This window comes from Hippoglossus hippoglossus, chromosome 10, assembly GCF_009819705.1.
Source record: "Hippoglossus hippoglossus isolate fHipHip1 chromosome 10, fHipHip1.pri, whole genome shotgun sequence".
Taxonomy (NCBI): Eukaryota; Metazoa; Chordata; class Actinopteri; order Pleuronectiformes; family Pleuronectidae; genus Hippoglossus; species Hippoglossus hippoglossus.
In genome coordinates, this window is record NC_047160.1 from 5,722,773 (window position 1) to 5,864,792 (window position 142,020).

General features: G+C 39.5%; 9 protein-coding genes, 1 long non-coding RNA gene and 2 other non-coding genes across 23 annotated transcripts in view; 3 read left to right on the forward strand and 9 right to left on the reverse strand.

Moving 5' to 3' along the window:
• Positions 1–8,743: 8,743 nt before the first annotated feature.
• Positions 8,744–19,794, reverse strand: irf2 (interferon regulatory factor 2). The gene is made up of 9 exons (XM_034597479.1): positions 19,550–19,794; positions 17,400–17,492; positions 15,677–15,776; positions 14,817–14,993; positions 14,594–14,640; positions 12,818–12,938; positions 12,063–12,215; positions 10,904–10,941; positions 8,744–10,244 (listed from the first exon to the last, which is right to left on the reverse strand). The coding sequence occupies exons 2-9, from the start codon at positions 17,484–17,486 to the stop codon at positions 9,975–9,977; spliced, it is 993 nt and encodes a 330-aa protein (XP_034453370.1). The 5' UTR covers positions 17,487–17,492; positions 19,550–19,794; the 3' UTR covers positions 8,744–9,974.
• Positions 19,795–24,009: 4,215 nt separating this feature from the next.
• LOC117768956 (caspase-3-like) lies at positions 24,010–32,838 on the reverse strand. 3 transcript variants are annotated; one of them, XM_034597482.1, is made up of 8 exons: positions 32,752–32,838; positions 30,621–30,689; positions 29,608–29,768; positions 29,325–29,335; positions 28,938–29,064; positions 28,131–28,306; positions 26,867–26,987; positions 25,541–25,778 (listed from the first exon to the last, which is right to left on the reverse strand). In XM_034597482.1, exons 2-8 carry the CDS (start codon positions 30,683–30,685, stop codon positions 25,549–25,551), a joined length of 891 nt encoding a protein of 296 aa, XP_034453373.1. In that variant the 5' UTR covers positions 30,686–30,689; positions 32,752–32,838; the 3' UTR covers positions 25,541–25,548. The 3 variants fall into 3 exon arrangements, with proteins under 3 accessions (XP_034453375.1, XP_034453373.1, XP_034453374.1); XM_034597483.1 differs by having other exon boundaries at positions 30,621–30,691; positions 32,736–32,777; XM_034597484.1 differs by lacking the exon at positions 29,325–29,335 and having other exon boundaries at positions 24,010–25,778; positions 28,938–29,066.
• A 3,952-nt stretch (positions 32,839–36,790) lies between these two features.
• LOC117768955 (caspase-3-like) lies at positions 36,791–45,246 on the reverse strand. The gene is made up of 7 exons (XM_034597481.1): positions 45,174–45,246; positions 43,224–43,292; positions 40,360–40,529; positions 39,737–39,865; positions 38,891–39,066; positions 38,479–38,599; positions 36,791–37,367 (listed from the first exon to the last, which is right to left on the reverse strand). The coding sequence occupies exons 2-7, from the start codon at positions 43,286–43,288 to the stop codon at positions 37,138–37,140; spliced, it is 891 nt and encodes a 296-aa protein (XP_034453372.1). The 5' UTR covers positions 43,289–43,292; positions 45,174–45,246; the 3' UTR covers positions 36,791–37,137.
• Positions 45,247–45,741: 495 nt separating this feature from the next.
• Positions 45,742–52,563, reverse strand: cenpu (centromere protein U). 6 transcript variants are annotated; one of them, XM_034597472.1, is made up of 14 exons: positions 52,247–52,563; positions 51,823–51,865; positions 51,657–51,744; positions 49,701–49,908; positions 49,432–49,611; positions 49,210–49,283; positions 49,012–49,088; positions 48,835–48,922; positions 48,050–48,176; positions 47,871–47,949; positions 47,418–47,465; positions 46,734–46,795; positions 46,317–46,473; positions 45,742–46,196 (listed from the first exon to the last, which is right to left on the reverse strand). In XM_034597472.1, exons 1-14 carry the CDS (start codon positions 52,249–52,251, stop codon positions 46,071–46,073), a joined length of 1,362 nt encoding a protein of 453 aa, XP_034453363.1. In that variant the 5' UTR covers positions 52,252–52,563; the 3' UTR covers positions 45,742–46,070. The 6 variants fall into 6 exon arrangements, with proteins under 6 accessions (XP_034453363.1, XP_034453362.1, XP_034453361.1 ...); XM_034597471.1 differs by having other exon boundaries at positions 48,835–48,925; XM_034597470.1 differs by having other exon boundaries at positions 49,012–49,091.
• A 1,185-nt stretch (positions 52,564–53,748) lies between these two features.
• Positions 53,749–70,441, reverse strand: LOC117768944 (long-chain-fatty-acid--CoA ligase 1-like). 3 transcript variants are annotated; one of them, XM_034597459.1, is made up of 23 exons: positions 69,572–70,441; positions 65,852–66,068; positions 65,784–65,820; positions 62,792–63,200; positions 62,345–62,459; positions 61,865–61,929; positions 61,317–61,418; positions 60,805–60,904; positions 60,512–60,687; positions 60,057–60,089; positions 59,900–59,951; positions 59,326–59,399; positions 58,613–58,690; positions 58,347–58,481; positions 57,995–58,129; positions 57,549–57,644; positions 57,275–57,347; positions 57,106–57,194; positions 56,887–57,003; positions 56,541–56,684; positions 56,273–56,377; positions 54,875–54,946; positions 53,749–54,718 (listed from the first exon to the last, which is right to left on the reverse strand). In XM_034597459.1, exons 4-23 carry the CDS (start codon positions 62,984–62,986, stop codon positions 54,578–54,580), a joined length of 2,097 nt encoding a protein of 698 aa, XP_034453350.1. In that variant the 5' UTR covers positions 62,987–63,200; positions 65,784–65,820; positions 65,852–66,068; positions 69,572–70,441; the 3' UTR covers positions 53,749–54,577. The 3 variants fall into 3 exon arrangements, with proteins under 3 accessions (XP_034453350.1, XP_034453352.1, XP_034453351.1); XM_034597461.1 differs by lacking the exon at positions 58,613–58,690 and adding an exon at positions 58,794–58,871; XM_034597460.1 differs by lacking the exons at positions 65,784–65,820; positions 65,852–66,068.
• Positions 56,248–84,215, reverse strand: st3gal5 (ST3 beta-galactoside alpha-2,3-sialyltransferase 5). Of its 2 annotated transcripts, none has more exons than XM_034597476.1 (9): positions 84,108–84,215; positions 82,862–82,978; positions 76,601–76,721; positions 75,278–75,487; positions 73,482–73,606; positions 73,024–73,210; positions 72,357–72,515; positions 71,708–72,103; positions 56,248–56,258 (listed from the first exon to the last, which is right to left on the reverse strand). In XM_034597476.1, the coding sequence occupies exons 1-8, from the start codon at positions 84,119–84,121 to the stop codon at positions 71,846–71,848; spliced, it is 1,191 nt and encodes a 396-aa protein (XP_034453367.1). In that variant the 5' UTR covers positions 84,122–84,215; the 3' UTR covers positions 56,248–56,258; positions 71,708–71,845. The 2 variants fall into 2 exon arrangements, with proteins under 2 accessions (XP_034453367.1, XP_034453366.1); XM_034597475.1 differs by lacking the exon at positions 84,108–84,215 and adding an exon at positions 83,530–83,977.
• LOC117768961 lies at positions 67,607–79,278 on the forward strand. Its single transcript, XR_004615124.1, has 3 exons — positions 67,607–67,618; positions 68,441–68,444; positions 79,127–79,278. It is a non-coding gene; the product is annotated as an uncharacterized LOC117768961 (long non-coding RNA).
• A 138-nt stretch (positions 84,216–84,353) lies between the features above and the next one.
• Positions 84,354–107,264, reverse strand: polr1a (RNA polymerase I subunit A). Its single transcript, XM_034597435.1, has 37 exons — positions 107,071–107,264; positions 106,130–106,238; positions 105,842–105,937; positions 104,870–105,019; positions 104,465–104,575; positions 104,212–104,297; positions 103,922–104,010; positions 103,672–103,752; positions 103,302–103,419; positions 103,000–103,141; positions 102,720–102,881; positions 101,921–102,043; positions 101,558–101,785; positions 101,345–101,452; positions 101,049–101,195; positions 99,491–99,682; positions 99,158–99,307; positions 98,827–99,010; positions 98,601–98,683; positions 97,472–97,630; positions 96,623–96,721; positions 96,364–96,516; positions 96,051–96,133; positions 95,502–95,667; positions 92,995–93,118; positions 92,181–92,281; positions 91,850–92,049; positions 90,938–91,105; positions 90,276–90,411; positions 89,881–90,035; positions 89,444–89,573; positions 89,218–89,325; positions 87,788–88,081; positions 86,743–86,943; positions 86,263–86,380; positions 86,017–86,181; positions 84,354–84,834 (listed from the first exon to the last, which is right to left on the reverse strand). Exons 1-37 carry the CDS (start codon positions 107,145–107,147, stop codon positions 84,704–84,706), a joined length of 5,127 nt encoding a protein of 1,708 aa, XP_034453326.1. The 5' UTR covers positions 107,148–107,264; the 3' UTR covers positions 84,354–84,703.
• LOC117769886 lies at positions 95,134–95,269 on the reverse strand. Its single transcript, XR_004615340.1, has one exon. It is a non-coding gene; the product is annotated as a small nucleolar RNA SNORA5 (small nucleolar RNA).
• Positions 97,088–97,224, reverse strand: LOC117769885. Its single transcript, XR_004615339.1, has one exon. It is a non-coding gene; the product is annotated as a small nucleolar RNA SNORA5 (small nucleolar RNA).
• Positions 107,265–107,473: 209 nt separating the features above from the next.
• Positions 107,474–119,966, forward strand: ptcd3 (pentatricopeptide repeat domain 3). Of its 2 annotated transcripts, none has more exons than XM_034597464.1 (23): positions 107,474–107,586; positions 108,114–108,166; positions 108,902–108,941; positions 109,101–109,146; positions 109,239–109,307; positions 109,928–110,032; positions 110,123–110,246; positions 110,445–110,548; positions 111,275–111,439; positions 111,569–111,629; positions 112,116–112,198; positions 113,354–113,498; positions 113,587–113,637; positions 113,874–113,963; positions 115,127–115,155; positions 115,392–115,498; positions 115,717–115,795; positions 116,533–116,623; positions 117,073–117,158; positions 117,255–117,400; positions 117,532–117,573; positions 118,006–118,164; positions 119,802–119,966. In XM_034597464.1, the coding sequence occupies exons 1-23, from the start codon at positions 107,498–107,500 to the stop codon at positions 119,845–119,847; spliced, it is 2,010 nt and encodes a 669-aa protein (XP_034453355.1). In that variant the 5' UTR covers positions 107,474–107,497; the 3' UTR covers positions 119,848–119,966. The 2 variants fall into 2 exon arrangements, with proteins under 2 accessions (XP_034453355.1, XP_034453357.1); XM_034597466.1 differs by having other exon boundaries at positions 107,481–107,586; positions 111,278–111,439; positions 119,802–119,963.
• Positions 119,967–127,843: 7,877 nt separating this feature from the next.
• Positions 127,844–142,020, forward strand: part of LOC117768947 (plastin-3-like) — a 14,265-nt gene continuing 88 nt past the window's right edge. Inside the window, exons 1-16 of the mRNA XM_034597467.1 lie at positions 127,844–127,941; positions 131,936–132,004; positions 132,968–133,119; positions 133,782–133,911; positions 134,050–134,182; positions 134,329–134,410; positions 134,664–134,829; positions 135,208–135,347; positions 136,065–136,160; positions 137,366–137,552; positions 137,648–137,726; positions 137,825–137,945; positions 138,063–138,196; positions 138,584–138,707; positions 138,998–139,122; positions 139,793–142,020. The exon at positions 139,793–142,020 is cut by the window's right edge and continues 88 nt beyond it. Of these exons, the coding sequence (XP_034453358.1) occupies positions 131,944–132,004; positions 132,968–133,119; positions 133,782–133,911; positions 134,050–134,182; positions 134,329–134,410; positions 134,664–134,829; positions 135,208–135,347; positions 136,065–136,160; positions 137,366–137,552; positions 137,648–137,726; positions 137,825–137,945; positions 138,063–138,196; positions 138,584–138,707; positions 138,998–139,122; positions 139,793–139,925 (1,863 nt within the window). The 5' untranslated portion in view covers positions 127,844–127,941; positions 131,936–131,943 and the 3' untranslated portion in view covers positions 139,926–142,020. The remainder of the gene's footprint in view (positions 127,942–131,935; positions 132,005–132,967; positions 133,120–133,781; positions 133,912–134,049; positions 134,183–134,328; positions 134,411–134,663; positions 134,830–135,207; positions 135,348–136,064; positions 136,161–137,365; positions 137,553–137,647; positions 137,727–137,824; positions 137,946–138,062; positions 138,197–138,583; positions 138,708–138,997; positions 139,123–139,792) is intronic.

A 142,020-nucleotide genomic window follows, 5' to 3' on the forward strand; every position in this document is an offset into this window, starting at 1 on the left:
GAGAGAGAGAGAGAGAGTGAGTGAGGGATGACAAGAGGAATAGAGTAGGACATAGAATATTTAGGATCTACACCCAAACACGTAAATGTATGCGTACACACATCTTGCTCACTCATAGAGTCACACTATTTCACTGCACATGTACAGTGTATGTGGAGGGATCCACATACACATACTCTGCTCTCACTCCTCTCACACACCTGACTTCATTATGTGTGCTCTGTGTTCGGGAAGTCAGCAGCAGCAGGAACCATGGTAACAAGTCGACTGTTGAGATTCACAGCCACTTCACACCAACGCATCATTAATGTCATTTAACTCGCCCCTCGCTGACACTCTCTATCTCCCCGTCTGTTTTCTTCTTTAACCCCCCGCCCCCTCTTCGTCTCTCCCCCTTTTTTCTAACCCCTCCACCTCCACCTTCTTTCTACTTTCACCTCCCCCCATTCCTCCTCCTCCCACACTTGGCTTCTCTCTCTCACCCATCTGTCTCACGCTATCTCTCCCCCTGAGTCAGGTTTCTTAAACAGGGCTTTGCTGATGACTCACAATACCTGGTTCCTCCCCAAGTGAGAGAGAGAGAGAGAGAGAGAGAGAGAGAGAGAGAGAGAGAGAGAGAGAGAGAGAGAGAGATTGTATGTGCATTCAGGCTACATCTTCCTCCATGCAACGCAGTGGCAATGTGCAGCTGTATTGGAGCCACAATGCAGGTTAATCACTGACATTTATACATTTATTTTACGTTGTGCGTCAAATATCGAGTGCAACACTTCCACTGCAACGCATGAAAAGACTGAGTATCCATTCAGCACAGTCCGTGGAATCTCTGATTCACATGTTTTATGCATTGGACTGCATTTCTGCAGAGCTCCTGCACTCCTCTGACTGAAGATATTCCACCTCTCCAAACATCGACTCTGTGTTACGACATTTCATTAATGGGTGAGACGGAAAACACAGACAGAAACTCGCTGATGCTCAGTGTGAACATGAGATTCAAGTACTATAAGAGTAGTAATGGTCTGTATATGATATATCAATGAACTCAATTTCCTGGACAGATTCTTGGTTGAAAGTCTACACTTAAGTGAGAAAATACACTTTTTAACACCAGCAGATATCAAATATTAAAAAAATAAGTGATTGCATTTCCATCAGATTTCTTAAGATGCTTTAGTTTAAGTCTTTACCAACATAATACATCCTCTACATGCTTCCATAGAACACGACAAAAGTTTCTCTGATGAGAGAGAAAGAGAGAAGACAAAAAGGAAGTAGAGGCAGTGCAGAAATTGAAAAATGGAGCGACACTGCCATCTGCTGCTGGCAAGCGGTACAGCATGTGTCGACCAGTGAGTGTCTCCTGTTTGTGTCCTTGGTGGATTTCCTGATGTTTTTGTCAGAGAGGTGGGCAGCGAGACAAGTGATTCTCTCGTGTACAACATTGTCTTACAGAAAGTTAGACACCAGGTGTAGCTTCAAATGCTTTTAGTTACAGTTTTTCTCGATTGCTTAAGCACGATTTTTAAAACAGGGCCCGGTTTTTCAAAACACTACACACAATTAGCACAACCACACACTGAATTAGCAGAACACCTCAGATCCTTTGCAAAATGAAACACTCTTGTAAAAACTATACAAAACCATATTTAGTTACCATATGAAACACACACGTTTCATATGACTTAATTCTGTTTGAACCAGTTACACACTGCTGTTGCTAACCTAAAACACGTTTAGCAATTCTACTTCTCAATGATTAGAGTACTGTAAGTGAAGTACACAGAGAAAGTGCAAATATACAATAAATTCACCAAACACTACACAAGACCAATGCTGCAGACTGATGAAATTATAATTTATTTGTCTCCATATACCCAAATCAGTCAACATGTCAACATGGAGAATCACAACAAAACATGTCCCAGTTTTCACGCTACTACAGTCGTGTGCATAACACTGTAAGCTCAGCAAATATCAGACAAACAGACAATTCTGTATCCAGTACAGGTTACAATGACAGATTTCACTGTATATCTGCTAAGATTTGGCTGAACTCTTAGTCCAGCCTCCCTCAGCGTCAATCCGTGGTTCACGACATGGTCAACTAGTGTTGCGCGAATTTCATTTGATAAATTTGGTCCTCTTCTTCTTTGAGCACCTTCTCCTCCTGCTTCAGGTCTTCCTCTTCCTCTTCCTCTTCCTCTACCTCTTCCTCCACCTCCACCTCTACCTCCACCTCGGCCTCTGGCACGGCTTCCGCCTCTTCCTCTTCCTCCTTCTCCTCCTCCGTGGATTCCCCCTCTCACCCTCACTCTTCTTCTTCTTCTGACTCCTTCCATTTTGGTTGAAGACAGGTGAACTCACCTGCTGCATTTGTATAGTGCTTAAACCTGATTGGTGTGTCTACAATTAAGCAAACATGTGTTTGCACACCTGATGGCTGTGTTGAACCAATTGGCTCATAGGGGGGGTCATTTGACAGTCAGTGCTTTGGAATTGCAAGGAAGTGACATCTTGATATACTTCAGTGTCTAATGTATACAAGTGTGTTTAGTGTTTTGCAAATACTGTGTGTATTGTTTTGCAAAAAGTGTGAACCTGACATTGTGCTTATAGTGGTGCAAATCTGGGCCGATGTTTTGCTCCTTGAGTGTAAGGTTTTGATAATTGTGTAATATTTTTGATTTTAGTGTTTATGCAATCGAAAAAAAATGTAATTTCATTCCAAAATTAAAGCTGCAAACTGCACATCAGGGGGTGGTGTAGATGCTGTGCTGTTACCGTGGAAACACATGATTCACAAAGGAGCAGACTGTGTTGTGTGAATGGATGAAGGTGTTGCACATGGATTTTACTTCCTAAATAATAATGATTTGTACAAGGAGAATACAATGCTTTGTAACAATTTAACTAGAATTGCAGTTGTCTCTACCACACGTGAGCTTGCAACACAAACACTGGACTTAAAGAAACTGCTGTGCACTCACAGTGGCAATATAATGGTTATATAGGAATGCAAGGAAATGCAAATAAATCTTAGTTTATCGTGTCAGCGTGCTAACATTTGCTAATTGCTACGGCTGAGGCTGATGGGAATCTTACACCAGGTTTGTAGAATTTAGTTAAAAATCAAAGTTCTGTACGGGCTAAACAATAATGTGAATCTGATGGAGGTTGATGAAAGAATTACTCTGCACCTAAGTGAACATTCATTTCCAAACCAATGCACCACATGTCATGACAATCCTCATTTGTTATGATGTGCACATTATCAAAACTTTTTGATGAGGAGATAACAGAGGCAAAAGAGTCAGAGAGAGAACTGATGTGTGGGTTTGAGGTAAACATCCAGACACTGTATTACTCAAACAGTGCACGCACATGCACACGCACACGCACACACACACACACACACACACACACACACACACACACACACACACACACACACACACACACACACAGAGAGGAACACTGTCCTCTGCTGGAAGGTAGTGGTATATACAAAGCTGTTAGGGGAGGTAATCAAGACATTTTGCCTAAATCCATCAAATTTTATCATGTTTTGCTAGACCAGATGTGTGAGCAAAGTTATATAAGTCTGTAAGCATGTTTAGACCTTCAAATATTTGTTGAAAGACAGAAAGTTCTTTGCTCAGACCTAATAATCCAGTAAGTGTGGGCTTCTGTTGTAACCAAAAATCTATAAACATAAACTGGCCAATGCTTTTATATCTCAAAAATGTCCTGGTTGTATCATTCAAAATCTTTTTATTTAGAATAGATCATTAGAAATATCTAAAGCCATCAGCTTCTATGATATAACATTTCAACACTGTGTGGTACCAACTTTTTGCACTTGGCTGTTACTTTGAAACCCACCTTGCCCAAAAAATAACTTAATAAAGAAGTAAATGAAAATTTCATGTTAAAATGAAAAATGTGAAGCACAAAACATCTAACATGACGTGACGAGGAACAATGCATACATTTAAACAACTTATCCTCCCTCCTCTCTTCGCCACGATGCCACAGTTTGAAACAAAATCAAAATATCACAGCATTGAATATATACAACTGTGCTCCATACTCACAATCACAATCCACTTTACCTGGTGTTCAAACCAGGTAACGTGGCATTTACCCAGAGATTCCTGAACGCTCCAGTGTTAATTTGTGCTGAATGGTTTCAGCTAATTTATTTAAAAATTGTTTGTGAATGTGCACCAGTCAAGTTTTATATCAACTTCCGTGATCAGGGCTCTGAGCCTGGAAACCAGACCAATCAGTGAGCTGATGTTAATTCACTGTCACAGATGGGTCTGGCCCCGCTCCCATTCAGACTGATTTCCATCTGTCCTCAGACAGGTCGGGCCAATCACATTTACTGATTCAAATGGGGCCAGTGTAAGGTATTTCCATGTGGCTGCAGCTGATGTGGAGAGATCTGTTGAATTTGTAATTTACATCTTATATTTGCAATTACATCAAATTACCAAACTACAATCTTTAGCAGCAACACAAAAAAAAGCACATAGTCCACAGGGATTGGGACAAAATGATCGAAAGGAGCCCAGCACTGATATTTGTTCAAGTTAATCCATCAACCCTCCATGTGTAAATGGTATCGGAGTCTAACAAGTCTCCAAATCTGTGTTTTGGTTCAGCCATTGTTTTTTCGGCAAAAATGTCCCTCTGTATGTGTTAGTCTTTATAAGGCAGACTTTGTAAAGATGTCTCTGACAAATCCACCTTTTTTCCACATGGTTGATTTTCATGAACTAGGGAGAGATGACAAAGTTTCAGGAAAAATACAGAAATTACTGAAAAGGTTTTTCTCCAGGATGCATGAGAGTAGGCAAAAGTTTTCCAAAATTTGAATTAAGAACATTTTACATCAGCTTCATTAGAAAAGGATGTGGCTGAAGAAAAACCAGCAGCTGCTTCTCTTGACAAGCTGGTGTTTAAGAAAACCAGCCGACGGCACCGCTCTCCAGAGGAATCAAACTCTGGTCGAACTCCGCTGAAGTCATACTGAGGGTGGAGAGTCTGCCATTCGAGCCCAGAAGCAGCTGAGGAGGAGTTTAAAACATTGTGAGAACCAACCGAGAGAAGCAGGTGGAAACTTTTGAAAATAAAGGACATCCAGGAGCTGTGGGAGAAGATCACTGAGCTTCAGCAGAAACATTTAAACGCTTTTGAGTTGCAGGTAGAGAAACTACAGCTGGAGATTAGAGCTGAAGACCAGTAGCTGCAGGTCTCATAGAAGAAACCAACAGCAGCATGAGTTGACTGATCGATATCACACCCGATCAGTCCCTGAAACAGTAGAGCTCAGTCTTTGTCTCAAACATGACAGTGAGGCGAAGCTCACAGAAATCCAGGGGATCAAATTCTTTGGCTGTGGTGCTCATTAGTGATTTCACATACAATATTTCTCTTGGTTAGTGACTGTGGTCAATACATTTAATAGTTCTATAAGCTCTATGACTTTAGTATTCTTAAAATATTCCTTAAAATAAGCAACCTGTATCAATATTTGAACATAAAAAGATGCATGATGTTGAAAGCCTTTCTGACCTGTGTTAACCAGAGAAATTAAGCTGTAATTCCGCGTTTGAACACTAGATGGTAAAAGTGAGCGATTACTGCAGAAGTTGCAGGAGGATCCAAGTTAATCACATTGTTTTCTGAATAGTTGCCCTCATTGTGGCTCGTAAATAATATAGAAATGAAGAATCAACATGCTTTGTAAACATAGACTATAATTCTAAATTATATCTAAATTTAATCATCTGGTGTCACTGAAAAGAACAACAGTTTTACGAGAAGAGGTTCATTTATTTTCTTTTCAGTGACACCAGATGATTAAATTTAGATCTGATTACTGTTTTATTAGGTGAATTAGCAGCAAGGGAGGATTTACAATTTAATCATGAACAGAATGATTTTTGTTTCTTTTAGTATCTGAAGAACTGTTAGAGAAGCCTGAGTAGAGACTATTTGAGATGACTGTCGTGACTGTTTGTGGTCATTAAACCAAAACAAGAGAAGTGTAGTGAAGAAGACGTGGATACAAAGGATCTTGTGAAATAGAGCAAAATAGAAGACACCCCACACTAGGGACGGAGTGTTTATGATGACAAATGGCATGCGGTTAGCAGTCGTCAAGGCAACCGACCAGCCATCCACCGAGGCCTCTGAGACAGGAAGTAAAGAGAGAACTGAAAACAGCAACTGAAACCGAAACAGCAGTTGGTGCTCTGGTTGAACTGAAAGAGCTGTACGTGCGAGTATTAGCGTGTGTTTGTGTGCGTCTGCAACAAGGGAACATCTGCTGCTCTGACAAAAAGATCTCACACACAGGCAGTATTTTCCACTTAGCACATATACCGCTTGATATTTTTGTGCAGATGTTACATGGACTAATTTGAACTACCTCAGAGCAGTGATGTGTTTTTTCCAGAACGCACAGACAACATGACCTCAACGTGGAGGACTTTGTTTTTACTGGACATTTTTATCTCAACACTAACAGATAGGCCAGCTCTCTCAGTCTCCCACATCCCATAAACCTGGACTCTGAACTTTATGAGTGCACAAGATAAACCTCTAACCACCATCTACAATCTTTCCACAATGCATAAAACACATTAAACTCATCTGAATAAATACAAAAAACGGTCTTTATTCAGATTTACATGTTGATCCACATGTAGTTTTCATGTTTGCAGAATAAACAGTGATGACACATTGTGGGTCCAGTTTCTATTAGCTGGGCAGTTACCTGTGTTGCTTAACCTTGGGAGTTGAATGGTGATATTGTTTTTATCATACGTGCAAAGTGCCGACAGTGAGACACACCTCAGTTTTAAAAGTAAAAGTAAGCAATCTCATAAAGTAGAGGCAGGTTAGAAAGATCAGACAACCTCATGACAAATAACAGTATCACTACCCACTTTCCCCTGCTAACGTTTGGCTGCAATGACGTCCCTTTAGCATAGACAGAAACAGAAATAGGCTCCAGGTTTAAGTGCACTTCAGTTGTTCCATGACAACTTCTTTAAAAGTGTCCACGGTCAGGCTTGTGAAGGCAGAAGGATCTGAACGTTTAATTATCAGAAACGCCATCATTAATTACAACACGTCGATTTCAAGTCAGCTCATGCTTCAATGTTGAAATCACTACAATTTTAATTTAACACATTTTTGCTGGTGCAAAGGCCTAATATGAACTATACCATTTGCATGCAATGAAACAACAATTTTGGCTCCTTTAGCAACTATGTTTACATGGACACCAATAATCCGACTATCTACCTTAATCTGAATAAAATATTTGTTTACACAATTTGCCAACAGAATATCCCATTCATATTCCTGTGTGTATATACACATGTTAATTGTTTATTAATATTATTATTATTATTATTCAGGTTAAGGTAATCAGAGAATGCTGTTTACATGACAGTGTCTTCCTTGGACTATTGTCTTAATCACATTACTATCAGAATATTGGTTTCCAAGTAAACATAGTCAAAGAAAAGCGTCTGATTTGGTCATAATGACATGGTTGTAAAAATACAGCACTCAAAGAGGCTGTGAGCAGAAGAACAAAAATCACTGAAGAAGATTGAGGAGCATTTCTAAGTACTATGAAGTGTTCCATTATCTTTCAATATGTGATGCAAGTTGGGGAAAAAAAAAAAACATGTTGAAGAAACATTTGGAAAAGCGACATCTATTCCACATCTGCTGTCAAGTAAACCCATACGCCTTAGATTGAATGAGAACCTTAAATAATTTCACCATGACGGTAATGTGCGTCCAGTGTCAAAATCTACAGGGGTTTGGTTCACAAACATGGCAGCATCCTGTTTATCCTCAAGAGCTGGGGCTTGGCTGAAAGCAGCCTGGGAATGAAGTCTGCGCTTTAGCCTGCTAGCTGCTAACACACCAGTAGCTTTCTGATTCACTCAGCGTAGTTCAGAACACAGGGAGACATGACTCTCAGAAGATGGAATATGAACATTTCATAACCTACTTCTTCTTGGTTAATTATATTTTGCCAAATAATACTGAGACCACCAAGCTTGCTTCTTTACAGGCATGAGAAACAATCAATCAAAGGAAAGAAGATCTTCCTTTGATGCTCAAGTTTATCATTCTGTGCATACACTTCAATATAATGTCTTTCTTTGTGTTGAGATTTACAGATTGTGAAAATTTGTGCTTAACATAGTGATGCTTGCACTGCGACAACTGAGCATCAGAATCGACTGAGGTTTTGGGCTGTTAGCAGACTAAAGCATAGATCATTTGTATCCATCCACACACCTTCAATACCATTTCCCCAACACACACACACACACACACACACACCAGTGCTGTCCATAAGGTGCAGAAGCAGTTTGCAGGCATACATACATATGAGCTATGTACATTATTAACACCAGGAGGCAGGAGAGAGCGGAAGAAATCCATTGTTCACAGTCTTGTCAGTCCGTCTGTCAGCATGTCTGTCGTTCATCTTGTCAGTTCATCTCTCTGTTTAGGCGGGCACGTTTACCTGAGGTTTCCAGACTTACAAGTTCGCGCGCACACGCACGCACGCACGCACGCACGCACACACACACACACACACACACACACACACACACACACACACACACACACACACACACACACACACACACACACACACACACACACACACACACACACACACACACACACACACACACACACACACACACACACACACACACACACACACACCTGCTTGCATGGGGCAATTCGGGGCATATCAATGATTGTCATGATTGTCAACAACGTGCCTCTGATTCTTCTTGTGACTTGCTGCTAGTGGAGCTGGTTTGCCGACAGAGACTTTAACTTCCTCATAACATTTGTTTTTTTTGGTTCCTCTGTTATCAACAGTTTGCTTCTAGGTTTACGTAATCTTTGTTCCATCCATGTGTCTCAGTAAATCATTTTAGACAATGTTTCCTGCTCAAGGTTCAACTCTTTTGAAATAGTAAGTAAATGGTTCTCTTCCCATTTATGGTGCAATAAAAAATGAAGACATAAAAGAGGATGTTTGTGCACACATAGACATTGAGAACTGGGAAACAAAACAGTGACATCAAAACATTTTGTTTTGTAACGGGTTCTAATACTTAACCGGTAAGTAATTTTGAATTAAATATGGTACAATTAGGTAGTTTCATAATCAAAATAAGTTTTACATAAAATAACATCCTCCTGTGATGAACTACTAGGGACTATTTGACATAGGAACTGAATGTTTGGGTTGACTGGAGGCTGTTAACAGCTTAAAAAAAACAAAAGTTTATTAATATGAAAACCTGGTCACAGCAGACTATGCATCTACAAAAGATATTTTTTACTCATAAAATCCATCTTAAGAAATTATGTAAAAGTGCTAAATCTTCTCTTCACTAACCATAGTGTTCTAAAGTGTTGACAACAAGCTGCAGGGAAAATGATCTACCTGTGACACATGGATGATCAAGACTAAATATATTCCAGAACAAATGTGAACACACATCCCACATATACAACTCTAGATTCACGATTGCCGGCGTGTACATTCCACGTGTTCATACATTTTAACCTGGACACGGATTGTTCACAAACCCTTGCAGACATGGGAACTTGATGAAATTTACACAAACTGTCGCAGCCGTACAGATGCAGAAAGTTTTAAAGACTTCAATGTTCCTCAATTAGTGAGCAAGTCAAGCCCCGGAGAATATCATTAAAACCAGTCAGCAATTTTTCCAATCAAAAGGAAAACTCAGGGGACTAATGTCCCACACAGAAGCTACAATCAAAATCACAGATTTGGTAGTTTGGCCTTTGAGGCACCACGTGGCCCTGATGAAGAAAAACAACATTCTCTGTCATTCCTATGCTCTGACAACAGCTAGGATACCCCCCTTCTGGGGTCAGGAAGAGGTAACGTCGGAGGTTTTCATTATGACACTTGCGCGCATCTCATGGGTGTGGCTGGTCCCCGGAGACGCAAGAGAGTTCTGGGTGTAGGCCGACGTCCAGCCGTCCGTGTGGTAGCTGATGAGTGGGTCTGGGTCCCGCATGCTGGTGACCCTGAAGTTCGGCTTGTTGGCGGTGACAAAAGTGGCCATGCTGGGAAGAGAACATGTGGGAACTCTGACGACTGATGTGCTATAGTCCCGCCTCCAGACTGCACTGATACCCTTTTAAAAATAGGAGAGATCATGAATCTCCAGCTGGACACATTTGAAATTGTGTGAACTATCATTCAGCAAGACAACATTCCATTTCACCGATACACAGATGATACACAATTATACCTCATTTAAACCACATAAGCTAAACAATCTAAGCACACGTCATAGCTGTTTATCATATATCAAGGACTGAATGGCAGCAAACTTCATTCGATTTAAAAAATGTATATGTGGCCCAGAGCATCAAAATGTACAGATACAATCTTCCATTGGTTTACTTAGTCCAAATGTTGAGTTTGTGGCAAATAACCTTAGGGTAACATTTTACACCTTTGTATTTTTTGAGCAAGATAAGATTACATTATTATTTAATATTGTGCTGGATTACACTGAAAAATTAAACACCAAAACCTATTACCACTGATAAGTAGCAGTATTGGTGTGTGTGTATTCACTGTGGGTACAATGTACGACAAAAGATCAACCTTAGATCAGTCTGTTAATATTTGACAGTCGTAGTTCCTGACAAGGCCCTCCCACACACACCCTGTTTTACAGTGAGGTTGAAACAGGTGAAAACCTGTTTATCTAAAGATCATAGCAGGTAATCATTTTATCATCACTCTGTCCTTTGTGTATTTGATTGTGTATGATGGGAGACTCACCTCTTTGGTATCTTCTGTGTCACTGTCTGTGTCACTGCCTGTAGAAATAAACACACATACAGAGTTGCAGTAATAAAACAGTACTCAGGAAATATATCAGAGACAAAGAGGGCAAGAGAAAGAGGAGGAATTCCAGCAAATCTTGACTTAAATTGGGAAACCATATTAACATGGCTGGTACCTAGCATGGCACTTTTCTACTGTCTAAACAAAAATGCCTGCACACTAAATGTATAATTAATGTGAAAATCAGCTAAATAAACCTGCTTAACAAATAAACAAAAGAGAAGAAGAGAGAAGCCAGACAACGACAACGATTGAGTAAGAGATCAAAAAAGGGTCAAATGTACAGAGAGGTAGGAGGGATGGAAAATATAAGAGAAAACTTAGTCTTAATGAGTGGTTAGTGAGAAAAGGTGGATACACAGAGAGGTGAGATAAACTAATGAATACAAGATTTGGAAGAAAAACTAATATCACTATTAACACCTTTCAGTCTTTATGGTTATGGGTCTATTTGAGAGGAGAAATCTTATTTTCAAAATGACACTACAATATAGAACTTTTTTAGTCTCCAGTGTAATTATTTCCAAGATAAATTATTAAAAACTTTACTCTTTTATTTCAATATGGCAGAGTGCATTCTGCTGTTCCAACTTTTCAGTTCAAACGCAGCTTCAAAGAGTCTGATTAAAACACTGTTATCTGCCACAATAATTGCTGTTAACAGTGGTTTCTTTTTTCCACACTTGGTTTGCCCACAATTTTCTGCGCTTCAGATAAGATCTGCTGACATTGATAAAGAAGCCACTTTATTTTAGTTGGATTGTGTAACAACAGGTGATGTAATGACGTCAGATTATTGGGTCACCAGCTGAACCACTTTTTTGCAGTTTAAAAAAAAAAATAAAACCACTTGCCTACATCAAATGCATTGAGCTTGACAGCCAACTGAAGCTTTATGTATAAACATTATACTATTAATATAAAGATGTGCACTTGATGCTGCTGTGGTCAAAATGGTGGTTCTGAAAAAGCACAACAGTGTAACCTGTTTATGCAAATTCTGGTAATAAAATGTGGTGTTTTGTGTGTGTGTGTGTGTGTGTGTGTGTGTGTGTGTGTGTGTGTGTGTGTGTGTGTGTGTGTGTGGTCTCACCGCAGCATGAAGACACAGGGGAGATTTGGAGCGGGTACGAGTGGGAGGAGCTAACTGTTTGCTCCTCATTCTCAGTGGTTACTTCAATTGTCTGACAGACGAATGGCAGCTGCTCACTCGTGATCACGTGGTCTTCCACTGAGCTGTGAATGGCTATGAATGGTAACAGAGGTTATGTTATAATAAACTGAACACGCATGCACACTCTGATCCGACTCTGTAAATGATCTACTGATAAAATGACAATAACATATAGAATCTATCCACTGCTGTAAGACAAAGAGTTGTGATATTTATTTCCACAACATCTATTCTGAGACAAGTTTATTTATTCTACTCTGACTGAGAGCACAACCTGTGCACCACAATCTTAGGGCTCATCAAGGCCTCATGTCAAACAGACAGCTGAACACAGTTCAAACGAATGGTTTAACACAGAATCAAGTAGATACTTCGTGGAAGATTTATTTAACACACAATATATGTCTATTCAAGACAACACCAGACATTACACTTCAATAACCTACATGCCGGTTTTAGGACTTTGCTCATTCACCACTGTAACTACTCTGCTGTGGATATATACGGAAAGATCCCTGTGCAATTAATGGCATTTTTTTCTTTATTGATTTTGTGGCAACTTAAATTTCAATGCACAAAAACTTAAAACGGACCCAATTCTCCGGAGATTCTCCGTAGGAACTGTCTGAAATGGCTATAGTAATCATAGTAAAAAGAAGACACTGGTGTCGTACCTGAGGCACTGTCCATCACTGTTGACTCTAGGGGTTCCTGCTTGACCTCTTCCTGTTTGGAATAGTCGATAGGTCCAGCATGAGCTTGGAGAAGAATTCTGTCTGGAAACGGAGAAGGTACCTGAGGGTGAGAAGAACAAAAAAAAACTGTAAAAGGTTGATTATGGAAGACTGATTTGGTCAAATGTACCATATCATACCACTGTGTGTGGAAAAGGGTCTATTAAATTAGAGCCTGACCGATTTATCGGTGGGCTGATACTTTCACAGATATATCTATGTTTATGTTGATGATATACAGAATAAACAATGCAGATCAGATGTACGTTAATGTTTATATTTAAGTACAGAAAATATGCTATTTTACTTAATTTAAGTTATATATATATGTGTCTGTTATTTTCATTTATTTATTTAAGTTTATGGTTAAGCAGTAAAATGTCAAGCCTCAATTACCTTTCTTTGTCATAAGGGTTTGATAAGGACATCTTAAATATATTTGAGAGAACAAGAAGTGTTTTTACACCCTAATATCAGTATGGGCATTGGCCCCCCAAACATCCCTAATGGGGGGCTCCATATCATAGTCATCAATCTGCCATCAACAACTGTATCAACACTTAAAAACATAAATAAAAACATGTTATTCAAACTTCTACACAAACAAAGAAGCTCAGTCAATGTTTACATGTCCATTTAACTATAATATACTCTGTTATATATATATATATATAAAATATTGTTAAGCTTATTCATTCATTACATTTGAACTGTGATAGTGATAAAGTCCAATAAGACAATTCAGTAGCTTTGACATGAATATCTATAAAACTATAAGAATAACAACAAATAACATCTAGTGCCAAGTAAGACCTGGATACAAACTGTTATCCAGAGCATTTCATAAATTAAACTGAGCCAACAATACAACACCAACCAGTCGAATATCATCAAAGCATTCATGTTCATTACTCTGTACATCATAAGTCCACGTCCTTCCGTTTATTTATATTCAATACTCTGAGCCGTTTGAGAGGTTGTTGTTGGAAGTTAGCATTTCTGTCACAGATTTTTGATATGGTCGTGAATATTTATGTACTTTTGATAAGTTATGTAAAAATTAATGTTCTTCAAAGTAAAATACAGTATAAGTACAGTTAATCAATGATTGTAGATTATATTTCTAATTTGATGTATGTTCTCTAGTACTTTCTGTTAATTTGATCATTTTATTATATAAAATGGAACTAGTAGCTATTGGTTTTACTTTGAATTGCTTAAACATGTGCATTACAGAGAAACAGAGGCAGATGGAGAAGGAGCACTCTCTGCCAAAACTCTGTGTGATGTGGGAACTGGAGCTGGAGCTGATTGTTCACATTAGATACTGAGGCAATCTGCCACCTCTGCTCCGACTTTCAGAAATCATTTGATCTGCTTTGATACAAAAGCAACATTTCTGGGTAAAGTAAATATTCCTATGATGCCTAATGTCACCAGACCAGTTCCCGCAAGTTACAGTTAAATTGCAAAGACTGGGTGTGAAATCAGAAACTTTTCTTCCGTGGTGTTTGTATTCCCTATCATGCGTCTGCTCCTCTGCAATGCGGCTGCTCATGGTCACCATAATCCAAATATTAAATGGTTCTGAAAAGGTTATTTTAAAGTGTGGAGAGACCTGATAAAGACAGTTTTGTGTCATTTAGATAAAAGCTGCCTTATCCTGCAAGTGTTGTTGTTTTCATGTGTGAGGAGGGAAATTATCTGTTTATCTACCTCTTTATTTTCCTTGGGCCTCCCCTCTTTGTCGGACTTCTTCTTTCCTAAATAGACAAACACACAGAAAGACATAGATTATAAAGATCGTTTTTTAAAAACCAAAGTTTACAACTGGTCTTGAATGTCTTTAATCAGTGAATATGGAATTAATAGTAAGTACATTTTAAGAGAGAATGGTAACTTTAACCAAACCAGGTTTAGGAAGGGAAGCTGCACTCACCTTTCTTCATACTTCTCTCTGTGGAGGAGAGCATCTTATAAACTCTGAAGGCGTTAGTTCCCTTCTTGATACTTTTATCCTTCACTTCCTCGATGTCTGGCAGACTGTTCATGGCACAGCGGAAATTAGCCTTCCATGTCTTTGGGTCCGGACGGTCTATGCCTGGCTGGTATTTACCTGAGCAAAAACACAAACACAAATAGGATTATTCTGATTATTCTTATTACAGAGATGCTTTTTTGGTACAGTTGGCTAATATCATGAGGAGGACATTGCCACTTTTCAGGCAGTTTTACATGAATCCATGATACCAGTATGTATGGTACATTATGGGAACCAGTTTTAAACTATTCAGTTAAAAGCATTATTTCTCATTTCTTAAATGCCCTATCAATTCATTCATTGGTCATCAAACTAAGTGGGTGCTCATTTTAAATACTTTATGCAGAGAAATTAAAATGAAAATTATTTCATCATACTGCTAATTTCCATACAAAAATATGAATTAATAATTTCTCTATTCATTCTCATCTTTTTGAATCTTTCTTTCAACATAGGGACATCCTTCTGACAAGAATTTATCTAAGTTTCAATATATTATATTTTTTCTCCTGATGTGATAAGGAGGTGTGTGAATTCCTGTTCTTACAGAAACCCTGTGCACTTCCTTACAAAGACCCAATACCTGAAAGTCCTGTGGTCTAATTGAATGGGACAATCCAGGACAACGTGATTTCTTACTTGAAAACAGGATGCAAATCGAGCGTTTCTGTCATTTGAAACAGAACTGGTGCAGTGGACATGAAAATAAAAGCCACTAAAAAGCAGAAGCAGTGTCTTTAGGTAAATCTGTGTATTACCAGTGTGTATGGCCCATTTCATGAAGAGCGGTGCATCTTTCTCCAGGTCCCAGCCATGGCGCGCAGCATGCATCCACGGGATCTGGAAGATTCTCTTTTCCTGAAAACATTTACATATGCTCAGGTCTTGATTCAGTTTTTCCGCTAGTAACATTTCTGCATGGTGGATCACCACACCAAAATGCAAAAGTGCAACTCCAACTATTCCTTGGTTGCACCAGTGTGCCAAACATTTAGCTGGTGAGTTGTGTCGCTTCTCTCATCTCCCCCCTTTCAGTCTGAGAGCAGAGTTTAATCTCACACACCGAGGCCCCGGGCTGACCCGACCCCACCCCACTCACACTCACACACACACACACACACACACACACACACACACTCACACTCACACTCACAGACGGACAGACAGTGTTACAGTGAAGTGGAGATAAGGAGAGAACATTAATGTGAACGAAGGAGTTTGTCTAATTAGTTTAAAACAGTGGCAACAAAAAGTGTGATAACAGGGTTTCCACTATGGACCACTGCTGTAAAATGATTAGCCCCACTGATTCAGGACCCGAGCAGAAGCCGCGGTTGGTTTGTACCGTGTCGGAGTCTCTGTCTGGGTGTCCTACATCCACACTCCTGCTGACATGTACTCACTTTAGTTCTTTATAAACAGTTCTAAGAGTTATTATTAACTTATCTTATTAAGTTTTTAAGACCTGAACAATACTGAAGTTTACTTGGTGTTGGTTTGATTCACTCCAGAGTTTATAGGGCACAAATTTAAACACATTGAAAGAAAGCCAAATATGTTGTGTGTACGCATTTCACCTGCTACAAACAACATGAGACGCCCACAGTGTTAAAGTGGCTGGAACGATCTGGATTAATAATTCGACACAATCGATTAATAACTAAATTCATGTGATCGCCAGGTTGTGTGTGAAGAGTGACAAAGATGAGCAGACAGACAGACACACACACAATCCTAAAGGAAATGCCGGAATACTAACCTAATACAACACAAAGCTAAAATCTCATCTAAATCATAACCATCCCATCCAGTTTACTGAGCTGGCATCATATATTCTGAGGCAAATGTTTAATATTTAATCAAGAGCCAGAGTCCATTTTCTTATTGTTTTGGTTTTGTGTGGTTTATTTCATTAATGTTTTATTTATTCAGGATATTTTACTATTTTTAATTCTAATTCAAATGCCAGACTGTATATTCTTAAAATTTTGTATTTCATTGCTCTTTGAAAGGGTGTACTTGCATGATTATGCTATAATATCATTATATCAGTGGTATAAAATGGTTTCACAATGATGACAATAATATAATTTATCGCAATCATTTCTGGAACAATATATTGTCCAACAAAATGTGTTATTGTGACTGGCCTACCTTAATATTTTTAATAATGCACCAAGTGAGACGTTTCCTTGCACAGTTTAAAGCATAAGTGATCTGAGAATTCCTTTCATATACAAGCAAAATTGGTATTAGATACAATAAAATATCATTAACTGAATCGATGTGTATATATATGTACATGTACAGCAACCCCCCCCCTTAACAACAAAAAAACACATTGCCCCCACGCCAAACCCTCTTGATCCACAGTAAACACTGGGATTTATAGTGTGTGTGTGTGTGTGTGTGTGTGTGTGTGTGTGTGTGTGTGTGTGTGTGTGTGTGTGTGTGTGTGTGTGTGTGTGTGTGCTCACTTACCTTATTAACCCATTTCAGTCCTGGTATCTGAGATGAGTTTATTTGTTCCTCCAGCCACGGTCGCATCCTCATCCTCTCTACTGGCATTGTGGCCTGTGAACACACAAACATATATTTATGATTACTGTATAATTAGAATTGCTTATAACAATAATAAATAGCAGCATATGTATGAATGATGACTACAGTAAGTCTTACTAAACAATCATATTTGAAGGTTCCACAGAGTTTATTGTTACAATAACAAAAAATGGGTTAGTAACAGAGCAGATATCAAAACTTAAAGTCACATGTCCTCCACTGTGAGAAGAAGCGACCACTTGAGGTTACAACCAGGCTGTGAGAGCACAGCAAAGTGTTGAACGCCTCTTGTCTGTGGTTGTAAAGATAGAAATCCTGCTCAGGTCCACTTCTTAATTTTCGTCTCAAAAAATACCGCTCTAAAATTAAATTGTGCAATCATGTCTGTAATTGCAGCCCTTTAGCCCACTCTTATCATATTATCTGTATATGATAAACATTTTAAATAAAGTACTTTAGAAGAAAGAAGAGCGAGAACCAAAAGAAGATAATGAATACCGCAGGCTGGTTGGAAAACAAACTTCACCCACCCCACCCACACTGGGGTGGGTGAAGTTTGCAGTGCGCCAACGCAGTGCCTGCTGACATGAGGACTGAGCTCCCTAACAGGTCAAACAGGGTGACAAAATATCATCCCTTTTTATTAAGGGCAGGGTTGAAACTTCCAGCTGCTTGATACAACACACACAGTCTGACTACAGAACGCTGTCTTTACTGGCCAACATTGGATATTATATTTGTATGATGGAATTATAGAACACACTATGTATTCATTTTAAGGTTGAAATTAATCAAAAGGTCAGTAAATCATGTGCAGGCCCCAAACCCTCTGGAATAGTCTACATGAGTGACTCAGACTTGAAACTTCACTGTCTGTTTTTCAATCATCACTCCAAATGTACTTTTACTAAATGGCTTTTACTTAATTGTTATTGTTATGACTTGGGTTTCTTTTATTCGTCTTCCTTTGCCATTACTTCTAAATTATATTGTATTAATTCATCTACTGACCTTGATTTAAGATTTTATATTATATCGTTAGTTGTCTTTGATTTTCAATGACATATGGTATTATTTTGTTTGTTGTCATTACTTTTTTAATTTGTAGTCTTTTGTAACAGCTGTTTTAAAGGTGCTATACAAATAAAGATATATTTCTCCGTACATCAATCTCATGATCTGTATTGTAACTATGTTCAACTGCATCATCCCTGTCAAGTAAAATACACTTTTTATTTAATGTCTTTAAAAAATATTTAAACTACACATGGGGAACATATATATTGAAGTTATTCTGTGTTCACATGTTGTATGCTATTTTGCCTGTTGTCTCTGATGTTTTGTATTATTGCTTTTATTTGTCTTCTATTGTAAAGGTTGTTTGGAAAGGTGCTGTATAAACAAAGTTATTAGTATTATTGCTATTATTGGATTCAGAAAAGTAAATAAATTACATTAAGGCCTTTAAGGGTTAATAACTAGTACAAACAGCTACAAAATGTATATTACACTTAAAAACTGCAGTACTCATGGTACTGCAGTTTTTAAGGGTAAAACTGTAGTACTATATACCACTCTAATGGTAGTTTTGGACCTAACAAATAACATTGCTTATGATCAACCACTCAGAGAAACACGTTTTATTTCCTCAAAGTGTTAAAAACACGTATTTCTGAGCTGCAGAGCAGAATCAGAAACACGTGAATGAGTTCAAACAACAGTACTTTGGTTCACAGCAGGTAAATAGAGCTACAGCTGGAACATCAACACAAACTGACAGCAGTAGTTGTTGTTGTACCGTAAGATCCTGGTTCTCTCTGCGTCTCCTCCACTTGTTAGTCAATGTTAGTAACAGGTTTAGTTTGCGTTAAAGACGGATGTAGTCAAAGTTAACCCGCCCCGTGTTGTCGTGCTGGTCCCATAAAGAAACAACAACCGAGGCAAAAGTGAAAATAAACTCTAGTACCGAGTCAACAGAACTAGTCGCACTTTCACTTGCACACGCAGAGCGAGAGGGAGCCGTCATGTCCGCGACCGAACGGCGTGAATATGCGGAAATGAGACGGTACCTGTTCGCTGAGGACGGCCTGTAGCTCCGGGCTCCCGCTGACACACAGACGATACCAGCCCGAGTCACACGGCTCAACTTCTATCCCGGACTTTCACACAAAGTGCAAAACAAAAGTGTGTCCGCAGCTCTTTTCTGTTTCTCAGCGGAGAGCGAAAGCAAAACAGCGGCCGTTGAGGGGAAGCGGGGGCTCGCGCTGGAAATCCCCCTCCTGCTCTCTAGCGCCGTCGCGGAAGTGTCTGCGGCCGCGTGCGCGCTTCACCGGAGGAGCTGAAATACGGCGAGGTATCACTCCGCTCTTCTTTCCTGTGACTACGAAAACAAACCGAAACCGTTTCGTTATGCCTTACTTCATTTATATGGTTATTTATGCGTGCACATGATGTTACTGTAGTAATACAAAGCTTAAATTAGTGTGTCAGGTTTCGCATGTATATATATATATATATATATATATATTATAATAATAAAATATTTTCAAATGGGAAATTTTATGAAAGCAAAAATAATTTTTTTTTGCCAACACGTGAATTATATTTTGTAGTTAAACTGGCAATAATGACAATAATTATTTCATATTAGCAAACCAAAGTAAATATTATCCTGACCAAAGTAAAGGGATAGTTCACCCAAAAATGAAAATTCACTCATTATCTACTCACTACTATGCTCTCGCCCAAGGGGCACGTGAGGACATCAGCAATACTCAGCAGTAACTGCAGCTATGCAGCGATGCTACCAGATCTAGCTATATTACCGCGCACCCTTGGCCGAGAGCTTGTGTGCAGTCTGTGCGCGTGAACACTGCTCCAGAGGAGGACATCAGTGGACATCTTGGCTAAAAACACGGTGTAAATGAATGATGAATTTTGGGTGAACTATCCCTTTCAGTTTTATCTTTGATATTATACATAATTATTATTATATAAATTACAGCAAGTGTACAATGAGAAACTTCATTTTAACTTGAGCCAGCTATGATCCTACATTATTATTACTATTAGTATTAGTATTATTATACATTTATTTCTAAAGCACCTTTCAAAACAGCTGTTTCAAAGTGCTTCACAAAGAGGACAAATACAAACAAGTAAAGAAACATCAAGAAGCAAATTGATGTCATTGTCATTTCAAATCAGAGGCAGCAAATTATATTATACAAAATCTAAAATCAGAGAAAGCAGATAAAATAATACAACTTCATTTTAAACTAATGTGGACCTATCCATCTCAAACAAAGCTAAACTTGAACTTAACTAAACTAAACTAATAATGACCATAGCAAAAAAGAGTTTTCATGTGTAGTCCCAGGACAGATGCTATACTGTCACCCTAAAAATAACATGAAATCCAAACTAAATGACCTTGTATGATTTTATAGCCTCTACATTATATGGCCAGTGTAGGAGCAGTAGGACTTAAGGCCTAAATATCCCATTGAGATAGTTCAGCTGACCATATGGGTGTTAAGTGGATTTTATGTTTTATTATTTATTTTATAGTCTACATCTTTTAATTTAATCATGTTGGTAATTTTGTGATTTATAACCTATGAAAAGTTGCTGCTGTGGCACTTTGTGTGTGTGGACAGACTACACCACACTTACTCACAAAAAGTGTGAACTACGTGTTCTGGAGAAAACCGAGAGGATCTTTGGGCTGGATTTCATTTTCACTTCCTCTTCCCCCCCCTACCCCCCTCACCCCCTCCCCCCCTCCCCCTCCCTGTCCGGCCCCTTTCTGCGCAGCTGATGCTGGAAACGAAACCAGAAACTTAAAGCTACCAGCGTGCGTGTGTGTGAGTGTGCGTGAGTGTGTGTGTTCCTGTACTTCTATCTTTGTGAGGACCATTTTAAGCATAGACCCTACAGACTGAGCACATTTTGACCAGTCCTCACTTTTTCAAAGGGCAGTTTGAGGGTTAAGCCTTGGTTTTAGGGTTATAATTAGGTTTAGGTTTAGGGGCTAGGGAATGTATTATGCCAATGAGATACCTCACTAAGATTGAAGTACAAACATTGTTAATAAATAAATATTCAAATTAGTTGAGATACAAATTCTCCTTGCTTAGCTTAAATGTTTTTAAAAGACAAAAAAAAAATCAAAATCAGAATACAATAAATTGATACATTTGAAGAGAAATGTTGTTTTATCGCACAGGAACGGTGCAGTTTAACAGTTAAAATACAGATCATGAAATCAATGCACAAAGTTAATGGCTCATTTTCATCTCTTTATAGTAATAATAATAATAATAACAATAATAATAACTTTATTAATATAGCACCTTTCCAAACATCCGTTACCAAGTGCTTCCCAAAGAGGACAAATAAAGAGATGAAATCAAAACATCAAAGATAAGAAGTTGAATACAATGTCACTTAAAATCAAAGTCAAATTATATAGTACAAAACCTATAGTCACAGACAACAACTCTTGTACCTACTTGATCTTTTACATACACATTATAAATAAAATACACAGCTCTCATCCTCTTAAAGTCACAATACTCTATAAATCCTTATCCATCTTTACATCATTAGTAATTTATTACCACAATAACAATTTACTATGAGAAAAAAAATTTCATAAGAAGAAGCAGCAGAACAGTTTTTTTGTGTTTAATGTAAAATGCACTTTGGTCATATTTTAACCACACCTCTATCTGCAGGACATCAGGTCAGGAGGAGAATGAAGCTGAAATAGCTGGACTTTACACATAACTGCCCCCCACACACACACTTAAACTGGGACTGGGGAGAGGTCTGATAAACTATCAGTGAAAGTTAATAGTTCAACAGAACTCTCTTTCTCACACACACACGCAAACACACCCACACACGCGTGCACACGATCACACATATCCGATTGTCTCAACAGACAGGCTGTTCTATGGCATCAAGGCCCACAGTATTTCTCTGGCCTCCTCTAGTGTTTTTTTATTTAAATGCAGCCACTTATTGATAAACCCACTCTGGTAAAGTGTTAATCATTCATATACACGGCTAAAACATTAAGGGAACACTTAATCATCAGTATAACACCAAGTCAGTTAAACTTCAGGGATATCAATCTGTCCATTTAGGAAGACCAAGTGATTGTGAGTCATTTCAGATGCTTTGGTGTAAATGTGACAACAGGTGCAATGGAGGCAAAAGCAAGACAAGCCCCAAACAGGGAATGGTTTTACATGTGGTGGCCACAGACAGCTGCTCTCTCTCCTTATCCTTCCTAGTCTTGTGTTCTGCTAGTGTCCTTGTCACTACTGGTAGCAAGAGGCGCTACCTGCAGCCCGATCAGGTTGCACAGGTAGTCAAGCTCCTCCAGGATGGCACATCCATACTTGCAGTCACAATAAGCTTTACTGTCACTCCAGGCTAAGTCTCAAGAGCATGGAGGAGACACCAGGAGACCAGCCGTTACACGAGGAGAGCTGGACAGGGCCGTGGAAGGGCATCAACCCAGCAGCAGGACAGGCATCTGCTCCTTTGTGCGAGGAGGAACAGGAGGAGCACTGCCAGAGTCCTACAAAATGACCTCCAGCAGCCTTTGACTGACCCTCACGTTCCCCTGACCTAAATCTGATTAAGAACGTCTGGGACGTTATGTATCTGTGCATCTGACGCCACCAAGTACCACCACAGGCTGTCCAGGCGCTCACTGATGCCCTGACCCAGGTCTGAGAGGAGATCCCCCAGACGATGTTCGGATTGCATACAAGCACACAGAGGCCGTACACACTACTGAACAACCTTATGAGTTGTTGTGATGAAAATTCACACAAGATGAATCAGCCTGTGATTTAAAATTTTCTCTTTGATTTTGGTGGGATTTTGAATCAAGCCCTCAAGGGGTTAATGGTTTTGGTTTCCATTGACCCTTCTTACATTGTTTTGTTGAAAGTACTTTAAAAATGTGTCATTACCTTTAGTGTGTTTATGCCCACACAGAAAGTCTCTCCTGTGTGTTGATATCTAAGAACCACGTGGGACTGTGAAAGTGAACCTGCATTGAGATTTATCATTTATCCACTTTGTGTTTGTTTGTGTTGCTCTGTTGGCCTCTATTAATGTATTGATCAAAACACTAGATATTTGTCATGTGGGGTTTGGATGGGCAGCAGTTTCCTGGGAATGGGCTCCCAGGAAGGATGCCATCCTTGTGATCAGCTTGTGGTCTGTTGTGTTTACGATAAGAGGTGATGTTGATGTTGAACTTAAGTTTCCTGCTGGGCTCTTCTCTTTGGTGACTGTCACGTGTAAGCAACAATCATGGTCCAATCATGTTTTACTTCTTTGTGCCTTGGAAATATGAAAAGGGGAGTTTTATTGTCTTTATACAACATATTGTGATCCTCACCCAATGTGTTTTGTGCAAATATTGTGTACGTGGACAATTTCTGCAACTTCACAGAGACTAATAAGCAACAAGAATAGGTAAATTGCCTGGGACATGACCGATAAGTTTTACCACATTTTTATTTCTTGTGCTAATTCAAAAAAACAGGACTAGCAAATACAGGGAATTCATTTTCTAATTGCATTTATCTTCGAATGATAACCCACAGAAATCTCTATGAATTCCAGGCCGCTGATTTTCAATTTTCGCTGGTTCACTAGTTTACAGCCACTGTGATTACACTGCCACCTACTGGTATCATAGTTCACGACATCTCATTAAAAATAAACACATTGAGCAGTGGCAGCTTCTCCGATCTGTATTTAAATGATCTCTCTGAACACTTAGATCCGGGATGTTTCAACAGATGTTCTTACAGTTGATAGCACAGTTGAGAAATCACTTAAAGAGCTGTGACAAAACGCAGACCCTGGTTTCTTAACTATTTCAGTCAGACTCTATAAAAATGAATACAACTACAATGAATGTAATTTATTTTACTGTTAGGAATTCCATGGACAGACAATTTACACACTGCAGCAAACTGCCTCCTGGATCTCCTCAGCAGCTTAAGTTTTTTGTTTTGTTTTACATCTCCTGATTTGTATGGTATTTTATCTGTGTCTGTTTATTTTATGTAATTTTTTACAGCACACTAAATATATTTTGTAGATAAACTGTTATGTTTGTATCCACATATTGTATTATCCATATACTCAGTGTAGTGTGCACTTCTAAAATAACTAAATCCAGCTACAATCCTGTCTCCAGTCTCTTTTTTCCAAGTGACCTGATTGGAAACAATGCAGTCAACATCAGATATTACCAAATAATCCTGAGGTTTTCTGGGATTGTGTCAAACTGTCAGGTCAAGGGAGAGTGGAGGTAAACTTGAGAACAAATATGCTGCACAAATTAAATGATGCTTTAAGTGATATGTCAGCACAGAACAGAGTCAGACACAAGAGTAATACAGTAATATCACTCTTACTGGTTGCTCAGCTCAGATTTAGAATAGTTACAATCATCACTCTTCTACTTGAACATTACTAAAGTTTTGAAGAAACACTGATCAAAATAAAAGATTCATTTTCATATGTCTGCCGGCTTTCAAACTCACTACAAAGGACAGTCACATTGATTTACAGTATTGTGTTACATGTGAAACCCTTTATTTTTACCAACATAAAAAACAAACTGCACATATGTATGTACTGAAGTTAAACGCTAATGTGTTGGTATCAGTGAAAGTGGCTTTTTTAAGATGCATCTGTAGAAATTATTGCAACATGCTTCACTAAAAAAACTGGTTCAGCTTTTCTGAAGGAGCCAACACAAAGAAATACAAAAGGACAAAAATGTCTAAGAAATAATGATCAAGATTTAACAATAATCAAACTAACATGTTCCCTTTTATCCTCATGCTGTTGGTGCATTTGGGTTCTGCTTGCTGTGACATTAAAACAGGCCCACACAGTGCACCACAAATCGTTTGTGCAAATATCTTTGACAGTAAAATAGAGAAATGAGAAGAGAAATGTGTAATTCCAGCAAAGTCCCATTTGACTCTATTTCCTACAGGATAAACAAGAGTATTTCATTCTATTGAGGAAAGTATAAGTCTTTGGTCAACATCGATACAATGCAGGGGATCTGCTTCTTGCTGTTAGATCCAGGTAGGTTGGAGGAAGACTCAAAGTGTAGTGCCACCTTGCGGTTGACTCGTGTCATGATCTGCATCAGCTCCAGCTCTCCCTTGTAATGCACCAACATCTCACACAACGACTGCATGAACCAGGAGCCGTTGGATGCGTTTCTCCATGAGTAGTAACCTGCAGGACAGAAGAAAGTTTATGTCTTTAATATGCTCCACAAAGTGAGAATGAGGTTAGTACAGATATTCTTCTGTTTCATCTACTGGATACAGTGTAAAGGCCTTTACACACTGAGGGTGTGACGAATAAATGATGCCAAAATGTGAAGTAAGATATTTCACAAGGAGATATTCACAACTGCAGCAATGCAAATTTGTGACAGTTGAAACACAGTTAATTATTCAGAGAGCACTAGTGTTTCCCAAAAAAGTTATTCAATCTATGGCAGTAGTATGGGTGCCGTGGACGAACGTTGCTCTCATGCACAATAAATTACAAAAGCCAGGCAGGTACACAGACTAAAGAGTGAAGACAAGTTCTCGTGTAAGAGAGAGAACAACATTACATTCTACTTTCGGGTACGCAACTGCACAACTGCAGCTAAAACTTTGAGGTCTGAGTGTCTGTGTGGACAGTAACAACTTTATGGACGATAGTAAGAGTGCACAAGCAAGCATACAACAAATATCACTGCAAAAGTACTGCTACAAACAGCTATACAATGCAGTAATGGCGCAAAGCACCAAGTTAGAGATCTGTTATGTCATTATGCAAAGTGTCTTCTTTTGGTTCATTATGAAACTGTGGCGGGACAAATTAGAATATGATAATAAATGGGGAACACTGAAGCATGATGACTTCAGCTCCACTTTAACAGAACAGAGAAAGAGAAGATGTTCCAGTCTCATTCAGTATCCTGGCCCAGGACATATTTTGGGATGTTGGTGGGACAGTTTAAAGTTCTGCTGGTGACCTATAAACACATCTGAGGAGGCAGAGGACCATACCTGCACGCTATTGACCCAGAGAGTTGTACAGCCAAAACTACTATAGTGTTCAGTGAGTGGTTGATACCTTTATTAGTAGTGCAAAAGCTCAAATATAAATAAAAAACAGATTTTTGCTGCATAATCTTTAACACATTTAACACACATTAACAACAGCTTGAAAAATATATTGATATGCAAAATAAGTGCAGAAAAAAACCCCAATGTGTAAAAACTAGAATGTAAAGGACAAACGTCTTTCCTGCTGGAGCCATTTACCTGGAGCAGTGGAATAAGCGTACAGGAAATCTGCCTCCACAGGAATCCTCTCTGATGTTTGCTCATCTACACTGTCCGTCTCGATCATGGCTCCGTCATCCAGGGCTGAACCACGACACGCCTAACAGGGGCACGAGACCCAGGTTTATATCATCAACTGTCACAGTGTTAACCCCAACAGTAAGGTGGTAACTGAAGCAAGTTACATTTGATTGTTGTAATAACGTTAAAGGGCCCATACTTTACACCTTCCTTGGATTTAATTTGAGGTATTGGTCCCCCTGAGATGATATATCAGTGGTTTAAAGTCGAAAAAAACTGCTGCAATGTGTATTTCCATGTCCTCTCCTCTGCCTCTCTGGTGCTGCAGACAGAACAGGCTGTTTTTGCCTGCCTCTTGAGCCCCTCCTCTGATTGGCTGATTGCACTTTGAGTGACACCCGACCAGGCCTATCAAAGGTCTCATTCTGGCACATTGACTCTGGTAAACACAGCTGAAAGTCGCATTATGTTTAAGCCATATATTCACAGTCGGTTACAGCAGGATGTTTCTGAACGGTAAGTTACACCGTCCTCACATTGGAGTAACGTCCCGAGTTACAGTACGGAGTTTCACAACGGAGTTTCAGTCCCGAGTAACGAGTAACGTCTAGGTTACTCCGTACTGAGCACACCGACACGGCACGTCAGAGGAAATAAAGCGTGACCGCTGGTCTCGAGCAGTAACGTTCTTAGGAGGAACGTGCATGGACACATTCTCTTCCTTGCATCCCTCCACGCTGCAGTGTTTCTTCAGTGTTGTTTGTTGTGGTTAGCCTCTGGTAGCTAACAAGCTGCTAGTGGGGTGGGGTGCAGGGGGTGGTGGGTTCGGAGGCTGGACTGGTACCGGCTGGGTGGCGCTGAGAGACGAGTGCGATCCCGAAGGACATCATCCGGGGGCGGTAGTTTGAAACGCGACGTTTCGAGAACATATTTCTTAGAATGGACTGAGTGAAAAAGTCCGCGGAGTGACTGTTATACTTTGAGGCTCCCTACTGACCCCCTTCAAGTATTTACGGATAGTAAAAGCCCAGAAAATGTATTTTACACAATAAGAGCCCTTTAAAGTGAGACCACGTTTGACTAATACACCAATTTCTTAGAAGCCAAAAAAGACAAAATAGTAAAACAAAAATAAAGTGTTATAATAAAAACACTTCCAGACACATTTTCATGGATGAGACACCAGCGTATTTGTATGTTCACATGGGTTTATGTTACTAACCTGTATGAAGAAGAGCTTCGGTTTGCCAAGGAGACTTCTGCAGCCATCCCCTTTAAAGTTTCTCGTCAAGTTCTCCAACCTCTCACAGCCGTCTGTGCCATAAATCACCCCCTCGTCTCCATGACTCAGCAACACACACACAAACGATGCACTACTACTGTGGTCCTCATCAGATACTAAAGACAAACACATGAAAAGATAGATCAGTCCAGATATTATTTCCTTTCTTAATGAAAATACTTGGTGGTACTATACTTGTTCTTGAGAAGAGCGCTGATAATTTGGTTTAAACTGATGCAAGTTTTAGAGGACTACTTAGAATAATCTACAGGTCAGAGGGGATGTATAAGCACTTTCTCAGGATGAAAAAGAGGTGTCATACACGTACAAGAACCCGACAAAGATGTCAACTTAGAAAGACGACAGCCTTTGGGGATAGGGGCTGACCAGGTGTGAGCGGGCCGTCTCAAAAGTCCCGAAAGGGTTCAGACCCAATTTTTCCAGACATATTCTTGAGTTCTGGTATGTAGGAGGTGGGGTTTATGATTTATAATGCAACCAGCAACCAGGGGATGATCAAGATTATTTAGTTTCCCTTTTGAGGAGCAGTCATGTCATCTATCTTCATATATAGTCTATGATAACATACAGACTACACCTGATATACTGCCAGCTAGTGGTGGTTAAGAGCTTCAGCGGTAATGTCATATCTACAGGATGAACAGCAAGTATAGTTTTTGTCACCCTGATGATTGAAAATATCAAAGACCTTTCTATGTAATTGTTTTAATTTTTAAAGTGAATTACCGCTCGTCAGAAGATGTTTCATCTGCCTCACAGTCTGGTCATTGGCCACTCTGAGTTTATAACCCAGCTCAGAGAAGGTCTTCATAGCAAAGGCAGCATCGACATCCGTCCCGTCACGATAACTCATCTCTAGACACAAACACACGTGGGGATTCAATAGACATTCAATGGCAGTTTCTACGATAAAGTTCAAAGGCATGTATGTAAAGTGAAAACAGGAGGATCAGGTGGTGGCTCTGTTAAAGCTGTAATGATCATTCATGAGCCTGTAGAACTGCCTCACACCAAATGATCACTCCTACTACTATCGTATGCAGTGTGATTAAACACTGGAACAATACGAAACATGCACATACTATGTGTACTGTGTTTAAGATCCTTTTGAACCATGTGACTTACTAAATGTAACACAAGAGTTAGTTGCAGACATTCCCAAAATGTCCAGTAATACTCTGTAATGTTTCCACCTCAGTGGTATCAGTGTGGGTAAGCACTCAACAAACAGAGTGGAGGGAGCAGGAAGATCAAAAACCGTGTAGTACAGAATCTGTATCTGTTGTCTACATTGTGAAATTCACAGAACATTTGTTCATGTTTTTGTTTCATGAACTGAAACAGACAGGTGCGTGCATCAGTGCATATGAATTGTTGAGTGGGTGTTTTTACTTACTGTCGAAGTTCTTATTGTTGATGATCACACAGGTTCCAATGCTGGGATAGTCCATCTTGTAGCGGTAGGGGTCTGAGCCTGCAGCTGTACTGCCTTTACTGCTGGGGGTAGAGTCCACTTCCTCAGACGTCTTATTGCTGCCTGTGGCCGCTCCATCCGACCTGAAAGTTTACACACACACATTTAGTTTCACCATCCCAGTGTGGACAATTGATTGACTTAATGGCTTATCTTGCCCCTTGACCTAACACTAACCTTCATGACTGACACAAAAAAACAGCTTTTCCCCCATTTGGAGCACGACTTTCATCCCTAAATTGAACAATGAACTGATCTTTAGTCTGAAATTTGCCTATGACTGAAACACACACTCATTGAAATTATTTCAAACTTGTTAAGCACCATCACAACTATACACGTATTAACCTGTTTCGACAACTCGTTGATGACTCAGCTTGAATTGTTTGTTGAACCACAGTCAAGTGAGTGCTGAAGGTTTATAGCCTACACTGTCGTTAACACACAGGCAAAGTAAAACTGTTAGCAGGTGTCATGTGGACAACTAAAGGACGATATAAAACATTTTTGTTAATTCAATAAAAAAAATAAAATCAACATAAACAAGGACTATAAAATGAACCCAAAGGTCATGGTGGCCATGAATCCCTCAGAATTAATCTTGGTGCAAGCTCTGCCCACCTTCAACCTGAGCAGAGGTGGAACTGGCTAAAGTTAGGCTACAACTAATAAAGCAAGGACTTACGAGTGAGCAGTGTACGAGTCATGTTTCCTCTACATCATCTCTATTGGACATTGAGGTCGAGGAAATCACTGTGCTTTAGTTTGGGTGAATCTAATTTCACTCTTTTTCTTATTTTTTATCAATTTGCCCACACACCTGTCTGAGTTACATGCCCTGCAGGGACTGATGGATTCTATAGGCCTCTCTGAGTGCAGGCTACCTATCACCATCGGACAGGTTTAGGTCGTCAGTACTGGTGTACAGTAATTACCTCTTTGAAAACCACTTTAAGGCATCCACAGTGTCACCACCGCTCTCCTTTTCACCATCAGCCATGTTCCTACACACCAAGAGAAAAGAGAGCGAAATCTGAAAATGTGTTACAAATGTAAGATAAAAATAAGAGAATTAAGTACATTGAAAAATACAAAAATGGGTGAAACCTGCTCACACTCTACTGCACTGAACCCCTGAAAAATCCAAACTGCCTTTATTACCATAAGTAGTATTAGAGAAAAGAATAAACATTTTCTGACTTAGCTTAATTTATATTATTCCACTACTGCTGGCTTTTGAGGCTGGTTACATTCCTGCAGTCTGTCATGTCTTCTGGAATGAAGCTTGTGATGGCCGCACCAGCAACCACACACACTGAAACTCTGTAACATGGTGGTAACCTCTCTTGATTCCTAATTTGCTGAGTTTGTTTATTTTTGCACACACACCCACTTCATTTATTAAATAACTGGACACATTTTGGTTTCATACAACATACTTTTATTTATTAAATCTTTTCTTCTCTGATAATTAATCAAGTTCTCTTTGAGTTACCAGCTCCTGGGGGTTGCTGCTAGAGTCATCTGGCCATTCATCGAAAGGAGACCCAGCTGCAGCAGACAACCTTAAATGGCTTTGAGCACTAATTGGACTGCACCATGTCTCGTGTAATCATGGGGAGGGACATTATTTCCTTATTTCGATTGTTAGTTGTTAATCTTTGATTATTGTTTGCTATTTATATTTAATTAATTTCCCTTAGTTAATATTATATGGTCTTATACTGGAGTGTTATGTTGTGGCTGTAGTTTGTTTTCAATGTTAGTATGTCTAAGTCTATCCCCCTTTGTTGTTTTGAGTGGCTTGACCAGCCACCATATATGTTCCCCTGTATCAGTTGAGGGGCAGTTTTTTAGGCTGTTAACTGGCCTCCATCTGTTACTGGAGGCTAGTTTTGATTAATTGACCTTTTTACTGGTTGTGAACTTTATCTTTTTGGCATTTTTGTTAATGGAAACCAGATTAAAAGGCCGGTTGTTCAAAGAAACTATCTGTGGCGCTCTGGTCTTCCTGCTTGGTCCCTGACAAAGCTCTTAACATCCCTCTACAGCTACAGCCTGAGCGAAATAGATATTGATGCAAATACAGAGATCTCATAATGCTATATCAGTCAATAGCAATTTCATGAATACATAAATACAGTACAAATGCAACAATGTCAATACAGATCTCTTCGATTTGGTGTTTTTAAAATAAACTTCACAGTTGAAAAATGTAATTATTCCAGCTCTCTTGTGAACAAACTACATTATGGAGACATTTCCTGTTAGCTTTGTAGCTTCATACATCATTGAATAAATTTGAAAATCACAAAAACATATTCTCACTCACTGCAAGTAAACTTTGGAACTTAATGTGACTTTCTCTATTTCCAGTAAAACTGTTGTCTGTGGTTTATCCAGAGTGACCAGAACACTTTTTCTGTTCTCAGTATTGTTATAAGTGTAAAAATAAAGAGAAATATAAGCATGAACAACAATAATAGCAGCAAACAACTATATACAGAAAAAAGAACAAGGCATATTTAGAAATAGTGCAAAATGGTGTAAGAATGTTGTTGTTCCCCCAGTGGCAGTCCCTGAGGGCGGAGTGTGTTTGTGGGTTGTGTGTTTTAAAGATTTTAGTTAATTTCTAAAAACATATTACATAGATTTTGATTTACATATTGAAGGAAGTATGAGTGTGTGCAATTTGCTGCAGTTTGATTGGATTAAAGGGGAGAGTTGGAGCTTGGTGAAGGTTTGTTTCTGTATCAAAAATTAAACAAACTTAGCCAACGTTATCCCTGAAAGGAAATTGACAGGACAGCTTTCAAAATAAAACAGCAGATACGTCGTGTTGTTTTCCTGCAGTGACATTTAAACGCGGAATGAAGCTAAAGCAACAAACTCTTATATTTTAAATGACACCAGAAAAACTTCATGATGTCAGGTGCTGGCTGCGGTGGCTCCAGTTACGAGCGAGGAAAACTAATAAGAACTACTGTTGTTCCAGTCCTGCTTTGTTCAACTCATATGTGTAAATAACAATACAAATATAAAGGATTAAATGAAAAACAAACGCACCTTTTCTCTTGACAGGACCGTGGAGGAAAGTCTCTGCAGCTGCCCTCCCTTTAGAGTCATAATGAGGAAATGTCACATTGTTCAAAGTACAAGTCGCGACCAATCAGTTGTGGCGTGTCAGGAGCGGTCACTCAAGATGAAAATACAGTGAAGAACAATCTGCCAGTAAATATGAACTTTACAGGAAACACACACACACACATCTCCATCTCTTCAGAGGACACTACAGTGATTTACTCTAACCTTAACCACAGTGACTCCTTGCATAACCCTAACCCAAACCTTTACCTAAGTTTAAAACATGTACCCATAAGGTCGACAAATCCCCATAATGTAACTGTGTGAATACATCTAGGGCCCCCACAACATGAGTAATACATGCAACACATAACTGTAACACCTGTAAAATACAATACCGGACGAAAAACACACTGATAGGTTTGTATGTTAGTCTAAATTTATTTTTATACTTAAGGCATTTCAACATCACATGAAAGTAGAACTTTAATGTTATGTCAAGAAAGGAAACCTATTGATGTACATCCTGTTTGTACAGATCATATGACACAAAGACAGGAAATATGCTTTTAATACTTTTAAACATGTAAATAAACAGTGAGCCACTTATGGTCTGAGTGGACAAAATGATGGCGGTTTAACAAAGTCAAAATGTCGAGCAACTTCTGGCCTTAAAAATCAAGTAGTTTTAGTACAGCTCATATTGTATATACAACATATATGCTTTGAGTGTGTGTATATCTGTGTGTATGACAATATTCTATAGTGTATTAATTACAAGTCTCACTCTTCTTCAGCCTCTGTTCCATTTGGTCATTGAGTGTTTTCAGCTGATGCTCTGCCGCCTGAACATGCTTCGTCTCCAGCAGCAGAGCTGGTAAGCTGGACGCCCCGTACTGCACCGGAGGAGGACGAGGAGGATAGGAAAGGAGAGAATATGTTAATATAGGAGTTTTACTGCGGTTATTTCTATGATTTCTAAAGTCAGCTTTCACGTCATTATTGTGCGTCTGTACCATCTCTTGCTCTTTGGGGTGTTGTTGTCGGTAGTCTAGATAATGCTGGTTGAGGTCTCTGATGTCATGGAGGAAGGCACGGCTTCGTCTCAGATCATCTAAACGGAGCTCAAGTTCAGCTTCCTCCTTTAGTAGCAGCGTCACCTGTCTCTCTGCTCTGTCGGACCAACCACAGTGTAAAGGTCAGTATGAGGACTTTAAAGTAAACAATCTTTACAGGAACTTTTACTTTCACTTTTTAGGGAAAGAAGGTTACTGATGAATATTTTTTACATTGAAAAGATATTTTTTTGACTTAGGTCTACACATCTACCTGACAACACTGTGGATACTTTTAATGACTCATTACTTTATGTTTAGCTTATACACATAAAAAAACACAAAATTCTCAAAATCACAAATGTCACAAGAGATAAAGTAAGAATATCACCACAATCTGTCGGCTATGTTGTCTGAAAACCATGAATGTCAAACTCAAACAGCAGGAGATGAAGTATTTAGCATTTTTATCTTTGCAGTTTGCCATAGTTACCTTGGCATTTTCTCTCTTTAGAACCCTGAGCTCCTTGTATGTCGAGACCTGGAAAAGCAGAAACCCCAGACAATACTTGTGTATTACAATTAAATTAAAATTACTTACTTACTTATGGCATTAATCCATATCTTTCATTTTCGGTTTTAGTTCATACAACACAGTACATATACACATGTATGTAAATTTATTATATATATATATTTATATAAATAAAACTTCAGCAACAAGTTTTATTTCTTTGCAACATTTTTGGCATGAAGACATAGTTATAAATGTTGTTGGAAATCCAGTGTGGACAAATCACAACTCGCACATCAGATCAAAAACATGGCACTGGCATTTATGCACTTTAGCCTCGAGGTAATCAATGAGATGACTCATAAACTCTGAGTTGCCACGCTATTTCTAGTCTTACAAGTATTTCACAATGTCTTATGTGAACTTAAAAAAAAAAAGCTTAAAAGCTAAGAAATTATAGTTCTGTATAAGATTCGCTAATCGGAGGTCTATGGGTTTACTATTACGCAAACTGTACTGTTTGAGTAGGTGGCAGTAAAATATACAAATTGAATGTCAAGCTGAAACATCTTGAAAACGACAGAGTTCAGTCGCTGCTTTACTTCGACTCCTCACAGCATAATTTGGAAAGTCTGACCTTTTCCAGGATTTGCTCTTTCACATTGGAGGAGAAGGAATCGATGGACTGTTTGACCGATTTAGACGCCACAGACTCCATGACAACATACAGATACACAAAGAATGTAACCTAAGTGCACCAAACCTTATAGATATATTTGAGAAGAGTAAGTGCTTGGAAGTGGAAATGTACCTGTACTCGTCACAGAAATCGAGGAAGGCATCCAGCACCACCTCAAAATCTGTTGTTGCCTGACGACCACGTCTCTTGCTCCCCTGTTTATCGGTGCTGGAACTATCAGCTACTGCAGATGTGCTGCCTTCAGGGGAGAAGTAGGTTTTGATGGTTAGTTTTTTGTTTTGTTGTCAAACTATCACACTGTCAGGTCCAGGGAGAGTGGAGGCAAACTTGAGAAGAAAAAATATGATGCTGTTGGGACCTGGTATTTGTGAACTACAGTTCAGCCTACATGTGTAGTCAGGGCCTGGCCGCATGTCCTTTGTTCTGGAAACAAACCAGAGCCTCCAGAACTCAGTCTCCCAGGGTGCGGCAACGTCACACAGAGGTGTGAAGAGACACAAGTTTCAACCACTATTGGCCACTCTGGGCCCCATGACCCATGAGGTCACCAGGCCAATATAAGCCCAGTTCTTCCTCCCTCTTTCTCTTTCCACGCAACCCTCCGAGAGGAGAAGTGCGGCTGTCCAGCTCACTTTCTCGACTCCTCTTTCAACTCAACTCAACTCTCCGAGAGGAGCCCACCTCTCTGTCTGCTCAACTTCAATGGAGGAGAGGTGCAGCTTTTCACTCACCGAGCGAGGGAAACCTCCTCCAAATCCAAGCTCTACCAACCTTCAAGCAGGCCTGACTGGAGCAGACTGCTAACACCTTCCAAAAGGCAGTGACGCGAGGTCCTGCCTAACAACTCAGCACAAGAGCCATCTCACAGCAGAACCACAACCAGCAAGACGACTTCACTGGACTTCGAACAGCACAGCAACATTTTTTTCCCCTTTCCATGGACGGGTAACACAACTGGGCTTCATAATTATACTAGGCTAAGCAAAGACTGTTTATTCGATTCCGTGTGATGTTTATAAGTTTGATTTGTGTTGCTGTGATATTTTGGTTACAAGTTATTTGAAAGTTAATGTTAGTTATGTAATGCTCTTCAGTCTTTCCTTGCATGCATCTAGTAACTTTCTCTAATTGGGCACCAACACACACACACACGCATATCTCAGCACCCATCTGTCTGACCCCCGCCACATGTCGTAAACATACTAGGGGGGATGTTTTATTGCCCTCATAGGGGCCAGCCGCCATTTTGAAAGCACACTCACTCACACAGACACACACACGCATACTCACATACACATATTTATATAGGAAGTACATCTTTAGTAATTTGTGTTGTTATACTTTATTATCTTCATAATAAATGTTTTTTTCATTAATGTTGCATAAGTGTGAATTTTGCTAACCTCTACACTGTCAAGAACTCTATATCCTTCAACTTAGCTAACTATCTGCATGGTAATTTTGGTTATAGTTATTAATTTAATTGTTAATCAGAGTTCCAAATTTGTAGTTAGTACTTTAATGAGACTTAATCAATAAATTGGCTGTCTTTTCCCTTCCTTTGAAGGGTTGTTCCCCCTTTTAATCAATTAGTTATTTAATATTAATATTTTTTATATTAATATGAAATGTTTTATTTTGATAACCAAATTTATCTACTTGAACATTACTCAAAATAAAAAAGATTCATTTTCATATGTCTGCCGGCTTTCAAACTCACTACAAAGGACACAGTCACATTGATTTACAGTATTGTGTTAAATGTGAAACCCTTTATTTTTACCAACATTAAAAACACACTGCACATAAAAAATACAAAAGGACAAAAATTCCAAAAGAATAATGATCCAGATTTAACAATAATCAAACTAACATGTTCCCTTTTATCCTCATGCTGTTGTTGCATTCGGGTTCTGCTTGCTGTGACATTAAAAAACCTAAAACTAGCGTTATCTTGTTTGAACAGGCCCACACAGTGCACCACAAATCTTTTGTGCAAATATCTTTGACAGTAAAATAGATGAAAGAGTAATGTGTAATTCCAGCAAAGTTCCATTTGACTCTATTTCCTACAGGATAAACAAGAAGAGTATTTCATTCTATTGAGGAAAGTAGAAGTCTTTGGTCAACATTGAGACAATACAGGGGATCTGCTTCTTGCTGCTAAATCCAGGTAGGTTGGAGGAAGACTCAAAGTGTAGTGCCACCTTGCGGTTGACTCGTGTCATGATCTGCATCAGCTCCAGCTCTCCCTTGTAATGCACCAACATCTCACACAACGACTGAATGAACCAGGAGCCGTTGGATGTGTTTCTCCATGAGTAGTAACCTGCAGGACAGAAGAAAGTGTATCTCTTTTTAAACATGTTCCACAAAGTGAGAATGAGGTTAGTACAGATATCAGATATTCTTCTGTTTCATTTACTGGATACAGTGTAAAGGCCTTTACACACTGAGGGTGTGACGAATAAATGATGCCAAAATGTGAAGTAAGATATTTCACAAGGAAATATTCACAACTGCAGCAATGAAAATTTGTGACAGTTGAAACACAGTTAATTATTCAGAGAGCACTAGTGTTTCCCAAAAAAGTTATTCAATCTATGGCAGTAGTATGGGTGCCATGGACGAACGTTGCTCTCATGCACAATACATTACAAAAGCCAGGCAGGTACACAGACTAAAGAGTGAAGACAAGTTCTCGTGTAAGAGAGAGAACAACATTACATTCTACTTTCGGGTACGCAACTGCACAACTGCAGCTAAAACTTTGAGGTCTGAGTGTCTGTGTGGACAGTAACAACTTTATGGACGATAGTAAGAACGCACAAGCAAGCATACAGCAAATATCACTGCAAAAGTACTGCTACAAACAGCTATACAATGCAGTAATGGAGCAAAGCACCAAGTTAGAGATCTGTTATGTCATTATGCAAAGTGTCTTCTTTTGGTTCATTATGAAACTGTGGTGGGACAAATTAGAATATGACAGTCTAGATAATAAATGGGGAACACTGAAGCATGATGACTTCAGCTCCACTTTAACAGAACAGAGAAAGAGAAGGAGATGTTCCAGTCTCATTCAGTATCCTGGCCCAGGACATATTTTGGGATGTTGGTGGGACAGTTTAAAGTCCTGCTGGTGACCTATAAACACATCTGAGGAGGCAGAGGACCATACCTGCACCCTATTGACCCAGAGAGTTGTACAGCCAAAACTACTATAGTGTTCAGTGAGTGGTTGATACCTTTATTAGTAGTGCAAAAGCTAAAATATAAATAAAAAACAGATTTTTGCTGCATAATCTTTAACACATTTAACACACATTAACAACAGCTTGAAAAATATATTGATATGCAAAATAAGTGCAGAAAAAAAAAACCAATGTGTAAAAACTAGAATGTAAAGGACAAACATCTTTCCTGCTGGAGCCATTTACCTGGAGCAGTGGAATAAGCGTACAGGAAATCTGCCTCCACAGGAATCCTCTCTGATGTTTGCTCATCTACACTGTCCGTCTCGATCATGGCTCCGTCATCCAGGGCTGAACCACGACACGCCTAACAGGGGCACGAGACCCAGGTTTATATCATCAACTGTCAGTGTTCACCCCAACAGTAAGGTGGTAACTGAAGCAAGTTACATTTGATTGTTGTCATCACGTCAAAGTGAGACCACATTTGACTAATACACCAATTTATTAGAAGCTAAAAAAGACAAAATAGTAAAAAAAAATACAAATACAAATATTACCATACAAACCTTTCACTACAACACAAACATTTCCAGACACATTTTCATGGATGAGACACCAGCGTATTTGTATGTTCACATGGGTTTATGTTACTAACCTGTATGAAGAAGAGCTTCGGTTTGCCAACCAGACTTTTGCAGCGATCCCCTTTAAAGTTTCTCGTCAAGTTCTCCAACCTCTCACAGCCGTCTGTGCCATAAATCACCCCCTCGTCTCCATGACTCAGCAACACACACACAAACGATGCACTACTACTGTGGTCCTCATCAGATACTAAAGACAAACACAGGAAAAGATAGAAAACAACATTGCAGTCCAGATATTATTTCCTTTCTTAATGAAGATACTTGGTGGTACAATACTTGCTCTTGAGAAGAGCGGTGATAATTTAGGATTAAGCTGATGCAAGTCACAGAGGAAAATAATCTACAGGTCAGAGGGGATGTATAAGCACTTTCTCAGGATGAAAAAGAGGTGTCATACACGTACAAGAACCCGACAAAGATGTCAACTTAGAAAGACGACAGCCTTTGGGGATAGGGGCTGACCAGGTGTGAGCGGGCCGTCTCAAAAGTCCCAAAAGGGTTCAGACCCAATTTTTCCAGACATATTCTTGAGTTCTGGTATGTAGGAGGTGGGGTTTATGATTTATAATGCAACCAGCAACCAGGGGATGATCAAGATTATTTAGTTTCCCTTTTGAGGAGCAGTCATGTCATCTATCTTCATATATAGTCTATGATAACATACAGACTACACCTGATATACTGCCAGCTAGTGGTGGTTAAGAGCTTCAGCGGTAATGTCATATCTACAGGATGAACAGCAAGTATAGTTTTTGTCACCCTGATGATTGAAAATGAAAAATGGATGATTCCAATATCAAAGACCTTTCTATGTAATTGATTTAAATTTGAATCTATGAAGATTTGTAGTTTATTACCGCTCGTCAGAAGATGTTTCATCTGCCTCACAGTCTGGTCATTGGCCACTCTGAGTTTATAACCCAGCTCAGAGAAGGTCTTCATAGCAAAGGCAGCATCGACATCCGTCCCGTTACGATAACTCATCTCTAGACACAAAAACACACGTGGGGATTCAGTAGACATTCAATGGCAGTTTCTACGATAAAGTTCAAAGGCAGGTATGTAAAGTGAAAACAGGAGGATCAGGTGGTGGCTCTGTTAAAGCTTTAATGATCATTCATGAGCCTGTAGAACTGCCTCACACCAAATGATCACTCCTACTACTATCGTATGGACTGTGATTAAACACTGGAACAATACGAAACATGCACATACTATGTGTACTGTGTTTAAGATCCTTTTGAACCATGTGACTTACTAAATGTAACACAAGACTTATTTGCAAACTTTTCCAAAATGTCCAGTAATACTCTGTAATGTTTCCACCTCAGTGGTATCAGTGTGGGTAAGCACTCAACAAACAGAGTGGAGGGAGCAGGAAGATCAAAAACCGTGTAGTACAGAATCTGTATCTGTTGTCTACATTGTGAAATTCATTTCTTCATTCAGTGCATATGAATTGTTGAGTGGGTGTTTTTACTTGTGCTACTGTGGAAGTTCTTATTGTTGATGATCACACAGGTTCCAATGCTGGGATAGTCCATCTTGTAGCGGTAGGGGTCTGAGCCTGCAGCTGTACTGCCTTTACTGCTGGGGGTAGAGTCCACTTCCTCAGACGTCTTATTGCTGCCTGTGGCCGCTCCATCCGACCTGAAAGTTTACACACACATTTAGTTTCACCATCCCAGTGTGGACAATTGATTGACTTAATGGATTATCTTGCCCCTTGACCTAACACTAACCTTCATGACTGACACAAAAAAACCTGCTTTTCCCCCATTTGGAGCGCGGCTTTCGTCCCTAAATTGAACAATGAACTGATCTTTAGTTGGAAATTTGCCTATGACTGAAACACACAGTCATTGAAATTATTTCAAACTTGTTAAGCACCATCACAACTATACACGTATTAACCTGTTTTGACAACTCGTTGGTGACTCAGCTTGAATTGTTTGTTTAACCACAGTCAAGTGAGTGCTGAAGGTTTATAGCCTACACCAGGGGTATTCAACTAAAATTTAAAGAGGTCCAGTTAGAGAAAATTTCTTGAAGCAAAGGTCCGGAAGACCATAATGTCTAACTATTTAGTGTGATATATATATTTAAGTAGCCTAGTAGTTGTATCAACATCTGCATGTACTAAATACCTGACTGTCAAATCAAATGAATTCAGTACGATTCCAAAACTTTTTGACAATATTTATTGTCACGTAACATAGAACTGAACATATATGTATGATTGCAGATATGTATAATGTTCTCTCATTAACTAAATAAAAGTAGGGCTGCATTTCAAAATAAGAGAAAATGTGAAAATTGTGCATGTTCAAATAAAGGGCTTAACTTCAGAAAAATAAAATAAAGGGAGCAAAAGCTTGAATTTCCCTTTTTCTGTTTCACATCTTGACTCAAAAGTATCAACCAATTTTACAGATAATAAATCTCAACACATCTCAACAATTGAACAGTTTTAGAATCACTTTCTTCCCCTCTTATATCCCACTCCCCCACTTTGTTCGTCTGTTTCTCTCCCTTTCTCCGTCTCACTCCTGTTTCTCAACTTTCTCCGTCTCACTCCTGTTTCTCTCCCTTTCTCCGTCTCACTCCTCTGTTTCTCCACTTTCTCCGTCTCACTCCTGTTTCTCTCCCTTTCTCCGTCTCACTCCTCTGTTTCTCCACTTTCTCCGTCTCACTCCTGTTTCTCCACTTTCTCTGTCTCACTCCTGTTTCTCCACTTTCTCCGTCTCACTCCTGTTTCTCTCCCTTTCTCCGGCTCACTCCTCTGTTTCTCCACTTTCTCCGTCTCACTCCTGTTTCTCTCCCTTTCTCCGTCTCACTCCTCTGTTTCTCCACTTTCTCCGTCTCACTCCTGTTTCTCCACTTTCTCCGTCTCACTCCTGTTTCTCCACTTTCTCTGTCTCACTCCTGTTTCTCCACTTTCTCCGTCTCACTCCTGTTTCTCTCCCTTTCTCCGGCTCACTCCTCTGTTTCTCTCACTTTCTCCATCTCACTCCTGTTTCTCCACTTTCTCCATCTCACTCCTGTTTCTCCACTTTCTCCGTCTCACTCCTGTTTCTCTCCCTTTCTCCATGTCACTCCTGTTTCTCTCCCTTTCTCCATCTCACTCCTCTGTTTCTCAACTTTCTCCGCCTCACTCCTCTGTTTCTCTCCCTTTCTCCGTCTCACTCCTCTGTTTCTCTCCCTTTCTCCGTCTCACTCCTCTGTATCTCTCACTTTGTTTTCTCTACCTGTATCTGTATCTGTCTTTTTCTTTCTACCGTATTTTCATGTGTAACTTGCCTCTAACTCTCTCATCTGTCTGCACTGTAGAGTCGCAATGTTTACCGCCTGGAATGCACAGACTTGATTGGCTGAGTAGTATCACGTGGGATGGCTTAACTCGCATGCAATTGGTCTGTGCGTTTCCTCATCCGCTAAACCACTACCGTAAAGACTACAAAAGCTGCGCCGGTTACAAATAGAAGCGCCCCTTCAGGTTTTAAATCATAACGTTCTGTTTTGGCTGTAGGTCCGGGTCCGTACGGGACGGCTTCTGGGTCCGGACCCGGACCGCGGTCCGCCTGTTAGTGACCTCTGGCCTACACTGTCGTTAACACACAGGCAAAGTAAAACTGTTAGCAGGTGTCATGTGGACAACATAAAACATTTTTGTTTATTCAATAAAAAAATTAAATCAACATAAACAAGGACTATAAAATGAACACAAAGGTCATGGTGGCCATAAATCCCTCAGAATTAATCTTGGTAATTCAATACAGAAGCACTCGGTTACTGAGCCATACCACTAAATTAAGAGAGGAGCAGAAATCTGAGTGACTTAAATCAAAATACACATAGAGACTTTCACACTCATAGTTCACCTACACAGCTGATTCCACATCTCCCCAACTCTCCAGCCTGCTTTGTTTCACCTCCCAGGGTGGGACAAACCAGGCCTTTATTATTCACAGTGCATGGCGCTGATTGACCTCACGTGATGACGAGGTTGCAAAGCTCTGCCCACCTTCAACCTGAGCAGAGGTGGAACTGGCTAAAGTTAGGCTACAACTGATAAAGCAAGGACTTACGAGTGAGCAGTGTATGAGTCATGTTTCCTCTACATCATCTCTATTTGGTGGCCGTTCAGGTCGAGGAAATCACTGTGTTTCAGTTTGGGTGAATCTCATTTCACTCTTTTTATCTTATTTTTTATCAATTCGCCCACACACCTGTCTGAGTTACATGCCCTGCAGGGACTGATGGATTCTATAGGCCTCTCTGAGTGCAGGCTACCTATCACCATCGGACAGGTTTAGGTCGTCAGTACTGGTGTACAGTAATTACCTCTTTGAAAACCACTTTAAGGCATCCACAGTGTCACCACCGCTCTCCTTTTCACCATCAGCCATGTTCCTACACACATCAAGAGAAAAGAGAGCGAAATCTGAAAGTCTGTGACAAATGTAAGATAAAAATAAGAGAATTAAGTACATTGAAAAATACAAAAATGGGTGAAACCTGCTCACACTCTACTGCACTGAACCCCTGAAAAATCCAAACTACCTTTATTACCATAAGAAGTATTAGAGAAAAGAATAAACATTTTCTGACTTAGCTTCATTTATATTATTCCACTACTGCTGGCTTTTGAGGCTGGTTACATTCCTGCAGTCTGTCATGTCTTCTGGAATGAAGCTCTTAACATCCCTCTACAGCTACAGCCTGAGCGAAATAGATATTGATGCAGATACAGAGATCTCATAATGCTACATCAGTCAATAGCAATTTCATGAATACATAACTGCAGTACAAATGCAATACACATCTCTTAGATTTTGTGTTTTTAAAATAAACTTCACAGTTGAAAAATTGAATTATTCCAGCTCTCTTGTGAACAAACTACATTATGGAGACATTTCCTGTTAGCTCTGTAGCTTCATACATCATTGAATAAATTTGAAAATCACAAAAACATATTCTCACTCACTGCAAGTAAACTTTGGAACTTAATGTGACTTACTCTATTTCCAGTAAAACTGTTGATGTCTCTGGTTTATCCAGAGTGACCAGAACACTTTTTCTGTTGTTCTCAGTATTGTTATGAGTGTAAAAATAAAGATAAATATAAGCATGAACAACAATAATAGCAGCAAACAACTATATACAGAAAAAAGAACAAGGCATATTTAGAAATAGTGCAAAATGGTGTAAGAATGTTGTTGTTCCCCCAGTGGCAGTCCCTGAGGGCGGAGTGTGTGTGGGGGTTGTGTGTTTTAAAGATTTTAGATAATTTTAAAAAATATATTCCAGAGTTTTGATTTACATATTGAAGGAAGTATGAGTGTTTGCAATTTGCTGCAGTTTGATTGGATTAAAGGGGAGAGTTGGAGCTTGGTGAAGGTTTGTGTACCACTGGTTAAAAAAAAAAAAAAACAAGTTAATCCATAGATTGTGATTCCTTACTGAATAGTAGAAACTCTGACTCACTGCTGTAAATATGATTCAGTTCATATGACAAAGGATTCTCAATCATACTCAATGCTTAAAAAAAAACCAGATTATTGGAAGATGTTCAAGGCTTAGTTTTTAAATGTTATGACTATTTAATTAGTATACATTCTCCTGTGGTATTAAATCATATGGTCTTTGGATGTATGAGCAGTATCTTGCATCTTTCAAACTGTATTCTGTTTATCTTTAATGTTTCATCATACCTTTCATAATAATGCATCCTGTCCTGTAACTCATAACGAAACTCAATTTACAAAGCTGGTTTACAGCTCCTCGTGTTGGTCAGTGACAAATACATATTCACAACTATGTTATTACATATAATCAACCTGTCACATATGCAGCTAACGACATGTTCTTATTGTGTCACTGCTGCATGTCGTGTCAGGAGGAATATGCTTGAAGAGCTAGCTGCACATGCTAACTGAAGACATGCCTTCATTAGATAAGACGTGTTAAAACTGTATCAAAATTAAATGACACGAGCTTAGCCAACGTTATCCCTGAAAGGAAAGTGACAGGACAACTTTCAAAATAAAACAGCAGATACGTCGTGTTGTTTTCCTGCAGTGACATTTAAACGCGGAATGAAGCTAAAGCAACAAACTCTTATATTTTAAATGACACCAGAAAAACTTCATGATGTCAGGTGCTGGCTGCGGTGGCTCCAGTTACGAGCGAGGAAAACTAATAAGAACTACTGTTGTTCCAGTCCTGCTTCGTTCAACTCATACGTGTAAATAACAATACAAATATAAAGGATTAAATGAAAAACAAACGCACCTTTTCTCTTGACAGGACCGTGGAGGAAAGTCTCTGCAGCTGCCCTCCCTTTAGAGTCATAATGAGGAAATGTCACATTGTTCAAAGTACAAGTCTGAAACTTTCAGCCAATCAGGGACGCCGCTCCCTGGTGTGGGCGGGAGAAACATCACAGTGTTCGGAGCACCTTGACCAGAAGACGACAGATGATTGGCTTAGGAAAATGTCCGCTGCCGTCGCGACCAATCAGTTGTGGCGTGTCAGGACCGGTCGCTCAAGATGAAAATACAGTGAACAACAATCTGCCAGTAAACATGGACTTTACAGGAAGGAAACACACACGCACACGCACACGCCGCCCCCCCCCCCCCCCAGCCTTAACCACAGTGACTCCTTGCATAACCCTAACCCAAACCTTTACCTAAGTTTAAAACATGTACCCATAAGGTCGACAAATCCCCATAATGTAACTGTGTGAATACATCTAGGGCCCCCACAACATGAGTAATACATGCAACACATAACTGTAACACCTGTAAAATACAATACCGGACGAAAAACACACTGATAGGTTTGTATGTTAGTCTAAATTTATTTTTATACTTAAGGCATTTCAACATCACATGAAAGTAGAACTTTAATGTTATGTCAAGAAAGGAAACCTATTGATGTACATCCTGTTTGTACAGATCATATGACACAAAGACAGGAAATATGCTATTAATACTTTTAAACATGTAAATAAACAGTGAGCCACTTGTGGACAAAATGATGGCGGTTTAACTGAGTGTAAATCAAAATGTCGAGCTGCTTCTGGTCTTAAAAATCCAGTAGTTTTAGTACAGCTCATATTGTATATACAACATATATGCTTTGAGAGTGTGTATATCTGTGTGTATGACAATATTCTATAGTGTATTAATTACAAGTCTCACTCTTCTTCAGCCTCTGTTCCATTTGGTCATTGAGTGTTTTCAGCTGATGCTCTGCCGCCTGAACATGCTTCGTCTCCAGCAGCAGAGCTGGTAAGCTGGACGCCCCGTACTGCACCGGAGGAGGACGAGGAGGATAGGAAAGGAGAGAATATGTTAATATAGGAGTTTTCCTGCGGTTATTTCTATGATTTCTAAAGTCAGCTTTCACGTCATTATTGTGCGTCTGTACCATCTCTTGCTCTTTGGGGTGTTGTTGTCGGTAGTCTAGATAATGCTGGTTGAGGTCTCTGATGTCATGGAGGAAGGCACGGCTTCGTCTCAGATCATCTAAACGCAGCTCAAGTTCAGCTTCCTCCTTTTGTAGCAGCGTCACCTGTCTCTCTGCTCTGTCGGACCAACCACAGTGTAAAGGTCAGTATGAGGACTTTAAAGTAAACAATCTTTACAGGAACTTTTACTTTTTAGGAAAAGAAGGTTACTGATGAATATTTTTTACATTGAAAAGATATTTTTTTGACTTAGGTCTACACATCTACCTGAAAACACTGTGGATACTTTTAATGACTCATTACTTTATGTTTAGCTTATACACATAAAAACCTAAGAATACTAAATGGTCATTATTGGTGTCTGAGCTGCCTCTTACCTCATCAGCTCATGTTTGGCATCCAACAGTCTCTTTGTCTTTGTGCTTATCAAAGAAGCCACCTGACACACACACACACACACACACACACACACACACACACACACACACACACACACACACACACACACACACACACACACACACACACACACACACACACACACACACACACACACACACACACACACACACACACAGTAAATAGAGGCTGCCATTAGCACCATCCATCAGCTCTGTGAGGCTGTAGTTAGCCACAGCAGCTTTGAGCACCATGACTGCATGCTAACATGCTAATGTTTAACAGGTATAAAGTCTGCCATGTTCACTATTGTACATTAGCATGCTAACAATTTTAGATCTACACACAACTTATATGTGAGGCTGACTTGAATGTCTTTAGTCTCGTAAATATTTGGTAATAAACCAGTCACTATCAGACAAACTACAATTATGAAGTGATGATAGCACGAGATGAAAAGTCGCTAAAGTGATGAAATCCCAACCCTCAGAGGAAAAGTATTTTTTAAGGCAAAATTCTCAAAATCACAAATGTCACAAGAGATAAAGTAAGAATATCACCACAATCTGTCGGCTATGTTGTCTGAAAACCATGAATGTCAAACTCAAACAGCAGGAGATGAAGTATTTAGCATTTTTATCTTTGCAGTTTGCCATAGTTACCTTGGCATTTTCTCTCTTTAGAACCCTGAGCTCCTTGTATGTCGAGACCTGGAAAAGCAGAAACCCCAGACAATACTTGTGTATTACAATTAAATTAAAATTACTTACTTACTTATGGCATTAATCCATATCTTTCATTTTCAGTTTTAGTTCATACAACACAGTACATATACACATGTATGTACATTTATTTTATATATATATATATATATATATATATTTATATAAATAAAACTTCAGCAACAAGTTTTATTTCTTTGCAACATTTTTGGCATGAAGACATAGTTATAAATGTTTTTGGAAATCCAGTGTGGACAAATCACAACTCGCACATCAGATCAAAAACAAGGCACTGGCATTTATGCACTTTAGCCTCGAGGTAATGAATGAGATGACTCAAACTCTGAAGTGTCACGCTATTTCTAGTCTTACAAGTATTTCACAATGTCTGACCTTTTCCAGGATTTGCTCTTTCACATTGGAGGAGAAGGAATCAATGGACTGTTTGACAGATTTAGACGCCACAGACTCCCTGACAACATACAGATACACAAAGAATGTAACCTAACTGCACCATAAAACAGACCTTATAGATATTTGAGAAGAGTAAGTGCTTAGAAGTGGAAATGTACCTGTCCTCGTCACAGAAATCGAGGAAGGCATCCAGCACCACCTCTAAATCTGTTGTTGCCTGACGACCACGTCTCTTGCTCTTCTTTTTATCGGTGTTGGAACTATCAGCTACTGCAGATGCGCTGCCTTCAGGGGAGAAGTAGGTTTATCAAGTGTGTTTCGAGGGACCTGGGGGGTCCCTACATCGAACCAAAGTGAACCCCCCAAACCCTCCTCCCCAAAAGAAACACATGATACCAAACCACATCATTCCAAGAGGGTGTCGACCTTTTCAAATATATATAAGTGTCATGATGTAGAGATGTCCCAAAAGGTTGACTCTACATAAGACGGTTTGAAACACTAGGTGGTGTTATGAGCCATGTTCAACCCATAAATGTAGATTTTTTTTATATGTGGTAATAAATGTTTATGTTTAATGTATGTCATTAAAGAACGTATATAAGTTAGTTTATAGCTCAAAAAACACATTTAAATGTGCATTATCTCTTTAAATGCAAACCTCCACCCCCATCCCAGACACATCATATACACATATTTATATTCTTCAACCAAACCTCTTAAACTACGAAGCTGTAACAGAAAGCTATAAGCAGGAGGTTAGGAGGTTTCTGACCAAAGTGTCATTGCAGTCTCTTGTCAGTAGCCAATCATAACAATTAAGGGGCTCTCACAAAGTTGTCTTTGGTGTGGAGAGCCATTCTCGGGGCATCGAAGCATAGATGCCAGATTTTGATGTATGAAGTCATAACTGACACTATCCTCTTGTACCCTTTATCCTCACCTGATGAAGACTTTCTGGGTTGGGACCGAACAGGTGAAGACTTTCTGCTTTTGCCCAAATTAAATACTCTGGCCTTCTTTGGACTTGGCTTCTGTATGAAAGAGATAAAGAAAAAGATGAAAACAAACTACAAACTGATTGTGTTTGTTAAAGCCCCCTGCTGAAGTCGCTCCATACCCAATATGTGCCTTCGTCCACCTCCTCATCAGAGGACAGGACTCTACTACGGCTGTGCTGGCCTGTGTTCGATTCCTGCTGAATGAAAAAAGATCAAAATTCATCCATCATCACAAGAAGTTCCCCAAGTTTTGATGTGGCGTATTTATCACGACAGTATTACTACAACTGAGATATAGTGTGGACGAACCTGTGATTCAGAGTCATTGGAGTTTCCACGGTCTGATTCATTCTTTCTCTTCATGTCCTTCATCTGCTGCTTTTTCAATGGCCTTGTTGAGAGACACAGACAGATGAGGAAATTGACAGGAAGACAGGCAGGTCAACATATCTAATAAAAAGGCCATAAGGACAAGTAGATTGTCCCGACGAGTTTTTTATCACTTTAAAATTGTCAGTAGCTTCTCTATGTGACCTCACCTCGATGCAGAGGTCTTTCCAGCACTCCTCCTCTTCGCAATTACTTGTCTGCGAATGTTGGCCTTTGGGGGAGGTTTGGTGCTTGTGTGGGGGGTGACGCTGGTGTCAGACTCAGCAGTGGCGGGGACTTCCGGTTCAGGTTCTCCCTTTTTTTTCTCCCCTTTTGCTCCTTTCTCAGGTCTTTTCAGCACAGACAGCAGAGACAATATACTTAATTCACATCATAATACCAAAATATTACTGCAGCACACACATTTCTTTAACCATACCTGGCTTTGAACTTCTCTGCAGGATTTCTCCTACTTATCTTCCTTTTCTCGCCTCCCGTCTCTGTGACCTCCCTCCTCACCGCAGCTCCACGCTGTTTCTTCTTCAACATCTGATGATCGTCCCCTCTTCCTGCTTTTCCTTTGTCCATCTGTCCCTCTACTAAGACGTTTAAATCTTCCTCCATGGCGGTACTGTGCAGAGGGTTACCTAGGCAGGACAATACAAAGAAAAACATGTTAATGTGCAATAAACTATCTGCTCGTCTGCAGTAACATGTTAACTTTCTCTGAGTAGGTTAAGCAGGATTATACAAAAACTAATAGTGATTCCCACAAAACTTGTTGGAAGGATGAAGTATGGGTCTGGGAAGAAGCCATTAAATTATGGTGTAGATCCAGATTAGGGGGTGGTTGCAGGATTTATAAACATTTTCGTTGATATCTTAGTGAATATGAGTGACGCTTTAAAATAAAAGAGGTGTTTGATTCAACGAGTGTGTGACATTTCATGTGGATTCAAATAAAAATCTGCATCTAGTGGATTTAAATTTGGCTTCAATCAAGCCATCAACCCCTAGCATATGGTATATAGCATATAGCCGCTGTATGGTAACAAATAGGGCTAGAAACTTGTAACTACCACCAATATGTAGCTGTGAAACGTAATGTGGCCTAGTAAAGGTAGAACAAAAAATATAATAAAATACTATATCAAGCCCTTGCCTGACAGTACTATGGGTATTATAGAGAAACACACAGATAAGATAAGACAAGATAACTCTTTGTCATCAGAGTGCTCTTCTGAACTGTGTCTTGCGTCTGTTTCACAAAACATGAAACCAAACCACAAAGCAAATATAAATACACACTTATTGTATCACACATAATGTGTAAGTGGCTGCCGACCAATCGATATCATCACTTCCATTAAAATAGAGGTGGGCAGTGCACTGGTGTCATAGTCATCACTGAGGTGATTGTGCACAACACGGATTGAGCAAATAAATAAATCAACAGCCTAATTATATTAAAACACAATTGCTATATCAGCTGCTTATACTTTGACATCCTGTGCTCAGCCCACACAGGGACACTGAGACCAATTTAGAGATTAAACTCTAACCTTTGACAAACTAAAGGGACAAATGAGTTCCGCAGTCAATTCAGTCAAATCGAAATCTTCTGCTTGATGAAAAAAGCTGCTATAATAGGCAATGAGAGGGGTCGGCTGTAATAATATCAGCCAGAGTCGACATTATTTTAAAGTACGCAGCTTGAATAGTCGAGTCAAGCACTTGACCCACAATCTTTGAGCAGATAAGTAGAAGGAGTCCACCCAGTCAAGCTTCAAGCTGAACAGAGAGACAACACTGCCAGGCACTGATTCCATACTGCAGAACACTCCATTTTATAGATTGAAGAAACCATAACATATGCTAGTTTGCTCCAAGTGGCCTCGATCTCCTGAGAAAGCAAATGTGTTACACCTCGCTACAACTCTGAAAATCTCTGCCACCTCACATCTGTCAGCTGGACTCTATCGGACTGTTCAAATCCCACATCTGTTTGGATCAGTCTACCACAGACACCATCTTAACCATCCCTCACTAATCAGATTGGAACCTTTGGTGTTTGATGAGCCTTTGGTTACTCGTAGGTGTTTTTGCCTCTTAACCTGATTCAACTGGTTCGATTTTTTTTAACTATTCTTGCGTATTGAGGTGTTTGTGTCTCTTAATCTGATTTTAATGCTTGGTTCTCCTTGATGGAAGATGTGTTTAATTACGACACATTATAAGGTGTCTAGAAAGGCTGAGTGAAATACAATGTATTATCATTATTATTACAAATATAATCTGCATGTGTGCTCCATTAACATCTACATAAATATTTAGAGGGAACTTGTTTGGTGTGTGTGTGTTGTGGACAAGAGAGATGTGCAGTGTAAAGAGTCACCATCGTTTAGCTGCAGCCCCTCCATGAAGGAAGCTTTGTCTATGAAAGACAGGTTGGGAGGCTCTGCTTGATCCACAGACGCAGCTTTCTGCATTCAAACACAAAATGAACCTCAAATTACATAAAAAAATGACATGACATTAAAAATCATAGTACAGTGACTCACTTGACTCTCTGGGGGGGCCTTGGCTCTTCTGCCGTTTGTGGCACTGTGGACAGAGAGAATATAGAGGACCTTCTTCATCATCATCATCATCATCATCAGAATATGTAACATCAGCAGCTACAGGTGACACCTCCAACCTGTAGCTGCTGCCCAGAGGAGACACTTCAGCTCCAGCCTCGTGTTGTGTTTGTCATGTGGCTAAATAACCTACATACAAACTCACAGTGTACTTTTTTTTATTACGATTGCAGGTCTGCTCATTGTTGTGTTTACATCACCGAACGATCCCTGGTTTCCCCCTAGTTCGAGCGTTTTCCTCTCGTTATTACACTGTATGTCAAATGAAACGTTGTGACTCTTCCAACAAACGACAAAGCGACGGGTGTGACAGGTTAATTAAAAACTAATAATGGATCGTTCTCACCTCATGTTGAAGAACTGCAGCTTTAATATCAGGTTCCACTTTGTAAACAATCCGCTGCTCGTAGTTTCCTCACAGCTTCCCGCAAAATGTTTTGAGTTCCTGGACTGTACCACTTCACACAGGGCTGGTGGGAGGTGGAGCAATTCTATCAAGAAAACAAAAATATACTGCTAAGAATGGCTTATACAAAAAACCGAACTGAATTTTACTGTCGAATACTGTGGTATAGGCAATATTTACTTCATATTAATACAATCAAACCCTATTGTGAGAGGGTTATCTGACATATTGGTCCCTACGGAGAGATGAAGTTTGTAAACCCCAGTCATCGTTCTTCTCTTGTTTTATGGCCAAACAACGGAATGACGCATTACCGCCACCAAGTGGTACGGAGAATAAAATTAAATAATATAAATCCTCTCAATCAATTTTGTTCTCATGAGATATTGGAACAGAAACAGATACCCCCTCTCCCAAAGCCAAATGGAACTTTAAACCTGCAAGGTTCCGTATCAGTTGCCTTCTGTCTGTATATTTTGGACGAAAAAGCAGAACATGTTCTGAAATTTCACATCATACCGTACTAACTTTTCTGTTTCATAATCCTGTACAACCAAAATATAGCCTGGATATTAATTTCTTCTCTCCGGGTTCCTTGTGATTGTTGAATTTTAGGTATTTAATGGGTACATTTTTCTTAGTTTATTTAAGTAAGTAAGTAACGTGCAGTGACACTAATAAATCAAAAATGTTGGAAATCACTTGGAGTATAGATGACAGGATTCAATTAAACTGGGTTACTTATCTAAATATTTCCCAAAGCCACACAAAAGTAATGAGATCACGCAGCTGTTTCAATTATTTTTTATTCAAGTTTTGCAAAACAAATCCAAGATGATTGTAAAAACTGTTTTAGTGAGACACTGTTAAAAGTACTTCCATTAAATTCATCATAAACTTTCAAGATCATTACACTGAGATTGCAAGTAAAATTAAGAAAATGTGTCTTTTCAACGTAACATAAGATACATGTAACAACTCTAGAAAATGGAGTCAGTGCCATGAAAAAAGAAATCTGTGAAATAAGAAGTTTAACGGGAAAATATATAAAATAATAAATAAATGCAGAATGTGAATTACAACTAAATATTACAAATATTTTATTTCCTTCCAATTTTAATAATTTAATTCTAAAAATATATATATTGATTACTCATTTATTGAACCAACTTTATATAATGTCCTTTTATCCCTTTACTTGTCCTTGTTCTATTCCCCATTGTTTTTGCATTAAGGTAAAAAAGGGATACAAATAAATAAAAACTTTAAAAATATATACAGAAAGTGTAATTTATATGCAAAAATAAAGCAATGTTTTTTTCAAAATATATTAATATATATTAATATATATTAATAATTCAAATATAAATGTGAAAATGCTTATAATTATTTGCTTCTTATTTGTTCATTTAATTCTTGTATCATTTCTCTTTGTTTCAACATTTTATTTACTTCTTTTAATTATTCCTAATATTTATTTCCCTATTCTCTTTCAGTTTTGTTCTTTTCTATGACACTCCTGACTCCACACATCTCCTCTGTTCCTGTTATAAACATAGATAAATTAGAAAAATCGCCCTGAGTGTGTCTGTCCCTGTGAACAGCTAAGTTTGTTTGTGCAGTTTCAATATGGCTCATACTAAAGAACACAACAGAAACAATCCAAGTATCCAATGTGGATTTCAACTCCAATTGAACAAATTTACATAGTGAAATACAATCTGACAATAACTGTCAAAAACCCTGAAATGTTCATGTTGTGATGTGTCAGGGTGTTTGTGTGACATAAGTCATCACTCTGACCCTCAGTGAAGTGTTCCCTCTTCATCCTTTAAGTTAGAAAGTGTGTGTGTGTGAGGTGCTGTGTGTGGTTCATTCCACAGAATTCCTGAGATATCTGATGCCACAGTGAAGAACTGTTTCCCTTTAAAATGCATCATTGGAGACGAGAACTGATCATAACTTCGGCAAAACCATTCAATCAGTGGCCGCATTTATTTTAAAGATAAAATCTACTCTGTTCCTCAAAGGTTTTGTGCGTTTTTGTTCAGAATGCTCTGAATCAAGTTTCATTAAAAGCTACATGACATCCTCTTCCTGTTGTTTCTCTTGTTACTGAGGACTGAGCAGGTGGATGACGCTCTTCCTTTACTTCCTTGTGTGCGTCAGCTTTTCCTCCTCCTTGTCCTTCTCCGACCCCCCTTCTTTCTTTGCTGTCCATCTGAAAACATGTTTGGAGGAGCTCTTGTGTCAGTGGTCTCCCCTCTCCTTCTACATTGTGATCCCAGCGTACAGCTCTTCTATCTGGGGTCTGAAGTGTTGCTGCAGTTCGTTCCTCTTGGCCTTCATCGTCGGAGTGAGAAGGCCGTTCTCGATTGAGAACAGCTCGGTGTGGGTGTAGGTGGCCCTCACCTGAGGGACACACACAAGTTGCCAGGTTGTGTTGGAGAGCAGGATAATGTTTCACTCACAGAAAAGTATTTCATATCTGATCAAAGGTTGTAAGAATGCTACAAAGACAGACACAGATATTTCAACTCTGAGCTGAGTTATGAGCCATTGTTTTACCTGCTCAAAGGACTTGAGGCCTCCTTCCTTTCCCAGTCGCACCATGTCCTCCAAGATGGCTGCTTTCACATCCTGTGCAGATGGGGGAAAAAAAGGGAGGAACTCATAATGATGATATCACAAGTTCTTTCAATCGACCTGCAGTACATGGGCTATGGTACATGATAATCTGGCCCAAGTCACAACACTAGTTCAGTTCTAAGCTCTTTTTCATTTATCTTTCAACTGACTTTTGCAGTCAGCTCTCAGGTTTCTTTTGGTAAAGAAAAAGTTTCAAGATTTTTCCTCTGTGGACATTTTTACAACAATTTACTTCATATATTGACATATTGAATTGTCACTGTCTCTAGGGATCTCTAGGCACCTCTCAATTCAGAGGGCTACGATTCAATTACAAAACGATTATCGATGCATCTCGATACAAAGAATTTCATTTCTATACATGATACATTTTTTATCACTGTGAGACTAGAGGTGTGCATCTTCACTAACCTCATGATTTGTGCTTTAAAAAAGTATTCTGGACTGTTACTGTTATTACAAGTGTGCTGTAATTTACAAAATAAGGTTTTCAATTTAAAATCAGACTACAACAGTGGTCCTCTGATGTTCTCTAATCACTCACACCTAGAGCTGATCTTTATAAAAACCTGATGAATTCATATTTATGTTCCTTGATAAAACGGGGCGTCGCTTATTCTGCTGCAACAAGGAAGTAAAAAAAAAAACCAGTGTGTGATTGTGTGTGTCTGCTCGTCTCTGTCGCTCACAAAATCTGATAACCACATGTATTTACTTCCTTGTGTACTTCAATCAATGGCATCGGATCATCAATCCGGATCGTTCCGGTCACTTAAACCCTGATGTCCTGGCTGTTCATGTCTTGTGTTGTGTGTAGCAGATTATCCACCATGTGCGCACAGTGTGCATGTGTTAAAATACATGTCTCAAACTCTTAAGCGAATCTACAAACACAAAGTAAACGTCAGTTCTGTTCAGGTCCTAATAACTTCTGATTAGTGTCTGTGTTTATTGTTAAAATGTAAAGTGAGCGCAGGTCTGTGGGAGAGTGGAGGGAGGACACTCAGAAACTGACACAGTAAAAGAAGACCTGTGCGTCTGTCCTGATCCTGAAGTAGCGGTGGTTATAATTATGCAGTGGCAGGACATGGCTAAAAAAAAAAAAAAAAAACACTTAAAGACTGAGGTACGATCTGGGAAGTTGAACCAGGTTCAACTTTTTCACCACAAGACGTGTCATGTAGCCTTTTTGACCCTTGTTGGGAATCACTGTTGTTTGTGAAGAGACAGAAATGGATTTACAGTGTGGATACAGGAAAACATATGTCTGCTGCTTGAATTCATTGTACACTAGAATTAAACTCTACTCAGTATTACCGCTCTGCCACATAGATCCTGGTAGTTGCCCTCCAGGCCCAGTGTCTTCTTGGTCCAGCCAGATAGGAAGTCAGGGTCAGGGACCACCACTGCTACCAGACATGCCTGGAGGTAAACACAATATATGAAAGTCAAAGTGTGGGTTAGCCTGTGTGAGCTTATGCACCCATTCCACTGACAAATTCTGAAGTTACAGAAATAATTCCACAAAGCTTTGACACACACACACACACGCACACGCACACACACGAAAATGTCCTCCACCCACCTGCAGGCTGTCTCCATGCACAAAGACCTGTGCCACTGCATCACTCCTCAGGTAGATAGTCTCGATCTTTTCAGGAGCAATGTACTCTCCCTGTGCCAGCTTAAAGATGTGCTTCTTCCTGTCCACAATCTTCAGTGTACCATTCTGGGAACACATTCACAAAGCATTAATGTCTGTACAAATACAAAATGTCAACAAGCTGTCAGAGAATCAAACAACTTAAAAATCGAGCTAAATGTAATGAGCTTTCATTAAGGTTTGTGTACGTATGTTTGGAGTGGAGTATAAAAAAGTGAGGGTGTTATAAAAGAATACACGAGTATGAACCTAAACTGCATGAACTTACTGGAAGCCATTTTCCAACGTCTCCTGTGTGAACCCATCCATCTGCATCAATAGTCTCTGCTGTCTTCACTGGGTCCTTCAGATAGCCCAGGAACACGTTTGTACCCTTCACACACACCTAGAAATCAACATGGAAACACGGTTGTGAACGACAAACATTACCATATATATATGTGAAAGACAGCATCTCTGGGATGACTCATTGGTCATGGTGCTTTACCTCTCCCTCTCCGTTTGCAGCCAGATAGTTCATCTCGGGCACATCCACCAGTTTGATTGAGTTACAGGGCAGAGGAGCTCCAACATGGCCTAGTGACGTGAGGTTTAGTTAAGTTCTGGTTCTGCTGAATAATTTACGTGTCATGGTTTACAAAGAAAAATACTCTTACCTGCGCTCCAGTCTCCTGGGATGTTCATTGTGCACCCAGCAGTGCACTCGGTTTGTCCATAGCCTTCATAGAACTGAAAGAGAGCACAAACTAAGATGATTATTATTCTTTAACAAGCAGAAGATATTGCAGTGTAGAGCTAATGAGGAGCATAGAATGATGTGGACCTGATTACAGACTCGATGGCAGAATGTTGTGATACGTTACAGAATTCCAGGAAAGATGACAGAAAACATGTGAAACAAGGACTCGACGTTGAGTGTGTGTTTGTTACCTGACAGCCTATTGCAGCTCTGAGGAAAGTGAGAACAACAGGAGAGATGGGAGCGGCTCCTGTGAACATGAGACGGACGCGACCACCGAGGCTGTCCTGTAGAGGACAGCAAACTTCATTAATGCTTGCATTTACGATGAAGAGATGACAGCAGAGTCACAACGTCAGCTGGAGTTACCATCAGCACAAATCTTATGCTATGAAAACCTCCAACTCATGCACACAATGCAGTATGAGACAAGCGCTTCAGATTCATTTTACCACATTTTTCTCACAAAAGGACAAATCACAGTGTAAAAGGGCTTACAAGTAAGGAACAGACTCCACTTCAATAATCAACTAAATCTAATAACTTTTTGGAAACTTGTATCATCCACCCGTGGACATGTAGGCGTTTAAACTGTGCAGTGTCAAACAGGAGTTGTAAATGTGCTGGTTCTGTATACCTGGACCTTCCTGAAGATTAGTCGATCCCAGATACTGTCTCTCCTCACGATGCCTTTCTTCAGCTCTGCCTCCTTTCTCCTGTAGGCAAACCCCAGCAGCCAGCGCTCCAAAGAGGTGTTAGCCTGGCCAAAGATCTACAAACACACAGACACACACAGCTTAGTTATAAGAAACAGCATTAGTTATATTATCATCATCCTCATTTAGGTCTCTGCTGCACTCGTGCAAAAAGCAGGTCAGGTGATGCAAGTATTGCTAGTTTTAAAATGTTAATATGAGCAATGTCAGACATTCAGCAGCAGCATGAGCACGGCTTTAACCTTTTGTGCTTACATCAGTGTGTCCACCTACCTTATCATACATTCTGTTGAGGACTCGGGGCACCGCAGGGAACACAGTCGGTTTCAGTGTGTTCAGGTCGTCTGTCAGCCGACGAATGTCTCCCTGGAAAAAGCCGATCCTTGCTCCATGGACTAACATCACTCCCTGTCAGCAAAAAGGGAGTGAGTGATGAGAGATGCAGAAGAGGAAAGTTAAGAGTGAGTGATTATAGAGAAGTTGTAGGAATACAGATTTATCTCGAACAAAGGGTGACAAAAGGAACTAAGAGATCATACCTGTGCTACTCTCTCAAACATATGAGCCAACGGCAGGAAGGATATGTGGACATTACTGGTACTAAAAGGATACCAACTCTAAAACATGTTCACACACATGCAAAGGAATACATGGACACACAGGTACACATACACACAAGAACAGACGGGGAGAGAAAGACATCAGTGATGATGTTTGTACCTCCACCACCCTCTCAAACATGTGGGCCAGAGGCAGAAAAGACAGCATCACATCCTCCGAGGTGGTCTGAGAGTATGACTGGAGAGAAAAGCAAAAGAGTTTATCAAAGCCCCTCACTCTATATCCTAAGACATGTTGGTGGTTTTCCCCTCACACCGTCTGACTTTCATTCTCTCAGCTCCATCTTGCTCTAATTGCTCTAACCTCACTTTTTCCATTTACTCACTCTCCTACCCATCTTGTGGTCCTGGTGGCCATTCTGAGTTACTCCTGGCAATTCATTTGCAGTTGCTAGCAGAGCAGTATCACACCAGGAGAAATGTTTATACTCAAAACAATGTGGTTTCTCCCTCAGCCTCCACCTCCTTAAAGAGGAGGCTGTGGAGGAGAGGACGAGGTAGGAAAGGAACCTGCCTCCTCCTTTGGATTAAATTGATCTCAAAATGCTTCTATTCCAAAGGTTAGAGCAGACAATTGTAACTGTTGTTCATTGCAACTTAAACACATTACATGTTTCATCAGCCTCTCTCACCTCTGTCAATTTGATGAAGGATGAGCAGTTGGACACAATATTCCTGTGTGTCAACATAGCTCCCTTTGGATCTCCTGAAAGTACAAACACACCTTTAGAGAGCAAGTATACATTTCTTAGGTATTGATGGACATTGGGATTGCTGCGGTAGTGTAGTGTTACTGGTGTTCTAGCACATACAGTTGACCAACGGCCAAACATCTGTTTGATTTCTTATGGACATAAAACTTGATAGGTACATTTTTGTGCATCAGTGGCAGCAGCCACGTCACTAATTATTAATACTAAGTCTGCAGTTATAAAATGTCAGCTCCGAGCAGCAGCAGAGTCTGACCCGAACCCAATAGGCATTCCCTTTTTTTGTGTCTGAACCCAACCCAAGCCTGATGCAGAAAATAAAAACTTTCCATGATTACAGCAGAAGCATGAAGCTGCTCATAGTGAAATCTTAAGTTACAGGTTTCACTCAGTAAGACCAGTGTTGTCATGAGTTTATTACCTGGTGGGAAAACGTCTACACCTTGACACAACTAATGGCATTTATTATGGGTGCTTTTCTCCATGTGTGTCTCACCTGTTGTTCCGCTGGTAAAGCAGATGACTGCCATGTCGTCAGGCTGCGGAGGCTGGAGGGATGGTGGTGTAAAAGGTCAAACAGTGCCAAATCACACACAACTTAATCATTGATAGAGATAGAGATCTTTTAACAGCCCACTGCTTACAGTACTTACCACTGGTTGGTGATGATTGGCTTTCCCGATAGCCTGCAGAACAGGAAACTCTAGTTAATTAAGTCAATATAGATGGAATATAAAAGGACAAAGAAAGTATAAAAACTGCAAAAAAGAAAATCTAACTAAAGAGCAGGAACGAAGCCAACACAAGAGGAAAACTAGCAAGAAAAAAGCTAGAACATTACAGAAGTATTAACAACAAATCAAAACTGGACAAAAACACAAATATAGAATAAAGAAAACAATAACTATACATGAATGCAAAGACAGAAAAGGTCTTAAGTTAAGAAGAAAACCCCCGGCAGGATGAATACAAGAACTCTAGAGTAAACAAAAATGCAGAACACTTCCGTATAAAAATCAGTAGAACAAAAGAAAAAAAATGAACATAAAAAAGAAGTGAATGAGGAATAAACAAAGACAAAGGGTGGGGACAGAAGTTGCCTGCTGACCTCCATCTCTTGCAGACTGAGGATGTGGATTCCAGCCTGTCGCCCCCTGCTGACCAGGTCGGGACTTGGTGTCTCCATTAGAACGATGGTTTTCACAGTGTGTTTCCTGTTCTTGGCACAGTCAAGTACCAGGTTGACTTTTTCTACCACGTCACACACAATAGTGTAGATGGACGCTGCAGAAACGAAAAACAAACCCATGTAGAACAATCACCAGCAGCTCTTAACCTACACTAAGAGACACATAAGAAAACGGAAGCATGTGTATTCAGGTGGTTGTTACTGTGGTTTACCTTTGTCCATAATGTAGGCAATGGCCTCTCTTCCCAGGGTGTCGTACAGAGGGACTGACACCAGTGAATATGTGTAACATGCCAGCTCAGTGATGGTCCACTAAAACCACACGCACATAAAACACACACACAAATGAAGATGATATGATGTTACATTTACAATAACAAAACACTGATATGAAGATAAATAGAAGAAAAGCACTTTTTAATTCTGTGTCAAGTGTGTGTGTGTGTGTGTGTACGTGTACTTTTACAGATATCTTTGTGAGGAGTATTTGGAGTCTAGAACCTACAGAGAGGACATTTTAGGAAAGTGAGGACTTTGGCCACATGGTCCTCACTTTCTGGCCCATCTTTAATGGGCTGTTTGAGGGTTGACTTGCTTTCAGGGTTAGGGTTGGAAGTAGGTTTAGGCATTTATGGTTTGATGGTTAAGGTCAGGGCAAGGGGCTAGGGAATGCATTATATCAATGAGTGTCCTCACTAAGATAGATGTACAAACGTTTGTGTACCTCAGGTCTGTTCTGAGAGAAGATGCCGATGTGGGGGTCGGTGGTCTTGGAGTGTCCTTTGAGAACAAATGCGGAACCCAGATTCTCTGCTCGCTCCTTGACCTAAGAGAGAGAGAGAGCACACACACACCTTATTATGTTACTGAGCTGAATAGCCTTTTATTTTAGTTAATTTGTCTTTTGAGATGGATTTTTTTGTGTGAAACACTTTGTAACCTTGTTTAGATAAGTGCTATGCAAATAAAGTAATTATTTTTATTATTCTAAAAGGCTTTTTCAATATTTTCACGTAAGAGGAAATACAGTTCAAATACAATAACAGCAAACAGGGGTCATGTTAGGGCAGCACGGTGGTTAGCCACACAGCAAACCGGTTTGGCCAGGGTCTTTCTGTGCAGAAAACCTCCCGCTGCGTTGTGCATGTGTGAAAGGCAAACCTTTCCACCTGCTTTATCAGTACCACCACCATGTGTCAACTGCTCCAGTCAACTGGTCCAGCTGGAGGCCATACTGTTTTTACAAGGCGAGCTGCTGTTGTTGAGTCTTACCTCTCCATATGACATCCATTCATAGGGCTGTTTTGGTTTCCTGGAGCCCAGACAGGCACCATTATCTGGAGGATGAAAGGAGAGACACAGATGGGGGAAGAGAGAATACAAGAAAAAAAGACAATGAAAAACAGAAAGAGTCATTTAACTTAACACATATCACCCATGTTGTGCACATTGCACACTCCTCTAGTGTATATTCTGTGGCTGACTGGGAAAAGTACATACTGTGTAGAAGTATTACAATGTTTACTTTAGAGGTAAGATGACGTGATGTAACCAGTAATGGCTGCCGACTCTAAAGGTTCACTACTTTTGGCAAAAAAGAATCAGCCTCCATGACAATAAATAAAGTAAACAATGTAATTCAAAACTTATACTAAGCACATTAACTTTAAACCCCTTGTATAAGGAAACATTTGTATATTTTCTGGACAGTAGCAAGTCTAAATAAATCACATCATGTTATTTGTAACTTACTGGAGACTCGGGCTCCTCTGAGGAAGAACTCATACATTGTCCTGCCGTCATCGTACACATGAGACAAGTGAGCAGCTCCGTTCAGAAGAGGTGATCTGCGTGCAAAATCTCCGCCCTGATGAAAGACACAAATGTTGGTTATAAACAATATTCATTGGCAGATTTGGCTCTTTGTAGAAAACTGCTTCAATTAAGCATGGATGACATAAAACTGAAATCTTAAGGCCTTTATTATAGTAGTAATGTTGTAAGACATAAAAAGCATCAGTATCACTATCCTGCATAAAATCTGGTTACGGCACGATCAATTTCCATACACTTTATATTCAATGACATTTCATTAACAACAGCTCAGTTATGTATTAATTGTGCCTGGAGCTGAACAGTATAACTAAGAGTCTAAACCAGCAAACTTTGTCAAACTTGACTGAAGCACTTAAAACTCACCGGAACCTCAACTGACTGCATGTGGAGGTCACAGACTGATGGGAGTGCCTTGGGGCGTGTTGCCAGGTAGTATGCAGTCGCAGCAGCAACTGCCCCCACACTAACAAGCACGGGGGTAGAGACGCTTCTGACGTACTGACGAACATCATCCAGATCTGGCAACCTCAGCCTCTGGAAGATCTCCTGGCTCAGCATGATTCTACTGGGGAGTGTATTTAAAGAGGAAGGGCCTTTTTGTATGTTTGCTTGGAGTAGTAGATTTGTGTGTGTGTGAATTTCACACTGGAATAATGGCTGCAGGGTGTGTTAGATATCAGCGAAACCCTCTGCAGGCCTCAGGAGGAGGTGGAGCTACACTGAACGCCCTGAGGTGAAGGAGTGTGTGGAGGGATGTAAGCCAGGAGAGGGCCTAGAGTGAGGAGGAGAAGACGGGTCATTCATTGGTTCCACAACACACAGACTACAGACATGCTAATGGCTCTACCTGGCTGCGATGGCAAAAATAAATACTTAAACCATAGGGATCATAAACTGTAGATAAAGATATGACATGATAGCTCCCAAAAAGTGAAGCGAAAGTGCCCCGACGGCCACCTGGTGGCTGGCTGCAGTATTGGATATAAATCCCACCTCCTCCATGTTAGTGAATGAGACATGGACCAAAATACAAGTTGAAGTGCACTTGATTTATTTAGTTATTTGATGGTATAAAAATGGGGTGAAATGACAACTAAGACTGCGATTGGTCAAGCACATATATTGGCGGGACCTTGCTACCATGGCTCCATCCCCCAATTGCCCCATGTTTTCCCTTCAAATGCACAAGATTGCAGTGTTCGTATCCGTGATATTTTGGCTTCATTTCTGGATAGTGGGGGGAAGTGGGGACCTTGTTGTCCATCTTTATATACAGTCTATGATAAGGGCCATGCTTCTCTGTAGCAAATTGCACAGCAAACCAAGAAGTCAGTTGAGTTATTTTAAGATCGATTTTGGCATAATATAGTCAAAATATTTCCCTCTGAACTGCAAACGTCAGACACATGGCATTACATTGAGTGGTTGTTGAGACATTTCCGTCTGGACAAAAGTGTTTCAACAGACCAACACACCTCCCTGCCAGCATGCTCGTATTGGCAGTAAAGAGAAATATACATTACTTTATATTAAAGCCCTACTTATACATTGGTTGGCCATTACAAACATTTCACAGGCATATTGGTATCAGCGTTTATGTTTGCAGATATCCGCCCATATCAAGTTTTTAATTTACAAAATAAACAAGTCAGACAAAATGTGCATTTATGTTTGTATTTTATGTAAACAACTATTTGTTTTATTCAAGTTATATATATTTGGTTATGTGTGGTTTATATGTATTTCCAATAACGTTATTGGTTAAACTGGAAAAATATAAATAGGGTTTGATAACCACCTTTTGCAGTTAATATTTTTTATACATATGTTGGCCGATATATCTATTTAGGAATGTTTTTTTTCTTTCCAATATCTGTACCGTAAAAGCCCCCAAAAATGTATGGTCAGTCAGTTCTAACTAATAGCTTTTTAGTTCCAAGCTCACTTTGTTTAAATGAAAAGTATCAATATATTAATGCTTTCTTTATTTCATTACTCCACTGCACACTCAAGGTCAACCACCAGCGTTGAGTACATACAACTCAGACCACAGAATAATCACACACACACACACACACACACACACACACACACACACACACACACACACACACACACACACACACACACACACACACACACACACACACACACACACACACACACACACACACACACACACACACACACACACACACACAGTGAGAGCGAGAAGAGGTGTTTAAGAATAAATAGATTAGAAACAGAGTCTGAGACGATGACCTTAGGCCAAGAGTTGGAGATAAAACTGAGACAACTCTGATCAAGCACAAACAATCCTCTGACTGACTGACGGGGATGAAGGGCTACTCTCGCCAGATTGATGGGGGCTGATATGTTGATTACATGTTGTAACAGGTAGATCATTTAAAATGAGAAAAAAAAGGGAGAATAGACTTTAAATAGTGATTAATATGTAAAACCTATTCTTGACTGATTAGAGTTAGTGTAATTAAAAACCACTACAACGTATATATTTTCATGACACCTTTACTGTAAAAAGACATAATATATTGTATAACCTGACTACAGATTTTCTTCTTTATGAAGCATGTTCCAAGGCTGCTGATTTTCACTACACTGAAGCCTCCTTTTGGGAGACATCTCCCCTTCTGTTGATACACTCTACACATATGGGCATTAGGCAGGTATGGATAAAATGCATGATGTGGAGACATATTTATACTTGATCTGAGACAGTTTAAAATTGGTCAAAGACAACAAATACAAAAGCAGTCCAAGACATTTTAAACTGTAAAATAACAGTGTGAGTGCACAGTAACATTTCCATCTTATGAAAGGGGCCTGTTAAAAATACAACATTGCCTGTGCATGTTTGCAATGCGTGTAAAAAAAAGGCACTGAAAATTAAGGTTATCTATTAGTTTGTTCATTCATTAAGCATATAAATGTCTGTGCAGAAAACAAAAATAACTATTCATACCATGACTGAAAGGTTCATGTTTTTTCAGTTTGGGGGGAAATTAGGAAGCAATATTATTACAGTCAGGTGGGTATTTATTCGATGTTATGATGCAGCCTCAAATCCCTAATTCCACAGTCACTGAGCCACCTCAACAGATAACTGCACATTTACCTTGAATACACTTCACAAGTTCCAAGCAGTAACAGAAGAAGTAGAACTAAGTAACACAGCTAACCTCTCAGACCTCTCAGCTGTAAAAACCTTTATGGAACTAGACCTGGCGCCTAGAGCTTTCAACAAACTACATGGAGAGAAGTCAACTTCAGTCTACTTCCACTTTCTATGAGCACCATACAGATGAATCTTCATCCATCCTGCAATATTCCTCACCTGTAACAGAGAGCAGCCAGGTGAAACAGCCGCTTTCCTTTTGCAGCTGAACATCCAATAAGAGCGACCTTGTGAGCGTCGGGTTTACTGCAGCTACAACAGGATGCACTGATATACTACTGGCACTAAACACTCCCACTGACTCTGTTACAAGGTGATGTGTTAACCTCTGCTAAACCACCAATCAAAAGGTCAGACTGGCTCCGGGGAGGTCTCTGATTGGCTAGTTGTGGCAAGACAGGCGGCCTGACGGTTTCAAAGACTTGATGTAAACAATTGTTTACCCTATCCAAAGACAAGATCAATGAGACAGTAAAGGTTGAGGGAGCACATTATTGTGAGGTTGGGATTTATCTATATAGTACTATTAAAAGAGTAAAACTGCAGTGAGCCTGAACACACATTTGTCCCTTTACACATCAGTATCTTGTGTCTGAGACTCTCTCAGATATACAGCTTCCCTGCAAAAGCCAGCAGGATAAAGCAGTGGCTCGCTCGGCTCACCTTTACCCCAGTGACCTATGAGTCCTGACCCGTGTGTGGTCAGCTGAGATGATTAGACAGAGTCAGATAAAAGCTGATCGGAGGAAAAACGCCAGAATAGAGATGGCGCCGATCTGTTTAACTCACTGCTGTTTCTTTACTTTACACAATCAGCTGAGTGAGTGAGTGACAAAGTAAAATGATTGATTCAATTGTCTGTGGATATTTTATGCTAGTCTGGATTATCAACCAGGCAAAAGTGAAAACAGTCTCAGGGACACCAACACCACCAGGTTGACTGTATCTCAACAATGTTCCTGTTTTAAAAGAAGAAAATGTGTTTGATAGTTTGCACAACTGAAGTAGAATAAGAATCTAAAACCAACAAACCAGAATGGCATTCAGAGTGCAAACCTCCACCAAGGCCCAACAGTCCCTCTAAATTCAATCAAGCCGCACCAAATTTCACACATATCAGTCCTTTAAATGTGCCAAATTTTTTCATGCAGATCCATAAATTATTCCCTGAGAAACTGAAAAATAATTCCTGGAGCTGCATGTGTAATCTTCCAAACAAACATACAAAACAACCAACAAACATAAAGACAGGGGGCGAAAACATAACTACTTGGAAGAGGTAATTATACAAGTTTTACTGAATCTTTTAGGACCTGTAGAGCTCTATGTAAACGTCTAGTGTTTATAACTTCAATATGTCGGATCATTAATATCATATAACTGCTTTTGGGCCCCAAGACCTAAAATGATCCAATATCTCACAAGAGTTAATAATAAATGATGCAAACTCAAAATGTGAACCACAGTCTTGCATTCACTAAAACAATTTTGTCATTATGGACACTGCAATACAAAAAAAAACATCTTGTGTCATTAGGTCATTTCAGTTCAGCTTCTTCGTTTCAGTGAGCCTGACATAGCTCCATTATCAAGCACCATATTTAGGCTACTGTAACAAACTGCATTATAAGTAATGTAGGTCCATTTCAGATAAATATCAACACTGTTGTCTCATAAATTTGTCTCATGTTCCCAATCAAATAGCTACTGGAGGAGATTTGGGTTTAAGTCACCCAGACCTGCTTCCCTCCTGCTGAACAGGTTCTCTCCTTTACTCTTTGCTCTGTCCCTCATTTTCCTTCCTGGCTTGCTTTCACACTTTTCTGTGTTCCTTGCCTCTGCTTCAAGTGTGCCCTCTTCCTTCTCTCTGGTGCGAGGTCCTGTCGACACAAGCTTGACCAATCATGTCTCATTGGCTTCACTTTTGGGAAGCAGTCATGTTGTCCATCTTCATATACAGTGTCTGGGCAGACCTAGGTGGTGACATTTCCTCAGTAATAGAGGTCCATTGATTTGCATTCAGAGGGACTGATAGGAAATTACACATAATGCATTTAAAGTTATTTTAAAAACCAAAACGATTCTGGGCTTTTGAGGAAAACATTCAAGGCTGGAACTCCATAAATCGCCCCCATATACCACCTTTGGCACGTTTTGAGCCCTTAATACTAATCAATAATCATGTGAATGCCACAGTCTGAGTTTTGTTACTGACTCTGTCTGGCCACAGTTTGCCGTCTAAGTTCCAGGAGGATTTTGGTCCATGTCACAAAGTAAAAGTCTCAAACAGGTTTCATGAACATCACAGGAAGTTCAGTGAACTTCAATGACTGCCACAGCACGAACATGCAGCAGACGTTATGTGATGCAGTCATGTCAACATGGGGCAGAATCTCTGAGGAAAGTTTCCAACAACCCAGTGGTCTATGGCACAAAGTTCTGAGAGCAAGGGGGGGACTACACAGTAGTAGGGCCTGGTCGCACATACCAGAATGTATCAGTGGCGAACCTTCACTTCCTGTCCACTTCCCTTCTGTGTGCTTCCTGTGGTGCAGCAAATCCACAGTGTGGCTTAGCATGTAGTTCAACATTGGTGAACTATGACCTTTGATATTCCCTTAGCATACGCGTATGTGTAGCCATGTCTTTAGTATGGTGTTCCTAATAAAGTGCTTGCTTAGTGTACATCAGTTACTGATACTAGTACTTCAAAGAGTACATCTTGAATACAGGCATTTACCAGTAGGAGAGTATTTTTCGCAGACGGAAAATGTGACATACTGAGTTCAGTGCTTGTACATTCTTAATCCCCTGAGGGAAGTATTTTCACATACTGTAAATACTCTATTACAAAACATAGTACTTTCTGAATACTACAACCCTCAGGGGATTGTGCATATACAAGTACCAAATTCAGTACCCCACTTTAAATACTAATAAATGATGAGTCCAGTTTATGTAGAATATGTCACCGCTCAGGCTGGCAAACTCTGCAACTCCATGTTACGCTCATGCACGTGCACTACCTCCCTCTGAGCAAACTGAGAGTCAAGCAAGTCGAGCTTAAGCCTCAGACATAAATGTTATATAGGAACAGCAAACAACCACTAAATAATCCCAATTGAACATCTTCACCTATGTTGCATGCACGTTGTTCTGCGTGCATGTGAAGCACGTGACTCGTTCTTAACCCTTTGAGCATGTGGAGTGTCCCGGTATGAATAACGAGCGCCACCACAGAGAAAGACAGAGGGGTGGGTGTAAACTCGAGGGGAGGTCCACCCAATGAAAGTAGGGTGGGTTCATGGATGTGAGCCAATCAGAGGCAAGTCACCTTTGACCTCAAAACCTGCAGTGTGCTCCTACGTACATGAGTCTGAAGACACACATGTACACTGTGTCCACCTGCCACACACACACACACACATGTAGTGGCTGAAGCTGTTTCCATTGACTCCGTGACCAAAACAAACCGCAGAGGAAGTAACGTAAATGACTAACTCCATTCAAAACGTTATCTCAGAGGAAACTCATTCATAAAAACTACAACTTGTCAGGAGCCATTTAAATGGAAGCTAATCACCTACTGACAGACATTACATGTGGAACATGAGCAGAAGCAGCTAGTTAACGGTCAAAGTGAACGGAATTGAATTCAAACAAATATCACTGGCGTTGTATTTAAGAACAGGCCACTTTCTGTAATAATTAAAGTCAGCACCGAATTAAAAAGTACGTAATTAGGAATATATCCGAATGTTCCAGTCACTCGTACGCGTGTTTTTGCGTTAACACGACACATTTAACTAAGACCGGTCTCTCAATACAATACCGTTATTTGTTTTTACAGTACACTTGCACATTTTGGTTTAACATGTACCATGGCACCTATTCTTTAGCTCATTGTGTTTAAAAACCGAACAATAAGTGATTCGTAAACTTCCCACCTGTTCACTGCAGCTCTCCCCGGCTTCTCCTTCAATATCGACCACGCGCAGATGGTTACACTTAAGAGAAAAATACACCACTTCCGGTTCAACGGTTTCAAAATAAAATGTACCCATTACACAGATGCTCAACTGACGAAGGAATAAACGACGCTTAAGCTACATAATAAGAAATACACTTTAATTTTTTGAAGAATCTGAATTAAATTATAAAACAACTTAAATGTTCCCAGGTAGTCTTTAAGGCATTTTAGAAATTTTCTTTTGCACTCAATTTTGAAGTTTAAATGTTTGTTTTCCAGTCATGGTATAAACAGGAGCATGCATTTACATAGAAGTGATGGATTGATCATTTTGCATTCGATTATGGCTCCACCTAAAAACTTGACACGAATTTTAGCAATAACTTTATGAATAAGGGCAACACTGAATGCAGCTTCTAAAGGACTGAGACAATATATGTCTATAATCTTTCTCCTGACTCATCAGATATGATGTGAACATTGACAAATTAGCCTGTTAGTTAAAGACTAAAGAAACACCAAGATAAAACTAAATGCACTTTTTGTTTGTGGCAAACTGTGAAACTAACACCAAATTACAGTAAATAAATACATAAACCCTGGACTTTATCTCCTTAGTAGCATTTTGTATTCTACTTCAGTTAGACAGATTTCATTATGTATTATTCTATGATCATCTTGCAATCACAGAATTGCTGTAACATAATATTAATCTTATGGTGGACCATGTATTGCTCATCATATAATATCGTGAGTCATCCTGAGATTCCCACCCCCACTGTACAATCCGCAGATCCAGGTTTCTACAGTGGTTTTCTGGTCGGCCGTCTTTCAGGCAGCTTTCTGTCTATGAAGAACAGTCTGTCTGTGACCTGAACCACGTGGACTCTCTTTTACACTTACAGTACATGAATTTCTTGTGGCACATTCAACACATAAAAGTTTACAGAATAAACCAACTCCTGCAAAATGAGAGCTATATTATATGGTGGAAAGAAGGAATGAGATGAATAAAAGACATAACATTAAAAAAACATTGAAAATGAACCATGCAGATACAAGTAAACCATTTACTCACAGTGTTAGAATACATTTATTTCCAGTGTATGTGCAGTGATAATAATAACAACATCCAACATAAGTGCAATTAATAGAAAGAGGTGAAAAATCACAAAAACAGAAAAAACATTGTAGAAAAAAAAGAACACAGCATCGCAGACCTTCTGTCTTTCTTGGAGCTTTTGTGTCGTCATGCAGATCGGTGCATTCATTTCATTCTGCTGGTCACGCACAGACTCATAATTGTCCATTTAATTGAAGACTAAGTTTCTTTTAAACTTTAAACAGATCTTTATATCTGATTTGTTTGATAATTTTCCCGTCCTGGTGTCAGTTGTATTTGCTCTTTGACACTTGTAACAAGAACTGACCATCTCGCTCGAAAAAGGAGCCAAATGAAGAGCTGCATGTTGTCAACTGACAATGAGGAAATTGAGAGCTTCAGGAATAAATCATGGATCCATAAGCATTTTAAAAGTCATCACATAAGTATGTGTTCAGCTGAAATATCATCAACTAAACGACAAACAATGAAAATTATACAAACTATACATCAATTAAAAAAATGAAAGATAAACTTCATCTTTTCTCTCACAGACCAGCTTTTTTGGAAGACGGCAAAATAAAGTTGCAAGTGTCAAAAAAAGTAGTAAAAAACACAAAAAAAAAAGTACCAAATTCAGTAGTGGGTGACCCCGTTCAGACCTGGTGTTAAAATCCGTCCTGAGTGCCACATATGGAGGACCATCCACTCAGCTGATGTCTTTAACCCACTACAACAAACCATAAGTATTTTTGGACGCCGCTGCATCTTTAACACTGACTGCCACATATTGATTTTGTATTTGGGTAAAAATCTTATTTCATTGTAGAGCTGCACATAATGAACATATTAACTCAGCCCCTCCCAACACAAGCACATTGATAATAGGCTGGATAAAAACAACATTTGGTCTTTACAAACAGAAATAACAAATTTATAAATCCTTCTGTGGTAGTTCCTGATACAGTAGGTGTCTCAAGGACCCACACAGTAGGTATTAATAATTGCCACAGATTTCAGACTTTATGCTAAGTTTTTCCTCTCATCTATTTCCTTCCTTCTCGCATATATGTTGGTCTTGTCGATGCTTTGTATTTATCCAGACAGGATGCACTCTGTTCTTGAAAAGCAATCGTTCTTACTCAGAGGTCAGCTCGAGCAGAAGGAGCAGTGAATCCCGCCTGTCAGGTCAGTGATGGTTCCCTCTCTCACAAGTCTCTGCAGGAACTCTGTCTCTCTGTCCACGTTGTGCATCTTCTGGTGCAGCATGGCACTCATGGGCAGGTGGTCGTAGTAGTGCAGTGGCGCCGCCTGCTGGGAGAGGTTGTAGCCAAAGCCTGCCAGGCTGACCTCATCGCACAACAGACTGGCTAAGTTCAGCGCAGAGACACCCAGGGTCGGCACATTCTGCAGACAAAAACACCCCCCCCCCCCCCCCCCACTGTTAGTAAATACATAAACATTATTGCCATAGTTTTTATTGGCTGTTTTTCTATTATTTAATCTTACATCTGTGTGTTTACATGTGTTTAAACAGAAAACCATCAGTAACACTCTTAAAGATATATAGCTTCTTGTCTGCTTCATGATTTCAATATATCAAAAAGAGAGACTTAGAGACAGAGACACAGACAGACAGACGTCCTTCCTGGTATGTTACCTGGTCCCAGCCCCACAGGCGTGGTCTGGGTGGAGGGTACTTCAGCAGGTCTATTGCCGTCTCTCTGATGACATGTGGGTTTAAAAGTCTGAACCTCCGCAGCTCAAGAGGGATTTGATTTGGAACCTTCTGCCAGAAGAATAATCTGTTCCACAGAGACTGCAACACAAAGCACAGGCATGTCTCGGAGACTGAGCCACCTTTGTCTGTATAAATAATTACTAGATCACATAAAAGTACAGAGGTTGGTCTGAATAGAGGTGGTGAGTCTAGTCTTTGAAGGTTATTAAGAAATGAGTTCTGTCTTTATTTGGCAACACTTTTGTGTGTATATAATACATGGAAACAATTTAAATCTAAAGCTATATATACAAGATTGAGGTGATTTTGTTTCCCTCCTATTTGCTCACGTTTAACATTGTAAGTGTTCTTTACAGCTCATCTTTAGTGGGCACAAGTTGTCACCTCCACTTTTTATTGCAGCAAACAGTCTTTTATAAAACAACCTCTGAACCTCACTTTATGCAAAGGTCCAAAAATGTACTTTGTGTTTCTGATCATTTGAATAACATCACTACAATAACAACACTGACGCTGCACAACAGGCTCAGCAATTTAATAGACAAGATTGATCTAATGAGTCCAAACAGACACACACTCCACTCACCACAGTGTGCTTGTTGATCATAGCAGACAACCAGCTGATGTCCACACTTTTATACACCACAGCAACAAACAGAGTGTGAGGGTCTGTATCCACCCAGCGGAGCGGCGTGCTTTCTGGGTAACTCATTCTGATGCTGGTTCGATTTCCAACATCGACACTGAACTCTCCCAGAGGACCACTGTTTAACCTGAAGGACGGGGACACACAGAGTTATTGATAGGCTGCTTTTGAATGTAATTTATTATCGTGTGGCTCTATTGATTCTGCACGACAGGAAGTGTCAGTGATAAATACAGATAACCAGAACTCAAGGCACTACAGTCAAATTGAAACTTGGATTCACAGCATGTTTTTTTTTTAGTCAAGCAGGTTTTTGTTAACTCAGCAGGTTATAGTATTAACACTCCTCTGGTCCTTGCTCCTTAATACAGTCATATCATTGTATTTATGTTTCTAACCTGATGATGGTGTCAAATCTGTCTATCAGGCGGCCGAGCTCCAGGCCTCTGAGAATGCCTCCATTCCCCACGACCAAACAGTGCCGACATTTATCTGATGGCTGAGCAGAGTGAGAGTTTTCCAGCTGTTCAGGAAAAAACACAGAGAGAAACATTAGATTTGTGCCTCCAAAGGTGCTTTACTGACATGTACAACGTACTGATGTTTTGTTTTATTTTTACCCAGAAGAGACTATGTACAACTAACTCCTGATCCTCTTTTGGACCTCTCTTGAAGACATATTTTTATAGTTGTGCTTTCTCAGGGATTCACCTTTCGTTAAAAACTTTAAACATAGTTCTGATCTTACCAACTATTATCTTACCTTCTCTTCTAATTATTCTATTTGATATTGTTTTTGCTCTTATCGCATCAATAACATTTCTTATAGATTTTTTCTCTAATGCTGTGCGATCTTCAAATTGCCTTGAATAGTTTTATGTTGTTTGCTTTCTTAACTTTTCCGATTGCTTGCATGCAATTTTTCATTTTAAACTTGTAAAGCATATTGTAACTGTGTTTTAAAATGTACTATATGAATATGATTTATTCATGTTATTTTTGATCTTTTAGTTGGCTGTACAATGTAGAAATCACCTTTCAGATAGAATAGAACAGAATGCCTTTATTGTCCTACCTCAGGTAAATTAGCCTCAACAACTCCATGTTTACTTAAATTACAGTTAGATGCTCCAATCCTTTATCAGTCTCTCAGTGACAAAATATTTAAGATCATTTTCCATAACCTGGTAAGTCCAGCTATATAATATATGAACAATGTCATCTTTAGGAATCCATTACACCAAGAACTGAGGCTGTTTTGACAACATAGGCCTGACCAAGCACAGTATGAGTGTGTTCCATATAAAATGCTCAGCGAGTGTGTTCACTCTTGAGATTACCTTTAACTGTGAGGATTAAAGGTATCTATAAATTGAATTATGACTCAAATTTGAAGTGTTTCAATATATCACGAAATCCCTGATGTTAATTATACACATATGATAATATTGTGTAAATAATCCAACGCCTCTTAAATCATTTCTATTTCTTTCTTTGTTGATGTTGTAACTTTCAGGGTCAAACTCCAAAGTAGTAGGCGTTAGTATTTTGTGTAATTTACTTTTAAAAAAATATACAAAACAATTGAAAATATACAAAACAATTGAATTGAATTAAATAAACAATTTAAAGACAAATTTGTCCGATATATGTCAATGTTTTCTATATGTATCACAATGGCATTGTTATTTTGGATCCTTTGGTTAATCATGTAGTCAAAATCGGATATTGTTACAACCCAAACTAAAATAAAACATAAAGACGTGTTTCATTTTTAAATTAAGATTAGTCATTCTGTAGATTAATGGAAAATGTAAATTCTTCTCTCTTTGTAAGAATGTAATCTAATATATCAAACATTACTGTTTTTATAGCCATATTTAAAATGTATCAATAATGTGAATCCACTCAAGCAATTTCTCAGTATCAATAATTCCGCTATGAATATTTGGATTAGTAAATTAGTATTTGCAGATTGTATTAATCGGGCTGGATCACACATCATCAATAACTATATATATATGACAGGAAAAGCTTTTGGTGAATTTCAGGATCTCCATTTGAATTTACTCCAACTCCATTCACATGGTCAGGAACATAAAATGTACTTTTAAGTAATTATGGATACCCTGACTATAATCATCAAATATAAACTAGATAAGACAAAAGACAGAGACAAAGAAGTTGTATTCACCAGCTTCAGAAGATCCTCTACTTTGCTGCGAACACCTTTTAACCCAAACGGAGGTGGATACAGGAAAAGCTGATCAGGTAGGGGCATGTCCTTCCACAAGAAGGGCTGAGTCACATGGCCTGAAGCAGGGAGTCGAGTTAACAAGTTCTTCCGAGTGTTGCCGGGACGACACTGCGCCTCCAGAACTTTGTGCACGTACTCATGCACCAGCTGCAAATAAGACAGAGGTTAAGATGATGACATGTAATTACACTGAGACTAACTCCAGAAACTGTTGTACTGCAACAGATCTTGCACTTATAATCCAAATAATTTACCTCAGGTTTCTAAAGGTCATTTTAGTTCACAGACAGTAACGTTGATATTAATCAACCATGTTAGTAATTAAGTACTTGCTATGTGAACGTGAATTTTAGTTGACATGGATGTAATATATTGGTCAGAAGCAACAATAAATAAATAAAATCCCACTGGTCAAATATGTGAAGGATTAAAATGAACCCTGCCAAGACAGTGTATTCTCTTTGCTGAAAACCTGCAGCCCAACAACAGTGTCAAATTAACACTGCACAACCAGTCAAGAAACAATATTTCAAAACATAATAAGTTGAACAAAGCATATCGGTTACCTTGAACAAAAGCCAAACAAAAGACTTAACCACCTCTTAGCCCTGTGTAGAAAGTGTGGTGCATCACTTACTACGGTCATCAATGTCAAACTGTCACACACTGCTCTTTGAATACGCTATCCTTTAACAGTGTGACATGGTAAGTATGCTGCTCAAGCTGTGTTTTCCCAAATCAACCACACCAGACAAACCCACCCATCATTCTGTTCCAGCTCCTCACATTTTCATCTGACAGAATGGTTAGTTTGAGTCCATTAAGTAATTCAATGGAACAAAATAAGTAATTGAAGGACGTGGATTAATTTGTGGAGAAACATTTAATTATTCATTTATTATTTATAACATCTTCTCTAATGATACCAAACAGGCTTTGTGCCCGCCATTCTTACAGGGGCTTAAACCGCACTAAGATTTGGTTGTAAAATGAAACCCCTGTTGTCCACACTCCAGTTTTCAAGCCCCTAAAACAGAAAACGGTGAAAACTCTACTGGTCTCTTTTTAGTCTAGACGGCCAGAAACGGATAAGTTTGGAAACAATGCCATGGTCAACCTACCACCAGATATAATCAATCTGCCTCCTACTTACAGCGGCACACACATGCCCACCATATGTGAATGGTAATGTGATATGCATTTTCAGGTGTGTTAGTAAAGAGTTTGTAGTAAATGTGAAAGCTCCATCCTAATTCTTACCCTTCTATGTACACTGCTCACATGCCACTTCAGAGGTTTGGTTGTCCGTGTTCCATTTAGTGGGAGAGAGACCATCACCAAGCCCAGCAAACCTAAAACCACACTCACGACAAACACACATCTAGACACACACACAGAGAGAGAGAGAGAGAGAGAGAGAGAGAGAGAGAGAGAGAGAGAGAGAGAGAGAGAGAGAGAATAACATTGTTTGAATGACAGCTACAAACAAACATATCAGCACAGGGTGAGCTGACTGATTGATGTAAATGATAACATGACTGTGGTTGACATCGTCACAGCAGATGGTACGCTGTACTGTCTGAGTGAAAATGTCCATACACAAACCCAGAATACTGTGGCAGTTTTCAAACTACAGCCAGGATTCAGAAAGCCACATGTAACTATTGCCACATGTACACATACTAATTTACGTATGCCTGACCACCTATTTCTAGGCAGAGGGTTGCGAGCTGCTATGTGACCCTGCATAGGAGTAATCACAAACTGTAGTTTCTTTTAGAGTTGCAGGTTTACAGATAAAACTGAAGTGATGTGGAAGCTTCCTGTATGTGCTCCATCTCATGTCGGAACATGATCTGCATGCTGTCTGACAAACAGCTGAACAATGCCAAGTAACACCCTGTTCAAACCCCCAGAAATTCCTCATAGCTCACTGCTCTATTACAATAGGGAAGTTCATCATAAATGTTTAACCTTTAAACAGACAATCAGATTTTTAACCACACTTAGTTAATTTTTTCAATACATTTCCCTCCTTTTTGTCATTTATGACAACATAAGAGAATGCACAACTACCGTAAAAATTCAAATACATCAATTCACAAGGAGCCTAATGCATCATCAACAATACTGTTGAAGAAAGCAAACTGCTGCTGCTGTGGACACAGGCATCCTGACCTGTAGATTTACAATCCTATGTCACCCTCCGTTGAATGGGGTCATAAAGACCTGACTGAGGAGCTGGCCCAATATTCAGATGATTGGGAAAACAACTATTACAGTTATTGATAGAAGGAAAAGTACAGTTCCCCTAAGGCCAAACAGGCCGGGCTTTATTCAGTGTGTGTACAGTAGATGGATGGTCTGTTCATGGAACTCTCTTGCAGTGACTGGAATCCACGTTGTCATTTCAGCGACCTCTACTGCTGTGTGTGTTGTTATCAGGTTCTGGTACGGTCCTGTAAGTTGGGAGTTCCTGTAAGTGAGCCGTGGGGGTTGTTGAGTCAACCTGATAAAGAATGTGTGAAGCAGGTAGTGGCTGGCGAGCAGTTGCTCTTGCTGTTGCATCCACTCCGGCATTACCTTGTGATACTGGGTCATTATTAAAAGTGTTTTCCTGTAAGTCTGGTCTGGGGAAACAAACTTCGGTTATTGTTACTACACAGTTGTTTTGTTCATCATCTCCTTCTGTTGGAAGAAGAGTAGCTGGGTTTAGAACATTACATTACATCTAAAGTCGAGGGGTCGTTTGTAAGGTCAGTTTCAAGTCAGTGAAAGCTTTCTCTGCGTCATCAGTCCATGTCACCTTACTATATGCTTGTAGGCCTTGCCCGTGTGCGATTGCACTGAGGGGCTCCTCGAGGACAGCATAATTAGGAATAAATGATCTGCAATATGAGCACATTCCCAGGAATGACATCACATGTTTCTTTGTAACAGTTTAGGAATATTTTAAAACTGCCGTTACTCTCTTAGGGGAGAGGGATTTGCCCTCTGCTGTGATCACATGCCCTAAAAATTAAACTTTTCAGGCTTGCCTTATGTCCTTCTGCAGCTAGATGTTTTAATTTGAGCCACAGAATCCTTTTCACATTGTTCTTTAGTTGGAGCACAAATCATTACATTGTCAACATATTGTACGCAAACCAGTATTGGCTGTCTTTATCAATTTGAATGCTGAAAAATGCATTTGCCATCAACAACAGAGAACAATTTACTATCCCTCAGAACTTGCTAAAGAATTGTTTAAGGATTTGGAACAGACGGAGCGCGTTGTTGTACTGCGGCGTTGACAACTTACAAATCTTGGATGAATCGCAAATCATCAGGTTGTGATTTATCAAAAATATTCTTCACCGGAAAAATCGGAGTGTGCACTAGTGAATCCTTGCAAGGAACAATTACACCTGCCCTCAATAGAGAGTTGAAAACTGGTGTAATACCATCGATGGCTTTCTGTTTCAGTGGACTTTGTCAGATCATGGTCTGACAACCACAGGTTTCATTGTTAATTATTAATTAAACCCACATCATGATTACCTCTGAGCCCTTAAAATGTTGTTCGTAATAATTGGGCATCTGTATGCAGTGTTGTGCATGAACGAGTTCAAAAGAACGCGTTCATTGAACACGTTCATTTTTATGAGAACGATGAACTGAACGCAACTTAATGACAAATAATGAATTTGAACGGTGAACACGTTCATATTATCATATTATTTATCTATATATTATAGTTTTAGGTCTAGCTAAAACGTTACGGAATTTTTTCCTTCTCCTGAGGAGAGACGCTGTCTAAATCGAACACTTGCACCATGTCGTTGCTCAGTGCCCGTAAAATGTCCGCGATGTAGCCTAACCTAAACCAACTAACTCGACTTCGCACTACGTTACCCATGATTCATCGCACACACATGTAGTCCAAACAAGCAACGTATTCCAAGACAACAGCTCTCGGCCTCATATAAAAATGGCAAGTGAAAGCAGAGACGCAGACTCAGCGACTACATCCGATGCACCTTATTATTATTATTTGCGGGATTTTTACACACTGTCTGATAAAGATTCCGACAGTAAAAATCTCACCTTTCTGTGCAAATTGTGTCGTCCTGCGCTGAAAAAGCAAGTCCGGACGTCAGCCTCATCCGCATCTAATTTAAAACGGCATGTGGAGCTGAAGCAACCAGCTAGCCTAAAAAGTTATCTCCAAGTAATTGAAAGTCAAAAAAAGACCAAGACCCCCTGCCAACAGCCCCAAATGACCCAAACCACATTGTCTGCAGCCTTCAAGGGTATGATTTCCCAGCAACAGGTAGACAAACTCGTGCAGGGTATGAATAAATAAACAGGCAAAATTAGCAATAATTAAAACAAATTAAAAACATTTCGTTTAGGAATTGATACATATGAAGTACAGTTTAAGGCAAGGGGTAGTGATGGATAAAGTTTTCTTTAAAAAACAAGTTAAGTCTTTCATTCTTCTTTCCACCTTAAAACTATGAAATGAACTGAACTATGAACTAGTTCAGAATTTAAATGGTGAACGTGAACTATTCATGTTTACTTGTATGAACTGAACTAGTTCATGAGAGGTGTGAACTTGCACAACACTGTCTGTATGTGTGTCTGGTACCAGTTGAACAGTCCTGAATGTGTGAACAACAGATGTAAATCATTTTCTAAACACTTTCAAAAATGGATTATACTGAACCACAGGATCTGATGTCTTTTCCCAAACGTCAGCATTGACACATTTTTTTATCCACGGTCCCAAGTCTTGCCATTCATCATTTTTGTGTTTTGACAGGAAGTCATGTGAGTGTGAACCAGGAACGTCAAAAAAGGAAAGCATCCTCTGAACATCTGTGATGGAACTGAGAGGGTGACTTATTTTCTGGTTTGGGTAAAATTACAGAAACAGCACATCTATGTTCATTCCAGAACATGCAACTTAGTGTTTACTTCTAAACCATCTTTTTTCAAAACATGCATCTTTCCCTTTGTGTATGTGTGCAGTGCAGTGTAAATCTTCTGGATGCATACATGTGGTGTCTGTTCTTAGTGTGACTGAATGTGCCTTATCCACTAGATCAGTGTTGATTGATGTGACAACAGATGAACAGAGCTTCCACTCATACACATATAACAATGAATCAGCATTACACTTGATGCACGTGTAAATCTGTGGTGGATCCAGATCAGCCGTTCGGATCACTATGACTCCTGATGGGGTGGAAACTATAAAAATATCCAAAAGACACATTACATCTCTTCCCATCAAATTAATTGGACAACATGAGGATAGCAAAAATGAACACTTCAGTGATGCCTCATATTATATTATATTATAATATCATGTTTCCTTTGGAGATAAGCAGACATACATTCAGTTCTTTGGAGAGTAAATAAGTGGCTAAAGGGTCTGGCAGTTGTCAGGTCAACACAGTTCAGACCATAAAACAGCTCAGGTCATAAACATTTCAGGTCACGGAGTCTTAGTCTTAGCAAAGTTTACTCTTCAACTATAAAATAGGTTTCAACCACACTTAGTTAATTTTTCCAATACAGTACCATCTGAGCAGGTATTCTCCACCAAGAGTCTCACAGTTAACAGACTGATGTTATTTCTCTATTAAAACCAGTAGAAAAGCTGTCTGCTGAGGACTGGGTGGGCATGGCCTGCTGTGTTTAGAGGATTGACCATTGGGATTGCCAACTGAACATAAACGTAGTTTGGTCTCATGCACACCACAGTGACAGCATGCCCCTCGCGACTATGGGAACGCACACAGCTAAAGCAGAAAGTCTGTCTGACTAAGATGGATTGGATGTATGGTTTTTTTTACGGTCCACTGAGCCAGCAAAACTGACTCTACACTACCTACTTCTATTGCTGCTAGTCTTGTATCAATACTGTTCATATTCCATATCTTATTTATTTACATATGCACATACTCTGCAGTTTTACTGCTTTGTTTGCATTTCGTTGTCTCTGTACTTGTACTCTGTGCAATGACAATAAAGTTGAATCCAATCTAATCTAATCTAATCTTAATAAAATACAGGACAGTGTATTTTTGAAGGTGTGCCTTTTCACCACTGTTAATGCGACCACATATTGCTAAAAAACGCTGCACTCGTACAGTATACAACATCTTGTCGGTTAATAATAGTTTCCAAAACACAACCGTGAAGGGGTTTGCTGACTTTGAATGCCTTAACATCCTTTTAAAGGTAAACAGCTTGATCATTTTCTGAAATGCAGCCTGACTGCTTTTTTCTTCCACGCAACCCGAGTGTGAGCAGCCCTGTGAGTACAATTAAACTAGTGAATTAACAGCATAACCTTTAATACAGGAAGTCTCATACATAGGATTTATTGAGTAAAATCAGCAGTTAACTGCTCAAGACTTGGTTGGCAAACTAAGTGCACAAAAGGCAAAAAAACACTATTTTTTGGGGGGTTTAAAGTCACAGGGAAGGTTTTCTATACGTGCATATTGAAACAGCTGTATGCTACTAACCCTGTAAAATACTATGATTGCTAAAATTGTTCTTTGACCTGGCTCAGGTTAAACCCTTTGGGACACAAATACATACAGAGAATGAATTTTTTTTTTTTAAACAATAATCCATTGTTACATTAAGTAAACGTTTTGGGAGAAATCATGCACATCTCTAAGTCACTATCTCAACCTTAAATAAATTACATTTCGACAAAGTAGTAAGACAGCTCAACTCTTTCAGCATGATAAAAAGAACAAAGGAAGGTTTCGCTGCTTACTTACCGTAAATTGGCTTGTGACAAGATCCAACAGTTAATACAGCGATATAAAAGCTGAAGTAAATGTGTGTCTTTGCATCTGTACATGCTTGAAGTCCCTCATTGAGTTGACTTGTGTCCTCTACTAAAACAAAAATCCGGCAAGAAGGTGATCAGCTAATCGAGTTTCGCAGCAACTCAGTCAGAACTTCAACAACACAAACTTTTATCTGCTCTATGCTACAACCTGCTTAACCAGAAAACTTGCTGATGGTAATAAAAGGTGCACACTGCAATCCACATGTGATTCTGCAGCAGATAATAAGCATTTACGTCAGGTGGGGTGTCAAGGTGCAAGAGGAGCTGTTATGCGTGTGTCAGCGTTGTAGAGAATGTTGAGCTGAGAAGGCTGCAGCATTTTTACAGGATGTAAGAAAGGTGTGGATTGCACATTAAATATTCATGTTCACACTGAACACACCCCAGAAGGAGGTCATTATATCCAACCTCTGTTGGAAACCAGTGAGATGAGAGGGAAAGCATGCATCCTTAGAATGGCTGTTCTAAGAATGACTGTGACTGTGTGTAAGATTTTTAAAAGTGACCGAAAGGCACCTGCACTAAAAACAAACTAGACATAAATGACGCTGGTGTTCTTCTGTAAGACCTTAAAGACAATGCAGAGCAAGTGAGCTGTGTCTATCTTAATGCTCTGGTTCACAGATAACAGCGGAGTCTTTGTGTTCTGTGAAAATCACCTGTGTGCTGCCCAGCGTAAAGGAAGCCTCATGTTGTTTGCAGTCACACTGGATTCTGGGAAGTCTTCATGTATCTTTGCTGAAGCCGGAGGACCTCTGGCTCTCAGGGGTCTTGTCCTGGACACAGTGACAGTCAGACACAGTTCATTGGATGTGAGCTAATCATTAGCCACATTAGTGAACACTGGAAGATAGAATACTAAAACAACAGCAGTACGTTTATGAATAACTTTGTTCTTGTAGTTTTATGATAATATTGGAAGTTGTGTCACAGCAGTGGGATATCTAATGTTGGGACCTATAAGCAAAAGTAATTGGGTAAGGTATTGTATCGTAAACGTAAATGCATGTAAGGTAGTATAAGCTTTAACCTTAAAAGCCGGATTTAGGCTGGACAAATAATGTGCATGACACAATAATAAAAATCAATCAAGGGCGTGATGAGGTCATAGCAGGCACTGCATTATAACGAGGTGTAATAGAATGGTTAATAAAGTAGAATTTATAGGTCTCACTGCCATAGTGCATTTTCTATTGTGCAACTTGTAACGTGAACAATGTAATACACGTTTAAGAAGACGTACACATAACTTAGTACATTAACTTAATGTAACTCGATGTAGTCAGCTACACAGTTACACAGGGGTTGATGTTAATGTTAGTCTCACCAAGACAACAACAGATCCTCCGTCATTGAAATCATATCGATTTGATTAACGTCAGAAGCGTATTCGCAGCCGTGAACGTAGCTGCTACAGGACCGTGGTGGTCGAAGTGTTAAACTAGAAGAGCACGTAGCTCAGGTTCGATCGATGCTGGACCCGTGGTCTGTCCAACCGTCTGTGTGAACCCAGCCTCCTCCTGCTGCCTGTCTGGAGCCGGATTGTATTACTCCCAATTCTTCATGAAAGATGACCTGCCTGTCGTGTGACTTCCTGTCGTGTCTCTACTCTGTAAGCAAGACGTTGCTCTACAGCAGTGTTCTGAACAGCACGGCTTCAGGATGGGAACAGAAACATTTTTGAAACGCTGTCGCAGTGAATCGTTTCAAATGGCTCCAAACGACGTCACGTCAAAGTTTCAAACACTAAAATAATAAAATATAAAGACGCAGCGCGAGGAGCTAAGACCGTTACACGAACCGTTTAACACTGACGTTATGCGCAGCAGCCGTTAAATGAAGCTACGTCCGCGCTGTTTTGGTCCATTCCGTGCTTTAAACCGCTATGTTTACCTGTTCACTCACCCTGCCACAGACATCCCACGCGTCGCACCATTAGACGATGGGCACGGGACTAGTGCGGTTTGAGACTCGTCTCAGCTTTACTTTATCAGTCAATCAGCAGCCAGTACGCTCGTCATCACTTCCGTCCTGACGTCAAAAGACGCCACCAATCATAAGCCGATCACAACACAAACGTCACGAGTTCACGAAACTATCTTTTATTAAGACGTAAGCAAACTGTTCAAACGATTAAGATACAATTTAAACAAATGAAAACATTTATTATTAAATACAAGTGAGAAAAAAAAACTCTAATTGTCCATGTACCACATTTTGTTGTGTATGCAGTGTTGAGTTTCTGTACTATAAACTCCCACAATGCATAATTTCACAGTAAGATACAGTGATCCCATTCATTTGTCAAAAAACTGGAATCGTGACTATGAATGAATTAAATTCATTTTTAAAACAATGAATTCAGGAATTTTCTTCACCACATGAAAATGTGATGAGCCACATTCATCACATTAAGTAGATCTGCCATAAAAAATATATTTATTTGTCAGAGAAAGTGTGTTATAGGGGTTTTCAGACAGCACAACTCAAAGACGTTCCACTCAGGCCTCATGAGGTTTCTCTCTCGTCTCCGACTGCAGAGGTTGTTTCAGTTCAAAAAGTCCCGTTCCTCCTCGGACGATCTTCCCCACCACCAGACAGGCCGAGGGAGACACTAGCTGGTCGTGGGACCCTGAAAAAGGATGGAAAGCCTTCAACAACAGCACAAAAAGAGACGATCTTACTGAGGCAGGGTAATTGAATTATTTTAACATCTAAACAAGCCCCCCCCCCCTTCAGAACAGATGAAATAATGTTGAGAGCTGGACAATTTAGACGTTTCTTTTAGTATTGGGTGAAAAATCCCATTAGATGACTTATTTTACTTCGCCTAATTGGCTGAAACTACCACCTTCCCCAGACTGAGGCAACCCAGTATGAATGTTGACAATGTGTACTGTATGTCACAAATTGATGTATTTACCAGTCATTTACCCTGTTAAATGAGGGCAGCAGTGGCTGTAGGCGAGGACATGTGACATGAAGCTAAGGCCCTGTTTAGACCTGATATCAATATCCATCCTGAGAGATCCAATCACAAGTGGACATCTCTAAGTTCGTCTGTTCACACGCAACATTCAAATACCTTCTGAATGTGTCTCCTGTGACCATTCATCAGATCTCACTTCCCTCTTCTATATGCAAATGATCACAATTTTCATTTGCGAAGGGGTTGCCATTTACTTCACTTGTTTTGGATTTGGCTGCAATGCTGTTTGACCCCTGAAACTCGTATGAGATTACTCACTTGTGTTCAGTTTTTGCCCATACAGGTGACCTGTGGGTGAATCTCAACTTCTTAACCTTCTTGACCCTGTAAACCTGGCTAGCATTTGTGTGTAGGTGCAGTTGAGTGCCAAGCATGATTGACTAGTGACTGATTGTTGCCACCTAGTTCAAAGTGGTGATCGTTCCAGAGAGCTGCACTAATTGGCTGCAGACAGGAAGTGACACTGTATAGAAGGCCTTGTTTTTTTTCATCTTCAGGTCCTTCCTTGTTTTTGGTTGGGCACCCCCATTGGGAGAATGGAGGAGTTGAGTTCTTTTGTATGTTTTTTTTTTTTTGTTCGAAATAAATTGTATTTATTTTTGCTAAAGAATCATGCCCTGCATCCTGGTCAGTTTTCCCACTCACATTCAGCCATGTTCATCCATAACAATTAGTGTCTTCACCCTCCCTTGTATATACACTGTGATTTTACATCTGCTGAGTAAAGTCAGAGGTCTCCTCTCCTCCATCATGACACAAAGAACAACAAAATCAAACTCTTTGGAAAAACCTGCTTAATATTATTACTGTCACCACTTTTCTCACCCAGCATGGTCGCCTGTTTGAGGAACTTGTAACTGGTCTCGAAAGTCATCTGCTGCAAAGGGGAGGAGTTGGATCTGATGGCGTGTCGGTTTAAGGGCTTATATACACCTTCAAAGCACATGTAGTCCGCTACCAGGGAAAGATGTCTGGGGTCAACCTCGATACCTGAAATACAGATACACACCAAATGAGGAGCGGCTCTGAAAACACTTGTCTGTATATGAATTTGTGTGTGTGTATGTGTACCGTAAACAGCAAAGACATCTTTGATCTCCTTCTCTATGACCTTCAAAGCAACTTCAATCCCATAGGTGTTAGCCATGGCATGAACCTCATTAGAGTACAGCCTGTTGATGTTCAAGATCTGGAATAAACAAAGATAGTTTTAATGTTGGGGTTGTCCTTAAACAATATGTCAAAATGTACAATCTTACAATAAACAATAATATTGAATAACCATACACATCTTGATTATGAAATCACTGCATTTTTTAGTATCTAAACGTTAATGTAATACACATTTATTGTAATCTCTGCTTTGCAAAACATGAATTCTCAGACCATGATGAACAAATCTGAACAGACAAAAGTCGAGTCAGAGAGGGTGAAATCAGAAGACTTGAAATGACTGCCAACGCAAAATCCAACTATAAAAGGGTTTTACTGTGTGGCGAAACCTTTTCGTGTTCAAAGTGTCCTCAGGTTTTACTAACGCTGCTTACGTACGTCACTGTACTTGAACATTTCGTGCATGTTGATTCCTTCTGTGTTAAGAATCGTCTCTTTCTCTCCGGTCTTTGTTTTGGCTTCGTTCAGCAGGCAGCGAGTCAGGCCCCTGGTTTCCATGATGACGGCATTCTGGGCCAGCGTTGACAGGACTGAGGTCAGGTCAAAGTGCACCTTGCTGACCGGTAAGACCACGTCCAACTAAAAACAGAGAGGTGGATGAAGGAATGAGTGACTAAAGCATCATAACATTGTGTAAAATTTGTTTTAAAAAAACAAAAAAAACAGATGACTGCTCCTCTGGGAAGCTGCTGTGCATGAACATGTAAAGAAAAAAAAATAATTCTGTCTTTATTCAAGATATATATATTTTTTATATATTTTTTATCCAAGAATAATAATGGATATTAACTTAGTTTTTATATCCTGTATGAAGCCTGACACAAGTCTTATTCAATCACTTTTACATCAATTAACCAATCTTAAACTCAGGGACAGCGAGAACACTTCTTTGTCCAAAATCTATTTTGAGCCGGTCATTGAGCCATGGTTCCCTTAATACATTGGGGTATGTAGATGAGACGTTGCCATGCAGTCACTAGTTCCCAATTTTGCAAACAGGCACTGATCTAGCACGCTGCATTAACTTTTAGCAGTTCCTTTTTGCAAAGTGCCCATGTATCGACTTTCTATAAAAACAATGAACGTCAAAGGTAATGACATTGTTAGATCATCATGTCATATTTGTGTGTTCAGATTGTTTTGAGCTATGACAGTGAGAAGAAGAATGGATTTTGGTGCACATTGTAGAAATGAAACATTAAATGTTTCATTTTCTATTGTGCAACTTGTACCATGTGAAGCGCATTGAGATCATGTATGTTGTTATTTGGTGCTATGCAAATAAAACATAAAAATATGGTAACAATCTGCAGACTGTATGTGGTAGAGCTCAATGTCAATGCTAAAATGTATGCTTTTCAACTTGAACAAGTATTTTTAATAGACGTAGGATGAGAGTAGGGTTCTATGACAAACAACGCACCTCACACCAGAGCTCATGCTGGTGGTCGTAGCAGTATCTCTCTATTGCTGCGTTGGACTGCAGAACAGAGTTGACTCTCATCTGACTCATGTCCTCTTCTTCTCTTTCTTCGCCTTCCCCTTTCTTGGCTCGCTTCTTCTTCTTCTTCTTCTTCTTGTCCAGTCTTACTCCTTCACACTCAGGCTGGGACTCCTCCTGAGTGTTCTTCTCCTCACTCTCACCCACCTCCTCTTCCTGATCTTCTTTATCTTCAGCATCTTCAACTCCATCCTCCTCATCACTCTCATAGTCCACCTGCAAAGGAAAACAAAGATGGGTATTAAATGTAATGTGATGATGGAAAGTAAACAGGTGATGGATGTGTCATTTCTCTCATTGCAATGGTATAATCAACATCACAGGAACTCCAGAGCAAGATTTATGACATCAATGCACTCCTAATATATTTTGTCTTAATGTTGGGTGGGGCCAAACACTACCAGTTACAAGTTAAACCAGTTGTTGTAGCACATGAAACCATTACTTCCTGTCTGAAAGGACTTTAGAGACATGACAAAGGTAAAACTCTGTTAAGGGGGACAAGTCTGAATCATGGCTTGCATGATTGCCACACTATTTCAGTTAAGATTATTTAAATAAAATTAATTGGCATCTATTTTGATCGATTCATTGTCATTTTCAAGCAAAAACAACATCTGGTGGTTCCAGGTTCTCAAATGTGGATATTTCAATATACTTATACAACCCATCAAAGAATTGAAAAAATAACTGATGTCATTACTAAATGTAGCCCTAATTTCAAATATTATTACTGTCTTTTAATATGCAGTGCAAGTGAAAAAAATGTGCCTCTCTGTTTTCTCTCTGATGTGCGTCATGTTTAACGTTACAAACACATCGATAACTGAGGCGCTCTCTAAGCTCGCCGCCAAATCTCATGTTTCCATCTCTGCAAATTAGAGCTGGGGACGATAAAACACTGTCTACTGCAGAGTCATTTGACCAGGAGTGAATGCTGATTATATTAATTCCCATTGACAAAAGTCAAATGTTAGTCTTTTTTTGACGTGTGGGAAAGAGGCTTTGAAAACCTTGTTTTCATCTTTAATTTCATGGTTACATTCAGTGTGTACTTTTTAGAAAAATCGGAGAAATTGGAATAATGTCATATTTGAATATAAAATGTAGTAATGTTAGATAGTTCGATTTGAGGCAGACATTAAGGCACATGGTGTTTCACAGTGGTCAGATTTTGATGTTTTCCAGGAACGGCCTTTCAGCCTAAAACTTCCAGTGTGTAAGAATTACATGAAAGGATCTATTGCTGCAAAATGCAAAATACAACTAGATGTCACTAAATCCTACACACTGAACCTTTAATCACATGACAAAACACAAGTCAATATGAAATATTTTATATCTCTTCATACCTCTTCTTCCTGTTTGCCTATTCTCTTGGCATCTGAAGCATCAGCATCTCCTTCATTCTCCTGGTCATCAACAATGTCTTTCTCCTCTTCTCCTTCCCCGTCGTCTAACTGATGGACGTCAACATGAAAAAGATCGATGGGTCGATTTTCAAGGAGGAAAAGAAAAGCTCAGACAAAACATTCAACAACAATGCTCAAGATGGACAAAGCAAAAAAAAAAACAGACCCCTGCTGTGCCAGCCGGTCCATCACCGTTGTGGTCATTGTCTCTAGGGGTGGCTTTCCTCGTCTCCACGGCTATGGAAGCCAGCTTGGCGCTGCGCTTCTTAATGGCTTCAAGGAGGAGACGGAAAAACCTGGCGAGTGGGATGGAGAAAAGATGAGAGGTGGTTATCAGAAATATTTCTTACTGATTTCACACATTGATTTTATTATTGTTTATCTTGTATTTTATTTCATTTAAATTTAAATTATTCTACTTTTATTTTCTTATAAAATATATTTTTTTATTTAATTTGTAATACTTGTACTCTGATGTATTACGTGTTAACGTCTTCTTGTTTTACCTAATACTTTTGAAGCACTTTGGTCAACCAAGTTATTTTAAATGTGCTATATAAATTAAATTGACATTGACGAACACGTACACACACACGCACGCACCTCGTCTCCATGTAGTGGAGGATCTGTTGAGGCGAGAGCAGCTTATCGTTACAGTAACGCTCGGCAGGCAGGAAGTGGAAGGAGACTTTAAACGTCCGCAGCTTTTGGTGGCCTTCAACCCGCAGTGACTCAACCACGTCCACTTTCTGCAGAACCTGCTCAAACATACACACAGTTGTGATCAGTTCTGGATTTTATCTCCTACACCAACACAGGTAAGGACATCTAAAAACACACAATGAGAGATGAGGAAATTAAGAACAACAAATAGGGGAAGACACTGGTGAGTGCTGACATAAGGAAACAAGGAAGAGAAATCAAACAAGCCATACAATGAAAAAGAGGACAAGGGAAAATGAGCCAAACACAAAAGGAGATGAAAAGCATAGACGTACCTCAGCCAGACAAACCCTGGTGAGTTTCTTACGGAGCGTCTTTGCCTTCTTCAAGGCTTTCTTGTTGTTCAGTACTGGAACGCTCATCATGGGAGTTTTAATGTTGGAGCTGGCCACCATGAGGATCTCTCTTAGTCTGTGACACAAACACACAGATACAGACCGGGTGAGGATAATATGGTAGGAGGGATGGAAGGATGAAGCAGGAGGCAGGTGAGGTAAGAGGAAATTAATTGAAGGAACAGAGGTTTCTGATATACTTCACTGAAAACTAAATGAACCCTCAGAACTGAGTCAGAAGTGTTTTTGATGTGTTAACAATGGAATATTAAATCATCCATAATTGCTTACTAATTCTTTGCCATTTTACCCTCAGTTGTGCATAAACTACAGGCTTTGAACTTCTTTTTAAGAAACGTGAAATTATTATGGGAATCAGCCATAATTATCGTTTATCAGAATGGGCCAGAAAATATATCGTGCACCCCCATTCAACTGCTGCAGCTGTCAGACATATATTTTCTGTAGCAAGATTTTCACAAATATCTAAAATAACAATTAAATTATAATGAAGCTGTGTGCTGTGTGTGTCCTGGATGATGTATTCATATAAACACACAAAGGTAAATCAAGTGTGAGTAAAAGTGAGGAGGTGGCATTACCGAGGAATTCCCAAAGTGACGTTCATCTCTCCTCTGCCAGCAAAGTGGAAAGTGTTGAGGGTCATCTGGGTGGAGGGCTCCCCTATGGACTGAGCAGCCAGCAGACCCACCGCTTCACCCGGATCACAGAGTGAACGCTGCCATTTATAGTGCAACAGCTGGCGAAGGCTGTGGACACAGAGAGAGAGAGAGAAGGATGATGCTCATGAAAACATCACTTTAAGTCAGAACAGATATCAAGGATGCTAGTTTGTTAGCGGGATTAAAACAAAATTAAACACAGACCAGGTGTGTGTGTGTGTGTGTGTGTGTGTGTGTGTGTGTGTGTGTGTGTGTGTGTGTGTGTGTGTTTCCATAAAATTGATAAAATTTATTGTGGCAGCAGGAGTGCACATGCACAAAGTTAACTCTCACGGGCAACAGAGACAGGTGTACAGACAAGTTCTCAAGTTAGAGGAAGGGTGTCTTTGCATGGCACTTGCTGGTATGTGCACAACTACAGCTGAAACTACGGAGTTAGACTGTCTGTGTGGACAACAGCAGGTGCAGGTAGCTCTGCACACAGATATACAATGCCGCACTGGAGCAAATGACCAAATTACAGATTCTTTTGGAAACTTTGGCAGAACAAATTGGAATATGGTGGGCTGCCACTTAATAGATCATTAATGGGAAACTTTGAAATGGCAAGATGGGCCATGAGCCTTGGCAGAGTTAAAGAAAACACTCTCAGAGTGCCCTTCTAGTTCGTCATGAGACACATGTATATTTATGACATCTGTGGGTGCTGATGTTATTCTGCTGAGTGAACCTGAAGAAGCCAATAGTCAAATTAAGTAATTTCAGTGGTGATTAATTCTGAACTTCTCTCAAGATACTGACATGTTATATTTGAACTCTGACATTTGGTACCTGTGAGTGTCGACCATGCCTTGACTCGTCATGCCTCTGTTCTGCAGAAATTTCTCTGTGATGTCTTGGAAGTTTTCAGACACCGATCCAAAGCAGACGTCTGGCCGAAACAAGCCTAGCGAGGGCTCGGGGCAGCGGGAGGACCTCCTGCTGTATTTCGATCTGCTAACTTCATCCAGAGAATACCACTGCTGTACAAGCTGTGGAGTGAGCAGAGTTCACATTAGAGTTTCGTGACACCAGGTTGGAGGTCATTCTATGCGTAAGAACAGATTGTGTCACTAAATCTGACAGATCTCTTAAGCATTTTTAGTTTGCTCTGTATACATACTTGTTGTACAGCGGCATTTCTGCCATTGACATCTGGACCTGTTGTTTGTTCAGTCTGTTTTAGTTTTGCCATCTTCTTCTGGGCAAACAACAAGAACGCTCCTGACACAGACAAAAACACACATAAGAACTGACTGCCATCATTCACAAAAACAACGTTGACATGTGTCATTTCACAGTACATCTGCTGCAATTCTCCTGATCCAAAGAGTAGTACTAAAGTACTGATGCAGTCATCAGTAATATCCTACCTATCTGCTTTATGCTGGTGAGCACCAATAAATACCTTCCACACTGTAATAATCTTATTTTTCTTGCCCCCAAATTTATGCTAATCGCAGGAGTGATTTTCACTGTCCAGTCGACATGAAAAAGGGAAGAGGCCTCAAAGTTCAGAAAATTGTTCTGCTCATCTAGCTTGCCTCAGCTGAGCTTTGAAGCAGAATAACCAATTTCACTTTGTTATGCCATCTGCGCCTCCTTTCCTCATCATAACATAGAGCAGTTTTCTAACCATCAAGACAAAATACTACATAGGTACTACATTTTCTGCTGAGGAGAACGTTTTGGGTGTTTATTAAAACCACTTAAAATGCAGAAAAAACCCTAACCCAAAACAACAATCACTCCTGTTTGGCACTCAACTCTTTCAAGAGGTGCAACAAGGAAGATGAGCACTAAGTTCAGAAGCAAACTCCGGTTAAGAGTTTTTAAATAACTAACTATTTATTGTTGTCACCAAATGATGAAAATGTCAGTGGGTTGAACACTGAAGATGGGAGAAATTTACTACATAGACACAAGTTGTTTAGTACCTCTCCTTGGACATGCCACTTCTCTCTTTGTCTTCCAGCGCTGGATGGCTGCAAAGTGTTGATTGGCAGCCTGAGGGTCCAAATGTGCCAAAATCTTGTCCAGGCCCTGGGATCTCTGGATGACCTAACAGGAAGAGGAAATATCTACTGCTATAATAATGTTCAGCGTAATGCTCCCTCCAACAGCTGTGTGGCAATATGTTTTCAAACAATGAAAAGGGAAATTTAGTTTTCAGTAGAAAGAGGTTGCTTAAAGAAAAGACTCATCTGTGAGTGAACCTGATGTGAGTAGTTTCATCAGCATGAAAAACAAACGGTGTTGGTCAAGAAGTTCGGAAGTGTAAGAACATTTCAGCAGAATTAAAAAATAAAGTGCAAAGGTGCTGTATGTTGAAGGTCAACATTTTGGGTAATACAGTTATTTAGCAAAGAGATTTACATAAGAAGCTTGATAATGCTTTCACATTTGCAAGTTAACTACAATCTACACCTGTTTACACCTCTAATGCAGATTATTCATCTTTCTTACATCAAGTCAATATATGAGCTTTAGACATCCTAGTATTCCAGTTTTTTTTACTTTAGAGCAGTGGTCACCAGCCTTTTCGAGCCCAAGATCACTTTTTAATTCCAAACTTAAGTCGAGATCTACCATTACATTACATTTAGGTGACACTTTTATCCAAAGCGACTTACAATAAGTGCATTCAACCATGAGGGTACAAACCCAGAACAACAAGAATCAAGAAAGTACAATTTCTTCAAGAAAGCCAAACTACAAAGTGCTATAAGTAAGTGCCATTTAAGTGCTACTAAATTGTTAGTTTAAACTTTTATTCAAGGTATAGTCGGAAGAGGTGTGTTTTTAGTTTGCGGCGGAAGATGTGTAGACTTTCTGCTGTCCTGATGTCATTTAGGAGCCAGGACAGCATACAGTCGTGATTTTGTTGATATCTTCCAAAAACCCACTAAGGTCATACTTATTATTTTTTGCAATTTCTGTTAAAGGCTGAATGTACAAGAAATAAATATACACAAAGAAGGGCAGTTGTGCAAATGTTTGTATTCAATGCACAATATTCAAATTATTATCAATTCATATTTACAATGCAAAATGTGTAGCTTCTCAGTTCCACAACATGTTCTGCAGAGGAGCTGCTACTGTACATATATGGTTTTTGATTTGAATATGGCCACTTATATGATTATTGCCCCTTACGCAAATAAATGTTTTTCACACACACTCGAGTGCTTTTATTTTGAAAAGGCATACAGAAAGTGTTGCAACCATTTGTTTGTGACATAAATTCATCAGATAAACATTAAAACTCAGGTTAAAGATCATTTTCTCTGTTTATTCTGCTGTGTTTCAAAGTAAAAGCACTCCAGCGTTTCACCCTGAATCCACTCATTTGTTCCAACGGGTCTTTGATTGTTATCGACAGACCGAAAGATGCAAATCTTCATACCGTAGAGTCCTGAAATTTACTTTAGTACATAAACCAACTTGTTCTTGAAGGAAATGCAGGAGATAAACCTGCAACTCCCCCGCCAGTAGCGGACACACAGCGCGTGTGAAAAACAGAAAACCGACACACAGCTGATCTGCGGCGCGATGACAGCCAGTGAGTCCAGAGAGTTGAGGGATCGACAATAAAGACTGCGAGATCGACCGGTAGATCGAGATCGACCGGTAGATCGCGATCGACGGGTTGGCGACCACTGCTTTAGAGAATGAAAGAATTTGCTTGCCCTGCTTCTCGTATTTATACGATGCTGAGCTACAACGTAGCTCCATACATTAGAGAAAAACAATTAGAAGACGCTCGTCATTTAGAGAGAGAGATAACAAATAACAGTTACAAACCAAGCAATTAATTTCAATGAACCTAAAGCTTTAAATGATGATGGCACTTACTTATAGCACTTTGTAGGTTTGCTTTTTTGAAGAAATTGTACTTTCTTGATTCTTGCTGTTCTGGGTTTGTACCCTCATGGTTGAATGCACTTATTGTAAGTCGCTTTGGATAAAAGCATCAGCTAAATGAAATGTAATGTAATGTAAAAGCGGCTGGATAAAGGTTTAGACAATGAAGGGTATTTGCCGGGGTATCTTCAGTGTAATACTAAGTCAATAACGTTTGTGTGTAGTACATTTTATCCCCAGTGGTCACAATGAAGCACCGTGGGGCCCATGAACTACACTTTCACTGTGGCAGCCATTTTGGCCAGTAGCATCCACTGATGAGGAAGCACTGAATTTGACAAGGCTGCGATATTTAGAGTCAGATGGATTTACTATCAGCTCTGGACTCATCCTCGTGGGGCCGTAACAATCATTAGCTTAACTTTGGGTTAGTCAGCTTTAGCTCTGTATTGTGTGCAACAAGAATCTTGTGTCATCTTAAAGTACATGGCTTAACTGCACCAGTGTTCCCTCCAAAACCCAGTTTGTGTTATGTGGAAAATCCCATAAATGCACTGTATTTGTGTTTTACACATTTTACCTCATAGTTGTCCTCTATGAAGGGAAACTGTCGTGGCTGCAGGAACGGAGTCTTGGGGATGTCCAGCCCGTCTTCACCGTACAGAAACTGGACCACGGATCCATCGCTGTCCCTCACCGTTTGATCATACTGCACTACCAGACCCTCCAGATGCTTTATGACGCATCTGCAGAGAAGACATGAGGGAGGACAGAGGAAAAGAGGGACAAGATAAGTAGGGTGTTGGGAACAATTCATTTCATCCTACTGAACGATAAAATTAAAAGTTTAAGGCATGTTTGAAGCACATTCGAAGGAGCCATGTGGGGGCAGCGTTTTGTTTCTGAATCACCTGACATTTAGTACTAAATATGGTTTGTTCGAAACTCATCCTTAAATTGTGTGTTTGAGTCTAAACTAAAACCACATCAGGACCCTAGTGGGGGTGGCTGTTTAATAAGTTTAATTTCGCCCATAATCACAATAACCTTTTATTCTGCGCCTTACGTCTTAATGGGTTAAGATGACTGCAGCATTATCTGGTCTATTGAGCAGTGAAGTTTTCATTACCTCTGCAGGTATCCTGATCGAGAGGTTTTCACGGCTGTGTCGACCAGTCCTTCTCTGCCAGCCATACAGTGGAAGAAAAACTCCTGAACACAACCAGGTCACACACAAGACAATGACGGCAATGTATCATGATGTCACAAGAGTCTTCTTTAACACCTGAAATAGCTTAAGTTACAGGGTGTAGTGAGAACTGCAGAGGGCAACATCGTGTGCAATTGGCATCACAGTGCTCAGCAGGAGATACAGTGTAAAATAAACTTTTACAACAACTCCTCAACACAATGCAATTGCACTCACAACTCTCTGCGTGTACCTGTGGTTTGATGCCTGTGAGGAATCTTCCAGACACGAAGCCCCCAGCACCCGGTGCAGGGTCATATGGTTGAAAACACGGCAAGAATTTCCCAGAGGGCATCAGTGGAGGCCTACGACCTTCTAACTCAATCTGACCTAGTAGACATGAAATCTGAAACACACACAGACTTTGGATTAAGCTTCTAAAGTGAGTAGCATGTGACAAAAAGTGTTCAGGTGAATGTGGTAGTGGGAGCATGTGTGTGGTGAGGGGGTACCTGCATGGTGTTCACAGTAGATCCTTTGGCTCCTGATTGGACCATCAGTTGAAGGTTGTTGTCTGGGAAAGAGGTGTGGAGTCCAATTGGCATACACACCTATACACACAAAAGGAAGGGATTTTAGATACCTGCCTGACCACAGGCACTACTTCTTCTTTTACAGGATGTTAAAATGCATGCAAACATGTAAGTAGTCATTACATGTGTATCAGTAAACTTCACAGAAAAAGTAAGTGGTTTAGAGCAAGGACACATTTTTCAGACCTTTTGTGGCAGAAAGATTAACTTTTGAAATCCAGTTGACTGGACAGTTTGTAACTCATAAAGTTAAGAAAGAAAGTCAGTACAGACATTCATTTAAACAAACCTAAAGTTTAAAATGAGCAACAAGTGACCAGATAAAAGTTTAGACACTGAAGGGTGTTTGCTATGGTATCTGCAGTGTAATACTAAGTCAATAACATTTGTCTGTAGTACATATTTATCCCCAGTGGTCACGTTGAAGCACCGTGGGGCCCATGAACTACAGTTTCACTGTGGCAGCCATTTTGGCCAGTGGCATCCACGGAGGAGGAAGCACTGAATTTGACAAGGCTGCGATCTTTTAAACACTCACTCACAGTGGAGTAGTCCTCGTGTCGCTTCTGTCCTTGTTTGATTGACTCTAGAATTGTGAATTGATGAAGATGCTCTACGTACAGTATGTGTATTTATTAAATTTAACATCAACAATGATGTTTCCTGAGAGAGTTCCTGTAATGAAAACAGTCTGTTTCCCTTCCATCATGCTGACGGTGTGTTTGCCAAAAGGAGTAATAAATCAGAACTAGAAGTTAGTGACAACACCTTGTTGATATCATTGTTGACTTGGTTAGCCACTTCTTTGAACTTGTGGTCGGCTATGCTGAAGTCTCTCTGGTCTGGGTTGAGGTGAGCATCCTGCCAGCGGCTCTGGGCCTCAGCTTGATCCACGTCGGAGGGCAGTTTGAAGGCTGCCTGCAGGGCCTGAAAATAAAAGCACAAAAAGAATCCATGTTTTATACTAACACTTACATTAGTTAGTTTACTCCATTCCTTGCACTAGCAGCAGCAGACCCTCACAGCCGGATTCAGCTCCTGTCCCACCTCGATAGAAAACCCAGTCTGCTCTAAATGGCCACCTGGCCCAGTCTCTTGTGATTGTCCAGCTGCTTCCAGCGCGTACCAGAAGTGTCACGTCCATTAAGCGTGGGTGGAAGTCAGGTACAGGCTGCTAGCAGGCTGAGCTGTCGAGCCACTAAAGCTAACACACATTGATAAACAACAATGGCAAATTTCAAACCTTACCAGTTTGACAGAGTTTAACAGCGACAGAGAGAGGAGCCGGTAGTACCGAAAGACAAACAAGACTGGAGACTGGCCCAGCTTTGGTTTCGCTTTGACTTCTTAGTTTGGGGCGTGCATTATGCCAATGACCCCCATGCTGACGTCGACACATGGCGGACTATTAGCAAAATCGAACATGAGGCTCCGGAAAAGTGTTAACTATGGGATTTTGAGCCATGCACACCATATACATTCACAAAAAGCAAATACAACCCACTAGAGGACAGGTTAAGAATGAAAAGGCACAATAGGTCTCCTTTGAAAAGGGTACTTCATTTTAGGTTATACATTAGGCTATTATATATGAACTTTGAAACATTTAGTAGTAGTTTTAAAATAGACAATAGACCTAATGCAAGAACAGGTTATACTATAATAATGCTTTCATCCTAATGTATGTGAAAATGGAGTTCAAATACAGTATCAGAATCAACTAAAATGTATTATTATTACTCATCTACTATGGACTAGTCCTTATGTCTTTTCTGTTTTTGTCTGATTGACTCAAGATTTGTGCATTGAAAACAGTTCTGTATGTATGTGTATATATTAGATCTAACATCCGCAACGAAAACAGCAACAGATTGAACAAGCTGGTTCTAAAACTCACTTTGGTGCCAATGCTGAGTGATTCTTTGATGATTTTTTCCCTCCGTTTATTGGCGCCGGGTTTCACCAGGATGTCCTCCACACCTAGACACAAAGACGAGGAACACTTGAAAAAAAAAAAAAACTCATCCTTTATCTTACACATAACAACTGACATATGGAAGCTGTTCGTGCTGTTCATTGTCAGGAAAGCAACATTAGCTTGACTTGTGTTCTATGTTTCTTACCCAAAGTGAAGCCTCTGTAAAGCTGCAGGTAGGCGGTAAAAAGTCGAGCTAGACAGCTGAGCAGTTTCCCGCTGGTCCCTCCTCCGTAAAGCTCATAGCAGCAGTGGACCAGACCATAGGCTGAGGAACCGTAGTGAGCTTTGTCCAGAACCCCCACAAGCAGCTCACCCTGACGGATCACCACCTGGGACACAAAGACAACAGGAAGATAAAACATCTTGATTTACATGATGCCCAAACTTCAGGAGTCCTTTTTTTCAAAGTCATCTGGACACATGTTTCAATATTGTTGTCACATTGGTTTGGACTGGAAGTTGAAATATTTGTGTACCTGTGAGTCACACATGCTGTCAGGTCTGTATCCCGGAGCAGCACGTGGCGGGACTTGGATCCACGCCTTGCTGGGGATTTTTGATTTGCCGATCAGGTTGAGAGGCACTGCTTTCTCTGGGATCACGTTCAGTAGGAGGGTGGACACCACCTACACATGCACAACACAACAGTACAACTGAGTGGATACAATGACAGTATATTCAATAAGTGCCTTATGAACACAGTCATGTTTTTGTCTCTAAACATAGTTCAGCATTTGATATAAACTGACATAGCTTTCATGGTTTCTTTCAGCTTTCTCTGTCATAAACTAGTGAAAACAAACACTTACCTGCTTTCCTGTCCACAGCTGCTGAGGTCTGATGATGGCCGGCGGCAGCAGTTTCACTCTGCCTGGTTTATCAGTTAATCCTCGGTACACCAACTCGGTGTACTGGTCTCTGGTAAAGAAACAGCCTCGTATCGTCATCCTCGTTCCTGACACCATGTGGTCCTGGATCAGACCTGCTAGAGGTTTACCATCCTACAGAGAGAGAGCGAGAGAGAGAGAGAGGGAGAGAGACAGTGAGCTTCCCACTGAGTCTGTGTGGAAGAATTATAAAGCTACAAAAGTAATAGATGGCTTCCCAGTGTGAAGTGGCCAGAATAGCAAAATACAGTAGAGTAAATGTTTGCAAACATTTTGATCACCTGCGTACTGTTCCACACAAAAACGTAATACTGGAATATATAACTGGCTTTAAATTAATAGTCTAAATATTAGAGAATATGCAACAGCGCAATGTGCCTAAATTAATGAATTACACATCCTATTTAATGGATTTATGTGGGTACATTTTTGCAGAGGTTAACGTGACAGACAGCGTATTTAATCAGAATGATCAAATAAAAAAAGTACACTGTATAACATTTAAAATTTGCTCCTTTGTGTCCATGAACACAAATTCTCCTTTAAAAACATACTGCATATGTTTATTTATACTGCATGTCTGCACATAAAGAGATAACCTTTTATTGACTTTTTTTATCATATCAGCTGGTTTAGTGTCATGACACCTTTTTTATTCCAATTCAAGCATTGAGGGCGACAGACAGATGGGATGACTAAGTAGAAAATAACCAGATGAAGTGAATTTCTATTCACTGAGGTTGGCAGGTGTCAATCTGTGCTGTGGCTGTCGAGTCTGTGTTTCTCCACAATTAACCATATAAACACTCTCCGATGTTAAAAACAATAAATCCTTTAAAGTAAATGTATCTATGTCTCTATCAACCATTTTAACTTAAGCTTTTGTATGAAGTAGATAAGATACAATGGCTAAACTATGTTACAATACTGTGATAAGATTTGTCAATTTCCTTTCTTTTTTTCTTTATTGTTTATTTTAAGATGTGCTGTGTTATGTTTACATTTATTATTACTTTATTATCTTTTGACTTCCTAAATGGAAAACTTAGTTCTCAACCGACACATTTCAGAATTTGTTTTATTAAAAACAACAAAATTATATAATAACTAACTTATTACATCTTCTAGCCAACTCTTATAACTGTTATGTAAAGTTACTTATGTTTTCCGAAATCCGGAGGATGATGCAGGAAGTAAAACATGAAATAAGTCTTTTATGAGGGGGTTCCAGGTTTGCCTGACCATATTAATCCAGATGATAGACACAATCAAGACCAATGAGAGAAAATAGGTAATGAAAGAGCTGAGACTCTCTCAAGAATTAACACTCGAAAGAAATCTCCCAATTAAACAATATGTCCATGTCCAGTTCCATTATTAACATAATCATACAGTGGCAGCTATTTTTGAGTTGAGCATGGTTCCATCACCATCATGTGAAAGTCTGGCGTCTGTAAAGTGTGTGTGTGTGTACACCCACCTTAGGAACTAGGTACTGCTGGTCAGTGCTGACTAATGTGTAGGCCTCTGCTCTGCCTAGCTCACTCTGAGGGAAGTGAGCATTCATCTCGTCTCCATCAAAGTCAGCGTTGTAAGCCTTGCAGTTTGCATAATGGAGCCTTAAAACCTGTAACATCAAGTTGACAGAAAACTCGATTTGTTAGATATATATCTGTATATAACGTCCAGCAAAGAGATTTATCATAACAGTGTTGTAATTCCACCCTGCTTCTATAATAAATCACAATCAAATAGTCAGGACAGATAAGATGTTACCTTCTCTCCTGGGAGGATGCGGGCACTGTGGGCTTGTATGGAGGGTCTGTGCAGAGTCGGTTGTCTGTTGAGTAACAAAACATCTCCGTTCTTGATATGACGATTCACCTGGAAACAAGAAGAGAAGAGTATAATTACAGCAGTGCAAGTATTGGGCTAACTTGTACTGCAGAGTTAATATTTGCAAGTGCACAACCAGAGTATTAAACTTACTATCTTCACTGGCATCTTATGTGGACCAGGACAAGGCGTCAGCAGTTGCTTAGCCACCGCTTCCCTCTGTGCAAGATTGGAGGATGATAGGATGGTTTTCCTGCCATCCTCGTTTATCACCATGGAAGCGCCGGGGTGAATGTTAGGCCCGTTAATGACGGCCTGGCGAAGCTCCTTCACGTTCCATGGAGTGACGGGCTGAGGGTATGTCAGCTTGGTGGCAAACACCTGCTCCATAAAACAAAAGATGATGAGTTTGTTTGATTCTGGATCAAACATAAAGCATTTCTGATGTTTCCTCCCTTTAACAAGAAAGTTAGATACTCTTTCTTTTGGGGTAAAGCTAATCAGAGTGAGATGTACCATGGGTATTCCAATCTCGTTGGTTTCTATGTACATGTCTGGACAGATGACAGATCGTGCAGCGTAGTCCACTCGTTTGCCCATCATATGTTTCCGGAACAATCCATCTTTCTTCTCCAAGATCTAGCAGAGAAAAGGAAACAATCAGGCAACTGGAACAGATTCATAAGCCAATAAAAAGAAAAATGAAAAGTTTGTCTGTAAATTAGCAACATTACAAAAAATCTACTGTACGAAAGACCATGAAACTGAAAAGGATGTGGTTTGTGTCAGGTAAGAACCAATACAATTTTGGTGTTGATCTGCATGAAAATCCAGATCTAATTTCATCTGCTTTTCAATGTTTGTTTGTTAGTAGAATTAAACAAAAACTACTGAACCAGTATTGATATTTCTAGAGGGATGGCAAATGACCGAAGAAAGAACCCATTCGATTTTGGAGCAGATTCAGAGAAACAGGCCAATCCAGGAGCAAACCATTATTGTTTCAGTTTCTGAAATGGCTAGATAGGCTGTTTAGCCTTGGCGGAGGTGCGAGTTCTAAGGACATCCCTCTAGTCATCATTGTATTGATTTGTAGAAGCAACAGATTTGAGATAATTGGAAAAACATAGTAGTCTGTAATATTATCCTGAATAAAACACCTTTATTAACTTTGGCTGGGTACCAAAATTGTAAGCACTGACATAGTAACGACAAAAACAATGGTACAAAATATAAGGTACTGGTGCTGTATCGGTTAAATGTGAACGGTACCTAAACCTTGTGTTATACACAATTTCAGTGAATAATCAGATACCTGTCTGATTCCAGGGTATTTCTCTGTCATCATTTTGTCCATGTCACTGTCAAACACGATGTTGACGTGGGTCTGTAGTCGGATCCAGATGTTGTAGAGTTTATCTGTCAAAGTCTGTCCGGTGATCCCAGCCAGGAACGACTGGTCTGTCTGTTCAGGAGCCTGAAAACCACGGGAGGGCAGGTCATCTGGTCGTTCACAATCATCATGTGGCTGACTCTACCACAGAAATAACATGCTTTAACTGGTCACCCACGTGCACATACATGTAGTACCTTACCTCTTCTTCCTGAGGATCATTTTCCCCGGCTATGAGAGCCAGAAGTTTCCTTATGATTCCACAGTCTTTCATGACAGCCTGCATGTTGACTGTCTGACCGTTAGTGAACATCTGGTCACCAAGTCGATTGATTGGACGATACCTGACAGACAGAAGATGGCGTGTGAGGATAAGACAAATGCACACAATCTGACCCAGCTCTATTGTCACATAAAATAAAATCTGCTTAGATAACATTAACTATAGGGGAATCCCTCCTAACACTCATTGTGTTATCTTTAAATTGTACAATAAATTTGTACCTGCAAGGTGGAACCACCAGCAGCTCCAGGAAGAAGAGGTCAGGATAGAAACCTTTATCTCCCTCTGCTGATGCTTCACACTCCTCCAGCCCAGAGAACAGACACCTCAGAAAGAAACCTGGAAATAAAAGAGGAGAGACGGAATAGATATGAAAAACCTTCCTGAACCCTCAAACATGACAGGAAAACAAAAAAGTGACAAAATAAGCAAAAAAGTCAATACCATTTCTTTAAATGCTTATTATCATTTTCATATTTATTGAAATGTTCATCTTGAAATGTTTAAACATTGTGAAATTGGCAGTCACACAGATGCCCATGAATTAAATCAGGTTTATACACAGGGTAGAGGGTGGTAAAGAGGACATACCTTCTTTCTCCCACAGACTGTTGATGTGTTCTCTGGCAGTGCTGGCGGTCATGTACACTTTCTTTCCAGCCAGTTGATCTTCTACAAGGAGAAATGAACCAGAATGAGATCTTTCTACAGTATGTGAAGTTAGGCCGAAACGTGGGCAGAGTTATGTGTTTAACAACACCTACACAAAACTGCAGCAAAAATAAACATATGTAATGTAATGAGCAAAAAATGGACAGAATATGTACAAATCACTACTCACCATCCGCATTGTCAGGGGTCTGCAGTCCTGACGGCATCGTTACAATCAGCTTGCTGTTGTGCTCACGACGTACTGGAAACCTTCCGCTCCTACACACACACGCACGCACACACAATTATGACTTTGACAACTGACAACATCTTAGCAAAAAGATACTACGCACCATTACTGTACAGCTAGCACCATGACAGAAATAAAAAGGCGGTATGTATGAATTGATATAAAAAGTAGTTCAGACCACAATTAAATTATATTTGTTTTGTCATTTTTATAAATGTGAATAAACTTACTTGCACAATGGACATTTCCTTGTTTTCATGTTGATCTTCCAGAAGTCATTTATCAGACTGCTCTTCTTTTCAACAAGATGTTTAATCTGATAAACACACAGTAACACAAACTTAAATATGGTCTGGGTAAATTCTGTGTATAATACGATATGATTAAATCATGTTTAATAGTCCTCACGTGAAATAGGTGTACATGTGTCCGTGGTTGTGTGTCAATGTGTGTGCATGTGTTTGTGTGTAATTGTGTACTCACTGGTTTGGTGATCTCAGGACCTTCGGGGTTCACTCCGAGGGCTTTGTCTGTAAACGCTTTCAGCACCTGCGCGATCTCATCTCCAGAGGCTTTGGGATTCTCTTCCAGATACTAACACATGATGCATACAAATTCTTTAATCAAACTTAATCATCTAAACACTTACACAACACCAAAGAACAAAATTACTCCACCCTATCAGGAGTAAGACAATAACAAATTCACTATGAATAAACAAGTAGCCTGTTATACAAATCCTCCTAATGCCCACAATAAAACATCCCTATTCTCTCTTCCTCCTGATTGAAAGTATTTTAAAAACAAATAGCAGTTGTTTTGTATAGTGTGCTTTAGTCTGTAAGATGCTGCTGAAACGATGAGTTTCCACAGCGAGGATAAACTCACCTGGTTAAGAACTTGCTCTATCGTGTAGACATCTAGCATGGCTCCATGGTCCACTAACTTCAGCTGGCTCAGCAGCAGGTGGAGGGCTGCTCTGGGACACGTCAACATGTGACACGCCAGACAGGACCCGCGGATCAACAGGTAGAGTTTCTGATGGAGGAGAATGAGAAATATTGGTAATAAATGCCCCAAAAATTTGTCAAGTCAAGCAACTTTTAACAAGTGATTTGAAAGTCAATGTTAGTTCATCAGACCTTAAGTGTTGAGGATTTTTTAACAACCCCCACACATTTCTGTATATGCCACTATATATATTATGTATATAGTGTATAATACATTATATCTGTACACAATTAAGAGAAGAGTGATTCCACAGATACTCCCTCCTCTCTAAGCAGTACCCAAGGTCAGGTTATAGATAAAGGCCCAACCAACAGTACACTGTAGTGTCTACGCTGAGGGACCTTCATATCTAACTCAGATGCCCCAGACAGAGAGGCACCAATTTCAACTCTCACCAACTCCCACTTTTTGGCGTATTTCACCAGTGGCAAGACGTAAGGACACAATGTGATTTAGTTATGCATACTTTAGGTTGAACTATCCAATAGGATGCGAACACCTACATGTAACAGAGAGAGTGAAAGAAATTCTAGCCATTCATGGATGTGCTGTTAGAATGGGGGACGCAAGTAGAGGAAGATATATGGGGAAGCTGTGGGAGACATCTTCAGACTTGGGGGTGACAGTTACTCATGTTACTCTGTTAGCGTTTGTATATTGTTTCACCTTCTGGTCTCCTTGATGCATCAAGTCTACATTCAAATCTTCAGCATAAGACATCAGCTGCTGCCTGAGTTCTCCTTTCACCAGCTTCCACAAAACTTCCATAACGCTTAAGCACATATGTTGGTCGTGTTATCGTAATTTGCGTTTAATGTGTGGGTCTAGTGTATTTGTGAAAATGCTTACATCAAAGAACAGTGGGTTGTAAACAGGTAGAGGAAGATCCACATGTCCAAAGTGACCCGGACACATGTTGAAGTCCTGACAGCAGGTTGAACACACCTGGGAAAAAAAGATAACATACAGTTACATGTTAAGAAAAATAGATGTACGTAATTCAATGAAGCACAAAGAGAAAGGTACAACCACTGAAGTAAGGAATAGACTGACCTATGGCATGTTACAGATATGTCATGACTGTATTTTACAACACACAGAACCTATGTAATGGGATTTCAGCAAAGACAGACCGACCTCTTTGCTGTCTGCTGGTCCCAGGGCCAAGTCGTACAGACCGTTTGGAGCCACATTCCCAACTCCATCCAGGAACCTGAAGTTCGTGATCGCCTTCACACTCAACTTCCTGGACAGCAGATGAGAAAATACAATTATTTTATCAGCTACCTTCAACCTTTTACTTCTTACTGAGTGTTTATTTCACTATTCTCTTTTGCTGGTGAGTTTTTTAGTGGTGGTGCTTTGCGGGTGGATGTTAGAGCTCAGTGATAATACTATATAAGTAATTATTGCAATATGACAAAAATCCAATACATACTGATGAAATGTTTATGCACTGTGTAAACACAGTGAGGAGATACAACCCAATTGATACAATTACTCACACATGTTGGAGGTACTTGTTCTTCACAATAGTATTGGTGTCTATGCTTTTTGCTTCTACTCTACTGCATCTCAGACAAAAACATTGTACTTTTTACTCCACTACATTTGAGTAGTGGAGCTTTTTTGTGATAAAATGAAGAATGAAGCATTAGGGTTAAAAAAAATGAGTCAAAAACAGCAATAGATCTATTTATTTATTGATAATTAGTTATATCGTTTAAATTTAATACAAATGTATTAATATAATACAAACTTTTGAGAGTTTATGGTTGGTTTATATTATAATTGGACATTGACAAGTTACAGTGCATTAAAAAAAGTCAAAATACACTAAGATAAGATTTGAGGCACTTTATGTACATGATGTCATCTCAGTGAAACTGCACTTTGCCGCTTTAGGGTTGTTTAGTGCGTAAATACGATAGATCGAATAGACAATATGAACATTTACATCGCAATACACAGCTAAACTGAGAGACGACTGTTGGGACATAACGTTACTCCATGTTAGCATGAGCAGACAGGTTGTTTTGAACTCGTGTTTAGCATTGAGCTAACACGCGAACTCTCACCTTATCTCTTCGGCAGAGTACATGCCGAACGTCAGGCCCTCCAAACGCCGCCACGGCACATCTTTTCCAAACAACATGTTGTAGAACTACTAAACTTCTGTAGTTATAGTAAAGTCATGGCGTTTAGTTATAAACTGCACGCTACGGGAAGCTGCTCCTGTGTCGCACGTGGGACAGTCTGAGGTCAAACCAAAACATGGAGTCAGGGGGGGGAGACACAAAACACAACTGAGGCTTTTACAAGAGCTACATTTATATAAACATTTCAAATATCATATATAAATAAAATATGTCAATTTAGTTGTGATAAACTGTGAGAAAATGGTACTGTATCTCTAAAGGACAAGTTGTTATCAATTTATCTCCCCCCCCCCTTTTATCCACCCCCATGGTTTCACCCTCCCAGAAGCCTTTGGTTTGTATCAACATGGCGGCGCCCGGGAGGCATGTAGGACATTACATCCAGAGAAACGGACGGTTTTTGACTAATAACTTGGAGCAGCTGTTTAGTCACAGGTAGTAAATAACCACTGCTGTGTTTTGAACCAGATTGTCATGCACTCAGTGTTTGTATCAGTATATCTATCTGCTGTGCGGGTCTAAAAGCCGCAGCTAGCATCGTTTGACAGGAGGTCATGAAGCTAATTCATCTGTGCAGCACAGCACAGGGTATATGTGGTGGCATGTAAACGTTAGGTTACCCTTAATGTTTCCTACAGTTTGTCTGTAGTTACGGGTTGAACACGGGAGTATTAATTTTTTTACTAAAGGACAAATGACTGATAATTCAACTTTTTAACATTAATTATTCGTCTACAGCCTTCATGTCTGTCTTTGTATTTTCTTGTCTTGATTCCCCCAACACTTGGACTTAACCCTTTAATAACTTAATCTACCTGGACAATGGATACTGTTTGTGCAATAAGAGTTTATTTTAAATAATATAGCCTATCAGAGGACTGTAAATCTGTAAAAGTTGTCTTTTGTGAAATGTAACTCAACACATCTTCCTTTGAGCTCAATAATGTTCCTTTTTTTCCTAGGAGTTTTGGTTGGACTCCATCTCTGCGACAACAGGCTGCAGAGGCTCATAAAGGTACGTTGGAAGAACGCTGTGGTCATGATTACAGCATTTGGCAAAATCCAAAAGTCAGAAAAAAGACTTCAAGACAAACATGCAAAGCCCTGTCATTCTCCTGTCAAAGCTTCATTTAAGATGTGTATTCAGAATATAACAGGATGTTTAGGCTGGTGAACAAATCCCACGAAAAGATCAAAACCTAGAATAAACAAGTCCTACTAAGTCTTTGTCTGTAGCTAAAACTGTTAAAGCGATCGATCTCTATCGTTCCAGAATCTGTTAAAAACACCAGTGAAACCCGTTCTTACACTGGGTGACATGTTCCGTCGTCACCATGATGACTGTAGTTTATTTTGAATCAATGCCACTTAACTCTGTGCTGCTGTTTCCATGCTCCTAGATGTGTATTTATCCGCTGCTAAAAATAGTACTCGATTAACACACCATCTTCTGTTTCAGTAATATATAAGATTTAAATTACATAAACTACAAAAATACAGTTATATATTTTTGCCCGATTTTAAAGAACTGTAAGAGAGGAACTAAACCATTGTTGGTTTTGGTGTGTTGTGGTATTTGTTGATGATAACTAAATGCAGAATAATTCAGTGGCACATGAGACAATTTCGATTTTAGATAAATGATCTCCTTTTACTAAGACTTGACCCAATCACCTTCTAGGGCTGCTGTTTATAATCTTTATAATGTCATGTACATAAAAGGTGTACCTCTTCCTCTATGATGTTGCAGAATCTACAGAGACTATTGTCATCCCCAGGAAGAAAACATGGTATGTACCATATCACTATTACATGAAGGTTTTAGGTGTCATACACTGCAGGCAGCATGGAACACAGCATACTCATGTTCAAATTAAGTTTGCAAGTATTTATCTTGACATAAATTGTCCCAAAAACCAAATTCTCAATCAGTGATTTTTATCAAACAGGAGCAAAGAGGCTGTGCTGGAGGCTCTGGCTTCGACTGCCAGCAGGGTGAGAGCTCTCCCACTTATTACACATCACTGTGTCTATAAAGATGTTTATTGCTTCATATGCTAACTTATTGTGTCTGTTGTCATCACTAGGATCCCACAGCGTTCAACTACCAGTTCCAGGATGACCCTTACCTCTCTCCCAGGACCTCTAATGAGTTTGTACGTCAAAACATACAACATTCCACATCGTTACTTTGCTGCCTTTTTTAAATTTTCATTCTTAAATCAGCCATTTGTCATATATTCACTTATTTAGTGTCGTGGATTATTTTACTTAAACCACCAGTTCAAAATAATTTATTTGATTTCATTCATTTTAGTCATTTTGGAATAGCTGTTAATTTTGGCAGTCTTCTAATGGAAAGACAATCTCAGATCTCAGAATGACACTTTTCTTCACTTTCCCATAATTTTTCAGCACTATCAATTTACTTGATGTTGTAACTTCTTCAAATTCATCTGCAATCAAATGTAATGATTATTTTTAGCCTGAATTCACCTGAAACAAAATAATAAAAAGAGGCTTCATCACAGCACAAAATGCACAGGTGTTATAATATCATTTAAACTATATCTTCTGGGCTTTGTTGTGTTATAGTTCATAACATGAATGAAAATAACCCTGTCGAGACATTTAAAGAATCCATTCATCATGTCACTGTTTGAAATTAAAGTAAAGACCGCCCTCTGTTGTGTGTCGGCCATAATAAACAGCAGTTGTACAATCTGTGACACATTTTCTAACTGGTGTATCGTTCTCTTTCTCTCTCTCTCTGCAGAAGTTGTACTCTCTCTCTCAGGAGTCTGGCAGGTCTGCAGCCAAATACTTTGTCAACAGTAACCCCAAGTTCTTCACTAAAGACTTTGCTGAACCACATATACCAGTAAGAAAGTTTCTATACTACTACTAGTTACTGCATAGGTCCAGATGCCAAATAACATAACTGTGTGTGTGTGTGTGTGCGCGTGCGCAGTGTCTGATGCCAGAGACAGTGTCGCTGCGTCTCGAGGAGGTGAGCGAGGAGGCACTGAAGGAACGAATCAGCCTGAGGAAAGTTTCAGCAGCTGTTGACATGTACGACCAGCTACTTCAAGCTGGTGAGAAAACACACACACACACACACACACACACACACACACACACACACACACACACACACACACACACACACACACACACACACACACACACACACACACACACACACACACACACACACACACACACACACACACACAGAGTATATGTTCTCTCTTACCTCTAACCTAACTGTGTGTCTTCATTGTATCTTCCAGGTACGGCAGTCTCCATGGAAACAACCCATGAGCTGTTAGATCTTGTCTGCATTTACTGTGACAGAGACCCTGTCCAGGAGGGGGCACCACAGACAGAGGAAGCGGTGAGTCATCTCTGATCAGAACCTCTGCATTAAGGTTGGCATGATAAACTTCAACAACACAGTATGTATTGTATCATATTAATAATAAAATACATCCGTCAGCTATGATCGTAAGATGCTAGATCAGATTGAGGTCTGATCAAGTCAGCACCCTGAACAAGTTTTCATGCTCCTCAAACCATTCTTGAACAAATTGTTTAGTGTTGCAGGGCACATTATTCAGCTGAAAGAGGCCACTACCATCTGGGTCACCATGAAGGGGCGGACTTGGCTTGTAACAATTATTATGTAGGCTAGGTCTTGTCAAAGTAACATCCGCATGAATACGAGATCCCAAGGTTTCCCAGCAGAACATTTCTCAGACCATCACACTGCCCCAGCCATCTTCCCATAGAGAATCTTGCTGCCATCTTTTCTCCAGGTGAACAATGCACATGTTATGCACAAAAAGAAAACGTGATTCATCAGAGCTGCTTCCATTGCCCTGTAGTTGGTGATGACCACTGGATCTCAGGAACAACCAACAACAGATGTGCTGACCCAATCCTCCCACAATTTGCTCAATCTGGCCTTTGTCAAAATCATTCAGATCTGTACATTTTTCATTTAATATATCCCACCCATTATGACAGATGCCATTGTAACATGGTAACAGGTGCTATTCACTTACCCTATCAGTAGTTTTTAACATCCTCAATGTTTAATTGTTTATCCTTGCTTGTTCATCAGGAGGGAGGAGAAGAGTTGAAGAGGAGGAGATCTAAGATCCGTCAGACTTTAGACTCCCTCAAGTCGACCTGGAAAGAAAACAACAACGCAGAGAGAATCTTTAGCGTGCTGCCAGAGAGAGACACACGGTGTTACTCTGCTCTGATCAGAGGAATGGTGAAGGTGTGTGCAGGGTCATTACTGCTGTTAGTAGTGGTTGTGTGGCCTGTTCATTCTGGTGTGACGGATAGGCTCACACCAGCTACAGTTATATAGTAGATTGATTGTTTATCTGTGTCTGTCTCTCCACAGCATGGAGCCTATGCAAAGGCCTTCAGCATGTACACCGACTTGCTCAATGAGAAACTGACAGGTGAGTTATTAAATGCAAATTATGTGGAGAAAAGAGCCCATTAGCCACAGGATACAAACTCCATTTTAGGACAATATTTGGACTTTGAAATATATAGTTTGAATATTGAATTCTAAAATCAGTTTCCACCATTATTTAAACGTCTGGTCAGCTCAACACTCTGTGTAGGTCATTTAATTCTAAAAATATGTTAATCAAAGAGGGGCCACACACAGATGCAGCAGCTGAGTGCTCCCTGAAACATCTTCATTATTGCTGTACTTTATATTTTTAGAAATTAGATTTTATTTAATTGAAAAAACATTATGTTGGTTTTGAGCTCTGACCTCTTCTGTTGTGATCCCACGTGACCTGACTCATGACTGAATCTGACTAAAGAAAAACACAATTTTATTTAATCAGGCCTACAATTGATTTTGAGCATTATTGTTGATCCCTGTTTTGTATTGGAAGCAGACGACTAATGAACCCACCCTTTGTCTCCAGCTGACGTCCACATCTTCAACGCACTGATCTCAGTGGCTCCAAGTGTCAGAGAAAAATACACTGAGAGATGGGACCTGATCGAAGTGAGACCCTTTACACTGTTGTCCTCCATATTACACAGCTTTGTACTGATGTTAAGGACACAAAGAAAATATGATTTTTTTTAACGTCAGAAATAATGTCATAGCATATACTTTACACTGTTGATTTAAAAGTGTAATCATTTGTTATTGGTAAGTTAAAACATATCGTTATGGATTCAAAAACTGTTCAATAATTCACAAATAACGTAAAATGCAGCAAACAGTTCAGTTGCTGGAAATATGAATTTTATCTTTAAAATACACATAAAATCTATAATTTTATCATTTAATACAATTTGTATAGATTTTGAAACTTCATTTGAAACATTAAAAATTGTTTTGGTCAAACTTGAGGCTACGCTGAGGCTAAAGGTAATTCTGACTGGCTACTGGCTTGTATGGCAGTTCTATGAAAGCCATGTGGCCGCTCAGATCAGACATTATAACCTATATTCCTTTTTTTAACTAAAACACTGTCCCATTATAGAACATAAGACAAGATGGAGAAAATCCCTTGTACCTTCTGCCGCACTAATTAATGCCTACCACCAGTTGATGTTATCGTATGTTAGTGACCACCAGCGGATGTTGGGGACAAATCTTGAGTTGTGTACCGAAGATAACGACAAATGAATTCATGAGTCATGCCTAATAAATGTGTTTTATGAGGTCACATTGAACTTTAACCATCAAAATCGGAAAAGTTCATCCTTGAATGCAAGTCATCATTTATACAAAATTTTAGAGGGTTAGGGGTTAGTGTTCACAAGATTTTGATGTACAAACAAACTGAAAACATGATTTGTCGAGCTGTCGCGACCACAGCTACATGAGACAATTATTATTTCACACTTAAGAAATTATTAAAACTCTTCCTCATTGTTTGAAACATCATAAGAATTCATTTCTCAGCTGTATTTGGATTTGTATTGTAGACAGAATGTGAAGTATTGTGTTTGGTTGCTAATTCATTTTTATTTAAGTATCAATGTCGTAATTTATTAAAATTTTGGCTCCATATATATATATTGAAAATTAAGATGCTGTGACTCTGACAAGAACTTCATATCAGTGCCATCTTTGTGTGCATTAAGGGAAATACTTTTATACTTTTTACTTTTATACACAGTTAAGACTTTGTGTGTTTGTGTGCAGGAGTTGTTGACCCAGATGAGTCAACATAAAGTTCAGCCCAACCTGCTGACGTTCAACAGTGTCCTCAAAGCACTGAGACGCTGCGGCTCTTTGGCCAAAATGAAATCTTTACAATCTCTGAATGAGATGAAGGCTTTGGGAATAGGTAACTATTAGAGCGCACAATTGTTACCGAGTTTTATTGGCAGCTTTTTCCTGTTTATCTTCACATGTTTGCATGTGTGTGTTTTCAGCTCCAAGCCTGGCCTCCTTCGACCACATCCTGGCCATCTTTTACAAAGCAGGTGAGTTTAGATGGATAGATAAACTTTATTGTCTGTCCCAAGTGACAGAAATTTTACAGGCTCAACAAATAATTCACAATTGACAACACACAGATTCAAATTTACATTTAAAATACACAGCACACATCTAAACCAACTTCTAAAATAGGCACATAACTACACTTCAACAGTCTCTGCCGCTGTTAACTGTATGTTATGTACGTTGTCTTGTTTTCTGTGGATTTGTTTCTTTCCAGCCTCCTCTGGTCAGAACACTACTAGCATTTTGCAGGAAATCGTGTCAGAGCTGAACGGAAGCAGTTTCACCTGCCAGGACCCTGGTGATGGTATGTTGCAGTTTTTCCTCAGTTTTTCCATTTTTTATTGAAGTTTATATACTTTAATGTCTGTGTTCTCTGAAATGAAAGCATAGAAACCATTATTAAAAAGAGAAATGATGGAAAATGTCTGTTTAAATTAATGTAGTTAAAGTTTTTGACTCATCCAGTAGCTGAACACACTTGTGACGTTCTTTCTACAATACAAATCAATCCCTGCTCTGAAAGATCATCCCAGCACCTTTGCTGAAGTTCAAAATTTTTTTCTGCATGTCTAGTTTTGCTTTGTTTTCACATCAGTCCAGAGGGCAAATTCGGGTATTGTAGAATTAAATGAATTGTACTCACAAAAACCTTTGGAATCGTTGAGATGCTTGCCTCCGCTGGCAGTACGACAGCAGTGACCACAAAGTAATCTTATGAGGCAACTTTTTTCAAAGTGTTATTCTGGTACTTTTCTAAGAGTCTGGAGACTGTGCTGCTCTTTATCATGGGAGGCCTAGACTAGTCTAGTTTTCTGTTTTGTCTCACGATTGTGACAGCCATAGAGTAGTTATATTGTCCCAACAATTCATCATCAGGGGGCAGCAGTGCAGGTCGTCCACTAACCAGAAGGTCGTGGCCCCTAGCGATGGCAGCAGTGTAGGAGTGATGTGTGATGGGAACCACTCTAAGAACTGTATGCATGTTTGTGTGTGAATGGGTGAATGTGAGTTTTAGTGTAAAGGAATTTTTAAATGGCCGTTAAGACTAGAAAAGAGCTCTGTAAGCACCGTCTGTTCACCATCAGAGGGCGTAGTAACACAGTTTGTTCCATCCTTGCCTTTTGTAGAAAGTTTTTTGAAAGTGATGAATACAAGTTGGTTCAGTTCCTGTTGGTAATGTTTACGTCAGCGTCTAATGCTTCATTTACTGTCATTGCTCCAAGAAAGCTGCAACTAATGTAAATCATTTTCATCAACTATCTTTTTTGTGACCTAAACTATTTTTTTTTTATAAACTTTTTGTAGTTTACCACTTTCCTTTGTACCATTTAAGGTCATTCTGGACTAGTGCTGATGACATTTTAATAAAAACATGGAAAATTTAACTGGTGCTTTTGTTAAGAAGGGACATATAAAACACTATGTGGTTCTTAACACAGATTTATTATCTCTTCTTTCTCTTTCCAGTTCTGTTCTTCACCAGTGCAATGAAAATAGTAAGTCTTGTTTTATTACTTCTTTGTATAAATATTTATCTGTAATGTGTTCCTGCAAACTCCTCAAATTAAGTTTTCAAGTACTTGAGTTTCTTTTCTAGGTTTATACAGGGTTTACTGTCAAAACCTTTTTAGCTATATACAATTAGATATAGCCTGGATTTTAATGGTTATCCTAAATTTCATTTCATTTACCTGACCTGTTTTTCTCTCTGTATACATCTTTATCCTAACAGTGTCTGGACACTAAAGATCTGGAGCTGGCTTATAAAGTACAGAGTCTAGTAGAAGTAGGGGAGAACTGGAGGCTGCTGGGAGAGCCTTTCCAACAGAGTATTTACTAGTGAGTAAAAACCTTCCACCAACGTAAAACACAAACCCTGCACCCCCTACATCCTGACATCTAGTGATTATGTTCAGTAAATTATTATTGCACATTATTAAGCCACATAATTAAAAACCTAATTCAACTGTGTTACAAATCCATTGGATGAATGAACATAGTAATTAAAAAAACAACACTCTGATGTAACTGGACCTCTCCTCCTCTCTCCTCTCCAGCGGTCGCTTCTTCAGCCTGCTGTGCGGGATGGAGCACATCGATGTCGTGCTGAAGTGGTACAAACAGCTCATTCCCTCGGTCAGTACATAACGCACATTTCTCTCCCTGATACATTAAGTGACTCTCGACCAGATAATATTTTACAGGATGAATCAATAATACATTTTAAAGATATTATAGGCTGTTGTTGGGACTTGACTGAGTACCGAACCCCCTATTATAACATCAGGATGTTAATCTTTTATTTAGTGGGGTCACCATCATCTGTTATGCAACGTTATGCATAATTCAGTTCCTGTCTTCAATTCAAGATCACCCCAGTGGGCTTTCATTTTTTGCAATTCATGGCTAATGTACTAATCTGTTTCGTGTGTATATATATTCTCACACTGTATACATAAATTCTATCCCATTTTTACGTGTTACGTACCACTTGACAAATTTAGGCCCAATATTCACTCTCATTTTAGCTCTGTGTTTGGTCCCAGCAGCTCAGAAGAATATCAGGTTATTTTGCTGCTGCTTCACTGCGGTCACTAACCAGTAGCTAATGTGCTAGTTAGTCAGCTAGAAGAGCCTGAAATGCTCAGTAGAACTGAGAGAAACTGTGGAGTTGGTAATATTTCTCTGTGGATTCCTTGCTGCAAGTAACCCCTTTACCATTTCATAGTCATTTGATCCATTACCAATACAAAATGTTTTATCTTTTGGACTTAAACATTCACTTAATTCAACTTGTGTTTTTTTATTCCCCTGGAGAAAATAAAGTAGATACTTAAGTCAAACTTAACTTTTTTTTTTTTCTCTGATTGTAGTTGTACTACCCGAACATTCAGGGACTTAAAGACCTGCTGCAGGCTCTGGACACAGAGAGTCGCCTCGATTTGCTGCCTCAGATATGGAAAGGTGAGTTTAAAGCTTAAGTTTCACTTAAAGAAATCTAAGAAGTTTACACTGTCAATATTTCATTTGTGCAAATACAATAAGTCTGAACAATTTCTATGTGCAATCACGTTTAAATTTCATATATTATCGCTGTTTTCCTATATCTCTTACGTTTGTATTTTTATTCTTCTTGCATGTTTATTTATGACTTTTTTACTGATGTTTTCTATTTTACTATCCCATTGCTGCTGTATCAGAGCAAATGTCTTCATGGTGGGACAAAATGTTTTATCTTATCTGAATCACTTGTTTATCTGATGGGCAGTTAATGACTTATTGTCTCGTTTACCAGCCAATCTCTGCTGGTTAAAACTGAGGAAATCAGTCGTCAGTAGTCATGAGGTCCGATTATCAAAATGTTATTCTATCTCTATTTTCTAAACCTGCTGCTCTCTCCATTCCCTTTCCAGACATCCGGTCTCTGGGTCATGATAATAAGTCAGATCTGGTGGAGGAGGTGCTCATGCTGATGGCCAGAGAGAAGCACAGTCCTGAGGTCAGTGAGAGGAACAGAGTGGATATGTTTGTCTAATTTTGTTGTTTTGTTCAAAGCAGACAACTGTCACAGTGTGATGTATCCCCTGGTCTGCAGGTTCAGGAGTCGTTTGCAGCGTGCGCTCTGGTTATAAAGGGTGTGTTTGCTGGCGACAGGGGGAGGCTCACTCTGGAGTGGAGCACCTCCTCGCTCACACACATCACCTCCTTGCTGCTGCGAGCCAACATGACCCAACAGGCCTGGTGAGAGAGACGGCTTGTGTGTGTGTGTCCATTTACAGAAGAGCTTGTACTTAAATGACTTGACAGATGCCCTCTGTCTAAATTTCTGTTAAAAATGTCTTAACTTATTCCCTCTATCATTCTCTCTGCAGGGAGATGCTGCAGCTCTTCAAATCCAAGAACAGAGTTCCTGCGTGAGTCTCCAAACTACAACCAAACACAAATCAATTTTAATATGCATAGACATAGGAAGTATTTGTGACGTCTTCATCATTTCACCTAAACAGAAAACATCCCTGGTGTCTCACTTGAAAAAATACCACCTGGTGAAAGTTATAATGATATTCTCTAGCTGGTAATTACACATTGTAAACCTGGAATCCTTCTGTTTATTTGGCTCCAATATCTCTAACATGTCATCACAGCATGTTGGAGCTGTCAAAACAACAGTAATTATGTTAGCAGTAAAAATAATACAGATGCAATTAGACAGACTCATACAGTCAGTCCCATGTTTCTAAAAAACTGACGATGTAATCCATTTTTTATTGTCATGAATTTGGCTTAAAACTTCATGATGATTGAGCAGCTTGTGATCGTGTGTTTCCTGCTGTGTCATTTTCCAGTGAGAACCTGTTGAATCACTTCCTGTTGGTGTGTCAAAGCAGTGACTCTCCCCAGAGAGCAGTGGACCTGGTTCAGCTGTCGGCCGCCTTCTGTCTGCCAGCCACAGCAGAGCTGGCAAAGCGAACCCTGGCTGAGTTTAATCTGACAGAGGAGCAAAGGTGAGGAAAGGAGAGTTGTACGACTGCAGCAGGAAAAGTGTAGTCTGAGATTAGAGAGGAAATGGTATGAACATTTTCTATCATGATTATAGTGATCAAAATTATCACGGTTATCAGTATTATTGCTGTAGTGTTAAAATGTGCTGTAAATGTTCAAACATTTCTGAAACACAAGCTATAGTAATTTCGGCAGGTTTGTATTGACATAATATAAATTATCAATAAAAATGAAGATAGTATTTTCATTATTTAACGAAGGTCCATAACCCGAATGTCAGAGGTGGGACAAAATATCAGCGTTTGTTAAACGCACCCGATGTTGGCATTTGTTAGCAATGACCAGAGATTACTTACAGTTCTCCTGCTGTTAAAGCCCCCACCTGCCTGCTGCTCCATCTGCCAAGTTTTTATAACACACAACAAATGTAGCGCTTGCTGAACCTGCATTTTTTTGACACCGCCGCAAAAAATATATGAATTAATAATAAAATCAATAGTGATAACCCCACATGAATGCACTAAGGCTTGTGTGGTGAAAAACTGAATATAGGCCTAGTCTGTACTGTATCAGGGTGGCCCTGCTGGCCCCCCTTTAGCAGCGCCCCTGCATCCAGGCACATTACTCGACGCTGGTCAACAAGAGACTCTGCTCCTCTGCTCTTTTCTAATCACACACACACGTAGAACTGATCTTTACTAAAACCTGCTGAATTCATATTTATGTGCCTGGATAAAAGGGGCGTGGCCTCTTCTAGAACAAAGAAGTTAGAACATAGGGTTGTGTCATAATCTGCAGGAGTGTGTGTGTGTGTGTGAGTGATTGTGTGTGTGCTCATGTCTGTCGCAAAATGACGATTACATATAGTTAGAGATCATGAATCCAGATTGTTCTGGTCACTGTAACCCTGATGTCCTGGCTGTGCACGTCTCGTGGGTGGCAGATGAAGTATGTGCGCACAAAATGTTGGACTTACACATAACCACATGGACCACATAACAAATCCACGCTGCATGCTGCAGAGAATTTCTTAAAATTTGGTGTAAAAATTCATTTGTATTCATAGATGAATTGATCAGAATTTAGAGGTTAAAGTTCACTTTACTGTGACCTCACGTCTGTTACTTCCTGTAAACATGACAACGCAGGAATGCCTTGAATGAATTTGTTCACATCAGGTAGAAACATTCACTTTGACTCAAGGATGATCGGATTAGAATTTGGGGGTCTAAGGTCAAAGTTCACTATGACCCCACAAAATAAGTGTCTGGCCATAACCGATTTGTGCTTTTTATGACATGTTTTCAGTCGAGTATCTTAGAGAGAGAGAGTCTGATGTACCTCCACAGGTTTCATCAAAATTACCATCTGTGGTGTCCAGAGGTGAACGATGTGATGAAAGAGAGAAATTAACATGGACCAAAGAGACCAAAAAAAAAAGAAGAGCAGTTCTTCTTTTAGAAATTAAGCTGATTTTAGCATCAAGACTCATCTGTTTAGACTCAGAGAATCATGTAAGATAAGTGAATTAGATTCTTAGTTTCATTGGTGGTGAATGCGATGAGATGTGTTTTATCATTTATGTAATGTACTGAATCCCCCTTTTCCCTGACTTATCTTGTTTCTCTGTCTCATCCAGAGCTGTTTTATCTGAACTGGAGTCTGCAGCAGAGACCTCTGACTGAACGAGAGAGCATTGGCGGAATTGCTTTGAAACCAGTAACTAAATCCGACAATATGACACATCTATAGACTGTACTTATTTGTGTTTGTGTAATAAAATATATGTACAATTCAATCTAAACCTCTCGTAACGTTTTCCTTTGTGTGTGAGCTCGAGGCTGCTATTCCTCTCCCTCAGGACATTGTCAGGTTGCTCAATTTAAAAGTTTGTGCCAGGATGTCTTATATTTTACAGTATGTTTCCCACTTTTTATACATTAGATGACTTTGCTTCAACTCAGCATCTATAACAACCAGTCTGTTTATCACTATTATAAAGCGCAACAAAGTAAATCAGAAGAGAAAAGCTTCTTCAGCCCATGAAAGCTGGATTCGAAAAACACTATGGGAATGTTGCTCTCAGAGCCACAGACAGTGATGAGCATTTTCTGTAGAATCCATGACTATGAACTGTGCGGCCTGGAGGGGGAAATGCAGCAGTTTCTCATCATCATAAATGACGAACTTCCTCTGAATTCCTCTCATACTGATAAGCTACTTTTTCAAAATGCTGCATGTGTGTCACATTCAGGGCATCTGGAAAAGCTGCCTTGGACTTTTCAGTGTCTTAGTCTGTCAGAACAGCTGAAGAAACGCACAGGTATAAGGTTAATGGTGTGTTGCAGGTGTGTGTGTGTGTGTGTGTGTGTGTGTGTGTGTGTGTTTTACAGAGTGGCAGTTTTATTGACCACATGTCTAGACATGGCATTGCCTGGTGTGTCAGTTTGTACCTGTGTCTTTAAAAATTATTTTGTCAAGTTATTGTGTTAATTCCATTTGTTTATTGGCTGTACTTTTAGCAGTAATCAGGTTTAATAAATATCCAAGAATCTTTGGTATCATGTGTACAGTATGCATATCTATGTATGAGTGTCTGTGTGTGTGTGTGTGTGTGCTCACTGGAGATGCTTAGAACAAGTGTGTGCGTGTGTGTTTGCAAGCCTGCACAGGTGTGTGTCTCCCATCAAAATGTTTTTTTTTCTCTTCCCCTCATCAGCCAATCATCAGCTGAGCTGGCAGCACGACCAAATAAGGACAAGTGTGCTAAAGTGAGTGGGGGGGGGTGCACTTTCATATGGGTGTGGTCTGTGGGACTGGGAGTGTATTGTTCTCCAGTGTAGGACCTGCCTAAAGCAACACACACACACCAGTGTCGCCTTTCAAACAACACACCCACACCTTCCCTCATACATTTATACTCTCTAACGATATCCTGCATTTGTTCTACGACTGAAATTGATTCATTTTATTTTCTGGACCAAACTTGCAGGTTACTCATAAACTCTGTGGTCACATACAGTTTTCGCTTCATGAGAAGTACTTAAGGTGTAGTTGAGGATAGAAATGACCTGAATAGACCTGAGTTAGTGGCACAAGTGTAAAGTTACCAACATCAATGGGGAGTTTAATTTGCCTACATGGGAGTGAACACACAAAAATCACAAAATAGTTGGTGTTCAGCAACTTTGCAAAGACAACAACAGTGGATGTGGCCAGTCACAGACATTCCTCTCTCCCACTCCTCAGTGCAACACGAGGCAGGAAGAGGGCATTCATCAAACCAAAACAAAGAAAACCAGAGGAGACAATTCAAGTCAAACTGCATGAAGTGGCTACAACAAATTATTGGCGACACATTTTTTAAGAGCAAACCATGGGAATCCTCAGATCTTCAGTCATATTGGATTGAAATCTGCCTTGCAACATTATTTTTTCTTAATTTAAAATAAGCACTTTAATGCCAATGTCATTCACCTTTAATACGACAATCATTTTACACCGACCAACATTGTGCTATATACACTAACAACCATTTACAATGATCACTTAAAACTCACATTTTCAGCCTGGCACAGGTACAATGTAGGTTTCTTGATATGCACGAGGCACAAAAGCCCAAAGTGTAAAAAGGAGACGCCATTCTTAACAACCAGGTCATCATGTTGTCTCTATGGGTTTGGTGAAGTTGCCATGGAATAGACCCACATTTCTGTTCATTCTGCAAACATGTGGTGGTTGAATTCACCCAAATAAGCAGCTCACAGGCAGTTCACCCACATGAGGCGGTAAGAATGTCTCATCTTACAGAACTGAGATAATAAAAGCTGAAGTCACCACAACTGCCTCAGCATAACCTCCAGATCCACTGGGGCAATGGGACTGGTTCGAATCTCAGCTTGTCCGGGGTCTTTCTGTGGGGAGTTTGCATGTTCTCCTTGTGTCTGTGTGGGTTTCCTCCTGGTACTCTGACTTCATCCCACTGTCCAAAGACATACTCTCCTTGGTGTATTAAATATTCAACATAACCATAGTGTATTTTCTTTATCAGAGGGGTTGTTATAATGTGTCAAAAAATCTTCTATTTTTAAATGTTATGACCAAACAAAGCATCATGTTATTAAATCAGCCGAACTGCACCAATGCCGCAGACTCAGAGGAAACCAATTTGTATCATTGGCAGACATTTTGACTTGTCACACAGGTGTAGTAATAACATGAACGATAACTACACTCCATTCAGTCTTAGGACTGTTTCTATGACATCTAACTGGAACAGAGTCAATACATAAAGGTTTATGAGCACAACAAGCAGAAATACTTAATTATCCTTATATCCTATACCTTTAAATTCTGAGTATTGAAGGCCAGAGAAACAGGACTTGGGCACCAACTCACTAAAGCAATGTTATGATCGTGGCTCAAACTACACAGTGTAAGTCATTTTACAGGCAGTGTTACCTCAGTGATGCATGTCAATGTAATGTGAATGAATGGCTATCTAATGTTTACCCAAACAAACAGCACACATGTATAGTTCTATAAAAATATTAAAATCGTTGTGTGTTCCTGTGTGTGTTTGGTTTATGAGTCACAGTAACATGTGTTTAAAGCATTCAATGCATCCTGCCACAACAGCACAACGCTCAGTCTTTCAGTTCGTCTAACTCTGTCCGTCTGTCTCCCTCATTGAGCCGGTGTGTCTCCATCTCTTCCCATCAATATCGTCCTCACCCACATTACTGAGAGCCAGGGGAGCAACAATAGTGAATAGACCAATTCAAATTGTTCAACTTGTTGACATATTATCAGCGTTATCACATACACCAGCTCTCAGCCTCCAGCCCTGTTCGGACACCAGCAAATGAAATCCAAGGTCCTTGTGTCACTGTACACACATGGGAACACAGACCAGCTGTGGTCTGAGCGTCAACGTAACATGGGCTCACATTCCATTAGTCATTTAAGTGCATTTATGGGTTTGTTTTCTTTTTTTAAAATGGTGTGCTACTTAAAGTATTTTAATAGAAATTATCACCATATCCTATAAACTAAAATGAACTCCTGACTGGGAAAATTCACTTGAACTCCAAGTGGGTGAAAATTTTGGTGCACGAGTTGCAGAGTTGCTGAGAACTTTACAGCTTATAAACCAATAAACACAATTTTACAAGCAAATAAACTCTAATAAGTACATAATTCACTTCATAACTTTTACCCAAGTAAGTATTTGGTGAGTGAACACTTATTGGCCCTTTGAGGCCACTGTAGGGAGAAGGTTTGGCCCGATGTGTGCAGCCCAATGTCCCAGATGGAAATGCAGGACACGTGTGGACCCCACACTATGAGCCCACACACAGTGGACCCACTTAGGGCCCCCAATGAGTTTACTGTTTTTTATTTATAAAATATGTCGACATATGCAGAACTGAAAGGACTGATCACCAGATCACCTACATTTAGAATTAAATAGATTAGGATTCAATTAGAATTAATCAGAAACATTTTAATACTCAATCAACTAATCAAGAAAATTCCTAAATATTTGCTGGTTCCATGTTCTTGAAAGTAATTTTCTGCTTTCAAAACCAGACCAGCTGTCTCTTTGGAATATTTTCACCCAACACTTTATCCACAAAAAGATTAGTAAAAAATTATCAACAGATTATTTAATGATTAAGATAAGGTGTAGCTCCAAACCCCCTAAACTTATAGCCGTTATAATGGGGGATGTCTTTATCCTCTTTCATTTCATCTGTGCTTCTTGAAACAACATATGTGGAAAAGATTTAGCTTGTCCGTCTGCACTTACTGCCATTCAATGACATCATTGTCTAGTCCTCTTTTTAACTGTTGGAGACAAATTCACAACTTGGCTGCAGGAGAAAACTTGATATGCCCCAGGTATTTAATAGAACATAAAATCCAGCCTTACTCTTTAATAAAGCACTGAAAATTTAATATGCAGGAATGAATAAGGTTAGAAAAATCTTGCATTTAGATCAACATTAAAACTGAGGAAACCAACACCCCACGTGTCTTTATCACAGCATGTAGACTCACCCTTATTTGAATTATGAAAAGTAGCTTAAAGGCACAGGTGAAGTGATCGTACATTAGTACATTTTATATACTGTTGACAGTTTCTAAGTATTTTCACAACATTTCACCCAGCCTTTGATGTAAAGCTACAGTCAACATATGTCTGATGTAACAATATTAACAATATCAAACACAAATTAAAAAGTTAATGGAGGAGGACATTAACTCTACATAGTTGACTGTAAACCCACCACTGTGTTTCCCATGACTAACGGGTGGCAAACACAAAAGTCAAGGCCTTCTGGTAAGTTCCTCCTGGCTTTCTATCCACAGTGGAGGAGGAATTCACTCTGACAAGATTCAGCACATCAGTGCAAAGAGAGACAGAGAGAGTGAGACACAAGTAAAGAAGGAAGAGAGGACAAAGGAGGGGTTGGGTGGTGTAGGAAGGAAAGGTATGAGATGAGAAGGAATGAGAGGAGGAGTGGGGAGAAAGGAGGAATTCCTGCATGTAGAGACTGGCAGCAGCAGCAGAACTCTGACACACACACACACACACTTATACTCGCAGAATGAATAATCAGTAATCTGCTGCAGATTACAGCCACAATCCACTATGGTGGTTTTAGGTTGTTCAGCAGCTCACTGTAATGGTCTATTATGTAAAATGCCCAGGTCATACATTATTATCTTACATCTAAACTGGTCGCGTACACAGAAACTCGCCTATTGACATTTGTGACCATGCAGTATATCAGCTATATTTTAAGGTTTAAATTGAACATTTTCTCAGGATTATCAAATGCTATGAGTCAAAGAGTATTGGCCAATGATGTTCATCAGGTGGTGGATGGGTGAGGTTAACCCTGAGGGACTGTGAAATAAACTGAGTGAAACACTGTTCAGAGAGTTGATAATGTAGATGTGACTCTAAAAGGTTATTTGTGAGGAGATTTTCATTCATACAAGTGATAAAGTGCTACTGCTCTCAACTTTAATGCAAAACAGACAAACAATAGTGACTCATTCACAACTAGAATGTGACTTAGTAGAACACATATCATAACAGTCCCCTTGTAAAATCGAATTTAAATTCACTAGATCCAGATTTTTATGTGGATCTACACCAAATTGCACACACTGGCAATATCTGGCCCCCAAACTGCCTGATGAATTATTCCCTGAGAAAAAGACGAGACACGCCCTGCCTCTTAATGTTAAAGAAAGTGGGGGGGAAACTCCTGGATCAGCCCCCAGATCTGCATCCACGCCTACAGTACATTTAATTGGATCTTGTTGGGGTGATGCCCCAACCAAAATCTATGGGACTGACCTGTTTATATACAGTCTATTGGTGTTTATATACAGTCTTTAGATCAGACCTGTTTATATACAGTCTATTGGTGTTTATATACAGTCTTTAGATCAGACCTGTTTATATACAGTCTATGGTTCAGACCTGTTTATATACAGTCTATGGGTTAGACATGTTTATATGCAGTCTATAGGTGTTTATATACAGTCTATGGGTCAGACCTGTTTATATACAGTCTATAGGTGTTTATATACAGTATATAGGTGTTTATATACAGTCTATAGGTGTTTATATACAGTCTATGGGACAGACCTGTTTATATACAGTCTATAGGTGTTTATATACAGTCTATGGGACAGACCTGTTTATATACAGTCTATAGGTGTTTATATACAGTCTATAGGTGTTTATATACAGTCTATGGGACAGACCTGTTTATATACAGTCTATAGGTGTTTATATACAGTCTATGGGACAGACCTGTTTATATACAGTCTATAGGTGTTTATATACAGTCTATAGGTGTTTATATACAGTCTATGGGACATACCTGTTTATATACAGTCTAAAGGTGTTTATATACAGTCTATAGGTGTTTATATACAGTCTATAGGTGTTTATATACAGTCTATGGGTGTTTATATACAGTCTATGGGACAGACCTGTTTATATACAGTCTATAGGTGTTTATATACAGTCTATGGGACAGACCTGTTTATATACAGTCTATAGGTGTTTATATACAGTCTATAGGTGTTTATATACAGTCTAAAGGTGTTTATATACAGTCTATGGGACATACCTGTTTATATACAGTCTAAAGGTGTTTATATACAGTCTATAGGTGTTTATATACAGTCTATAGGTGTTTATATACAGTCTATGGGACATACCTGTTTATATACAGTCTAAAGGTGTTTATATACAGTCTATAGGTGTTTATATACAGTCTATATGTGTTTATATACAGTCTATGGGACATACCTGTTTATATACAGTCTAAAGGTGTTTATATACAGTCTATAGGTGTTTATATACAGTCTATAGGTGTTTATATACAGTCTATAGGTGTTTATATACAGTCTAAAGGTGTTTATATACAGTCTATAGGTGTTTATATACAGTCTATGGGACATACCTGTTTATATACAGTCTAAAGGTGTTTATATACAGTCTATAGGTGTTTATATACAGTCTATAGGTGTTTATATACAGTCTATGGGACATACCTGTTTATATACAGTCTAAAGGTGTTTATATACAGTCTATAGGTGTTTATATACAGTCTATGGGACAGACCTGTTTATATACAGTCTATAGGTGTTTATATACAGTCTATGGGACAGACCTGTTTATATACAGTCTATAGGTGTTTATATACAGTCTATAGGTGTTTATATACAGTCTATGGGACATACCTGTTTATATACAGTCTAAAGGTGTTTATATACAGTCTATAGGTGTTTATATACAGTCTATAGGTGTTTATATACAGTCTATGGGTGTTTATATACAGTCTATGGGACAGACCTGTTTATATACAGTCTATAGGTGTTTATATACAGTCTATGGGACAGACCTGTTTATATACAGTCTATAGGTGTTTATATACAGTCTATGGGACAGACCTGTTTATATACAGTCTATAGGTGTTTATATACAGTCTAAAGGTGTTTATATACAGTCTATGGGACATACCTGTTTATATACAGTCTAAAGGTGTTTATATACAGTCTATAGGTGTTTATATACAGTCTATAGGTGTTTATATACAGTCTATATGTGTTTATATACAGTCTAAAGGTGTTTATATACAGTCTATAGGTGTTTATATACAGTCTATATGTGTTTATATACAGTCTATCGGACATACCTGTTTATATACAGTCTAAAGGTGTTTATATACAGTCTATAGGTGTTTATATACAGTCTATAGGTGTTTATATACAGTCTAAAGGTGTTTATATACAGTCTATAGGTGTTTATATACAGTCTATGGGACATACCTGTTTATATACAGTCTAAAGGTGTTTATATACAGTCTATAGGTGTTTATATACAGTCTATAGGTGTTTATATACAGTCTATGGGACATACCTGTTTATATACAGTCTAAAGGTGTTTATATACAGTCTATAGGTGTTTATATACAGTCTATGGGACATACCTGTTTATATACAGTCTAAAGGTGTTTATATACAGTCTATAGGTGTTTATATACAGTCTATGGGTCAGACATGACTGCTGCTGGCGGGGGAGGCTCGGTCGGGGAAGGAGTGGCGCGGAGGGGCGCGGAGGGGCGGAGCGGCGCTCTGCAGCGGGCGGTGTCAGCAGAAGAAAACGGGCCGGAGCAGCGGAGACAGGCGGACTCAGGGATCGTTTCACTCGGGTGATTGTACTGACTTGCACCAGCGGTCCTCAGGTAAGAGGAGGGAGGGAGCAGCTTGTTTCAGGGCGTTTTCTCTTGTCGCAGCTCTGTGTTAGTGAGCTGCAGAAAATAAGATTCAGACCCACTGCGGCACAAACAGCCTGCATCTGGTGTGATGAAGAATTTATGAGAACTGTGTAGACAAATGTGCAGTATTTATATATTTACTGGTTGTGTAGATTAGAATATGTATACATGTGTACAATACATGTGGAAATGCAATTTCCTTCCAATACAACATTTCCAGGGAGTACTATTAATGTTAGTCTTATGTACAAATGCCATTGTAATGCAACTGTATGAATATATATCAACATATTATGAATAACACTATTGACATTGTTCTGTATACTAGCTGATGTATCATATAGACTTTATATGCTATATATATATATATGTTACTATCTAGCCTAAAAGTTAAACATTTGATTTATCTATTAAGCTGCATTAACAAGACAATGTTTACACACCGTAATAATTGAATATGAGAAATTTAATCAGTACATTTAATGTTTTTATAAAATGGATCATTTATGTTAGTATTTAGTATTAGAAATGAATAAGGCAGTGACTTGGAGACAGTGCAGCAGCAGCAGCAGCAGCAGCAGGCATGTGTCAGGATGAATGGTGATGTGAAATGCATCGTCATTCTAAACTCAGACCGTGTGTGTGTGTGTGTGTGTGTGTGTGTGTGTGTGTGTGTGTGTGTGTGTGTGTGTGTGTGTGTGTGTGTGTGTGTGTGTGTGTGTGTGTGTGTGTCCATCATGAGTCCTGTACGTCCTGCAGTCATGTGCACGGTGGCTGGTGTGACTGGATGAATGAATCCTCACAGTCTAAATCTGGAGGACACACACCATTCGATCCCATGTGGAGTTAAATTTAACAAAATATTCCTCGACTGGTAATTCTGTGTGGAACTGTGTCATGTAATTTGATAACGCATTTATCCGATTATATGACTGATATAAAAACAAACCACCAACCTGCCTCCACTTTAAGAAAACTACCCAGAAATCTTAGGAAGGACGTGCCTCAGATTCCTCTGAATATGGTCTGTTCTTCCTGGAGTACTGACATCTGGTGGCAGCATTTTTATTTCTCTCTGATCCAAAAAGTCTTCATTTCAGTTATTTCACACTGAAAACATTCAAGATGTAATGATGAAAAATGTGTAAAAATACCAAAGAGAAATCATGTCTTCATGACCGATCACAAACATATCTTGAGTATAATTAACTTCCTATTTGCAGGAAACACATGCTTATAAACTATTGTTTTTAGGTTGTCAGAAGCTGTGTGTGTGTGTGTGTGTGTGTGTGTGTGTGTGTGTGTGTGTGTGTGTGTGTGTGTGTGTGTGTGTGTGTGTCTGCCTGACTATGTAACCCCTACGTTTGCATATTCAGGCTCAACCAAAGCCTATTTGCTTATTTGGCTGTGGTGTAACATGATCATGGTTGTGATTGGAAATCTGTGGAAGATGATTCTTGAGCCAAAATCGTTTGTCTTGTTTCTCGTAAAAGTCAGAAGTGGAGGAATGGAAAATGACTGGAAGTTTTTTTGTGTCACATCAGATATCACTTATTGATGTCTAAACAGTGAAATTGATCACTTTCTCAGTCCCATCACCGACGAAAGGATGAGATCTCTTTCTCTACATGATTAGTTGTAAGTCAGATGCCACTTATACCTGAGGCTAATCATGTTTGATTTGTCTGAACAGCTTTGTCTTCCATTGAGCTAGCAGGGCTTTGTTCCCTGCAGCAGCAAGCTTCACTCTCTGGCTAAATCATATTAAGTGCAGGCTAATCTCACTATCATTTATTATTACTGTATATGTGGGCTAATGTTTTCTACAACATTGTCTGACGTAGCGCTGCCCTGCGTCTTGCTGCTCAAAGTGTCATCCCAGTTTCAGATTTAATCAGATTTAGTGTTACTGAAGGGTCCTGTATGCCCTGATACATTCAGCTTCCTTATAAAGAATGTTTCCAGTAAGCTTTAATGTTTGTGGATGTATTAAGTGTCCATATACCATTCGCCAGCATTGTATTTGATTGGCAGAGCAAAAAGCACCAGTCTAAAAATATATAAACAAACAAAGAAACAAACAAACACTGTCCTTATAGCTAAATGTCACTATGGGTGTATCCCATCCACTGTATATAGAGACGAATGAGGTGTATCCAGCTCCTCACACTTTCCAGAAATTAAGCCAAAATATCTCTGATAAATGCCCTCAACCAATCCTGTTTTAGCTGTGATCGTGATGTTTCACTGACTTTGTTTTTATAGTACAACCAAACTTAAAATAAGTACTACTTAAAAGAACTACCATGTCAAATTTAGAAAAGTATTGTTCTTCTAAGTGGTACAGACTGATATTTTTTGTCATTCGGGTGAAATCACTCTTTAAGTTTCAGCTACTGTAAATGTAAATATGCAGATGTACATTTATATAAACAACAGGCGCATGTCACTCGTATCATAATGTGTCATATCTGTATTAGCTGGAACATAAATAGCTGTCTACACAAGCCATAATACAAATCTTCTATGCGCTCCATTACAGAATCATTTTACAGGAAAAGGCAATCCACATGAACCTATTAGATGTCATAAGGGTCTCTAGGCTTATGCAAGTGTAACACTAAGTGACTCTTTGTATAATAGATCAAGCTGCTGTCTGACTCGTGGCTGAGTTAACGGGGCTGTGCTCTTTGACAGCTGCAGTATGGCTCCAGGCTGACCCGAGCAAATAGAGGAGCACTGAACCCTTCGGACTGTTGTAACTCAAACACCAAGGCTAACAGAGCCCTGCGGCCATTCTGCTCCACAAGTCCGTGTTTGTTACGTCCTAAGACGTTTGATCCTCCTTCTCTGCTTGAATATCTTTAGCTTCAAAGACAAAAAGTTATCATCTGTGTCCTTTTGACATGTCTCATAAAAAGATGCATGAAAGAGAGATTAAACCATATCGTCCTGTTGACTGGGATGAATACTACAGCTGTGTGAATGAGATGTGAATGCAGCAATAAGCACTAGCCCTACTGTGACCATCACTGAGACACAAAGAACAGAAGATGGCAGTAGTGATAGATGTGGCAAACCCAGCGGACAGTCACATCAGGAAAAAGGAGCGTAAGAAGATTGTCAAGTTGTCAAGAGCTGAAAGCACAGCTAGAACAGATCTGGAAGGTGAAATGCAATGTGATCCCTGTGGTAATAAGAGCATGGCTCAGATCCCAGGTACAATATCTGAAGCCTCTGTTCAGAAGTGTGCAGTCCTAGGAACAGCTAAGATACTGCACACCCCCAAACTCCCAGGCCTCTGGTAGAGGACCCGGGCTTGAGGAAGACATACCACCCCACAGGATTACGAGGGAGATTTATATACAGTATATATATATATATCTATAAATATAGTTATCATTTCTAAGATGTCGTTATCAAACCCTTATGACAAATAAATGTAATTAGAGATTTTGCCTTTACAGTTTAACCATAAAACTTTATTAAAATAAAAGAAAGAATAAAAAAAACTCCAAATACAAACAAATACATATAATTTTATGGTAAGAAAATAAACATATTTTTTTTGCGTAAAATATAAACATAAATGTACATCTATCAGCAAATAAAATACAATACCAATATCTGTGAAAGGCTGATATCGTCCGATATTAACTAGCACATATCATTCAGGTTCTAATGAATACACACAGACAAAGAGATTTTTGGACTAATGAGAAATGACAGATTTATATGTGTGACAGTGACTAGCAGTCATCTCAACCCTAGTTTACCTTAAATCAACATACTACTTGTAAGAAGATAATAAAGATGATATCCCTTATGTTTAAAATGGTATGATATTATATATGTGTTAACCATAGTATGTGAAATCTTTCCACAGCTAAAGAGATATCGACTCTTGTTGTATATTAAATTGTATTTCCGTGCTTTCATGTTATGCTGTTTTATTTTATAGGTGTCAGTATGTCGAAAACCGTCAGTGCTGAGGAGATTGAGGAGATCAGGGAGGGCTTCCAGAAAGTGGGTGAGTAAAAAAAATCTATCACATCTGAAGTGGAGTTAAACCAGCTGACACACACATGTTCTTGTCGCGTGTGTGCACATCTGACAAACAGATTTTGTGCCAGAGATGAAACCTTTGAAACACTCACACCTCTTGTTGAGGAATGAAGTAGGATTTTCAAAATACACTTCTTGTTTTCTTGCCCAGAGTTAGATGAGAAGATTGATACAATTCTCAAGTATGTGTGAGTAGACAGTTAGCTTAGCTTAGCATAAAGGCTGGAAGCAAACAGCCTAGTTTTGTACAAAGGAAAGATATATATCTAATGCCTAAGTGCAAATTGACACCTTTGTAGCTTACCATTCTTGTCAGTGTGGTTGTTTTACAATAGAGATACAGGCTCAATCTTGCTCTGAAAGTGCTGTATGTGCTGTAACCTTCTTCATCAGTCCATTATCAAATGAGCTACTCTACTGATTCAGTGTTGTACTTCTGTGCAGGACTTGTAAGAAACACAGAAACCAAAAACTGACAAATCCAAGCAGCAGAGTTAGCAATATTATGACTTTTAATACGTCTAATATGGGTTAATGCTAGATCCTACAATTCCCATAATGCAACTTATGAGTTAGACCATCCTGGTGACATCATTAGGGTTTTAGGGAAACTCCTTCACTCTTTTCTCATGCTAAGCAGATCTCATCATGAGGAGCAGGCAGACTTTGTGGAGTGATTACTCCTCTCTTGCAAACAAGTAGGAACATGTGTAAATATGTGAAGCAGACAAGCAAAGGCAGAATCCAGACCCAAACGAGACACGTGGCATTTAGAACAGCAGACCCGCTACCTGTCATGAAGATACTGCTGAATGGAGTTTTATCAGTTGGAAAAAAGGGAAGAGCATCATGGGCTCTAATTAAAACAACTGTTCTGATTTCCTTCCTTGTCCCTGTTCCTCCTGCATCTGACCCCCTCTCTCTCCAGATGTGGATGGTAATGGCTACATCTGCGCCTCTGAACTCGGGAATCTCTTCCAAGAGGTGGGCTGTTCTTTGCCTGGATACCAGATCAGAGAACTGCTTCAGAGGCTGGACCGAAACAAAGACAGTCACATCAGTTTTGAAGAGTTCACGGCTGTAGGTAACACTAACTGACTAACTGACTAACTGACTGACCGACTAACTAACTAACTAACCACTTACTATCTTACTTACTGGATGAATGATCAACTAGCAAAAGGACCAACCATAGACGGTATATAATAATTGATGGCATGATTACTCCCCATAAGTGAAGCCAAATCATCTTGATTGCCCCTGGTGGCTGGTTGCAGTATAGGTCATAATCCCTGCCTCTTCCATGTTAGTGGATGGGACATGGACCAAAGTAAAAAGTACATGTCAAATACATTTTTCTCAAAGATGGTTTCTGTCATTTTAGTCAGTTCTTATCACAGAGATGTAGTCTGGCTTTATTTAGTTATTTGATGCTATAAAAAACAGGGTGAAATGTCATGATTGACAGCTGAGACTGACTTGCAATTGGTTGAGCGTGTGTATCGAAGAGACCTCAATACGCAGCTCCATCCCCCGACCACTACTGTGCAGATGAACTCCAAATGACGCCATTGGCACAAGATGGCAGCGTTCATAGGAAGTGGAGACATTTCATCCATCTTTATTTACAGTCTTTGGGACAAAAGTGTTTTAATTACCTATATTGATTTGTGTCTTGATAAATAAACAGGAACCACACTGTGATTCACTTTAAAATTGTGTGTTTTTGTGTATATGTTCAGATTTTCCAGGAACTGAAGGATGACCGCATGGCCCAGGGTTTCAGGAAAGCTCTCAACAAGAAAGAAGGCATCGTCGCCATCGGGGGCACCAGCGAGAGCTCTAGTGAAGGAACTCAACACTCAATCTCTGGTTAGTCAAACTAAATAACTTGTCTAACACTAACAGAGCGCTATGAAAGGGTTTGCTGCCCACTGTATTCAATGCCACCAAACCATGTCTATGAGAGTTTTTGCCTTGCAAAGTGACACTCAGTGCTCTGTATTTCAGAGCAGGAGCGCTTTGCCTTCGCCAACTATATCAACTCCTCTATGGAGAAGGATCCAGACTGTGCACATGTTCTGCCCATCAACCCCAGCACTGAAGCTCTGTTTAAAGCAGTGTCAGACGGCATCCTGATCTGGTAATCCCTATCATTTTATCATACAAGAAAAAAATCTTTCTCATTTAATCACTCAACTCAGTCTTTATCAGTATTTTATCCATAACTTCAATCTTTAACTTTTTTTTTGGCAACATCTCATTTTTGTCTCTTTTTTGTTGTTGCAGTAAACTCATCAACCTCTCTGTTCCTGACACCATCGATGAGAGAACCATCAACAAAAAGAAGCTCACTCCTTTCACCACACAGGTTGGTTAGCTGTTAAGCTAGTTAATCAGTTTTTTACTTCATTAAATAAATTATAAATATCACTGGCATCCTTGAGGTCTATTAAAAAATATAAATTACCTTCATATTCAAAACTGCATTATTAAATAAACAAAGATACATTATATCCCAATAATCCGACCTTAACTTTTGTCTGTATCATTAGCAGTTGAACATTTTGAAACTTATTTGATTCCTCACTTCCTGAAGTCAACTACTTTTTTCCTCCCAACAGGAGAATCTGAACTTGGCCTTGAATTCAGCGTCTGCCATCGGCTGCCAGGTCGTCAATATCGGAGCTCAGGATCTTAAGGAGGGTAAACCTCACCTGGTGCTCGGGCTCCTCTGGCAGATTATCAAGATCGGACTGTTTGCTGATATAGAGCTGAGCCGCAATGAAGGTGTGTACAAATACACACACATCTACACACTGTGTGTGGATATTTTAAAAGTAATGATAATAATAAAAGTCATATACTGACAAAGATTGACTTCTCCTGGTAATATGACCTTAACATCAGATTATGAAGTAGCAACTTTAGCATAGAAATGGTAGAGGGGCAACCTGATGGATAAATGGGTAGGGTGGTTTGATTCCTGGCTAGTCAGATCATTCATTGCTTTTCATTTACTGTCTTTCTCTCTTCCTGTCTATCTCCACTTTCTCTATCTAATAAAAAAAAGTACATGCATACTTATTAGATAGAACAGAAGAATTATACACTTGCATCCAAAATTGCAGCCACAAACCAGAGTCATGCTCGACTTTGTGTTCACAGCTATCGCAGCCTTGCTGGAGGAAGGGGAGACTCTGGAGGAGCTGATGAAACTCAGTCCTGAAGAGCTGCTGCTGCGCTGGGCCAATTTCCACCTAAAGAAAGTTGGCATGTCCATATCCAACTTTTCTGGAGACATTAAGGTAAACAATTTCCCTGTGAGGCCCAAACTTAATGTTGAGTGCACCGTTGTGAGTTGTAGTTTCCTTTTTAGAATTAGTTAATTCATTCATTAATTAGAAAAAAGTCATAATATTTAGAATTGTTGTTGTTGTTGTTGTAAATAACCAGATAGGAGAACCCCTGCTGGCTGGAGTTCCACTCCTTTCCTCCATGTCTGTGTGGTTCTTTCTTCAGACTAGACACAATTTCTTGCTCAGTCTTTTCAAAGTCCTGATAATGTGGCACTGACGAGCCGAAAGATAAAGTAAGTTGTTATTTGTGAAACTTATACTAAAGTATAGCTTAACAAGATGCTCCACATTTTAACACAGACAATAGGCTGTTCTACTGATATTGCCCTTGTTGCCCAGACTTTATTCTCGAAATATCAGAATTGTTTCCCTATTAAATGACCATAATACTCTGTCGTAAAATCCAGTAAACATTTCTTTTGCAAAATGTTTTTTTATTGTATATAGAAATTTATTGCATTATTGTAATATTTAATGTTGCATGTGATTTTGTTCATTGTCTGTAAAAATACAAAACGTAATGCTTGTAAAGTCAACCCGCAGAAGAACATGTTTGACATTTGTGGTTTGGAGTAATAATCGGTGTTGTTAATTGTGTGACTATGTCACATTATGTTTCTCTGTTTATTCTCTTGTGTGTGTTTTTGTGTGTCTGTCTCTGTGCAGGACTCCAAAGCGTATTTCCACCTGCTTGAGCAGATCGCTCCAGACGGCAGCAAAGAGGACGCTCCGCGAATCGAGGTCGATATGACTGGTGTCTATGTAAGTTGATAAGGAATTATGAAAACAGATAGAATATGCTATGTTGTATCTTAAGTCCTCAAAGTGTAATACACTTATTTACCTGATATAGTTTATTTATTCTCTCTTATTTTAGTTTGGGCATTACATTTGAAATCAGTGATGACTTTGGACCTCACTTGATCAACATGTTTAGGAATCTTCAGAACACATACACAAATATACTGTAGTACATTGAAACTTAGCTCTGTTGGTGCTTTTTATTTCAGGCTGAGTGGAAACTGACTTCCTGTCGAACTTCCTGCTTCCGTTAGGACTATATTAGGATCATGATATCATCCTGTTGTAGACAAGGTTCTAATCTCATTTCCCATTCTCTTTCATAACAAAATAAATACACTGTAAAACTCTGCAGCGTTAAACAAACACACAAGCATTGTGTTGACTGCAGTATGACAGCTACATTTGCCAAATGTAATTGCTGTCTTTAAGAATTTGTTTTCATTCCATTAACCCACTTTTGAAACTCAGCTAATCAATTCATATATTGCACACATACAGAATTCAATTTAGATTTTCGGGTGATGTCGTTTTCTTTTTTCCGACTCTTCAGCCATTAGAATCTTTCATGTCCACGTTAGTGGAAACACCGACATGTGTATAGAACTGAGAATTACCTCTTAAACTGCTTTCAGACATGCAATGAAGTTTCCCCTGAAATTTTCCGGAGGGGATAAATGTGAGAAGGCAAATGCCTGAGTCTTTTGCTCCTGACATTTCCAGAACTTTTTCTACCAGCTTCCTGCTTAAATGTCTGATTGAGCCTATGTGAGAATACAGCAGGAAGATATTGGCAAGCGAGTGGGTGTGTTGTTAGAGTTTCTAACATGCAACAGATGCAAAACTGAAAACCCCCCAAAAGAATACAAATATCTCAGAAAGAAAAACAAGTGACATACACATAGAATACACAGAGGAAGAAGATGTTAACTTGTAAAGACAAGGAGTTTTGAGAACGCACGTGATCTCCGCAATGGAATGTATATGTTATGTTGTGCAACCGACATGATCTACGCCTGAATGTTTGTCTGTTGTTATGGTACGTTCTTTATATGTGAAATGCAAACTCCTAAATGTCCCGACTTTTGAGTTCTATGTTTTGTAATAAAATGAGAATAATGTTCTGTATCCGAAATGACAGCTTATGTCTCCATGTGTGTTACCAGGAGAAGGATCTCATGAAGAGAGCAGAGTGTATGCTCCTACAGGCCGACCGCCTCGGCTGCCGACAGTTTGTGACGGCTACAGATGTCGTGTGTGGCAACGCCAAGCTCAACATGGCCTTCGTAGCCACGCTCTTCAACAAACACCCAGCTCTCACCAAACCAGAGAACCAGGACTGGCATCTGGAGAGTAAGCATGGATAAATAATCCCTTTGTCACACTTCACACATGTCCACTGTAGGAAGTATGTTTCTACACAGGTCAAAACCTTTCTGTCTCTCCAGGTGAGAGCAGAGAGGAGAAAACCTTCAGGAACTGGATGAACTCTCTCGGAGTCAGTCCTCATGTTCACCATATCTACGGGTCAGTATGTCGTCATCATTTTACTGGCTCCCTGCTGCACAGTTCACTGTTTACAGACACGTGTATATTCATGGCATTTAATGTGTGTGTTCATGCAGTGATCTGCAGGATGCCATGGTGATCCTCCAGCTTTATGAAAGGATTAAGGTGCCTGTGGACTGGGACCACAGAGTCAACCACCCTCCATTCAAAGTAATAGGAGGAGGACATTTAAAAAAGGTAAATATACAAACTATTGTCCACACGCCTCCAGTAAGTATCCTTTAAATAACAAGTTTTCAACCTGAAATACATGAGGAAGAAACAAAGGAAAAAGTATGTGTTTGTGTTCCACAGATAGAAAACTGTAACTATGCTGTGGAGCTGGGGAAGAACAAAGCAGGATTCTCTCTGGTGGGAATCGGGGGACAGGACCTCTATGATGGAAATGAGACTCTAACTCTGGCACTGGTCTGGCAGCTGATGAGGAGGTAATTGACTCTGTGTAATCAAACTTAAATTTATTACATGGGAAATTAACACAATCAATCAATCGACCTGGGTCATCAGGAATGGAAAGAAAGTCAGCATCTAGCGGCATTAAGATTCTGAATATTAGAGATGTTGTAGATGATTAAACAGGCAGTAGACAGTGGGTGGGGTTTCCTCAGCAGAGGATTAAAACTGGTAGAGTTCATGGCAACATCACATCACTTCAAACAAGCCATAGAAAAAACCAACCAGTGTAAATCTGGCTGAGAGGCACCAGTGACTGAGTATCCAATCATGTTTGTTCACCATAGTTACACAAAGGTGTTACAATCTGGAGGCATATGTACAATTTGATATTTAATCGTTTATAATCTTACTCTGTGCAGGTACACTTTGAATGTTCTTGAAGACCTTGGACATGGAGAAGTTGCAGGAGATGATTTGATAGTTTCATGGGTCAATAAGACGTTGGCTGAGGCTGGAAAGAGTTCATCCATCAAAAGCTTTAAGGTACAATTCACCTCAGTTTGATTTATACTTTACAATAAGAGAACATACATTTCATTGGATAAGGAAAAATCTGCTAGAATAACTCACTTACAATGATATATTTCCTAAATGTATTTTAGTAATTTTGTGTTATTACTGCAGGTAAATGCCAGTTGTATGCTGTTGTGTATACACTGTGATATTCAATAAATTCAGTATATGTGTGTGTGTGTGTGTGTGTGTGTGTGTGTGTGTGTGTGTGTGTGTGTGTGTGTGTGTGTGTGTGTCTGTGTGTCTGTCTGCCCTTTTAGGACAAATCAATTGGCACCAGTCTTCCAGTTCTGGACATCATTGATGCCATCCAGCCAAACAGTGTGAACTATGAGCTGGTGAAAACGGGAACACTGTCGGACGAAGACAAACTGGACAACGCCAAGTAATCACCTACCTGCCTCTCTCTGACTGTGTTTGCATTTGGCTGCTTCACAGTGTGTCCTTATACTTGTGTCTAAAACTTGAGCACACTTGTAGTTGCTTCAGGCATCGAGGCTCAGGTCGGCTGCTCCTCTCACATAATACATTTTATTGATAAAGCATTTTTAAAAGCGCCCAAAGACACTTTTCATAGGTTACATATCTGCTTGATGCCACCACCGCTGAAAGCATTTCAAAACATAATCTCTTCCAAAGGAGTTGGCAGACTCAACTGAGTTAAAGCAAACCAAAATCTGTTTTGTTTTAAATAAATACATGTATTTGTATCTATTATCATGCACTCATTCGCCCTCTTTTAAATTTCCTGCTCTGTTCATTGACAAATTATATAAATAAAATATTAAAATGTAATAATGTGTAATAATAGAGACAAGACAAGATTAGGCAACTGTAAAGGGGAGTCTTCAGGAGGGACTGTACAGTTTTCTCAGAACACCAGAGAAAATGCACAATAGATGTTAACTGTGAGTCAATAGTTGCAACTTTCAAAGACCACAGTGATGTACAGTTGATCAAAGAAAAATGTAAAGGTGGCAAATTGAGTTTCTCATTATGTTTCTCTCATGTACTACTTTGCCATCGTCATCCTAACTGAGCGTTTCCTGCACCAGGTATGCAGTTTCCATGGCGAGGAAGATTGGAGCGAAGGTCTACGCCCTGCCTGTAGAGTTGGTGGAGATCAACCCCAAGATGGTGATGACCATCTTCGCCTGCCTGATGGGAAGAGGCATGAAGAGGGCATAAAAGACACACACACACACACGCACACATGCACACACGCACACACGCACCCACGCACACACGCACACACGCACACACACGCTGACCGTTTGCCCGTTTGAATGAATGAGACCTGAAGAGAGGGAACACAGATATATAGTCTTGTTCTTTTAAGTGATTACGCTGCATTAGCCAAAAAGGAAGAGACACTCTATTCATCCGTCATAACACAGAAATAGACATTTGTGTACATTGATACGAACAATAGTGATACTCTGAGGGTTCAAAGGGAATGGGAATTTTTCTTGAAGGAGACATGTTATGCTCATTCAGTCATCAATCGGACTGCAGCATCTGTTCAGCCTCTGTGTGACACTTGGTTTTAGCTCCTCTGATTGGTCAGCTGGTCCTCTCTGTTGTGATTGATCAACCAATTCCAGCCTCAGTTAATTGGCTTCTGTCCTTGCTTTACCTGGCTTTGTTAGGATGGCGTGCCAGACTAGCCGCCGCCTTATACTTCCGGGGCATCATGATGTCACATGACCCCTCAGACTCCTGACGAGTGTTTTCTGTGGGGGAGAGGAGCTCCCTTTACCACTGACCTTGGGCTTTTAACTTTTACACACACAAAACAAATCTAGAGGAAAAATGGAAAAAGCACAACATGTCTACTTTGATGGTCAGACACTTTGCAGTAATGTGGTACTTCTGTAAAGTCCAAAGGAATTTGGGGTCATTATTTCTAGATCTCAGTTTTCTTTTTGGGCAGCAGAGTCACAAAATGCTTGTTGATATGAATATAAGAGTGAATGTGTTTCTTCAAATGTAAAAGCTGATACATGGGAAACATTTAGAAACAATGATCAGTCAACATCTCTCTGCCCTGTTGAAAGCAACAATTCAAGGTAGTCATGTGTCTGGTTTCTTCCCGATTGGATTCCTTCATTTTCCATCACACTTGAGAGTTAGGTGCCAGCTAGTTCACAGTATGAGCAGTTATTGTACTTAAGCCATAATATTCTTCACTGAATACCTTTTGGCCTTTTTTATATATGACCGAAGCTGTGCTACAATACAGACTTTCTACTAAAGAAAACAGCATCATGGTTTTTTATTTAAATTTTAATGTTCATTACCTTTTCCATTAATACTGAAGTAATCACAGTATTGAGTGAATGATTAGATAGAGTAATGGATGTAATATATTTGTACTTTCAAGCCATTTAAATTATCTTCTTTAAGGGAATTTAATGGGGTTAAGAAATATATATAATTTATCAAATAACATGAAAATCTTCCCTTAACTTGAATCTCATTAAGGATCTTAGTTTCATGCTATTTGGTAAATGTGTTTTTTTAACCCTTAAAGGTTATGACAGTGTATCATGTAATAATCCAATTAAAACTTATGAATATAATAGTATAATAGTTAATACAATAGTATCCATTAATTGACCCCAAATATGGAATGCATATCTAAATTTTAAGGTTAAATTTAAGTAAGAGAAAATCCTGTAATTTATTACAATATAATAAAGTATCCAGAATTTAACCAGAAATGTGGGTTTAAAATACCAGAATAGAATCCCTCACAATGTCATGCAGTTGAAAATACTTTAGACCCCGAACACAAACCAAACCCAACCTTCAACTAAAGGGGATAAGTGCTCATTGCTCCTATTTAAAAAAACAAATAACTGAATTTGTTTTGTTGGTCTATGCAATTTATGTTCTTCTTAGAATTAACACGTCAAAGCTGCTACTACTTATAACTGAGGAAAAAAAAGATGTCACCTCTCGTCAGTGTCCTTCCCTCTCATTTGTGAAAATGTTGCCTGGAGATAATTCCCAGGCTATTCATACAGGGACATGTGAATTAAATGATTCCACTGTCACTGATTTAAATATGAGTTCACTTATAAAAGCAAAATCCAAAGACAGATTTCTTGTCCTGTTTAAATCATTTTACATTTTGTTTAAATGCTGCAGCTGGATGTGGATGTGTTGTGATCAGGTTTGTTGCTGCTGATGATTACATTCCACAGTCAGTCAAAATGTTTCTCAGTTAAGCAGTTTCCACTCAGCGGTTTATTCTTACGGGTCATTTGGATTTTCACTG

What these genes read in the sequence shown, in the direction of transcription:
- irf2 (XM_034597479.1), bottom strand. Translation starts at nt 17,486, where the DNA reads ATGCCAGTAGAGAGGATGAGGATGCGACCGTGGCTGGAGGAACAAATA. An exon ending in GACTGAAATGGGTTAATAAG is followed by an intron (nt 15,777 to 17,399) that starts GTAAGTGAGCAC and finishes AAATGTTTTCAG; the next exon opens with GAAAAGAGAATCTTCCAGAT. An exon ending in AGTGATGGACAGTGCCTCAG is followed by an intron (nt 12,216 to 12,817) that starts GTACGACACCAG and finishes TACCATTCATAG; the next exon opens with CCATTCACAGCTCAGTGGAA.
- LOC117768956 (XM_034597482.1), bottom strand. Translation starts at nt 30,685, where the DNA reads ATGGCTGATGGTGAAAAGGAGAGCGGTGGTGACACTGTGGATGCCTTA. An exon ending in TTAAAGTGGTTTTCAAAGAG is followed by an intron (nt 29,769 to 30,620) that starts GTAATTACTGTA and finishes GTAAACTTTCAG; the next exon opens with GTCGGATGGAGCGGCCACAG. An exon ending in CGAAGCTCTTCTTCATACAG is followed by an intron (nt 26,988 to 28,130) that starts GTTAGTAACATA and finishes TGCCCCTGTTAG; the next exon opens with GCGTGTCGTGGTTCAGCCCT.
- LOC117768955 (XM_034597481.1), bottom strand. Translation starts at nt 43,288, where the DNA reads ATGGCTGATGGTGAAAAGGAGAGCGGTGGTGACACTGTGGATGCCTTA. An exon ending in GAACTTCCACAGTAGCACAA is followed by an intron (nt 39,866 to 40,359) that starts GTAAAAACACCC and finishes TTTTGTGTCTAG; the next exon opens with AGATGAGTTATCGTAACGGG. An exon ending in GAAACATCTTCTGACGAGCG is followed by an intron (nt 39,067 to 39,736) that starts GTAATAAACTAC and finishes GTTTGTCTTTAG; the next exon opens with TATCTGATGAGGACCACAGT.
- cenpu (XM_034597468.1), bottom strand. An exon ending in TGGACGAAGGCACATATTGG is followed by an intron (nt 48,926 to 49,011) that starts GTATGGAGCGAC and finishes TCTTTCATACAG; the next exon opens with AAGCCAAGTCCAAAGAAGGC. An exon ending in GATTTCTGTGACGAGGACAG is followed by an intron (nt 47,950 to 48,049) that starts GTACATTTCCAC and finishes GTATGTTGTCAG; the next exon opens with GGAGTCTGTGGCGTCTAAAT.
- LOC117768944 (XM_034597460.1), bottom strand. Translation starts at nt 62,986, where the DNA reads ATGCTGAGCCAGGAGATCTTCCAGAGGCTGAGGTTGCCAGATCTGGAT. An exon ending in TCAACAGAATGTATGATAAG is followed by an intron (nt 58,130 to 58,346) that starts GTAGGTGGACAC and finishes GTGTGTTTGTAG; the next exon opens with ATCTTTGGCCAGGCTAACAC. An exon ending in CCCAGGAGACTGGAGCGCAG is followed by an intron (nt 57,195 to 57,274) that starts GTAAGAGTATTT and finishes TCACGTCACTAG; the next exon opens with GCCATGTTGGAGCTCCTCTG.
- st3gal5 (XM_034597475.1), bottom strand. Translation starts at nt 83,564, where the DNA reads ATGATTTCAATGACGGAGGATCTGTTGTTGTCTTG. An exon ending in GAGGATCTGTTGTTGTCTTG is followed by an intron (nt 82,979 to 83,529) that starts GTGAGACTAACA and finishes CACTGTGTCCAG; the next exon opens with GACAAGACCCCTGAGAGCCA. An exon ending in GCCTGTGGGGCTGGGACCAG is followed by an intron (nt 72,104 to 72,356) that starts GTAACATACCAG and finishes TTTTGTCTGCAG; the next exon opens with AATGTGCCGACCCTGGGTGT.
- polr1a (XM_034597435.1), bottom strand. Translation starts at nt 107,147, where the DNA reads ATGTTGTTTGGAAAAGATGTGCCGTGGCGGCGTTTGGAGGGCCTGACG. An exon ending in CACTCAGCATTGGCACCAAA is followed by an intron (nt 97,631 to 98,600) that starts GTGAGTTTTAGA and finishes TTTTATTTTCAG; the next exon opens with GCCCTGCAGGCAGCCTTCAA. An exon ending in TCACAGGCATCAAACCACAG is followed by an intron (nt 96,134 to 96,363) that starts GTACACGCAGAG and finishes GGTTGTGTTCAG; the next exon opens with GAGTTTTTCTTCCACTGTAT.
- ptcd3 (XM_034597464.1), top strand. Translation starts at nt 107,498, where the DNA reads ATGGCGGCGCCCGGGAGGCATGTAGGACATTACATCCAGAGAAACGGA. An exon ending in GGCTGCAGAGGCTCATAAAG is followed by an intron (nt 108,167 to 108,901) that starts GTACGTTGGAAG and finishes ATGATGTTGCAG; the next exon opens with AATCTACAGAGACTATTGTC. An exon ending in TGGCTTCGACTGCCAGCAGG is followed by an intron (nt 109,147 to 109,238) that starts GTGAGAGCTCTC and finishes TGTCATCACTAG; the next exon opens with GATCCCACAGCGTTCAACTA.